Source organism: Mobula hypostoma, chromosome 1 (assembly GCF_963921235.1).
Source record: "Mobula hypostoma chromosome 1, sMobHyp1.1, whole genome shotgun sequence".
Lineage (NCBI taxonomy): Eukaryota > Metazoa > Chordata > Chondrichthyes > Myliobatiformes > Myliobatidae > Mobula > Mobula hypostoma.
The window spans coordinates 126,301,005-126,445,183 of record NC_086097.1 but is presented as its reverse complement, the minus strand read 5'-3'; the positions used below and the strand labels follow the sequence as shown (position 1 = coordinate 126,445,183).

Genomic DNA, 144,179 nt, shown 5'->3' with positions numbered 1-144,179 from the left:
GTACTTTATGTATGCACAATTCAACCCTAAGATTCGTCTTCTGCACAGACAGTCACAAAACAATGAAGAACCAATCCATTCAAAGAAAAACATAAAGCATCAACCCCTCCTTCCCCCCACGCAAAAAAAACCTGCAAACGGCGACAAAAAAGGAGTGAAAACACAGAATATACAAACACAAAATCAAAAGACATATTTCTGTGCAGTTCAAGACTCAAGCAAAGTATTAACAGCTACTTACCTCCAAAATAGCAATCCACTCAATTTGAATCTGTACATTAAAACAGAATGGGTATACTAACACCAGAGCACCTTATGTTGACCTGGCATCCGGATTCACATGTGGAATGTACCTTTCAGCCCTAGACTGCACCAATTTCTGGCTACATTTTGAACCAGTTGCAAGACGGTGGTTTTAGTACTTTAGCCAAAAAAAGTCTCATGACGTGACTAAAGAAGCCTCCTAAGGTACCTGTTATGCTTCCTCAGCAGCTGATTCATTACTTCTTACTGAGCTACATTTGGAAATGGCATGGGTGCAGCATGCATCCTGGATCAGAGATTCAATATCCAGTCATGAATGGTGACGGACGGTTAAATAGCCAACTGGGAGTAGGCAGCTTCAAGGTGATTGTCTGGGATGATGCACTTCAGTATGTGAAGATGAAGCATTTGCAATCATTTTCAGCCAATAATGCTACCTCAGCTTCTTCTGAATAGCCCTTCACCCAATTCAATCTACTCTGTCCACGTAATAGCAAGAAGTGATGAGCACACTGGATGGCAAAGGCTATGAGACAACACAACAACCCCACACTACAATGAAAAGGCTGCATCTCTAGCAAATTCTTTCAGTGTAGTTACCCAACAACATGGTTTACCCAACAATATTCAGGTATGTCCTGTCAACAAAAAGTGGGTGAATTCTGATCTAGCTAATTACTGCATTCAGGCATTACCAAAGTGTTTAGCAGATTTATTAAGCTGCATTTATCAATGACCTGCTCACTGATTTTGCCCGCACCAGTAGACTGTAGATTTCTTTGTGGACATTATACAAACAACAAAGGAACTGAATTCATGGTATCAAGGCAGCATTTCAATGCCTGTGGTTTCAAGACCTGCGGAACTGAATGGTAGAAAGCAAAGGAACAACTGGCATGAATGAAACATCACAGGCCTGTACCTTTGCAGGATAAAGTTCCTAAGGATTGAAAAATGAGCTGCTGGAAGAACTCAGCATTTCAGGCAGCATATGCGTCAGTCCCCTGTGTCTCCAAGTTCGTGAGGAACCCATCACAGAATTAATCTGTCATATTGTAATCTGCTGGTTTGGGATTCTGAGATTTGTGACAATCAGCTACATCTCAGAATCCGAGCTTGCAACAGGTACATGGAAACATTACAGTGGAACAGACTGATACTTGTGTAGTCATCAGGGGTGTGCATATTTTTATTTTTTTGTAGATTATCACACAAACTACTGCTGCACATCATCACAGCTGTGCTAAATGAGCCTTCTTATCAGCTGAATATCATCCATGTTTGTTTCCAAACAAGTTACTTCATGATATTTTATTTCTTCAATTAATATAGTAACTGATTTTTTGAATGATGTAAATAACTGTATATGCAGCCTTATTCCAGTAGAGGACAGTGTATGTACCAAACAGGACCAAATGAAATGTACTTCAGCATGAAAACCGAAACACAATCAGTGAATAAAGATGAGTCGTCATTCCCCCCACCCCCACCAAACAAAAGTTCATGTGAAAAGTAGTTTACAAACTTTACTGGAAAATTGGAATAAATTTGAGGATAGCTTTAACACATTCATTCTCACATTTACAATTTTTTTATCTTTGTTTAGTAGCCATTATACAAAACCCACTGGTGTATAACTATCTTTTAACTGCGATTTTGAACAGCATTTTGGGTTTTTTGCTTGTCAAGCTGATAACACATTCTTTGATAATATTTAGACTGCTTTAAAAACTATTTTCATGTTTGTATATTGCTGAACTCATTTCTGCTCTGATTCATCTGTGTGGTTTTTGTGCACCTTCTTCCTATGATACAAGATCATATATGAATAATGCTTTTCAAAGCTTACAGTTTAAATTTTGTACAAGGCAGTTAATGTTCTATTAAGCATTTTGTTGAAACTGTCCTGATCTGTACATTTAAGGATGAATGAAAAATATGGGAATTATTTAATTTGGGGGATTAAGTATGATGAAAAGATGATGCTTTATTTGTTTCTGCTTATAGTTAAGAAACAGAGAACATGCAGCTCCCACGTTAGTTGCCTTCCCAATGAAATTAGAAAGGGTTTACTTCTGTAACAGATTTTGTGAACATAATCACAGATTATAGAAACACAAATTATTTAACTGCGTAATTCTTGGAATCCTTTTTCTATGGATTACAACAATCACTAGTAATATTAAATCACCATAATAATTTACAGTACGTATCAGGTAAAATAAAATGAGATAAAGTTTGCAATTGGAACCCATTGTCTTTAATTTTCAGGCAGTAAATCATCAAGGGAAGTCATCGGATGAGTTTAAATTGCTTGTGGCAGAAAATATTGAGCTCCACACATGTGTGAATGAACTGCAAAGCAAGGTATGAGGTAACTGTTCCCACTACTCGAATATTTACCCAACTGTTCATGCTTTTCTTTTCAGTCCGAGTTACTGTAACAGTTATTAGATTTATTCCAGCTTGTATCAAATGCACCCCCTGTAGAATCATTTCTTTTCCTGCACCCAGGATTTATAATGTGCAGACATACGGTATCAGACTTTACTTTGTGATTGATGATTACCACTGCCACTGTTTGCCATTATAAAAGTTGTACAGCATTTGTAGGATTGGTATGTTTTTGATAAATAGATTATCAACCATTATTTACAAATGAGAGTTTGCGTAAGCTTTCAGAAAAGTATCAGGAGTATCAAGTATTTTCAGTAGTTGGATTAAGAATCCATCTGTGGATCAGAATCAGAATCAGGTTAATTATCACTGACGTATGTCATCAAATTTGTTGTTTTGCAGCAGCAGTAGAGTGCAAGACATAAAAATCACTATCAGTTACAGAAATCAGTAAATTGGACAAAAGGTGAATAACGAGGTAGTGTTCATGGAATGCTCAGAAACCTGATGAAGGAGAGAAACAAGTACTGTTTTTAAATTGCTGAGTATGGGTCTTCAGGCTCCTGGGCCACATCCTCGATGTCTCGGATGGCGAGAGTCTTCACTGATGGATTTCAAAGGTTTTCTGATTTCAACCAAGAAACTCCCATAATTTACACTTTTAGGATGTTCCAAAGCAATTTACATCTAATGAACTACTTTTGTCATCCTCCTTAGTCTAGGAAACGTAAAATTGGACCATGAAACAAATTTAGTCAGCTGTTCAGACAACTGGAAGTTGCTGTAAAATAGCTGCCTGAAATGTAGTTGTTTTGGCTCAGATGAATCGGGATTACCAGAAAAATTAAAGGCCAGATTTTAATTTTTTTGAAAAAGAGCAAGACTTCAGGTTAGGTGGCGATTTGCTTTTCCTAATGCTAAAATTAAAATAATAATGAACCAGATACATTAGGGACATTTAAGGGACTTTTAGATAGGCGCATGATGATAGAAAAATGGAAGGCCATGTAGGAGGGAAGCGTTAGATTATTCTTGGAGTAAGTTAAAGGGCCAAAACAGCATTGTGGGCCATAGAACGTGAACTGTGCTTTCATGTTCTATGTTATATGACATTGATATTTGAGGTTTTGGGACCCCATGTGGTTCATTATTGTCATCTCTATAAAGTTTTTGGCGTGGGCCCCCAAACCCTCAAAACCTTCTACAGCAGGACCATTGAGAGCATTCTGACTGGCTGTATCACCACCTGGTACGGGGACTGCACCAGCCTTGATCGCTGGACACTGCAGAGAGTGGTATGGACAGCCTAGCACATCTGTGAATGTGAACTTCCCTCCACTGAGGATATTTATAGCAGCAGGTGCAGAAAGAAGGCCCTGGAAGATTATCGGGGACACCAGTCACCCCAACCATAAACTATTTCAGCTGTTTCCATCTGGCAAACGGTACCGCAGCATTAAAGCCAGAATGGGACAGCTTCTTTCTACAAACCATTAGACCTTTAAGGTCACACGTCTATACATAGCGACAGAGTCATAACACAAAGATCTTTATTCACTCACGTTCTGGTATAAATATAAGATTTAAATAAATTCTAAATTCTAATTCATTAATTAATAAGATTGGCAGTTAATGGTGACTTGAATATATAATACCTGTGTCAGCTTAGGTTCCATACCCTAAGCTTTCCTAGAAATTCAACTATTAAAGCTTTCGTTTCATCTATAAATTAGTAGTGGTTTAGAAGGGTCATTTTCTCACAAGTGAAATGACAATTCAAATCCTGGAAGCCATACAAATAAAGGCCAATAGGGCACAATCTTTTGCAGGTAGTTCTAACATTGTTCAGCATTTTTGTTGAGCAAGTTCAGTGTTTTGTATCATCTTAAGTAATTGTTATAAACTTAATTTTCCAAGTAAGCAAAGAATTGAAAAAACAGGTCAAGGGACAACTAGTTATTTTAATTTGCTAGTTCAATAAAAAGTATATCTTTATAAATATAGTAGCAATCACAGGTTGATTAATTCGAACTGATCAATATTTTTCTTGTTAAGTATGTGATGCTTTAATCTGTGATGTCACTGTAGCTAATTTTAATGTATAAAGCCTGTAGGAAATGTATTGAAAATCCTGTGGAGAATTCCATCACAGGTTAATTAGTCAATTCCTGGACTGTTAACTATAAAGTGAATTTCTCTGGGCCTTCCATTGTGGACAACTGTATAATTTGACACAGGTTCAATGGAAACGGCTATTAGCAAAGCCTTAAAGAAATGTAATTCTTCATTTTTTTTCTAGAGAAATATGAATAATGACAGTGCAACCTTCAGATGAGATGTAGCTTTAACTTAATTGGATTTTCAAATGTTAAGACTAAGATCTTGAAGATCTAAGGGCTGAAGAACCCATTGACCTCTGTGTCTGATCCATTTTTTAAAGTAGTTTTACTTAGAGGTACAGAGCGGAATATGCCCTTCGAGCCACACTGCCCAGCAACACCCCCACCCCCCCCCCCCGACAACCTAACCAAATCACAGGCCAATTTACAAGACCGGTTAACCTACCCGCTACGTCTTTGGACTGTGAGAGGCAACTGGAGCACCCTGAGAAAACCCATGCATTCCACGAGGAAGGCATACAGAGGGAGCTGGGATTGAACTCTGTATTTTTGTAGCCTGAGCTGTAATAACATTATGCTAACCACTACACTACTGTGGCAACCCATGTTCAGGAGCAATGAGATTTCTTTTCAATTTTTCTGATTTACTGCGTGGTACTTGTTCTTTTGGAATTGAAATGGAATATAATGCTCCAAAGAGCATTCCAAGAACATTGCAGGAATTCCTCTCCCCTAAATATTTCTCTCAGCTACCTTCATACATGACTCACTCATTGACCAAGAATACTGTATGCTAAAATTTTGACTAACTGTTGGGAGTTTTGTTAATCCTTTATCCTTGTCCTTGAAAATATGCTTTCTTTTCAAACAGATCGATGGCTTGAATGAAACAATTCAGATTGCTGATCAAAGGCTCTGGATGTTTAATATGCAAATTATTGGGTAACTAACCTTGTATTTAACTGAGCAAAAGAACACCAAATAACATTTAAAGTAAGGCTTTTAAGTTTAGAGATTCAAGCTTATTCATTCTCTAAATACAATGGTGGGCTGGGGGTGGGGAGGAGAAAGGTCTATAGCTTAAGAATATTAACCATTAGGGCTCAGGTTTACATTAAAACAACTGTTGTACAATCATTCAAGAGTTATCTCCCCCACGCTTCCCCACAATTAGAAAATCATTCATTGTTAATCTTGATATTTTATCATACAAATTTTATGAAAAAGTTCATTTTTTAAGAGATGTATCGGGGTGCAACACCATGTCACTGCATCTGTAACAAGGGACCTCAGCACCACTTGCACAATACGTATGCAGCTGAATTCTGCCAAGGTTTTATAAAAGTACACTTAGCTTGATTCCAGTAAGATTTTCCCCTCATTCACCTCTTTAAGGTGGGCAGCCGATCTGTTTGGATGCCCTTCTGATCTTTTGCCTCCCTGTCTAAATACTAATTCTTCCCACACTCTGCATTTTGCTTCTAAAATAAAATTTTTCATTTTCTGGTTCTGGAATGCGAATGAGATTGTATACTCAAAACATTGTGATAATTTGTGAACAGATAACTGAGGAAATTACAACTTGTGTCTAAAGGGAAACTGATCAGTTAAAATTCAGATTTTAACAAATCATTTTAATCATGTTGTTTAATTTAAAGGTTAGAGAAGAAGAATTCTGCCTTAGTTGCTGCTTTAAACAAGAAATCAAAAAGAGAACATCGAGTTAAAGGTATGTTATGGGAGTTTGGAGCTGAATGTTAAAAATGATCACAATTGTTATTATTTCCAGATCACCCATGTCTTATTTAAGAACAGCATGTGTTGTATTTTAAGCCAAAGGCAAAAAAAGACATTTTTTATCATAATGGAGATCTATTTTAGATCAAGGAAATTCAAAGTTTAGTATGTTGTACTGCATGTCACAGCCGCCAATGAATATTTTCTACTTTGAATATTGAGGGTTTTGTTTAGTTATTTTAATCAATTCTGTTGATATTCAATGTGATTAGTACCTTAGAAGAATGGTTACTGCCAACATATAGCCATTGGGAAACATATTCAGCCAAGTAATAAAGACTGACCAGTAAAGATCAGGTGTAATCTTTTTGGCTGTTATGTCAGAATAATACTGCTTCGAAAAGTTAGAGGCCAAGAATCAGTTTATAAACAGATGCTTTTATGATCTCAGCAACATCATTACACGAAATATCACGGGTGGGGGAAAAACACTTAACTTTAACAGGCTTTCCAACATCTTGTTAATCTATAAGAATACTGAAATTGTCCAGTTAACTACTATACCAATGCAGGCTAAACCTGCAAAGAAGTTATGGGTCGAAGTTTCAAAAGTGGTAAGGTATGGATTTCAATTCCAAATATAACATAATAGTCAGTTACTTTATCACTCAGTGATTCACTGGATCCAGTGATTTAAGATGTACTGTGCATGTGTGTGTGGGGGGGGGTGGGAGGGTGTGGGGGAGGGGGGGGAGAGAGAATGAATGAGAATGGGAGAATGAATGAATGTGAATGTTAGGTCTGTACAACAGCTTAACCTCTAGTTACTTTGGACCATTTTGCCACTGTATCAAAATAAAGTGGAAGCAAATCATTTTGACCCTGAAGTATTGGCTAAGAAAAAGGTAAAGAAAAAGACAAAAAAACACCCTTGACCTTAAGAGTTTTTCAAGTAGCCGCTGCAAAGATGGTGGAAACCTATTATTGTTCATTGTGAGATACCTTGTTGTCAACAATTCATGCGGACATGAGCTTTCTGGAACTCATGGACCAGCCCTTGACTTTTTGTTGGTGGGTCTGATCTTGTTGGCTTTGCTAGTGTTTGAACAGAAGAAGGTCAGAAAATCCTCATTTTAGTGGAATAAATGAAGAGTAATAGACGGCAGGAGATGAGTTGTATTATTAAAATGTAATCTTTGTGCCTGCCAATCTCTTCATTGTGGAGCAATTAATTGTCGGAGCCAGCGTGGAAGTCACTTGAACTTGGATCATTGCTGCAAAGGCTGTATTATGTGAGAATCAAGTTACAGCTTCCCTAGAAACAGCTTTCTCTTTAAAGTAGACAGTCATATGATGATGCTGTGCAAAATGATACCACACAGTAGAGAGGACTCCTTGTATTGATGGTAAAGGTATATCTTGGCAGGCATTTTGGTTGCTTATTGATTACTTGAGTGAAGGAGTCAGTTTTCTTTGCATAAATGGGCTGCAAGGGTTTTGAAACTTTTATTCACCAAAACCAGGAAAGTAGCTTGCCCCGGGTGCTGTCCCTTTCACTGGCACTTGCGTTACCATGAGCTGTCATTTCTAACTGTGTCAGGGTGCTAATTTCCTGCACTAGCATTTGGTAGTAATGAAATTTCTGATGATATCTTCTCGTCCCTGACCCAAAGCTACATCTGTATCTTGCAAAAGGCCCCAAGAAAAGAGCAAGACCTAGCACTGGGAGACTCTGGATCATCTTTATGCTAAAGTTAGTACAGCCACCTTATTAAATGAATGAATTATTGATGCATCTTTGATAGTTTCACTATGTACGTATTAAGAAAATTAAATACTTTGTCATTCTGTGCAGTAAATATTAACGTTTTCCTTTGCACGCCAGACGAATACTACAGGACTACAGAGAAAAGCTACAGTTCCATGCATAATGAGTGAAACATAAAGCTGTCATTAAACTGAATGAATCATCATGGTATTCAGTTCAATTGTATAAAAGTTTCTATTTACAAGACTGGAATGTGTCACTGTACTTTAAAATATATTAATGTAGTGAATGAGATTATCTAAAAAAAAGGGGTTTAAATGACGTGTATGTTGCATAAGAATGTATTTAAATGAATTCTCTCCAAGCTATTCTCTATAATAAAGAATTTTCTGATATTGGTACAAATGTAATATAATTGACAAGAATTTAAATACTTTTTATTGTTTTGACATGAACTGTAACAAAATATGCTCGCTCTCCATGCTGTATACCTTTTAATAAATCTGACTTGTAGTTTGTAGAATGAGATACATTCTCAGTTATGTGACTTTCTGTTTATGGGAGCAGGAGTAGGTGGATATTTTCTACTGCCTCCTGTGAGTAACTGACAATGCTACATTGTCCAATACACTGTGCATTGAGGCCCACTGAAGCTGTGTTAAATGTCAGGAAAGAATAGAGGCTGAAAATCCCACTACTTCACTACCACTCTAATCCTAACTATGATGAGATAGTGCAATAGTACCAAGCAGAACTTATATCAGTATAATTACCAGCTCCTTTAATTTTCAGTTACCATGCAACTAGAAACTTCAAAAATGAATTAAATGCTATTTAATTTGACTTGTGAAAATTGCTTTAGAAATATAAGTAGAGGTTATTTCAAAGCATTTTCCAACCCATGAATTCTTTAACTGGAGTGTAACTATTGTTTTCAATGCAGCAAATACACCAGCCAATTTGTGCACAAGTGCCCACAGAGTAATATTGCTACACCAGAATCTGTTAGTTACTTTGGTCAGACGTCAGAGATAACTCCCTTCTGGTTTTACAATAAACATGCTGTAGGATCTTTAGCATCCAAATCCAAATAGTCCAAAGCTCTGTCAAGAGCCAACAAAAAAGGCTAGGGAGTAGAGCATAGTGAAGAGGGGTTACAGTCACTGGAAGTAATTGTGATTACAATACAAGATCAGATGCACCAATATAGAGACAAGAGTAAACTCAGAATTTCAATGTAACTTGAGTCATTCAATGATTGCATGCACAACAGATTGCTGGAAGATCCAATAGTCTGAACCAGGTGGATGAAATGAAGTTGAAGTTAGTACAAGAAAATGTGATACAGTACTCCCAAATGTGAAGTTGTTTGTGAGGAACATCAATGCACCATATATCATTCTCAATATTAAAATAATTAAGGAAGTCCTCAAAAATGGTAAGTTAATTTGCATAATTGATTCTCAAGTGGCTGTCTACAAGAGCTTTTCACATTTCAGTAAGCCATTCAACCCATTGAGTCAATGCCAAGGCCATAAGACATGGGAGCAGAATTAGGCCACCTAACCCATTGAGTCTACCCTGCTATTTCATCATGGCTGATTTATCGTCTCTCTCGACCCCATTCTCCTGCCTTCTCCTGTAATTGTTGATCCCCGACTGACGAAGAACCTACAACCTCTGCTTTAAGTATACTCAACAACTTGGACTCCACCACCGTCCATGGCAATGGCTTCCATAGATTCACCCCCTCTAGCTAGATAAATTCCTTCTCATCTCTGTTCTAAATGGACGTCCCTCTATTCTGATGCTGTGCTCTCTAGCCCTATACTCATCCACTATAGTAAATATCGTCTCCACATCCACTCTGTCTAGGCTTTTCAATATTTGATAGGTTTCAATAAGTCACCCCCCGCCAATTCTTTTGAACTACAGCAAGTATAGGCTCAGAGCCATCAACCACTTCTCATTCATTAACCCTTTCATTCCTAGAATCATTCTCATGACCTCTCCTTTGGACCCTCCACAATGCCAGCAGATATTTTCTTAGATGAGGGGCCCAAAGCTGGGCATAATACTCCAAGTGTAGTCTGATCAATGCCTTATAAAACTTCAGCATCACATCTTTGCTCTTATATATTAGTCCTGTTGAAATGAATGCTAGCATTGCATTTGCCTTCTTTATTATTGACTCAACCTGCAAGTTAATCTTCAGGGAATCCTGCACAAGGATTCCCAAGTCCCTTTGCAACTCTGATTTTTGAATTTTCTCCCCCTTTAGAAGATAGTTTATGCCTTTATTCTACCAAAGTGCGTGACCAAACACTTCCCTGCACTATATTCCTTCTGCTACTTCTTTGCCCATTCTCCCAATTGAAGTCCTTTTGCAGATTCCCTGCTTCCTCAACACTACCTGCTCCTCAACCTATCTTTGTATGCTCCGCAAAATTAGCCACAAAGCCATCAATTCCATCATACATATAATGTGAAAAGAAGCCACAATACCAAACCGTCCAGAACACCAGCAGCCAACCAGAATAGGCACCTTTTATTCCAACTCGTTGCCTCCTGCCAATCAGCCCATCTTCTCTACAAGTCAGAATCTTTCCTGGAAAACCATGGACTCCTGTTAATCAACTTCAATATGACTCAAATATTAAATACACAACAAAAGACCCTCTGAAAATCCAAGTAAACACCATCCACTGACTCTCCTTTGTCTATCCTGCCTGTTATTTCCTCAAAGAACTCCCAACAGATTTGTCAGGCTGAGGAAACCAGGCCTACTTTATTATGTGCTTCCAAATATTTCAGTACCTCGTACTTAATAATGGACTCCATCATCTTTCCAACCACTGGTTTATAATTTCCTTTTTTCTGTCTCCCCGTCTTAAAGAGTGGAAGATGACTTGCAATTTCCCAGACCCCCAGTACCATTCCAGAATCTAGTGATTCTTGAAACTTCATTACTAATACCTCCACAATCTCATCAGCTCTCTTTCAGAACCAGGGATGTTACTTCATCTGGTCCAGGTGAACAGATGGTACAGCTTCCCAAGCACCTTCTCCTTGGTAATAACAGCTACACACACTTTTGTGCCCGGACACTCTTGAATTTCAGGCATACTGCTAGTGTCTTCTACAGTTAAGGTGGATGCAAAAGACTTAATAAGTGCGTCCGCCATTTCTTTGATGCCCATTACTACCTCTCCAGCATAACTTTCCAGTGGTCCAATATCCACTCTCGCCTCTCTTCTACTCTTTATGTATCTGGAAAAACATTTAGTATCCTCTCTGATATTCTTGACTGCCTTATCTTCATATTTCATCTGTTCTCTCATTTTTTTTGGTTGCCTTCTGTTTTTTTTTAAGTTTCCTAATCTAACTTCCCACTAATTTTTGCTATATTATATGCCCTCTCTTTTTCTTTTATGCTGTCTTTGACTTACCTTTTCACCCATGGTTGCCTCATTTTCCCTTTAGAATACTTCTTCATCTCTGGGATGTACTTCACCGTCCAAGTAGCCCCCAGGAACTCCAGCCATTGCTGTTATGCCATCATCCCTGCTAGTAATCCCTTCCAATCAACTTTGGCCAGCTCCTTTCTCATGTCTCTGTAATTCCTGCTACCTCCACTGTAACACTGATACACTTGACTTTATCTTCTCCCTCTGAAACTGCAAGGTGAATTCTATCATAAGACCACAAGATATAAGAGCAGAATTAAGCCATTTGTCCCATCAAGTCTAATGCATCTTTTCATCATGGCTGATCCATTTTCCTTCTCAGTCCCAATCTCCTGCCTTCTCCCCTATTCCTTCATGTCCTGCCTAATGAAGAATCTATTAAACTCTGTCTTAAATATACCCAATGACTTGGCCTCCATAGCTAATGAATTCCACAGATTCACCGCTCACTGGCTAAAGAAATTCCCCATCACCTCCATTCTAAATGGATGTCCCTCTATTCTGAGGCTATGTCCTCAGGTTTTAGGTTCACCCACCATAAGAAGCATCCTCTCCACATCCACTCTATCGAGGCCTTTCAGCATTCGATAGGTTTCAATGAGATCCAATCATCCAATGATCACTGTCTCACTAGGGTTCCTTTATCTTAAGCTCCCTTAGCAAATCTGGATCATTATACAACACCCACTCCAGAAATGCCATTCCCCTAGTGGGCACAACCACAAGCTGCTCTAAAATGCTGTTCTACCAATTCCCTCTCTTGGGATCCAGCAGCAACCTGATAATCACAATTGACCTGTATATTGAAATCCCCCATGATTATCATAACATTGCCCTTATTACACACCTTTTCTATTTCCTGTTGAAAGTTATATCCCACATCCTGGCTACTGTTCGGGGGCCTGTATATAATTTCCATCAGGGTCTTTTTACCCTTGCAGTTTCAAATTCTACCCACAAGAATTTTACATCTTCCGATCCTATCTCCCCTCTTTCTAAGGATTTAATATAATGTTTTTACCAACAGGGCCAACCCACCCCTTCTGCTTCCTTGATTGTCCTTTTAATACAATGTGTATCCTTGGATGTTAAGCATACAACTATGATCTTTCAGCCATGTCTCAGTGACACCCACAATGTCATACCTGCCGATCTCTAACTGTGCTACAAAATCATCTGTTATTCTGTATACTGTGTGCATTCAAATACAACACCTTCAGTCCTGTATTCATCACCATTTTTGATTTTGCTCCCATATTACACTTCAACTCATACCACTGCAATTTTCATCTGCCTATCCTTTCTTGAGGTCTCACTAAACAATGCATCAACTTGTATACCAACTGTCCCAAACTCAGCCCTATCAATCCAGTTTCCATCCTATTGCCAACTTAGTTTAAACCTTCCCCAACAGCTCTAGCAAACCTTCCAAAAGGATATTGGTCCCCCTTTTGTTCAGGTGTAACCAGTCACTTTTGTACAGGTCATACCATCCCCAGAAGAGATCACAATGGTCCAGAAATCTGAAACCCTGTCTCCAGCACCAGTTCCTCAGCCACTCATTCATCTGTACCATCATCCTGCTCCTGCCCTGACTAGCATTTGGCACTGGGTGTAATCTATCTATTACTATCGTGGAGGTTCTGTTCTTCAGCCCTTTCCCTAACACCCTATACTCACTGCGTGGAACCTCTTCCCCTTTTCTACCTTTGTCATTGGTGTCAATATGCACCAAGACCTTTGGCTGCTCATCCTCCCTCTTGAGAATCTCCTGCAGTTGCTTCAAGATATTCTGGACTCCAGCACCTGGGAGGCAACAAACCAGACTGGCTTCTCTTTTGTGGCCACAATATCTCCTGTACATCCCCCTAACAATCACTGCCTGGCTTTACTCTTCTCTACTGAGCCATCTCAGAGCCGGCCTGGCTGCTGCTGTTCTGCTGGAATTCATACATAGAACATAGAATAGTACAGCACAGTACAGGCCCTTCGGCCCACAATGTTGTGCTGACCCCTAAACCCTGCCTCCCATATACCCCCCCCACCTTAAATTCCTCCATATACCTGTCAACTTCCTCTCCCGTCTCCATATTCTACCACTTACCTAGACACTAGTGGCAATTTACAATGGCCAGTTAACCAACTTGTACACCTTTAGGACATGGAAGGAAACGGAAGCACCTGGGAATAACCATGGAGTCGCAGGAAAAAAAAGCAAACTTCATACATGTAGTAAAGGAGGTCAGAATATTGAAGCCATCTCACTGGAAATATGATGCAGCAGTTCTTCTGCAGTGTGATACATTTAGATGATTGAAGGCATTCACTTCACTGGAGTTATAAAGAGCATGGTGTGGCTGAGATATTTTACTCATTACTGCTACATGGCCTATACCAAGCTCAGGTTAAGTTGGACGTCTAGAGAAACAGCTGTATTGTATTACCTCAGACAGCTCAGCAGAATATAGACAAGGTGTGCAATGGGAGGCTGAGTTTTGGAAACAATGTATAATTGCAGTTATATTTAATGGAGGATGTAAACTTAGGAGTTAATAATGATGCTGAGGAGTGCATGTGATACATTATACTCATAATGTATTGCTAATGCAATTCTTCAGTACAAGAAATGAAATCTTTCATGTGTGAAGCCTATTGGTGAAATCATTCATTGGGTTTAACGGTATCAGATTTGTTTACTGTTGATTTGTTTAATTAATATTGGAATGTTGATTAGTTTCAATTAGTTACAAGCATAATTTTATATTGTACAGCATGTAATCAGTTAATTGATAAAATGTACTGTAAAAATGAATGTGTGTTGGTGATTTTAGAGGGAAGAAAATATAGTTTACATTGATTGTGCATATACCTTTGAGAACTATGCAGTATGACCTTTGCCGCACATTATAAGCCACATTTGTTATTAGTGCGTTGTTAGCTATCATGAAAGGATTTTTGACTACAAGCTCCACCCTGTTTATTTGTCTTGATAGATAACAAAATAGCAGGAAAAACACAGTACAATGAATATGTACACAACATGTGATATCAGTAGAAAAATGAACACAGACTATGGAGAAAAACAATGTATGTGTTTATATACTGCTGACGTATTGCTTGTCCCATTTCTCAGCACTGCAGACTTTAGAGTGAAGATATAATGAATCAGACTCAAAGCAGCAGATAGACAACATTATATACAAACATAGGAAAACTACATATCTTTAAAATGAACCGCTTCTTACATATAAATATAACTCTCATCTAAATGCTGAAAATGTAAACAGGTAGAATTACTCTTTCAATATTACATAAGTGTTAATATAAAGAAAAAACTATTAAATTGATTTGTTCCTTTCCATACAGTATATCACACTTTAAATGTTACGTATCTTCTTGAGTAAACCTGAAAATAAAAACACACACATATAGGTAAGAGATTGATAATGTTGCCTGTGTTGCAAACACCAGTAGAAATGTTTATTTTATACAGAGTTACAGTATTAGAAACTGAAACTTGCTATTTAGACACACAAAAAATCCAAAAACAGAATGCTGGAAGAACTCAGTGGGCACTAAGCAATGCCCGTGGAGGCAAAAAGTGTATGTTAACATTTCTAGTCCATCATAGTATAGAATCACAACCAAAGGATCTTCCAGAATCTAGTGTTTTTATTCCAGATTCCAGCATCTGTAACTTATTGTGTTTTCCCATTAGTTCTGACTTGTAGTGTATGCAATATACCCTACTCCTGTCAGAATGGAGCTTTCCTGAAATTCATATGCCACAGAGTCACAGAAATACACCTTTCCGACCATCGTGTCCATGCTGACCATCTTGCCCACCTACACTCATCCCATTTTCCCACATTCCGTCTTGATCCATCTATGCTGTCTATTTAAGTGCCTAAATGTTCTATAGAAACCATAGAAACTACAGCACAGAAACAGGCCTTTTGGCCTTTCTTGGCTGTGCCGAACCATTTTCTGCCTAGTCCCACTGACCTGCACACGGACCATATCCCTCCATACACCTCCCATCCATGTATCTGTCCAATTTATTCTTAAATGTTAAAAAAGAACCCGCATTTACCACCTCGTCTGGCAGCTCATTCCATACTCCCACCACTCTCTGTGTGAAGAAGCCCCCCCCTAATGTTCCCTTTAAACTTTTCCCCCCTCACCCTAAACCCATGTCCTCTGGTTTTTTTCTCCCCTTGCCTCAGTGGAAAAAGCCTGCTTGCATTCACTCTATCCATACCCATCATAATCTTATATACCTCTATCAAATCTCTCCTCATTCTTCTACGCTCCAGGGAACAAAGTCCCAACCTATTCAACCTTTCTCTACAACTGAGTTTCTCAAGTCCCGGCAACGTCCTTGTAAACCTTCTCTGCACTCTTTCAACCTTATTTATATCCTTCTTGTAATTTGGTGACCAAAACTGAACACAATACTCCAGATTCAGCCTCACCAATGCCTTATACAACCTTATCATAACATTCCAGCTCTTATACTCAATACTTCGATTAATAAAGGCCAATGTACCAAAAGCTCTCTTTACGACCCTATCTACCTGTGACGCCACTTTTAGGGAATTTTGTATCTGTATTCCCAGATCCCTCTGTTCCACTGCACTCCTCAGTGCCTTACCATTAACCCTGTATGTTCTACGTTGGTTTGTCCTTCCAACGTGCAATACCTCACACTTGTCAGTATTAAACTCCATCTGCCATTTTTTAGCCCATTTTTCCAGCTGGTCCAAGTCCCTCTGCAGGCTCTGAAAACCTTCCACACTGTCTACTACACCTCCAATCTTTGTATCATCAGCAAACTTGCTGATCCAATTTACCACATTATCATCCAGATCATTGATATAGATGACAAATAACAATGGACCCAGCACTGATCCCTGTGGCACACCACTAGTCAGAGGCCTCCACTCAGAGAAGCAATTCTCTACCACCACTCTCTGGCTTCTTCCATCGAGCCAATGTCTAATCCAATTTACCACCTCTCCATGTATACCTGGCGACTGAATTTTCCTAACTAACCTCCCATGCGGGAACTTGTCAGAGACCTTACATGAAGTCCATGTAGACAATATCCACTGCCTTCCCTTCATCCACTTTCCTGGTAACCTCCTCGAAAAACTCCAATAGATTGGTCAAACATGACCTACCACGCACAAAGCCATGTTGACTCTCCCTAATAAGTCTCAGTCTATCCAAATGCTTGTAGATTCTGTCTCTTAGTGCTCCCTCCAATAACTTACCTAATACCGATGTTAAACTTACTGGCCTATAATTTCCCGGATTACTTTTCGATCCTTTTTTAAACAACGGAACAACGTGAGCCACTCTCCAATCCTCCGGCACTTCACCTGTAGACAGCGACATTTTAAATATTTCAGCCAGGGCCCCTGCAATTTCAACACTAGTCTCCTTCAAGGTCCAAGGGAACACCCTGTCACGTCCCGGGGATTTATCCACTTTAATTTTCCTCAAAACAGCAAGGACCTCCTCCTTTTCGATCTGTACAATTTCCATGATCTCACTACTTGTTTCCCTTAATTCCATAGACTTCATGCCAGTTTCCTTAGTAAACACAGATGCAAAAAACCTATTTAAGATCTCCTCCATTTCCTTTGGTTCCGCACATAGCCGACCACTCTGATCTTCAAGAGGACCAATTTTATCCCTTACAATCCTTTTGCTCTTAATATACCTGTAAAAGCTCTTTGGATTATCCTTCACTTTGACTGCCAAGGCAACCTCATGTCTTCTTTTAGCCCTCCTGATTTCTTTCTTAAGTATTTTCTTGCACTTCTTATACTCCTCAAGCACCTTATTTACTCCCTGCTTCCTATACACGTCATACAACTCCCTCTTCTTCTTTATCAGAGTTGCAATATCCCTTGAGAACCAAGGTTCCTTATTCCTATTCACCTTGCCTTTAATCCTGACAGGAACATACAAATTCTGCACTCTCAAAATTTCTGCTTTGAAGGCTTCCCACCTACCAATCACATCCTTGCCAGAGAACAACCTGTCCCAATCCATGCTTTTTAGATCCTTTTTCATTTCTTCAAATTTGGCCTTCTTCCAGTTAAGAACCTCAACCCTAGGACCAGATCTATCCTTGTCCATGATCAAGTTGAAACTAATGGTGTTATGATCACTGGAACCAAAGTGCTCCCCTACACAGACTTCTGTCACTTGTCCTAACTCGTTTCCTAACAGGAGATCCAATATTGCATCCCCTCTAGTTGGTCCCTCTATATATTAGAAACATAGAAACATAGAAAATAGGTGCAGGAGTAGGCCATTCGGCCCTTCGAGCCTGCACCGCCATTTATTATGATCATGGCTGATCATCCAACTCAGAACCCAGCCTTCCCTCCATACCCCCTGACCCCTGTAGCCACAAGGGCCATATCTAACTTCCTTTTAAACATAGCTAATGAACTGGCCTCAACAGTTTGCTGTGGCAGAGAATTCCACAGATTCACCACTCTCTGTGTGAAGAAGTTTTTCCTAACCTCGGTCCTAAAAGGCTTCCCCTCTATCCTCAAACTGTGACCCCTCGTTCTAGACCTCCCCAACATCGGGAACAATCTTCCTGCATCTAGCCTGTCCAATCCCTTTAGGATCTTATACGTTTCAATCAGATCCCCCCTCAATCTTCTAAATTCCAACGAGTACAAGCCCAGTTCATCCAGTCTTTCTTCATATGAAAGACCTGCCATCCCAGGAATCAATCTGGTGAACCTTCTTTGTACTCCCTCTATGGCAAAGATGTCTTTCCTCAGATTAGGGGACCAAAACTGCACACAATACTCCAGGTGTGGTCTCACCAAGGCCTTGTACAACTGCAGTAGTACCTCCCTGCTCCTGTACTCGAATCCTCTCGCTATAAATGCCAGCATACCGTTCGCCTTTTTCACCGCCTGCTGTACCTGCATGCCCACTTTCAATGACTGGTGTATAATGACACCCAGGTCTCGTTGCACCTCCCCTTTTCCTAATCGGCCACCATTCAGATAATAATCTGTTTTCCTATTTTTGCCACCAAAGTGGATAACTTCACATTTATCCACATTAAATTGCATCTGCCATGAGTTTGCCCACTCACCCAACCTATCCAAGTCACCCTGCATCCTCTTAGCATCCTCCTCACTGCTAACACTGCCACCCAGCTTCGTGTCATCCGCAAACTTGGAGATGCTGCATTTAATTCCCTCATCCAAGTCATTAATATATATTGTAAACAACTGGGGTCCCAGCACTGAGCCTTGCGGTACCCCACTAGTCACCGCCTGCCATTCTGAAAAGGTCCCGTTTATTCCCACTCTTTGCTTCCTGTCTGCTAACCAATTCTCCACCCACACCAATACCTTACCCCCAATACCGTGTGCTTTAAGTTTGCACACTAATCTCCTATGTGGGACCTTGATTTAGAAAACTTGCCTGAACACATTTTACAAACTCTAAACCATCTAGACCCCTAACAGTATGGGAGACCCAATCAATATATGGAAAATTAAAATCCCCTACCACCACAACTTTATGTTTCCTGCAGTTGCCTGCTATCTCTCTGCAGATTTGCACTTCCAATTCTCTTTGACTATTGGGTGCTCTGTAATACAATCCCACTAATGTGGCCATACCTTTCCTGTTTCTCAGCTCCACCCACAAGGACTCAGTAGACAAACCCTCTAATCTGTCCTGCCTGAGCACTGCTGTAATATTTTCCCAAACAAGCAATGCCACTCCCCCACCTTTCATTCCTCTGCCTCGATCACATCTGAAACATCGGAACCCTGGAATATTAAACTGCCAGTCCTGCCCCTCCTGTAGCCAAGTTTCACTAATTGCTACAATGTCATAATTCCGCATGTCAATCCACGCCCTCAATTCATCTGCCTTCCCCGCAATACTCCTAGCATTGAAATATATACACCTCAGAAGATTTTTACCACCACTCACAACCTTTCTATTAGTGGATTTGCTTGAACTTTTAACATAATTTATTTTCACCCCAGCCACACTGCCAGCTCTGGTACTGTGGTTCCCATCCCCCTGCAAATCTAGTTTAAAGCCCCCCCAATAGCATTAACAAACCTCCCTGAAAGGATATTGGTCCCCCTGTAGTTCAAGTGTAACCCGTCTCTCTTGTACAGGTTATACTTTAACCTATGAAGGCAAGCATTCAATACGAATTCTTTACCATCCTATTAAAAGTGAAGGATTATGTAGGAGGGAAGTCATAGAGTACTGTAGGACAGAAGTAGTTCTTTCAGCCCACCTAGTCCATGCTGAACTGTTATACTGCCCAGTCCCATTGGCCTGCATCTGGACCATAGCCCTATATTCCCTTTCCATCCATGTACTTATCCAAATTAAATCTTAAATCTTGAATCATGAAACTTGAACCTTAAATCTTAAAATCAAACCGACATCCACCACTTCCTCTTGCAGCCTATTCCACACTAGCCCAACCCTCTGAGTGAAGAAGTTCCCCTCAGACTCCCCTTAAATATTTCACCTTTCACCCTTAACCTTTGATCTCTGGTTCTAGTTTCACCCAAGCTCGGTGGAAAAAGGCTGCTTGCATTTACCCTATCCATGCCCCTCATAATTTTGTATACCTCTGTTAAATCTCCCTCCATTCTTCCAAGCTCCAAGGACTAAAGTCCTAACCTATTTAACATTCCTTATAACTCTGTCCTATCACACTCCTCAATGCCCTATTGTTCACTGTGTAAGTCCCACCCTGGTTTGTCCTCTCACTTGTCTGCATTAAATTTCATCTGTCATTTTTCTGTCCATTTTTCCAGCTGGTGCAGATCCCGTGCAAAGGTTAGATTAATCTTGGAGAAGGATAAAGGGCCAGCACGACATTGTGGGCCAAAGGCCTATACAGTTCCATGTTCTATGTTTTAGATTTTTGTGTTGCTACTTTCAAGGAACCAGGGACTTGAACCCAAATGTCCTTCATTTCATCAGCATTCCTCAGCACCCTAATATTTACTGTATATGTCCTACTGTGCAGGATTAAGTTCTATCTGCCAATTTTCCATTCAACTTTTCAACTGATCAATATCCTGCTGTAGCCTTCGGTAACCTTCTTTGTTATCCCCAACTCCATCAGCTTTGGTATAATCCAAGAAGTTATTCACATTTCCCACATTCACATCCAAGTTGTTAACATATAAGTCAAACAAGGATTCAAGCACCAGTCCATGTGGAACACCACTAGTCACAAACTTCTAAGTAGAAAAGCCACCACACTGAATGGGACATTCGGTGGGCTTGAGATAGTGTGAGCCATGCTTGTGACAAGTGAGCACAATACTTGAAAAGTGAGCAAGGCCAGTTCGGACATTTGGCGGACTTGATATGGTTTGGTACTTAGGTACTTGTCAAGGGCCAATAAAGAGAAGATAGGTTTAAACCAACAAACAAAAGAAAATCTGCAGATGCTGAAAATCCAAGCAACACACGCAAAATGCTGGAGGAACTCAGCAGGCCAGGCAGTATCTATGGGAAAATGTACAGTCGATATTTTGGACCGAGACCCTTTGGCAGGACTGGAGGAAAAAAGATGAGGAATAGATTTAAAAGGTGGGGGAGGGAGAGAGAAACACAAGGTGATAGGTGAAACCCAGAGGGGGAGGGATAAAGTAAAGAGCTGAGAAGTTGATTGGCAAAGGAGATACAGGGCTGGGTGGGGGGGGGGAGGTGTCCAGTAGGAGAGAACAGAAGGCCATGGAAGACAGAAAAGGGGGGAGGAGCACCAGAGGAAGGCAATGGGCAAGCGAGGAGATAAGGTGAGAGAGGGAAAAAGGGATAAGGAATGGTAAAGGGGAGGGGGCATTACTAGAAGTTTGAGAAATCAATGTTCATGCCATCAGGTTTCAGGCTAGCCAGATGGAATTTGAGGTGTTGTTCCTCCAACCTGAGTGTGGCCTCATTGCAACAGTAGATGAGAATAACATGGGTGAGGTGTCAGAGGACTGGAGGATAGCACGAAGAAGAAGCTGGGAAATTATAGGTGAGTGAGTCTGATGTCAGTAGTGCTTAAATTATTGGAATGTACTCTATGGGTATATAAGTATAGATAGATAGGGACTGAGCAGTGATAGTCAAGAAGCGTTGTTCATGGTAGGTCGTGTCTAACCAATCCTATATAGCTTTTAGAGGAGATCACCAGGGAAGTTGGTGAAGGAAAGGCAATGGATGTTGTCCACATGGACTTTAGCAAGGCCTTCCAACAAAATCCCACATGGGAGGCCAGTCAATAAGGTTCAGTCACTAAGCATTCAGGATGAGGCAGTAAATTAGATTCAACATTTGCTTTACAGGAGAAGCTGAGGGTGGTAATAGATGGTTGCTTCTCTGATCAGAAGCCTGTGATGAGTGGGGTACCACAGAGAGAGGTGTTAAGGTTGATTAATCCTTGTCATCTATATCAACGATCTGGATGATAACGTAGTAAACTGGATCAGCAAATTTGGGGAAGACACTAAGTCTGGGAATATTGTGGATAGCAGGAAAGGCTATCAAAACTTGCAGCTTGATCTATACCAATTGGAAAAATGGCTGAAAAATTCCAGATGGAACCTAAACACAAGAGATTCTGCAGATGCCGGAAATCCATCCAGGAGGAACTCAGCAGAACAGACAGCATTTATGGAAATGAATAAACAATTTTCATTTTCACATCAAGCTGTAGAGAACAGCACTAAAGTGTATCAATTAGGTTAGAGGACAGAAAACAGAATCAATGGGCAAAAGCAGGTGAGCAAAAAGGACGGTAAATGGAGTATGATGTATAAATAAAAGTTCTTCACTTTGTTAATAATAAAAAATACTAGGGTACCTTTGAAACAGTCACAAAGTAATAAGTGTTAGCATACAGAGAGATAGGTTTGCTGACTCATGAGATACAGAAAATAAACATGTAGGTACAACATGTGATTTGGAAGGGGTAAATGGTGTGTTCACATACACTGCAAGAGAGTTGGAATATAAACATAGCAATGTTTTCATGGGATTGTACAGGACAGCGTAAAGACTAAAGATGCACAAAATACTCTCAAATACTGTGTGAATTTTGGGCCTCTGACTCTAAAGGAGGATATACTTGCCTTGAGTCAGATGATTGATGGAATATATGATGGGAATCAACCTCGGGGTCTGAAAAAATTTGTGAGAATAATGAACGAGCTACTCGGGACTAAGATGAAAAGAAATTTGTTTGTACTGAGTGTTGTAGATGACTGGAATTCTTCATATGCATATGCATTTCACCTATTGAGTTTATCTAAGGTACTGGATTCAGATATGGTGAAGTCCTACCTAGCCCAGATGTTATTGAAGAGAGCATAACACAAATTATTATGTTTGTACTAATTGGGTTAGCACAGACAGGACAAGAATCAGTTTGATACAAACACAAGAAATTCTGAAGTTGCTGGAAATCCAAATTAACATACTCTGCATGTTGGAGGAACTCAGCAAGTCAGGCAGTATCTACGGAGGGGAATAAACAGTCGACATTTTGAGCTGAAACCCTTCTTCAGGACTGGAAGGGAAGGGGGAAGATGCCAGAATAAAAAGGAGGGGGAGGAAAAAGAAGACAGCTAGAAGGTGATAGGTGGTCAGATGAAGAGCTGGAGAGGAGAGTGGACCATGGGAAAAAGTGAAGAAGGAGGGGCACCGGGGGAGGTGATGGACAGGTGAGAAAAGGTAAGAGGTCAGAGTGGGGAATAGAAGAAGGGGGAAGGAAAATGTTTTACTGGAGGAGAAATAGATGTTCATGCCATCAGGTTGGAGGCTACGCAGATGGAATATGAAGTGCTGCTCTTCCACCTTGAGAGTGGTCTCATCGTGGCACAAGAGACCATAATACCATAAGATATAGGAGCAGAATTAGGCCATTCAGCACATTGAATCTGCTCCACCATTTCATCATGGCTGATCCATTTCCCTCTCAACCCCATTCTCCTGCCATCCTCACATCTAATTTACCTGTTCTAGATGCATCTGTACATCAAGTACTTGTAAAATTGACCACTGCATAGTCCTTACAGAGCTAAAGATCTATCTTCACAACAAGGAATATGCTTTACCACATTGTGGCACTATTGTTCTAAATGGGATAGATTTGGAACAAAACGGGCAGCTTAGAACTGGAAATCCACGAGGCACAGTGGATCATGGCCAGCATTAGTGAAACTGTATTATACTGAAATGTATAACGTCATTTTATTCTCTCTCTACTATAAAGCTAGGCTCAATAAGGTGATTAGAAAGGCATGCAGGGAATAGTATCTGAAAAACATGGAAGTGAAATGCCAATTGTAATTCTGCACCGCATTGTTGGAGAGCACTGTTTTTTGTAATAATACTTTTTATAAGATATGTACTTTTTAACAAACTCATATAGTTTTCACACTCACTGGCAGAAGGCGATATAGCAGCTAAACTATAAGTTTATCACCTTTTCCCATCTTTCATTGGCTAAGTATTAGCACATTACCCATGTGATGTTATTGTTTTAATTACATAGCCTATTAACTTATTGATTCCTATCTAATGAATGTTCCTTATCTTATTATAAAAGTGATAGTTTTTTCAGAGGCACCATCTTGGCTTCTATCACATCCATTCTACCTCTTAGCATCACTTCTCAGCTTGTTATTTAATTTGCTTAGTATTTGTATATTTGCTTGTACTCTAAAATAAACTGAAACCTTGGAATTAAGACTGCTCATCATTGCTAACTCCTGGAAGAACCCTAAGGATCAGAAAATAAATGGAGATCCACCAACATGTAAGATGAAGAGAAAAATCAGCATTAATAATATATTGGATGATCCTCTAAATCCACTTTCTGATGTGTCCCCTTGCCCCTTGTACTTTTTGAAATCTAATCACCTCAATCTTGATTGTATTCAGCAACTGAGCATCCATCGATCTCTGGAGCAAAGAATACCAAAACACTGGCACAGCTCCGAAACCTGCTGTTATACATTTAAGGGGAAGCCAAATAACATATAATGATGAAGAGTTATAGTGATTGTGATAAATAAGGAAAGATGGGAAAAGATTTGAATAGACTGCAAACACCTACATGGACTGATTGTCAAAATATTCAGCTTCCATACTGTCTGTCCTATGTTTCTTATTATTGATATGCAGACAAATGCACAACAAGATCACAGTAAAAGCAAACAAATTAACATAACAAAAAGTGAGGCAGTCTTCCTAATGGACATGGATTGTATTCTATCCAATTGTCTGCCTGAACTGTGCCTGCACTCACATGATAATCTGATTTTAATACTGAGAGTTGGACAGGCTGAGCCTCTGTACCACCTCATCTCTGATTTATGAGATTCAATGGCAAGTGTTGAAGTCAAAGACAAGATGACTAGTGAGGAGGAAACAGTCAGTGGCTTCCTACAGAATAGGCTCCACTACAGGCAAAATGGTAAAAGTGAAAATTATTTGTGAATTATAGGGGTATGAAATAAACCTGTCTCTAGAAGTCTTCACGCTCATATATCATTGTACTTATAATAGGTTATATATGTAATGTATGCAGTACATTACAATATATGATCATTAGAAACTTATTGTGTATAATTATAATGTTATATACTTGCATTTGTTTATGCAAATGAGAAAAAAAGATGTTTATATCTTACATTACTACATTTCGTTTACCTATGAGTCCGTTTCTTCTTTATTAACTTGAAGAATGGCATTGTTTGAGTTTCAACATCAGGTACATTGCTAGAAACTCCATAATCTGAAATACATTTGCTTTCATTAGTATTACTGATTATCCATCTAATGTACATTTTTCTTCACAATTTGATTAGTGCCAATTCCTGATCAGAAGAATAGACAGACCCCCACACTTACATCTACCTTAAGAAAGGTGGACACTGATCTCTCCAAATGAGCTAGGGACATACTTGGGAAAGTTCTTCCTGCTTCCATTCTATGACTGAGTACACATATGAATCTGCAGTCAACACAAGGCAAATTGATGGCAGGGAATACTATCTTCCAAGCCCACATTTCATGATCTATCATACTATTTAGATAGCTGTCCTGAGGGTCTTGAAAAATTACACTGAAATAAACCACAAATCTACACATTATAATTTCATGGATTTTGAGTTAACACACATTCCTGTATTTCCCACAAGGTGCAAATCATATAGTTACCTCAATCAGGAACCTGGATGCATGTTTTTTCTGATTTTTAAGATCTCCCAGTAAGTGTATCTGACACATAACAGTTAGAAATGTAAATAGATTATACTTTTCTAAAACATGTTATGGTCAAAGATGGATTTGACTTGTAGAAGATCATATTGGACAGTATTAGCTACTCGGATTTCAAAGTACGCCACCATAATGATAAGTGATATCCTTTGGGACAGCCTTTGATCATGCTTTGCATCTGAACTGTGCCCAGCATGGAAGTCAATGTTAATTGTGACATTCAGTTTTGTGGTCACTGGATTATCAGGCAGGCACAGTAGAGCAATGTGATATTTCTCAATTCACTGGATACTGCTCCATCAGAGATCACAAAACTCTCTATTGGCAGAGGAGTAAATTTATCATCTTCAATTTTAGTGAGAAGGGGGCATCTTAGGCACTGGGTTTTGCCATCAATACTTGCTTCCCAAAAGGGCTGAAAGTCAGTGAATATAACCATGTCCTTGAAGGCTCAGATTAATAATACAGATGTTTTCATAAACAGTAAGGATTTACACTCCCAAGATGTATAAGTGGTTGTGAATCATGAGAAGTATTAGCAGATGAATGAGTATCATGTTTTCTTGTAGCACCCAGGACTCCACTGCACTGCCTGATATTTGTAGCAGCCATCAGTGCGGCAAGGGTGGATCTGGAGAGCAAAAGCTATCATTTATTTCCCTGGCTGCTCACACCAGTTTAATTTCTAACCACATCAGCTGAGCATAGATAAAGCAAGATACTCAAAAGTAGCAGAACAATAGTGGAAAACTACATTGGACTTCCTGGGATGAGATTCACTTGCCTGCCTCAGGCCAGGGAGACCGAGCAGCATGCCTCGAGCACATTTGGAGATCGTGGCATGTTGTGTGCTTATGCTGACAACTTTGAAAACCTTAGAGGCTCAGAAATTTGCTTATATTGAGCAAAAGGGTCACGAGTCACAATCTAAAAACTAATGGGAGCAAAAGTAACAGGAAGAGTGTGAGGGCTACCAAACAATGTCTCACCTCCTAAAGCAGATCCTCATTGCCTAGTTGAGTGGAGGGATTGTAGCACTGGCTGCTTAGTGCTCATGTTTCTCCCTCTGATGCCTGCCAAGCAACAGTACCTCTCTCATTCTTTGTACAGCCAATCTCTGAAGAGATGCAGTAGGTTATAATGAGGCACTTTGGTCCTCATGATTTCCATTATCACACCTCCTTCTCCTCACCTTCTAATCTTACTTCTTGTACCTTTTTCTTCTCAAGCTCCAACTGCCTCTCTTGCTTTGAATCATGCTGTTCTCGAGCTGATGAAACAGCAAGATCTTGCAAAGACAATGCAGAACAGAGCTGTATTCATGAGTTGCACCCAGAACATCTTTCTCTAAGAGTCATAGTTATATTGCATTACAGCACAGAAACAGGCCCTTTGGCCTATCTAGTCCATGCTAAACTACTATTCTGCATAATCTCATTGACCTGCATTTGGATCATAGCAGCCCATACACTCCCCATCCATGTACTTATCCAAACTTCTCTTAAATAATGAAATTGAACCTGCATCCACTACTTCCATTGGCTGTTTCACACTCTCACCACTCTCTGAGTGAAGAAGTTACTCAGCATGCTCCTCGTGATTGTTTCATCCTTCATTCTTAACCCATGACCTCTAGTTCTTGTACCACACAACTTCAGTGGAAATAGCCTGCTTGTATTTACTCTGTTCATACCTTCATAATTTTGGATACCTCTATCAAACCTTGCTCATTCTCCTATGCTCCAAGCAATAAAGTCCGAACCTATTCAACCTTTCCATATAAACTGTGTCCTCAAGTCCTGGTAACATCCTTGTAAATTTTCTCTATTATCTTTCCTGGAGGTAGGTGACCAGGACTGTACTCATTACTCCAAATTAGGCTTCACCTGTTGTGATGATGTAACAAAACTCACAGTAATGAACATGCATTCTATGAATCTATTCAACAGGGATATGATTATACACTTGCTTTTGACATACATCACAGTTTTTCAGCAGATTCAGTTTGACAAGTAACAGCATTTTAGGACATCAAAAATAGGTGTGATATAATTTATATGCCTCAGAATTTAGATTCACAGAATAATATTTTGCCTTGCATATTAGTACAAAAATTTTACAGAATATTTAAATTATTAAGTAAACATGAAAACATTGATTTAAGTATTTTATGTACCTATCTTTGATTTGGCATTTAATTCCTTTTCTAAAAGATCACTCAGTTTTTCCATATTATTCTTTAGATAACTGTAACTATCATCCTGTTGCACATGGAGTATTGCGACTGTTTTCTGTAAATTTGAAACTGTTCTCATGATTGCTAACACCCTTTCCTCACTGAAAGAAAAGAAAATTCCAGTATATTTACATAATAACTAATAATTGGATTTAACATTCTATATGACACAGTAAAGCTATTTTCCTTGCATTGTTAAATGTGTTGCATAGTCATCTACATTTATGGCAATGGCACCCTTCTGGGAAATATATTACTTTAATCACGAAAGTATCACATTAAGCAACCCTGCTATTACTGTTCCCAGAGTGCATTACAATTTATTTAAATAATGGCACTATTTACATGAATATTATAATAGCATAATGAAAGGGGCCACTATCCAGCTGTGTCCATTCCTGTTGTAGATTTTTTTAATAATTTAGTACAGTCCATTTCTGACTATTGCAATTACATTCATTGACTTACCTATAAACAGATTACTCCAAACATTAAAAGACTGGATTCCAAAGTTAATATTTTTTAAATCAGGAAACCAATCTGAATGAACAAGATCCAGGAACAAGCACATTGTTAAGGTTCAAACAGTAAAAGATGGAGTAAATCTGGAAATATATGAGCAGCATCAAGCTTGGACTTTAAGACATGAAGGTTTAATGAATAAATAGATTTGTGAGGGTTAATACATCCATCGTTTATAACTTTTTAGAAAGATTAAGTTTTAGTAGAAAATAATTTGAAGAATGTTTTATAAGCTGATGGGGGAACTACATATCAAATGCAAGCATTTGTGTAAACTTGTTCCAGTATGTGATAGAATAGTGAGAAGAACAAGCCCAAAGACAGTATTCATGTCTTGGATTAAATTAAATCTCATTAAGCAAATAGTAATATTGGAGATCCATTTGCAATCAGAAGCAATAATGAAGGAAAGTATATTGATAAGGGATCAAATACAGCGCTATTGGAGGTAAGAGGTAGTACATATTTGAAATATAAAGATTACATGTGGAAATAGCTGTCTATAAAAATTGTGAGTTTCATGGTGTATCCTTGGAATGGCAGTTTTTCTGGATGCACCCTCCTGTGTTCCCAAACTCTAAAGAGATGGGCATGAACAATATATCAATTAAAAGATACTGGAATGTGAAACATAAGCAGTAAGTGCTGGAAACACTCAGTGGCATCCATGGAAATAGAAAAAACTGTAGATGTTCAAATTGAAGATTCTATCCTTCTGACAAAGATTCTCTGACTTCAAATTTTAACTTTATTTCTCTTTCCCAAGGTGCTGCCAAACCTGCTGTACAATTTCAATATTTTCTGTTTGTGCTTAAGATTAACAAAAAGTTAATGGGTACCTACGTAATTTGATTATGATGATGTAACTCCCTTTAGATAGTGAAAAGGATTTTGCTTTGGCAACAAGAAAAGAGGGTACAATGTGGTAGTCAAAAATCTTTAACATCTTATTGCAATGTCCACAATTTTAACAAGTCCCTTTCCTAAAGGCAATGGTTTGCATTATCATTGCAATGGTTTAATTTATTTATAACTTGAGTTCATAATCAAAGTTTAATTGCAGTGACTACATTTATAGTTATACAAAATATCAAAGCCTAATGTAATACACCCTAGATTCCCAAAAAGTTTAATGATAATATATGTAAAAAGGGTTTAAGTAATTGTGGATATGCATTGCAGCATTAACAGCTCAATATAATAGTTTTCAGTTAAGTAAAGAAATTCATAAATCAAGTTAAAGGGAAAATAGTCAAAATAGAGCCAATACTATTTTCAAACGGGGCAGCTATGCTAGAGAAATGTCTCCAGTGAGATTAGAAGATGTCAAAGAACATTAGAAAAGCCTTTGTCATGGAAGTTATTGGGAAAGATAGAATGAGAGGGAAGTCAAAAAAATAGAAAATAGTTTTAAATGGTAAAAGTAGTGCAAGGAAGTTTTTTCCCAGTGCATTCAAAAGCTGTTGGCATTTAGTGTTATGTCTGCATTAGTGGTAAAATCTGCAGCTGATAACAAGTATGTTAGTTTTTTGGAAACAAAAGGATGTTGTAAACATATTTATTACTCAGAATGGGCTAAAATGGGAGATGGAGTAAAAGTTAGGTCAGGATTTTGGTAGTAGTAACTATACCAGTTGTTCAAAACTTTACAAGATCTTAAGAACATGGAAGTATAGACATAGAAAATCCAGCCAATAGAGTCAGGGTTGTGAGCAATTTAACTTTATGCCTGTTGGAATAAAATCAGAATCGATCCAGAAAGTTAATATGAAGTGCTACACATTCGCAGAAGCAATAGAATTGTATTCTACTACAATCTGTATCCTCATGCTACAACATTTCAGTTTAGCATTGGATTCAAGCTCATGCAGAAGAGAAGATAAATACACCTAAAAATGAGGAACGAATCAGAACCTTTAGCACTGACTACATGCATGACAATAATAGTGGTAGCCTATTACAAACAGAGTTGAACAATTCCACAACCACTGGATCAAATCAAAGCTAAAGTTAAGTAACTAACATAAAGAGAAGGTTCCATGAGAATGGCCATATTCAATAACGGCAAAGATCAGCATGTGAGTTTAAAATGTGAGCATGTGGATAGTCAGAGGCTTTTTCCCAGGGCTGAAATGGCTGCCACCAGACGGCACAGGTTTAAGGTGCTTGGGAGTAGGTACAGAGGAGATGTCAGGGGTAAATTTTTTACTCAGAGAGTGGTGAGTGCATGGAATGGGCTGCTGGCAATGGTAGTGGAGGCAGATATGATAGGGTCTTTTAAGAGACTTTTGGATAGGTACATGGAGCTTAGAAAAATAGAGGGCTATGGTTAACCCTAGCAATTTCTAAGGAAAGGACATGTGTAGCTGGATTCTGGATTTCTTGACAGAGAGACCACATTCAGTCCGTGTTGGTAGGAACATCTCCGACTCCATCACACTGAGCACTAGATCCCCACAAGGCTGTGTGCTTAGCCCATTGCTGTTTACACTGCTAACACATGACTGTGCAGCCAGATTCAAGGAGAACCTGATCATTAAATTTGCAGATGATACCACAGTGGTGGGGCACATCAGCAAAAATGTTGAAACAATGTACAAGGAGGAGGCCAAACACCTAAACAGCTGGTGCAGGGATAACAACTTGATGCTTAATGTCACCAAAACCAAGGAGATGATTGTCGATTTCAGACGGTCTCAGCCTGAGCACACACCCCTCAGCATCAGCGGCTCCACAGTAGAGAGAGTGGAAAACATCAAGTTCCTTGGGATGCAGATCTTGGACAATCTCACCTGGTCCAGGAACACCACTGGGATTGTGAAACGGGCCCAGCAGAGATTGCACTTTCTGAGGAAGCTTAAACAAGCATCACTCCCCACTAACACCTTAACTACATTCTACAGAGGCGTGGTTGAGAGTGTGCTGACCTTTAGCATCACAACCTGGTACTCCAGCTGCAGTGCTGTCGACAAAAAAGCCTTGCAGAGGGTGGTTAGGGGAGCAGAGAAGGTTATTGGGGTCTCCCTACCTTCTGTCCAAGACCTCTTTCAGAATCGATGCCTCCAGAAGACACGGTACATCATTAAAGACCACTCACATCTTCTCCATGAACTGTTTGTTCTTCTGCCATCAGGCAAATGTTACAGGAGTATCAAAACTAAAACCACAAGGCTACTAAACAGCTTCCTCCCACAGGCGGTCAGACTGCTAAATAGCTGCTCTACCTGACTCTGCTTTGGACACTTTTAACTTGCACTGGACACTTATAACTTGATTTTAACTGACATGTGGCTGTTGTGTTTTACTATTTATTGTTATGTTTATTATTTAGTGTTGCGTTTGTTACGTTATGATTGCACTGCTCCTGAGAAACGCTGTCTCATTCTGCCCTGCAGAGCTGATGTACGGTTAGAATGACAATAAAGTTTTTTGAATCTTGAATCTTGAGTCTAATCTTTTCCTACTACCTTCTTGATGTAGCGATTATATATAGTAACCAATTAAATTATCACCAAATCAGAAACTTTTTTTTTGGGATTAGCTACATAGTACTTTGGTTACAAAAACAGGTCAGATGACAGAATTTTTTTCAGCAAATGATCCAAAAAACAACTCATGTGCAAGGCACAATTCAAGAACTTGATGAAATACATTCTACTCATTTGGATGAATGCAGCTCCAAAAGTACACAAGGTGCTTAGCAACACACAAAATGCCGGAGGAACTCAGCGGGACAGGCAGAATTGATGAAAAGAGTACAGTCGATGTTTCAGGCCGAGACCCTTCATCAGGACAGGAGAAAAGAATACAAGGAGTCAGAGTTAAAAGAAAGAAATGGGGGAGGAGCATCAGAGGGGGGTGATGAGCAATATCCATCTCTAACAGATCTCCCATCACCATGCACGTCTTTTTCTCACCCCCCCCCCACCTTTCACAGGGATCTCTCCCCATGTGACTCCCTTGTCTATTCATCCTTCGCCACTGATTTCCCTCCTGGCACTTATCCTTGCAAGCAGAACAAGTGCTACAGCTGCCCCTGCACCTCCTTCCTCACTACCATTCAGTGCACTGAAGTCTTTCCAGGTGAGGCAACATTTCACCTGTGAGTCTGTTGGGGTCATCTACTGTATCCAGTGCTCCCATTGTGGCCTCCTGCATATCAGTGAGACCCAATGTAGATTGAAGGAACCACTTCACTGAGTACTTATGCTCCGTCTGCCAGAAAAACCGGGATCTCCCTGTGGCCACCCATTTTAATTCCAATTCCCATTCCCATACTAACATGTCAGTCCATTCTCTCCTCTACTGTCGTGATGAGGCTACACTCAGGTTGGAGGAACAACACCTTATATTCCATCTGGATAGCCTCCAACCTGATGGCATGAACATCGATTTCTCGAACTTCCAGTACTGCTTCCCCCACCTTCACCCATTCCCCATTCCCATTTCCATCTCTCACCTTACCTCCTTACCTGCCCATCACTACCTTCTGGTGCTCCTCCCCCTTTTCTTTCTACCATGGTCTTCAGTCCTCTCCTATCAGATTCCCCCTTCTCCAGTCCTGTATCTCTTTCACCAGTCAACTTCCCAGCTCTTTACTTCACCCGTTATTCCCCCCCCCCACACTCCCGGGTTCATCTATCATTTTGTGTTTCTTCCTCTCCTCCCCCATCTTCTAATTCTGACTCCTCATTATTTTTTCTACAGTCCTGATGAAGGATCTCGGCCCAAAACGTTGACTGTACTCTTTTCCGTAAATGCTGCCTGGCCTGCTGAGCTCCCCCAGCATTTAGTGTGTGTGGTTTGGATTTCCAGTGTCTACAGATTTTCTCTTGTTTGTTGAAGATGCTTAGCACCGTTCAGCACAAAGCTGTCTGCCCAATTGTCATCCCACCAAGAACACTTACTCCCTCCACAACTAGCACGGTGTGCCTGTAATGTTCAAGATGCTGTGTAGGAATTCAAGCTGTCGTTGACATGCCACTGCTGTTGCTATTGAGTGTTGCTGTGTCGTCATTGACTCATGGCGACCCTATGTCATTATACACCTGGAAATATCACGGCAGCAACCAGACCAAAAAGCTTCCACCACCAAGGGGACATCTACTTTATTTAAGGGACATTTAATAATAGCTAATTCGACCAGTGACAAGCAATTAAATATTAATGGTATTGTTCTCATGGTGTGTGTGTAAGTTACTCCCAGAATGGATAATCATTGTTCAGATGTATCTTTTTCTTGAAAAAGTTAAATCTGTCTGGTTCTTCTGCTTTTCTAATGCAAAGTTAGATCGCTCATTTTTACAGTTGACATCCACTTGCCAGCAGGCAGAGAATGTAATAAGGATTGTTGTGTTTCTATGCAAACATCAATACTAGCAATCTTAGGCTATTCTTTAACATGTTTTGGAACATGTACTTAAAATTCATGAAGAAAATTAAGTATTTCTTTCTTTAATATACCATTTAAATCAAAATACAGCAGGCCAGAAACTATTGATTTCCAAATAAGCACTCCTTCCACATTGGGAGCCTGTAATCAAAAAAGTATTTGAGGCTAGGAGTCCACTGGAGGAGTGAGGCCTGAAGATGTCCTGTTCTGGGGTCGGAGGCCTTTCTATGTGCGTGAGTGAGTGAGTGGGTGGGTGAGAGAGAGAGAGAGAGGAAAGGGGCTTGTTTTGTTTTTGCTGTTGCACATGTTGTTCTATTGAACAATATGGGTATACAATGTTGCTGCCGGAATGTGTGGCAACATATGTGGGCTGCCCTCAGCACATCCTTTAGTTGTGTCAGTTGCTAACACAAATGCGCACTTTACAGTATGTTTCAATGTACATATGATAAATAAATGAATCTGAATTTGACATTACCTAAGTGTAGTTGATATTCTTCCCATTACTTCCTCATCTCCATATATTTTTATCAATTTATCCAAAAAATTGAAGTGTTCATCTTTTTCTACTTTCTGCATGAATTCTTCTAATTCCATCTACATAGGAAAATACATAAAGTACATGCATAACATTAAAAAATTACCATGATTTTGAGAGTCGTCACTTCAAAGTAAATCTACTGTCACAAAGCTCTTTAAGGTCGATGTTTCTTTCAGATACCCAATGTTCTTCATTCACAAAAAATAAGAAATCGAATGAGAAAATGAGAAAATTACAAGGACAAGGATGTAGTTGACTTCAGGATATCAGATATTTCCATGTATATTTACAAACATAAAAGCAATTTTACAAAAATATTTTACTAAACCTCATATTTTGGGAACAAGGCATGCATTCCTAAGATTTTCTAGTCATTATGGCTCCCTGCCAGATACACAAATCCACAAACCTTTTTTGGGTGTGCACACTGTGCTGTACTTATATCCTTACAGAAATATTTATTTTTAATACAACTGACTAGAAACTTAACAGGGCAGTGAAGCCTCCATGTCTCTCTCTGGGAATATGCCAGGGAATGCTTGTTGCAGTTTTGTCATTGTTAGACAAGGAATAATGTAGAGCTAGTCTTTCCTGAGCTAGGGGACAAAGGATGCATATCTATGGAATAGGGTAGAAATTGCAGCCTCCAGCTACTCTGTCAAGAGCAGCTTGCTGATCTCAACAGTCCAAGAAAAATCTGAATGACAATAGTGAAGAATATTTTATAAAACTATGTTCCTCAGCAGAGAGTAACAATAGATCAACATGGATGGATTCTGAATATGGTTTTTAATAAAGAAGGTCAATTTCAGGGAACTACCCTTAGTAGGCCATTTTGTTAAGTGGTTGTGTGTAACATTTTTTTTTAATATTGTGGCAACTTCTTGAGATCCTGGAGTAAATTCCAACATGACACTCAGGTATTGATCCATAGTTATGAAATATACTTGCACCTGGTTCCATCTGCAGGCAGGTTTTAGAATCTTGCAACCTGCAACTCCAGTCTAGAAAACTTGATAAACTAATTCCTGTTCAAATAACCAGGCATTTTAGTTATTTACATATTGCGAATGGTTCAAATTGGAGGAAAATGGGAAATCATACGAACCATCCAAGTTTTTTCCTGTCTTCAATCAAGTGGATATTTAAAATTTCATATTTTATTGTTTTTGCCAAATTTTAAAGCTATATGTCTTTATATTTTAATCTTTTAAATAAATGTAAAGTGGAAATTGCTTTTTATTTACAAAATGATAGGCAATCCAAATGGGAAGAGTTTGAATTATGTCTTTGTTAGAAGCCTTGCACATGTGTTACAGTTTTAAACTGACTGTTTAAATGAAAGATTGCTGTGAATGAAATGTTGTTAAATTGTAATACTAATTAGGCTGCAATGCTGAAGATTATGTAATTGTACAATAAACTATTTATACTTATGGAGTCAACAATGAGCTCGTGGACTCTTAGAGAGATATTTCTTTGCTAACAAGTTTCTTGGATATCATTCTAGCTTCACCTATTATTCTAAAGGTAAAGATTATGCCAATGGCTAAGTAGATACCTTGCAACAGATCAGTAATCCTCTTTTTCATTAATGTGCAAATTAACTGCTTTTGTTTATTGAGGGAAGGCTTTGGAAAAAGAATTTTCAAAGAATGGGAATCAATGGAATTATTTCAATATTTCCCTACTTTTTTTTTAGCAAATACAGTATCTTTTTTTGAGAACCACAGCAGGGAGAGAAGATGCTTTAGGCATATCAAATTGATTCAGCATATCTGAATTTTGTGACTTCTTTCTCTCTTTTGAACAGATGATTTGTCACATGCCTTGAAGTTATACATTGTAAATTTCAGTCAAGTAGCGGGTCTGACGGGTAATGACAGAATGACTTTTCATATAACTCAAAACAAAACATAAAGCTTAAATGAGCATGTTCATTTTTTTAGAACTTATTAATTCACAATCTAAAATTTAATCAGGCCTATAAACTTGAGGCACCAACAGGGGAAGTAAACCTAAAAAAAGTAACAAGCATTGCTAATGATCTATTATATGACGGTGGATAAACTGAAAAGTGACTTTGCTCACTTTGAATTGGCTTCCCATATTATTTTTTAAATACTCCAAAAAACATGTGTAAGTATCTGGTTCAATTGACAACCCACACAGAGTAGGTTGAAACATACTTAATGTACTGAATTTTATGTGCATTAACAGTGAATTATATCTATTCGCAACAATTTCAAGCAACAGGATGGAAACAAAACCTACTGATTAAACACTGCAAATACCTACAATTCTAAAAACTTGTGTATTTATTTCCTGTACATGAACATTGATTCTTATATAGACATGAAATCTATATCATAGAATCATAGAGGCATAGAAAAAATACAGCCCTTTAGCCCATCTAGTCCATGCTGAAACCATTTAAACCACCTACTAGCATTGATCTGACTGAGATCATAGCCCTCCATACCCCTATTATCCATAGACCTGTCCAAACTTAGTCTAAACATTGAAATCAACCCTGCATGCACCACTTGTGCTGGCAGCTCATTCCACATTCTCACAACCCTCTGAGTGAAGGAAGTTTTCCCTCATGCTCCCCTTAAACTTTTCACCTTTCACCCTTAACCATGACTTCTGGTGGTAGTCCCACCTAACTTCAGTGGAAAAAGCCTACTTGCATTTATCCTATCTATACCCCTCATAACTTTGTATACATCTATCAAATTTCGCTCAATCTTCTACATTCTAAGGAAAAAAGTCTGAATCTACTGGAACTTTCCTTATAACTCAGGTCATCCAGACCCAGCAACATCCTTGTAGATTTTCTCTGTAGACTTTCAACCTTACTTACATCTTTCCTGTAGGTAGGTGACCAAAACTGCGCACAGTGTTCCAAATAAAGACTCACCAACTTCAATATAACATCCCATCTCCTGTATTCAGCACTTTGATTTATGAAGGTCAATGTGCCAAAAGCTTTCTTTATAACCCCATCTATCTGTGATGCCAGATTCAACAAATTATTTTCCTGTATTTCCAGATCCCTTTGTTCTACCACACTCCTCAGTGCCCTACTGTTCACTGTGTATGACCTACCCTGGTTGGTCCTACCGAAGTGCAATACCTCGGACATCTGCATTAAATTCCACCTGCCACTCTTCAACCCATTTTTCCGGCTATTCCAGATCCCTCTCCAAGTCATGATATCTTTCCACACTGTCCACTACACCTCCAATTTTTGTGTCATCCGCAAATTTACTGATCTAGTTAACCACATTATCATCCAGATTGTTGCTATAGATGACAAACAACAATGGACCCAGCACCGATCCCTGTGGCACACCACTAATCACAGGCCTCTAGTCAGAGAGGCAACCATCTACTACAACTCTAACTTCTTCCATAAAGCCAATATCTAATTCAATTTGCTATCCCCTCTTGATTGTCGAGTGTCTGAACCTTCTTGACCAACCTCCCATGAGGGACCTTTTCAAATGCCTTGCTAAGGTTCACGTAGACATTATCCACCACCTTGCCTTCATCCGCTTTCCAGGTAACTTCATCGAAAAACTATGTAAGGTCGGTTAGACATGACCTATCATGCATGAAGCCATCCTGACCACCCTTAATTGGTCCATATCTATCCAAATACTTATATTCGGTCCCTTAGAATACCTTCTAATAACTTTCCCATAACTGATGTCAGACTCACCGGCCTATAATTTCCCAGTTTATGTTTAGAGCCTTTCTTAAACAGTGGAACAATATTGGCTATCCTCCAATCCTCTGGTACCTCTCCTGTTGCTAAAGATGATTTAAATATCTCAGCTAGGGCCCCGCAATTTCTGTACTTGCCTCCCACAGGTTCTGAAAGAGCACCTTGTCAGTCCCCGAGGATTTATCCACCCTGATTTGCCTCAGGACAGCAAACACCTCCTCCTCTTTAATCTGTATAGGGTCCATGAAGTTGGTGCTGCTTTGCCTCCCTTCTATAGACTCTGTGTTATCTCCTGAGTAAATACAGATGCAAAAAATTTACTTAAGATCTCCCTCAACTGTTTTGGTTCCACATTTAGATTTCCATTCTGATCTTCCAAAGGACCAGTTTTGTCCCTTGCAATCCTTTTTGTTCTTAATATTTCTGTTAAATCCCATAGGACCCTCCTTCACCTTATCTGTTAAGGCAACTTCATGCATTCTTTCAGCCCTCCTGATTTCTTTCAAAGTGTTCTCTGGCACCTCATTTGTTCCTATCTGCCTATATCCACTTAGGCACTTCCATTTTTCTCTTAACCAGGGCCTCAATATCTCTTAAAAACCAAGGTTGCCTTTTATTCTGACAGATACATACAAGCTTTGTACTCTCAAAATTTCACTTGTGAAGGCCTCTCACTTACCAAGTGCACTTTTGCCAGTAAATAGTCTGTCCCAATAACTTGCCAGATAATTTCTGATACCATCAACATTGGCCTTTCTCCAAATTAGAATCTCAAAACAATCTGCAATATCTCTACCATAGACCAAAATCTATTTCTAAATGGATTAACACCCATAACAGGGCTTCAATCATAAATAATTGTATCAAAATCAAAATATTTAAAAAATAATTGGTGGTGCTTTTTGAAACAATTGGCTCACACTCAATTAGCAGTGAAGACTCTTTTTAATTGTCTGTGTGGGCAATCAGGTCATGTAATAGCAGTGTCCCAAAAAGGCTCAGGCCAGATTGAGTAGAAATGGTCAACTACTCTATGTTAAGGACAGCTGCAAAAAAAAACCCTGGAAAATAATCTCTGGATAAAAACAAGCTAATAAACTGCACATCACAATTCTAAGGAAGTAAAACTATTTAAAGTCCAATTCTGCATATTTTAAGTGGACAGCTGTGTAAGCTATTAAATTTATTTGCAAGTGCATGATCTAAATTTTAGCTATTTACAGCAGCAACATTGTGGAAATTCATGAGAATAATTGGAAAAGAATGCTGTGTTGAAATTCTGGGAAAGTGTCCCTATTAATCACAAGTGAATCTTGATTTTATTCAAAGAGATATACAAAACCTTAAATTGTCCTGTTCTAATCACAAGTGAGAACTTGAGAAAAGAAGCTTTCATAGGCACAATATTGTTTTCAACATTGTTTCATTCACTTAGAATTTATCTTCTGGTGCTGCTTTACAGGTAAAAAATATTGAAGTAAATGTACCACCACTGAAGAACATCCATGCTAAGTCAGTTGTGCAAAACTGTATTCTTTGCATGAACCAAGTATAAAACAAAAGCAGGAACAGTCTGAATATTCAATACAATTTTCAGACTGTGCTGCTAACAATTTAATCAAACCAATATGAGAAAACCTGAAGATGATGGAAATACAAAGCAACACACACAAAATTCTGGAGGAACCCAGTGAGTCAGGCAGCATCTATGGAAAAAAGTAAACAGTCAATGTTTCAGGCTGAGACCTTTCTTCCTGAAGAAGGGTCTCAGCCCAAAACGTTGATCATATATGTTGTTTCATCAAACCAATAAACTAGTCAGCAAAAAAAACTAGGTTTCCATTAAACTGACCCTAGTATTTACCTTGCACCAACCCATTTTAATTTAGTATGTGATGGCTAATTTCAGGAATTTACAAATAACACAACGAATGTCACTAGGAATAATGGAAGCAACATATTGATACTGCTATTACTGTTTTCCTACAAAAGTTGAGTTCTGTTTTTAATATTAGATCTGTTGAATGGTTTAATTTTTGGAATAAATACTGTGAGACTAAATTATCTGTGGGCTTCTTAATTAACCCATTTACCAGCCTTTGATGTTTACACATAGAATATGGTATAAAAAAGTTTGGGAGCCACTGATCTTTTGGTAAAATATAATTAATCTTAGGAAAAGCTAGATGAACACTGTGAGAGAAAAGAACAGAATTTTATGTTGATGTGATCCGAAGGAAAGAAGAAAAAACTGTGGCATGGATTAGTTGAGCAGAATGACTTATTTTTGTTTAGTACATCCTGTAAGGGAATATATTTTTCAGCTTAGCTGTAATGATACATTGAATACAGGAAGAATAAGACTAAAATTGTACCATGCCATGACATACATTAATTGTACTACTTACTCTTATTTCAAATACAGCAAGCTTTAGGTAATGCTCTTCTTGAACTATGTTTTCCTTGGTGTAAAATGGTTCTACAACTGGACCAGCTATAACATGGATATAATTGTGGAATTCATCAGCCTGTGTTGAAAAATATGGCAGATTCTCTAGGTACTGCAGGATGCTTGCTCTTTGCATATATATATTCTCTGGCAAATTATATGTATCACTGGATAGAGAAAAGAAACAAATTTCTGTCAAGGGTGCAATGCATCGAATTATTAAAGAAAGATACATATTTACCATTCAATAGCAGCTTCCACATTGGACAATTCTCAGACAAGCATTTTTTGTGGTACATTACTTCAAGTGAAGTTTCGTTGCTGATATTTCTAATTTCTTTCTGGACACATTGAACTTGGCACAAGTCATTTCTATAAAATAGTTTTCAAGCTATTTTCATTCACATTAAGGAAATCTATCAAGAGATCCATTAAACAAGTATGTCAGGCAGCATTCTTATTGAAAGAAAACTTTTTACCATTTCAAGCTTATGATTTTTTGCCAGAACCAGAAAAGAAAGATTAAAGAAAAACAAGCTTGATTATACAGTGGGATGTTAAGGACGTTAAATGACAAAGTGGATGATTGTGCAAGATGCAGATCAAGGAGAACAGAAAGCAAAATTGTGACCAGTTTGTCTGAAATATTGATCAAAAGTTTGAGAACTTTTCTAATTTCAAAAGAATTCAAGAATCTCCAATGATTCTGCATTCCAATTTGCATCTTCTTTTATTTATATCCCAAAGCTGCTGGCTTTTCATTGGCATCAATCTCCCTTTTTACTTAGTCCCCACCCCGTTCCACTTCTATGCACCTTACAGATTGATTTTCTCAAACTTCTTAATCTTCTGATGAAAAGCCAGTAAACCTGAAATATTAAAACTAATTCAGCTCCAACAGACACTGCCTAACTTGCTGAGTATAATTCAGAATCTTGTGCTTTTATATCAGATTCCAATCATCCACATTATTTGATTTCTGTGTTACATTTTCATCAAATCTATGTATTTTCAAAGGAATGAAAATTGAGAAATTAATATAAAACATGAAGGTGAATCCATTCTGTTTTCTAACCTTGGTAATGATGAAAAAAGTTTACTGAAATGCATTCCACTAATTACAGCATACAAAGTAAGTTATCCTGTATCGACAATGCATTGTAGAAATAAGTACCTAACTTGTTTCCATTTCTTCACCTATGATGACATCACTTTCATGAATTGCTTTTTATATTCCATGGATAAAATATTATAAAGGGAAATAGAATCAATAAAGAAGTTTATATTTAAAATATACACATTATCCATTTAAGATGCAGATCAAGGGATAAAAACCAACAAATGGTGCACATATTTAATACATAATCGGTACCCTCCAATGTCTATCTTCTCTAAACATGGTTGTGCTGTGGCTACAGCAGTTCAGAAACTTCAGTCATCATATCCCTGATGAAACACCTCTTTCTCTCATGTAGCAGTTTGACCTGTTGTACACCTAATCCAAGGCGTCTTGATTCCAAGAAGATTTATTGCTGTAAACACTCATGTGAGTAAAAAATTACTTCTGTATCTGCAAAAGCCTCCCTGGGACATTTCTGAGACAAGTAAAATTATAACAATGACCATTAATTGCCAGTTAATGATTGTTTTAAATAATCTTGGTTTGGGTGGGAGGTCTTTCATGCTAATTTAGCAGATGTAGAACTGCAGGAACTCAAACAAGGAGTTCCAAGGTAACAACAAGAAGAACCAAAGTATACCAGAATGACACCTGGAATGATTCACGCTACAATTTTAGTTATTTATTTACAATGTACAAACCTATTTACACCTATGGAGGGGAATACACAGTTAACATTTTGGGCATCAGGACTGGAACAGGAAGGGCAGACACCTGAATAAGAAGCTGGTGGTAGGGGAAGGAGCACAAGCTGGCAAGTGATAGGTGAATCATGTGAGGTTGGAAGATGGGTGGGTATGGATGACGAAGTAAGAAGCTAGGAGGTGATAGGTGTAAGAGGTAAAAGGCTGAAGAAGAAGGAATCTGATAGGAAAGCATGGTGGAACTTGAAAAAAGTGAGAAGAGAAGCAGTAAGAGGGGAACCAGAATAGGGAAATGGAAAAAGAGAGAGGGGTGGGGGTAGTGATCACTGGATTTTAGAGAAATCAATATTCAAGCCATAAGGTTAGGGACTACCCAGATGGAATATGAGGTGTTGCTCCTCCAGCCTGAGTGTGGCCTCATTGTGGCTGTAGAAGAGGCTATGGATTGACTGTATGATCTGAAATAGTGCATGGGCTGACGGAAGAAACAGATATTCTGAAGAGATTGAAGAAAATGTTGACAAGGATCTTATCAGTCTTAACAGCAGGGTACCTAGTAAAAATTAAATCAGTGAAAAATGAGCCTAAAAATTCTTTTGTACTGAAAAATTATCATGAAGGATGATTAATACTTTTGAGTGGCAGAGCAGACTTGATGGGTCAAATGGCCTAATTCTACTCCTGTCCCTTTGCTGCTGCTTATTCGTGGGAGGGGGAAGTTGTGGGGTGGGATGGATTTGAGGTTCTAGCATTTAAATGGTCATTCATTCTTTGGGACACTCCCCTGTTTTTGTGGATGTTTGCAAAAAAAAGAATTTCAGGATACATATCGTATACATTTCTCTGACATTAAATATACCTATTATAAGCTTATAATACAGCAGGTGAAACATAATCTCTTGCATTCATGCATACAACTTTCCTGTTTCAGAGGTATGCACGCATCATATCATGAGAGACATTTTCTTGGGGTTGGGGAATCAAGTATTAAAGGGCATAGGTTTAACATAAGAAAAGAAGAAGGAAGCCCTTAACTCCAAGTGGAGTCATCAGGACGCCGTCATGACCGCATTTTTTTTAGCAGGCTTTCTTATTCGAGGCGGAGTTGCTAGCTCGATGCTCAACCCAGCACGGTTGAAAGCATGCAAGGGAGCCGGCTGGATTCGAACTCAGGAACCTTCAGTCCAAAGTCCGGCGCTGATGCCACTACGCCACCAGCCAACGGTTTAACATAAGAGAAGAGAAATTTAGTAGGAATCTAAGAGGCAACATTTTCACCCAGAGGGTGGTCAGAATATGGAATAAGATGTCTGAGGAACTGGTTGAGACAGTACATTAACAACATTTAAAAAGTACTTGGATAGGTCTGTGGATAGGAAAGGCTTAGAGCATGGTTTCACATGCTGGGGTCCATGGACCCATCAGTTAATGGTATGGGTCAATGGCATAAAAAAAGGTTGGGAACCACTGGTTTAGAGAGATATGAGCCACACATGAAATTGGGATTAGTTTAGAAGGGAACCTTGGATGGCATAGGCTAACTAGACTGAAGAGTCTGTTTCCCTGTAGTATGACTCCATGACACTGTCAACCAGAATGTCAATGCAGGTTTGATATTGATACTGTATAACTTTAGCAGACACAGGCACAAAAGAAACAGCATAAACCTCAGCCAGGAAAATGAAAACTGGTTTGAACACTAAGGAAGAACATTTACCAAGCCACCTTTTCTCTCTTTCGGAAGGATGTGAACATTTCAACTTTTACCCTGCACCTCAATATTCAATTGTCTAACAGACAGAGCCGACACTATTGGATAAGAATAAGGATGAATAACAACACAAGAGCCACAAGAGAGAACAGACTATCCAGAAGTCTTATCACCACCTACAATACACCAACATCACTTTTTATCCATCACATCTCTTACATTGGAGACTTGAATCCTGTGCATTCCAATTATTCAGCTCCTTCTTTGTATTCTTCATTTCACACACCTATACCTTTCTATTTTCATGGCCTACCATTTTAAGAACCAATCTTCCTTATCTTTTGTTACTTCTTGTTTGATATCTCCATATTTCATTTGTAAATTCTGTTTTCATGCTCTTTATCTAAGGTCCTTCACCATCAGGCTGCTCCCATCGTCTTCCCCTCGACTCCTCCTCTGTTACTCCCAAATGATTCAGCACCATCATGTGTAGCATGATTCCTAATGTGAAATGCCACCTTAAGAGATTCTACCATGGCCAGATACCACACAATTGAGATGCTGTTTCTCATGTTACATCTGAAATGGCCTACTTGGGGAGATTTTTTGCACAACATGAATGGAAATTCCTTCCTTATGGTCTCAGGAAAAAGTAGCTAATTGTTCCAGTACAGTTAGAACACTGGTACCTGCTCACCTAGACGTCGATAACTCTTTGATTTCCTGGATCCTTGATTTCCTCACTTGCAAACCCCAGTCAGTTCAGATTGGCAATTACAGCTCCTCCACAATCACCATCAGCATAGGTGTGTACTTAGCCCCCTGCTCTACTTACTTTATGCTTATGGCTGTGAGGCGAAGTACAGCTCCAATGCTATATTTAAGTTTGTTGACAACAACGCTGTTATTGGCCACTATTAAAGATGGTGATAAAGCAGCATACAGAAGGGAGATTGAAAATCTGGTTGAATGGTACCACAACAACAACCTCCCTTTCAACATCAACAAAACCGAAGAGCTGATTATTGACTACAAGAGGAAGAAACCAGAAGTTTATGAGCCAGTCCTCATCAGGAGGTGGAGAGGGTCAGTAATTTTAAATTCCTTGATATTATTATTTCAGAGGATCTGTCCTGGGAGCAACACATAAATGGCATTACAAAGAAACATGTCATGAGGGAAGGCTGAACAAGCTTTTGTGGGGCTTTAGTGAGGCTTTTGAGCATGTTCAAGCCTTAAATGAGCAAATTTATGGTATTTAAATGATGAAAATGTAGTACATCTAGCAATGAGTAAAGACAATGATGCAGCCAGTAGGAGATGGGATTGACAGATAAATTCACTAACCATAACCATGTATCAGGAGTCACTAAACCTTTTGTAGTGACTCAATGTATTTGGTCATTGACACCTGCCATTCATCTCATTTATCTGCCTCCTGATGTTGCCTATTTACACTTGTCTGGTTCCCTCATGAGTAGACACCCCCTCCTCCTCTTCAGTCATCCATCAAAACGATTGACAAAAACAGGTGCCCTGCTCTAATGTTCCAATCTTTTACTTTGGCAAGCTGCCAGGTACTCCAAAATGGTAACATCTGGGGCACAATGTTTCACGACATTCCTAGAGCCTTTTTTCTAGCATTTGAGGGATCATTTAGTTAAGTTAGCTTATATTTCTTATTTTCATTAATAGAGTAATAGTTACTATACATTCCATTATTCTTGCTACTGAAACAAGTTAAAAAAGCTGATGTAACTTACGTGTTTAATGCATGATTTAGCATTGCTATAAGGAGATTTACAGCTAGAATTGCTTCTAATCCAATAAACATTCCCACAAGTATGTATGTCATAAGTGTATCTCGTTCATACATTGCTTGATAATTGTAATTATCAACAACACTAATACGAAACATCGTGAATAGACAGCTTGACAAGTTACTGAATTCTGGTAGCTCTTTAGATCCTACAAAAAAAGTTAAAAAAAGGAATAAAATTAGGATTCTTGGAAACAAGAGTAATTAGATCCAAAAATAGCCAATTAAACACATTTAATGAAATATCGAAATTACAGACAGAAATAAACACTGGAGTTGTTGTTTTATTATGGGATTACAAGAGTGGCAGCTGTGGAAGATTTGCAGAATTGAGCTGTAGAGAGATACCAAGGAAAGAAAATAAAAAGAAGGTTTGAAATGATACAGCACCTAGTGTTCTGGCATCTAGAGGCACAGTTCATTTTGTAAGCAGTTAATTTTGTATGAACATCAGTATCTGTGAGTCTTAAGTTTTGTTAATATCAATAAGCATTTTGAGGAAAGTATTATGTTTATCTCTTATCATTATTAGGATATCATTGTGCCACAAGTTTACTCTTGTTTACACGACATAGTTATGGAGTGTTGCGTGTGTATATTACCTTGGTTAACACAAATTGCGAGAATAATTGACAGTATTTGTATATTCAGGTGTGTGACGATTCAATGCTGAAACTTTCTATTTATTTGTTTGATTATTTATCTATCTATATATCTGTTTGTTTATTTATTTATTTAGAGATACAGTGGAGAATAGGCCCTTCTGACCCTTCGAGCAATGCCACCCCGCAGCCCCTGACAACACTGATTTAACCCTAATCCAAGCACGGGACAATTTACAATGGCCAATTAACCTACCCGGAATGACTTTGGAGTGATGAAGTAAACCGGAGCACCTGGGAAGAACCCATGCTTTCCACAGGGAGCATGCACAAACTCCTCACAGAGGACACTGGGATTGAATTCCGAACTCTGATACCCTGAGCTTTATATGCATCGCCTTAACCACTATGCTACTGTGGGACCAAATTTAATAGGTATTTTACTTAACTTCCTTCAGTTTCACAAGTAAAATCTTAATAAAAACCCTGAAAGAAAGTGTCTGGCTCAGATGATCTTTGAGAAGGTGTTTAACTCCCTGCTTAGCTTTGTACATATGCACTGTGAGGGCAGAAGACCTAGCATTATGCAACATATATTAAGGTGGCATAGGAAGCCAGAATCAGTTTTGTGCAAAGTCTTCACGCAGCAGTATCCTATTGTGCATAAGACCTAGGCCAATATGTATTAGAACAAGTTTCTTCTATGTAAATTGGCCTCTACTCAATGGGGTTCAGAAGAACAAGTGGTGTCTTCATTGAAACCTATCAAATGTTGAAGAGCTTTAATAAAGTGGATGTGGACGAGATGTTTCCTATGCTGGGGGAGTCTAAGAAGCAGCCTCAGAAAAGAAGGACGTCCTTTTAGAATGGCGATGAGGAGGAATTTCCTTAGCCAGAGAGTGGTGAATCCGTGGAATTTGTTGCCAAAGGCGGCTGTGGAGGCCAAGTCATTGGGTATATTTAAGGTGAGGTTGATAAATTCCTGGTTAACCAGGGCATGAAGGGATACAGGGTAGAAGGCAGGAGACTGGGGCTGAGAGAGAAAGTGAATCAGTCATGATGAAATGGTGGAGCAGACTCATGGGCTAAATGGCCTAATTCTGCTCCTATGTCTTATGAATGGGAAAAGCATGGGTTCGCAGCACCTATCGTGGTGCTGCAGAGCCAGACAGAGTATTCTAGCTTCATCTGGTCTTTTTGAGTAATTGGGTACAAGGACAATTTTCATATATTTTCTTCTGATATGACAAGTCTGGCATTATTTATGGTGAAAAATGTATGTTCTAACCATGGTCAGATGCCAAAAAAATGTTCTTCTTTATATCTGGCACAATATAAAACTAATATCACGACTTCCAGTCACATGCTTCTAGGTTTACATCATGCAGATACATTAAGCTTAGTAAGCACATTGGGGAGCTACTATATGTTGTGCTATGTCTAACTGATATCTCCCTTGTCCACTGTATTTGAATATATGCAATTAGTACTCAGCACTTCCAGAAGAAGTATAAGGGTTGCTGAAATGATATCAATTAACTCGGGTTAATTTCAGCTGGTGGCTGGGACTACTAAATTAACTTGGTTTCAGTGGGAAGACATTGTAACAGTCCAAGTACTTAAAAAAGGTGTGCATACTAAAATAACACTCAAATGGAACACGGGCAAACTGGCGTGGGTCTTCCATAAAGAACCATATTAAAACCTATTTTCAAGCCTGAATGATTGCTGGATATTTGTGTCAGTATATTTTCTAGATGAATAGGTAATTCAACATCCAATAAATGATCAGATCTGGCTCTACATATACTCTGAACAATAATTATTTTCTACCTCTGCAATTAGTAGTCAATTGATCCCAAATGACCAAGGCTCTCTTGTCATGTATATCACTGCAACATTTAAGCAATACAATATTGTTACATTTTAAGTTGGTTAGATATATCATACCTCCAAAAATCAGGAAGTAGCCAAATCCAAATGGTATAAAGATCTGTACATAGAGGAAAAGGAACTTAAAGATGAGTGGGATAACCTTGCCAATCATGATTACAAATGGTCCAATAAACCTACAGAACAAAGTAAGTACACCATTCATAAAATTACTTATCAGTATATATTGCACATTTTCAGCAATTTATTTTGTTAGACAAGATTTAAAAATAAAGTGAAAACTATATATATATATATACACTGTATATATAATTTGCTAGTATTAAAAAGTACTGGTACAAATCTGCTACCTGAGATTGTTAGCCATGTACTATAAGACCATAAGATATAGGAGCAGAAGTAGAGTAGGCCATTTGGCTCATCGAGTCTGCTCCACCATTCAATCATCAGCTGATCCAATTCTTCCAGTCATCCCCACTCCCCTGCCTTCTCCCCATATCCTTTGATGCCCTGGCTAATCAAGAACCTATCTATCTATGCCTTAAATGCACCCAATGACTTGACCTCCACAGCTGCTCGTGGCAACAAATTCCACAAATTTACCACCCTCTGTCTAAAGTAATTTCTCTGCATCTCTGTTCTAAATGGACGTCCTTCAATCCTGACATCGTGCCCTCTTGTCCTAGACTCCCCTACCATGGGAAATTACTTTGCCATATCTAATCTGTTCAGGCCTTTTAATATTCGGAATGTTTCAATGAGCTTCCCCCTCATTCCCTCATCCTCCTGAACTCCAGGGAATACTCCAGTAGCCCAAGAGCTACCAGACATTCCTCATAGGGTAACCCTTTCATTCCTGGAATCATTCTTCTGAATTTTCTCTGAACCCTCTCCAATGTCAGTATATCTTTTCTAAAATAAGGAGCCCAAAACTGCACACAATATTGCAAGTGTGGTCTCATGAGTGCCTACAGAGCCTCAACATCACATCCCTGCACTTACATTCTATATCTCTAGAAATGAATGCCAACATTGCATTCTTCACCACCAACTAAACCTGGAGGTTAACCTTTAGGGTATCCTGCATAAGGACTCCCAAGTCCCCTTGCATCTCTGCATTTTGAATTCTCTCCCCATCTAAATAATAGTCTGCCTGTTTATTTCTTCCACCAAAGTGCATGACCATATACTTTCCAACATTGTATTTCATTTGCCACTTCTTTGCCCATTCCCCTAAACTATCTAAGTCTCTCTGCAGGCTCTCTGTTTCCTGACCCATGTTGTGTTTTCCTGCACTTTCTGGAGACCCTGCTCCTAGCACATCAGCAGGGCACAGCACAGTATTTAGCAGTGCATAATTTGACACTCAGAACATTCAAAATTACTAAATATTTGTTTAGATATAGAAAGGCCTTGAAACATAAAACAATGGAAAAATTAAAACATTAAAACACACATACATACGAAGAAGCAAGTTTAAAAACAAAGAACTAGGACATATTGTCATAGACTTATAGAGGAGTAGAGGACAGAAGCGGGACTTTCAAACCATCTAGTCCATTTCAAACTGTTATTCTGTCTGGTCTTATCAACCCATATCTGGCCCATAGCCCTCCATTTCCCTCCCATCCATTCACTTATCCTAATTTCTCTTGAATGTTAACATCTTACTCACATCCACCCATTCCTTTGGCTGTTCATTCCCCATTCACACCACCCTCTGAAGAATTTCCCCTGATGCTCCTCTTAAATATTTCATCTTTCACTCTTAAACCACAACCTCTTGTTTGCATCTCACCCAACCTCAGTCATAAAATCTACCTATACACCTCATAATTTTGTATGCCTCTTAAAATTTTGTATACATTTTGTATGCCAGACAAATAACCTCTTCCTCAATGTCAACAAGACAAAGGAAATTGTTACCAACTTCAGGAGAACTCGTACCACTCACACCCCTCAAACTCCTGAGAGTGCAGGTCTCACACAACCACTCATGGCCTCTGAACACAATCTAAACAATCAATAAAACCCACCAACATCTCTACTTTCTGAGGAAGCAGAAGAGAGCTGGACTACTTATGACCTTCCACAGATGCGCAGTAGGGAGCATCCTAATGTGTTGCATCATTGCATGGTACAAAAACTGCACTGAGGCAGGCAGGAAGGCTTACAATGGGTAGTCAACAGCCCAACGCATCACCAGCACCAGGCTAGCCACAATCAAGAACATATTTACAGAGAAGTGCCAGAAAAAAGCCAGCAATATTATGAAGGACTCTGCCCACTCTGCTCATGGACTGTTAGTTCAATTCTGTCAGGTAGAAGGCTATTTAGGGTCCATGCCAGGACCACCAGACTCAAAAACAGTTATTTTTCCCAGGCAGTAAGGCTGATCAACACCTCTATCCACTAACCTACACCACCACACCCCATACCACCATTATTTTATCATTTCCTGTCAGTCATCTTATGTACACACATTCTCATACATAGCACCACTTTATGTATATCCATTCAATCTATATTTATGCACTATCTTGTACATTTATACTGTGTTTTTTAATTATTGTGTTCTTTATCTTAGTGTGTTTTTATATGCTACATTGGATCCAGAATGAAAAGGAGAACAAAAGAATTATTTTGTTCTCCCCTATATTGTGCTAAATGATACTAAACAGTTTTGAATCTTGGATCTTGGTTCTCTATCAAATCTTCCCTCATTCTCCTCCACTCCAGGCAACAAAGTTGTAACCTATTCAACCTTCCCAATATCTCAGGTCTTCAGTTCTCAGCAACTAATTTTAATTTTCTCTGCACTCTTTCAATCTTATAGATGATATCTTTCCTGCAGGTAGGTGACTGTATCTGCACACAATACTCCAAATTAGGCCTCACCAATGTCTTACACAATTTCAACATAACATCCGAAGTCCTGTGCCAATACCTTGATTTATGAACCAAAGACTACCTCTCTTTACAACCCTATCTACCTGTGACACTATTTTCAAAGAAGTATGGTTCTATATTTCCAGATTTCTCGGTTCTTCTGCACTCCTCAATGTCCTATCATTCACTGTGTAAGTACTACCCTGGATGGTCCTCCCGAAGTGTAACACATCACACTTGTCTACATTATATTCTATCTGCCATTTATCAGCCCATTTTTCCAGTTGGTCTAGATCCCACCGCAAGCTTTGAAAGATTTTCTCGCCGTTCATTACACCCCAAATCTTGGTGTCATCCACAAATTTTCTGATCCGATTTACCGCATCATCTTCATCATCTTCCAGATCATTGATATAAGTGAGGAACAATGGACCCAGTGCTGCTTCCTGTGGCACACTACTAGTCTCCAGTTAGAGAGGCAACATCTATTACCACTCTATGGCTTCTCCCACAAAGCTAATGCTGAATTTAATTTACTATCACATCCTGAACGCCAAGTGACAGAAACCTTCTTGACCAGCCTCCTATAAGGCACTTTGTCAAAAGCCTTGCTAAATTCCATGTAGAAAACATCCACTGCATTTCTTTCATTAACATTCCTGGTAACTTCCTTGAAAAATCTATTTGTTAGAAAAAAGCTACCATACTTAAAGCCATGTTGACTATTCCTAATCAGGCTCTGTCTATCCAAATACTTATCTAGTTCCTTAGAATATCTTCCAATAATTTGCCACTGCTGATGTCAGTTTCATTGACCTATAATTTCCCAACTTATTCTTAGAGCCTTTCTTAAATAATGGAACAACTTTGCCTATCTTCAATGACTTTTTCTTAAATACTGGAACAGCTTGGCTATCTTTACATCCTTAAAGAATTCAATCTGGCTTTGTGAGTCATTCCACGGGCTCATGAGCATGACTCACAAAGCCACGCTGACTATCCCTAACCAGACTATGCATCTCTTCATACTAATAAAATCTAAGGTAAACTCTCCAATACTTTGTCCACCACTCAAGTAAGACTCACTGGTTTATAATTTCCAGGACTATCCCTACTCCCTTTCTTGAACAAAGGAATAACATTTGGCACTCTCTAATCATCTAGTTCTACACCATTGGCTAGTGATGATGCAAAGATAATTGTCAAAGGGCAGTAATCTCGTACTTCGCTTCACGTAGTAACCTGAGGTATATCCCACCCGGCCCCAGGGAGTTATCGATCCTAATGTTTTTTCAAAATTTTCAGGACATCTTCTTTCTTGATAGAAACATAGAAAACCTACAGCACAATATAGGCCCTTCGGCCCACAAAGCTGTACCGAACATGTCCTTACCTTAAAAGACCCTATCGTATCCGTCTCCACCACTGTCGCCAGCAGCCCATTCCACGCACTCACCACTCGCTGCATAAAAAACTTACCCCTGACATCTCCTCTGTACCTACTACCTCTAGTGCTAGCCATTTAAACCCTGAGAAAAAGCCTCTGACTATCTACACGATCAATGCCGCTCATCATTTTATACACCTCTATCAGATCACCTCCCATCTCTGTCGCTCCCAGGAAAAAAGGCCAAGTTTACTCAACTTCTTCTCATAAGCCATGCTCCCCAATCCAGACAACATCCTTGTAAAGCTCCTCTGCACCCTTTCCATGGTTTCCACATCCTTCCTACAGTGAGGCGACCAGAACTGAGCACAGTACTCCAAGTGGGGTCTGACCAGGGTCCTATATAGCTGCAACATTACCTCTCGGCTCTTAAACTCAATCCCACAATTGATGAAGGCCAATGCACCGTATGCTTTCTTAACCACGTATGTAAGCATGTTCTAATACATCAGCCTGTTTTATGCTGTCTTCACAAATGTCAAGGTCCCTATCAATAGTGAGTACTGAAGCAATGCGTTTATTAAGGAATTCCCCTACCTTCTCTGACTACAGGCACATTTCCTTCTGTATCCCTGATCAGTCCTACCCTCACTCACAAGAGCTATGAGGTAATGTAGCAGCTCTATAAAACCCTGGTTAAACCACACGTGGAATATTGTGTTTGGTTATTGTGTTTCATTATAAGAAGGATGTAAAGCTTTCGAGAGGGTGCAGAGATTTACCAGGATGCAGCCTGCATTAGAGAGAATGTCTTATGAGGATAGGGATAGGGCTTTTTTCTTTGGAGAGAAAGACAATGAGAGGTTACTTGACAAGATGATAAAAGACATATATTAAGTGGAATCGGAGTGCAAGTGCTGAAGGTGAGGTAGTTGATTTACAAACAGAGCCTAGCAAGGAGAGGCTGGGATGACGGCAGAGCAGCAAAGGCTGAAATTTCTGGAAGCAATTCGGAAGGTAAGAGATATATACATCCCAAAGGGAAAGAAGTCTTCTAAAGGCAGGAAACATACTTACATGGATAAATCCGATGAGAAAATCCTTCATTACCCGCAACAGGCCTGCTGCGTATGTTTTGTGAGAGGGCAGATGAACAAGAGCAAAAATGATCAAACCCAGAAGACAGTAAAGTTCTTAATGACAGTGTTTTATTAACAGTTAAAATTAACTACTCTCTATATAAAATTCATGTCACTGGGCAAAAAATTGAACAGCACAAGATTTTTGTGCACATTGGTCATTACAAATTAGAGGGAACATTGATCGGGGGTATAGTTTTAAGGTGACTGGAGGAGAGTGTAGGTAGTCATGTCAGAGACTTTTTTTTTGGCATTTAGAGTGGAGGATTGCAGAGCAACTGCTCAGAGGTGGTGGTAGAGGCAGATACAATTACTATTCGGCATTCGGCAGCCCAATCAGTGGCAGGAGTAGCACACAGTGAGGAGATTAATCTCAGATCGGCAGCGCTCATTTAAAAGGAGAGCTTCGCAGGTGTTCAATGTCATTCCGACAGTCAAGTCAGCAGCAGGAGCAGTGCAGAGAGGAGTAAATAAAAGTACAGGAGGGACAAGCGGAGTGGTCATTGTTGGGACTGGGCCAGCGGTGAGACAGGGAGTGTCAGACTTTGGCTTGGAAAAGGCATTAGCTCTGGGTAAGTTGTCCAGGTAAGTATCTGTTAAGTTTCTCTTTTCTAATACTGTGTCAGGGGTACTTAGTGCAGTTTAAATGGTCACTGTGTGTTCTTTATTCTGGAATTTGGAGTCCTGGGAGACACAGAGTCTCCCAGGGAACTATATCTGTGTGAAGCACATCCAGCTGCAGCTCCTTGAAGACCGTGCTAGGGATCTGGAGCAGTAGCTGGATGACCTTTGGATTCTACGGGAGGGTGAGTAGATCATCAATTGGAGTTACAGGCAATTAGTCACCCCTAAGTTGCAGGAGGCGGGTAGTTGGGAGACTGTCAGGAGAAGGAATGGGATGGTGAATAGGCAGTTACTGCAGAGCTCCCCTGTGGCCATTCCCCTCAATAATAAATATACTGTTTTGGATTCTGTTGTGGGAGATGACCTCCCAGGGACCAGGTTACTGGGACTGAGCATGGGTATGTGGTGCAGAAGGAAAAGAGGGAGAAGAGGGGAGTGGTAGTGATGGAGGACTCAATAGTCAGAGGAACAGACAGGAGATTCTGTGGATGTGAATGGAACACCCGGATGATATGTTGCCTCCCAGGTGGCAGGGTCAGGGATGCCTCCAATTGTGTCCACAGCATTTTGGAGGGGGAGCAAGAGCAGCCAGATGTCGTGGTACATATTGGTACTAATGTCATAGGAAGGAAAAGCAAAGAGGTCCTGAAGAGAGAATATAGACAGCCAGGCAGAAAGCTGAGACGCAGGACCTCCAGGTGAGTAATTTCTGGATTGCTACCAGTGCCACGCGCCAGTGCGGGTAGAAACAGGATTATTTGGCAGATAAATGGGTGGCTGAGAAGTTGGTGCAGGGGGCAGAGCTTCAGGTTCTTGGATCATTGGGATCTCTTCTGGGGGAGGTACGACCTATACAAAAGGAATGGGTTGCACATGAACCTGAGACCGATATTCTCATGCGCAGGTTTATTAGAGCTGTTGGGGAGGGTTTAAACTAATTTGGCAGGGGTTGGGATCTGGAGCGAAGGGACTCAGGATAGGGAGGATGTTAAAAAAGCAAAGATAGCATGCAGTCAGACTGTCAGGAAGGACAGGAAGATGACAGAACAAAATTGCAGCCAGCAGGGTGAGTATCAGTGCAATAGTGCAGGATCAAAATGGAGAGCAAATACAGTATTCAAAGTGTTATATCTCAAAGAAGTATAAAAATAAGGTGGATGATCTTGTTGCACTGTTATAATTGTCAGGTATGATGTTGTGGCTGAAGGGTGGTTGTATTTGGGAGCTGAATGTCCAAGTTTACTTGTTATATTGGAGGGATAGGAAGATAGGCAGAGGGGGTGGTGTGACTCTGCTAGTAAAGAATGGCATCAAATCATTAGAAAGATGTGACATAGGATTGGAAGATGTTGAATCTTTGTGGGTTGAGTGAAGAAGCTGCAAGGGTAAAAGGACCCCAAACCTATATACAGGTCGGATTACAGATTATAACAGGAAATAGGAAAAGGCGTGTCAAAAGGGCAATGTTATGAAAGTCATGGCTGCCAGTGACTAGTGGTGTTTTACAGGGGTCAGTGTTGGGACCACTTCTTTTTATGCTGCTGTATCAGTGATTTAGATGATGGAATATATGCTTTTGTTGCCAAGTTTGCAGATGATATTAAGATTATTGGAGGGGGGCAGGTAGTGTTGAGGAAACAGGAAGGCTGCAGAAGGACGTAGACGGATTAGGAGAATGGCAAGAAAGTGGCAAATGAAATACGATGTTGGAAGGTGCATGGTCATGCACTTTAGTAGAAGAAATAAATGTGCAGACTATTTTCTAAGTGGGGAGAACACTCAAAAACCTGAGATGCAAAAGGACTTGGGAGTCCTTGTGCAGAACACCCTAAATGTTAACTTGCAGGTTGAATCAGTGGTGAGGAAGGCAAATGCAATGTTAGTATTCATATCAAGAGAGTCCAGAATATATGAGCAGGGATATGATGCTGAGACTTTATAAGGCACTGGTGCGGCCTCATCTTGAGTATTGTGAACAGTTTTGGGCTCCTTTTCAGAGAAAAGACGTGCTAGCGTTGGAAAGGGTTCAGAGGAGATTCACAAGAATGATTCCAGGAATGAAAGGGTTATCATATGAGGAACGTTTCATGGCTTTGCACCTGTACTTGCTGGAATTTAGAAGGAGAAGGGGGGATCTCATTGAAACCTTTCAAATGTTGAAAGGCCTAGACTGAGTAGATGTGGAAAGAATGTTTCCCATGGTGGGGGAGTCTAGGACAAGAGGGCACAGCCTCATTATAAAGGGACGTCCATTTAAAAAAGAGATGTGGAGAAATTTTTTTAGCCAAAGGGTGGTGAATTTGTGGAATTTGTTACTGTGGAGGCCAGATCGTTAGGTGTATTTAAGGCGGAAATTGATATGTTCTTGATTGGACATAGCATCAAAGATTACGGGGAGAAGGCTGGGGAGTGGGACCGAGGAGGGGAATAAAAAGGATCAGTCATGATTGAATGGTGGAGTAGACTTGATGGGCCGACTAGCCTAAATCTGCTCCTATGTCTTATGGTCTAACGATATATAATCTTGGCATCCTCCACTGCATCTTATTTGAACACTAAGTACTGTAGCACTCACCTGAAAGGTCTAAAGTGTTTAACATTCCAAAGCCACAGAGCAGGAAGGGTTACAGCTACTAGCTGCCGATGAAGCCAACCAACTGAGAGATCCTTCTGCAAAATCACGTCGGCCACATGTGTAAATATGACAGCCAGAAGCAAACCAACTACCAACCACCCATGAAGGTACCTAAATTAAAATGAAAGTTAAGTGTGATATTAAGTTAGTTCAAAGAGCATACAACTCTATCTTAATTGTCCAGTTTTGGCATGCCTCCCTAGATTTTGTCTGATTTCTTTTCTACAGATAGTTAACAAGTTGGATATGGTTGAACAAACACACATTACTATCCAAATGATCACCTGTAGACAGCAGCAAAAACTAGAAGTATCAAATAACTGTAGGCAACATTTGTCATATACCCATGTACCATTGATTATGAGCAGGAGTCCCTGGTGATTATCCCCTTTCTATTTCAGAATACTACAGGGGAATCAAAAGAGAGTCAGTGGATGTTATTTATTTGGATTTTCAGAAGGCCTTTGACAAGGTGCAGCACATGAGGCTGCAAACAAGATAAGAGCCTATACGTTAGAGGAAAAAGGCTAGCATGGACAAATTGACTGTCTTACAGAAGTCAAAAAGTATGAATAAAAGGGTCTTTTCCTGTCAGCTGCTGGTGACTAATGGTGTTCCATAGATGTCAGTGTTAGGTCCACTACTTGTAACATTATAGGTTAATGATATGAATGATGGAATTGAGGGCTCTGTGGCCAGGTATGCAGATGGGGCAGGTAGTGTTAATGAAGCAGGAAGTCTGCAGAAGGACTTGGAGAGATTAGTAAATGGGCAAAGAAGTGCAGATGCAATGCAGTGCAGAGAAATGCATAGTCATGCTTTTTGGTAGAAGGATTAATGATGTAAGTTATCTTCTAAATGGGCAGAAAATTCAGAAATCAGAGGTGAAAAGGGACTTGAGAATGCTGCAGGATTCTCTAAAACTTAACTTGTAGTATGAGTCAGTGGTTAAAAAAAAAGCAAATGCAATATTACTATTCATTTCAAGAGAACTGGAATATACTATAAAAGTAAGGATGTAATGCTAAGGTTTCATAAGACATTGGTCAGACCACGATTGGAATATTATGACCTGTTTTGGATCCTAATCTAAGAAAGGATAAGGAGAGGGTCCAGGGGAGGTTCACGGGAATGAAAGCGTTAATATATGAAAATCATATGACGGCTCTGGGCCTGCACCCACTGGAGTTTAAAAGAATGAGGGGCAATTTCATTGAAACATTAAGAGGCCTATATTGCCTGGACATAGACTGGGTATTTCCAATAGTGGGAGAATCTAGGACCAGAGGGCACAACCTCAAAATAGAAAGATATTCCTTTAGAATAGAGATGAGGGGAATTTCTTTAGGTGGAAGATGGTGAATATGTGGAATACATTAACATAGATGGCTATGGAGCTCAAATCGTTGGGTTTATTGGGAAAGGGTGCTGCCTCCTTTCTTTCTATGCATGTTACCATCTTATACACCTCTACCAAGTCATTTCTCATCCTTCTTCACTCTGAACAGGAAAGCTCTAGCTCACTAAACCTTTCCTCATAAAACATATTCTCTAATCCAGGCAGCATCCTAGTAAATCTCCACTAAGCCCCCTCTAAAACTTTCGCATCCTTCTTATAATGAAGTGACCAGAACTGAACACAATATCCAATTGTGGTCCAGTTTTATGGAGCTGCAGTATTACCCCACAGCTCTTGAACTCAATCATGACTAATGAAGGCTAACACACCAAATGCCTTCATAACCCACCCTATCAACTTGCACAGCAACTTTGAGGGATCTGTGGACATGGACCACAATATCTCTCTGTTCCTGCACACTGCTAAGAATACTATCATTAACCTTGTATTCTGCCTTCAAGTTCATCCTTCCAAAGTGTATCACTTCACACTTCTCTGTATTGAATTCCATCTGCCATTTCTCAGCCCAGCTCTGCATCCTTTCAAAGACCCATTGTAACTTACAACAACTTTCTACACTATCCCCAATAGCACCAAAATTTGTATCACCTGAAAACTTATTCACCCACCATTCCACTTCCTCATCTAAGTCATTTATAAAACTCACATAGAGCAGAGGTGTTAGAAAAGATCCCTGCGGAAAACCACTAGTCACTGACCTCCAAGCAGTATACGTTTCATCTATTACCACCCTCTCTCTGCCTTCTGGACACAAACTAATTCTGAATCCATGCAGCCAAGTTTCCATGGATCCTATGCCTCCTTATTTTCTGAATGAGCCTACCATGGGGATCCTTGTCGATCACCTAATTAAAATCCATTTACACCACATCCACCTTTCTACTTGCATTAATATGTCAAAAGTACTGGGATCATCTAAATTGCACTGGTTTATGCTAAACCTGAAGCACCTTCAATAACTCCAAACGACTGAAGTAGGGTAAATACTGAAAGGCTTTTATTCGCAGTAAAATACGACTTCCATGCTGAGTGTCTGCCCCCGGACTGAGGGGGAGGGGCAAGGCAAAATCACCTTTATTCAGGGTTCTGTGGGAGGAGCCACAGGGGCAGTCAGCAGAGGGGCGTGTCCAGACAGGTAACCCAGTTACAACATATATATGGTTTACCACAAAACCTGAACGTGCTTTTAACAACATAGGCATAAGTGGTGCCCTCTGAAATTGATCCAGTAGGAAACTCTGATCTATGAGCTATAAAACACTGAACATAGAAGAGTGCAGCACAGTACAGGCCCTTTGGCTCATGATGTTGCACCAACCCTTTAACATACTCCAAGATCAATCTAATCCTTCTTTTTGCACATAGCTCTCTATTTTGTCCAGTCAGTGAGAAGCCTCTCAATATGATTTCATTGGTATTAAATTTTAACAAAGCATACTGATGGTGATCAAACTCACCAGAAATCCAGTGTATACAATTTTGTTGCTGCTAAATTATTCAGTTCTTTCTTTAAAAACTTTTCTTCCTGATATTAGAATGGAAATCATTATTTATATGCAGGTTAATTCTGCTGATTTTAATTAATCATAAGTCATTAGTTTTCATCAGTTAATTATACTTTCTTAGTCACAGAAACCCATGGCTGTTACTAAAGATTTTTAAAACAAAATGCTGAGGAATTCAAATAAATAAAGCCTATTTGCCTGATAAAATTTACAAATTATCTCCAAGCCAAAATGCTTGCACTTAAAAGTATCAAATTCTAATAAACTTATATCTATTTGTTGGATTTGTAGCGTCAAATAACAGAATAAATCCCTCAATATGTGCCATACAGTATAGACAACCATTAACTTTATCCCAAAGATAAGTATTGGTACTGTAGGGAATTGGTTTGATTGCATATTCATATGTCAGACTTGCTAATTTGGAACCAACAGCTCATTTGACAGCCATATATTTGCCAGAGAGACATTGAAGTTAGTGAATATAGAAGTGTTTATTCAACAAAAATGACCAGCAGGCGCGAAATTGAAACCCTTTCAGAGGAAGAGGCTTGCTTGACCTAATATTACATGACATTTTTATACTAAAGATCTAAGAACAATTCTATAGTTACAATGTATCTACAATGCTGCCTTTGAATTACATATAGTTTTCACAATTCCTTCTTCACACCCACACTCCAGAAACCCAAAATAAACGTTAATCAGTATTGTCTGGTTTTCAATGGGCTGTCATTCACAGCTCCGGTAAACTATTGTCTAGAACCACATTTTAAATTTAATCTACAATCCACATTCAGGTCTAAAGATTGTTTGCTGAAGTTAATATTTTGCTATATAACTTAACTCCAGAAAACACCCCAGTGTATCATGTTAATAGCTTCAGCACAACATGCTCTGTGCTTGTCTAAAGTACTGAGGTTGAAATTTACCTTAACTTTCCTTTCCTCCAATGTTTATATCTATTGACATACATACAGGTCTGAGAAAGCTATTTTGTTGCATCCTTTGGAGATCTGATCCAATGAATAAAAGCAAACACACCACAAGCTTTCAGACGCAAACAACAAGAATTCTGCAGATGCTGAAAATTCAAGCAACACACATCAAAGTTGCTGGTGAACACAGCAGGCCAGGCAGCATCTCTAGGAAGAGGTACAGTCGACATTTCGGGCCGAGATCCTTCGTCAGGACCCTACGTCAAGCTGTCAGATTTGTTTTTATTGTGGAATATGTGACAACTTTCATTGAAGCTAAACTTTACAAGTTATTGTTACTTACAGATAATATCTTTGAGTTTATGAGTCTTGTAATACTGTCACCTGGTTGTTGTATTGCCTAGCCTCTCCTTCAGGAAGTAAAGGTTGAGCATCAGCGATAGATCTTCCTTCCAGTGCTTCTGATGAAATTGCCCATTGTAGTTCAAGGTTTAAACATCAAAAGAACAGCTGATGCTTGAAATTTGTGTCATATATGTTGCTGGCACATGAGATTTTTATCCTTCCTTTCAGAGACCAAAACTTTCAACAGCATATACATTCCAATACTCCCCTTTTGTTTTCCTCTAAGTGCACTCTGCCACACATCCTGTTCTGCAACCAGGCAGATTTTGACTTGTCCTTCTGAACTTCCTCACTCTGATCCCAAGCAATCTGCCCGTAGTAAAAACCCTTGCTTCTTCTCCCTATGTTTCCATTTTAATGAATCCTAAGCCCATTATGACATTAATTTCTGTTCCACTGCCTTTGCCTGTGGCCATTTCTTTGGCCAAATGTCTTTTCCACAGTTTGTGGAATCTTTTCCCATTCTCAGATTTCACGATCGACTGGAACTCTCACTCTGATTTCTTAATCTTTCTACACATAATTGGCAAAGGTGTTTTGGACATCTACAACAGCTTTCAAGTTGATGAGACAGCCTTTACATTGGACATACTGATGACAAAATTTGAGGAGTATTTTGTCCCATGTAGAAACATCACGTTTGAAAGATATAAATACTTTTCCTGTGAATAGAAGTGTTAGCTTTGGCCAATACTTAGCTGAGCTTCACACACTGAGTGAGTTTGGAAATTTGAGAGACTTGGCAGTTAAAGACAGAATAGTCTGCGGAATCCCTGGCAACAAACTTAGAGAAAGTCTACTCCAAGTAGAAGATCTGACACTAGAAAAGGTGGAGAATATGTGTAACAGACTACATTTCCAATTACCAAGAGGATGGAACACTGCAATCAACATCCAGCAAAGTGGTCATCACCTTCCTGAAAGCTATGTTTACAAGGCATGGAATTCCATGTGAAGTGGTATCAGACAATGATCCACAATTGTTGAACGATGAATTTAAGTCCTTTGCCAATGATTGGGAGCTTCAACATGTAACTTCAAGCCCACATCACCCAAAATCTAATGGCCCAGCAGGTAGTTCGGTCAAGGTAGTGAAGGGTCTCATGAAGAAAGCGCAAGATGGATGATGGATTTTCACAAAACTCTGATGATTTACAGAAGTTCACCTCTGCAGGATGGCCTTTCACCAGCCCAAATGCTGATGAGTCAACGCAGACACGCTAACCTTCCAGTGCAAGCAAACCTATTGACACCTAAAGGAGCACTCAAGATCAAACTGGCTAAAGTAAAAGGGAAGGAGAAACAGAAACTGTATCGTGACAAAACTGCAAAAAAACCTACTAGTCCTGAAGCCTGGAGATCAAGTACGAATCCACGATCACGATTCTGACTCATGGTTCATGCAAGAATATGAGCGAGAGGAAGCTGCACCACATTCCTACCAGATCCAGATGGAGTGAGGAACTCCTCTGACAAGGAACTGTGTGAATCTACAATCACAAGCTCCAACCCATAGCTGTGACACATCACCTGTCAGTACACTAGTGGGACCAGCAGATGTGAAAAATAAACTTGTTGATCAGAATTCTCAGAAATACACTAACATTAATGCAGCAAATACAAGTAATACACCTGTGGAAACATACAGCAGACCAAAAGGGGATCATTAAACTGCCTCAGAGACTAAATGAGAATTGTTGAGTGAATAAGGGACTGTATTTGCTTATCACAATTGAAGTTAAAGTAAATATCTTGTTGAAAAGCAAAAGCATTATTGTAGGTTTATGTGTTTTGTAGGTTTATGAGGACATACTACTGTGTTTGTTTTCTTTAAAGGGGGAAGATTGTTATTATATGTGTACATAATAAAGAACTTCAGTTCCCAGTGCACAATGCAGATGGTACACCCGGAAACGGAAGTGACGTTGGTGAACAGGTCACATACACTCTTCATGGACTAGAGTGTCCCAAGTAAAGTAACCCAGTAGACCCCTAGGAGTAGCGATAACCCAGGAAATTATAGACCAGTGAATCATACTTCAGTGGTGGGCAAGTTGTTGGAGAAGGTCCGGAGAGGCAGGATTTATGTGTGTTTGGAGAGACATAATCTGATTAAGGATAGTTAGCATGACTTTGTCAAGTGCAGGTTGTGCCTTATGAGCCTGATTGAATTCTTTGAGGACGTAACAAAATACACTGATGAAGGTAGACCAGTAGATGTAGTGTATATGGATTTCAGTAAGGCATTTGATAAGGTTCCCCATGCAAAGCTCATTCAGAAAGTATGGAGGCAAAGGATCCAAGGAGGCGTTGCTGTGTGAATCGAGAATTGGCTTGCCCACAGAAGGCAAAGGGTGGTTGTAGATGGTTTGTATTCATCATGGAGGTCGGTGACCAGTGGTGTTCCACAGGGATCTGTTCTGGGATCCCTCCTCTTTATGATTCTTATAAATGACCTGGATGAAGAAGTAGAAGGGTGGATTCATAAGTTTACTGATGACACGAAGGTTGAGGGTGTTGTGGATAGCCTGGAGAGTTTTCAGCTGTTACAATGGGACATCGATAGGATGCAGAACTGGGCTGAGAAGTGGCAGATGGGGTTCAACCCAGATAAGTGTGAAGTGGTTCATTTTAGGACACTCAAAGCTGCTGCACGGGTTGACAGTGTTGTTAAGAAGGCATATGGTGTGTTGGCATTCATCAACTGTGGGAGTGAGTTCAAGAGTCGTGAGGTAATGTTACACCTATATAAGACCTTGTACAGACCCCACAGAATACTTTGTTCAGCACAGAAAGGATGTGGATCCTATAGAAAGAGTCCAGAGGAGATTTACAAGGATGTTGCCTGGATTGGAGAGTATGCCTTTAAGAATAGGTTGAGTGAATTTGGCGTTTTCTGCTTGGAGTGACAGAGGACGAGAGGTGACCTGTTAGAGGTGTATAAGATGATGACGGACATTGATTGTGTGGATAGCCAGAGTATGTCACAATTCTCAAAGGAATAGTCACACTAAGTTTGTTCCTTATAATACTCACAACATTTATGTATTGATTTTAATGTGGGCATGCTTGGATCAGGTAATGATAGGCAAAAAAATACTTTGGGCATAAACTGGGAAGAATTTTTGAATAGAAATTCAACTTCTATTTCTGCTGACATAACATCATTGGGTTGAGCACAAATGCCAAACCATGCCCCACTCAAAAAATCTGGTCAAAGGCATATTTGAAACAGAATTATATTGCACTCAAAGTAAAGCAGTAAACATAACCAGCATTGTTTCCGATGGGACAATATTCATCTCAGCACAACTGCTCATTCTTTGCTTTTGTGCTATGGCAGAAGGGCATCAGTCTTTAAAAGGCACATTCTCATGGTGGCCAGATAGTAGACACAAACATTGAGGTTGGAATCAAAGGTTCACTTATTATCAAAGTACGTATGCAGTAAACGATTCTGAGATTCAATGATATGGAGGGGAAAAGGTCACGGAAAAAAAAGGGAAAGCTTCCATATTTACAAGGGGATTTAGCAGTACTGGCCAATGAGATACACTGTATGCCACAGAGAAGGGACTGAATGGAAGTGGCAGGACTTGTCTCCTCCAAGAACATGAATACCAACACAATGGACAATAATACACGGAACAGCATAGCACAGGCACAGGCACTTTGACCCACAATGTCTGTACCAACCATGATGTCAAGAGAACCTAAGCCTATCTGCCTGCACAGGATCCATCCCCTTCCATTCCCTCCATTCCCTCCATTTTCGTATGTTTGTTTTAATTCCTTTTAAATGCCACAATCATGTGTCCTTCCATCACCACCCCGGTGATACATTATGGGCACCTACCACTCTGCATGTAAAAAAAACTTAACTTGGACATATCCCTTAAACTTTCCCTTTTACCAGAAAGCCATGCCCTCTAGTATTTAACATTTCTACTGTAAGAAAGGAACTCTGACTATCTACCCTATCTATGCCTCTGATAGAACACATAGAATTAATACAAGAATTTTCATGATCTCATAGAAAATGACAAGGTGAGCTGCAAGTACAAAGATTGTTTTTTCACAGACTCACAGTATCCTAACATATTTATGACATACAATGGGGCCATTCATCCTACATGCTAGTTGGAAAAAGTACTACTCAACCTTAGCCCACCTTTCAGCAAGTAGATCCATTATCCTGCAAGACACAGGTCTTCAAATATTTCTTAAATGAAATGAAGGTTTCTGCTTTTATCACCCTTTCTGATTGTTCTCCAGATGCCTAACATTCTCTGAGTGAGAACATTCTACCTCATTTTCTTTCTAATCTTAACTTTAAATTTATACTTCCAGTTTTTGGCCCTTCTGCTATTGATGATATATCTTCCATTTATTTCAACTATACCTCTCACAAATTTAAATGCCTTAAAATATATTTCCTTGCAGCCTCCTCTCCTCCGGATAGCCCTAGCCTATCTGATCTTTACTGATGTTTGAACTTCTAGACCTGGCAACATTCTCATAAAACTTTTTTCAGTCCAGTTACCGTTTTCTTTTAAGACATTTAAACAGAAAGCTAAACACATACACAACACATGCAGATACACAGAAATGGTAAAGCACACATACATTGTTGCAATTAAACACATACCTTTCTTCCACCATTCATCTCCAATACTCTCCACACCCTCACAGAGGTTAGGATCCAAGGGAAAATAGTTAAAAGATCACTTGTAATCCTTTTTTATTTAGTCTGGAACAGCAAGATGTAGGAGGCCTAGCACCCCTAGAGTTATGGACTTTACAAGTGCAGTGGTTCAACCAACTGTCTCCCTCAACACGGACCTACAAAATTCAACTGTACAGTGATTTTGATATTTGCGTCATTTTTGCTGCAACAGCACTCAGCTGCTATGATTGGAGTTCATCATGGTGTAAGGAGCTCTTATGTCTCTGTTGATGTGCCTAGATGGTGTCCAGAATTATCTATTTTACTCCATTGAGGCACAGTGACAAATTTGCTTGTTATCTCTTCACTGGCAATAATGAGATCATATTTCACTTTTCAACTCAGAAATAAGGTTTGTATGTATTGCATTACGTTTTTAAATATAAACGTCATTCCAACAAGTGGTTGAACACAAGAGCTTTCAAAACTAGGTATATGATTTAACTTTTACAGTCTTTGGATGCAAGAATGAGGCACAGTGATTTCCGAACAGAAAAGTGAGAAATTTTGGAGACAATTAAAAGAAAGTACCTTCATATATAATACAGTTATTGATAAAGCTAACACTAATGAAATATTATTAAATTTAACTGTAGTCAAATAAAGTAAAATAATAATTACCGAAGGCCAACGTGGATGACAAAATTCTTGGTCTTGAAGAATTTTCTGTTTTTCATTCTTTTTCCACCATTTTAATCTCCTTTTAGCCTTAATGAAATTTGACATTTCAACTCCAACAAACAAGAGAAGTTGAGAAATACACCCAAAACTGAATACAAGCCTCCACCAATCCTGAAACCCAAATAGAAAATAACGATTAAATTTAATTGTTTATCAAAACGCTTGGCCACTCTATCCCAAAAACTTGCATTAAGAATGATTTTTTAAGAGTTATGTAATATCACAATGATATGGCTTATTGAGTTCTCTCTCATCTTCAGCAGTCTGGGTTCATTCTTGGCCTCTGGAGATGTCTATGGGGAAATTCCTATTCTCCACCATGTTCCATCCAAGTGCTCTACTTTTTTCCTGCATGCAGATTGAAGAATAATTGGCCACTATAGACTTTGGAGATTTAGTGAACATTTCACAATATGCAATGTTTTAAAAGATGAATAGGAATAGGTCTCTGGTTGGGGAGTGCATGTCAACTAATCATTGGGTCTTTTATAATTTACTTCTAAGGTGTGAGTGTCACTAGTGAGGTCAACATCTAGACCATTCCTTAAAGTGTTATACTGAAATTAACGTGAGTAAGGAAAAAAATCAGAAAAGTGGTTCCAGTTGTTCTCATATTACATGTGGAAACCAAAAAGAAATGGTGCTCCACAAGGTTGTATCCTCAGCCCTATAGTCTAGTTCATGTGCAGTCATGACTGTGTGGCCAGGTTCTTCTCTAACTTCATGTACAAGTTTGCAGAGGATACCACTGCAGTGGACCACATTTCAAACAATGGTGAGTTAGAGTACCTGAAGTGGATAGAGAGCTCAGTAACATGGTATCATGACAATTTCCTTTTCTTCAATGTCAGTAAAAGAAAACAGCTGGTCATTGACTTCAGGAAGGTTCTTGTTTACACCAATGGTACTGATGTTGGGAGTTTAAAGTTCCTAGCGGTGGACATCGCCAAAAATATATCCTTTTCCAACCATACAGGCGCCATCACCAAGAAAGCTCATGAATGCCTCAGCTTCTTCAGGAAGCTAAAGACATTGGCATGTCTCCATCAAACTTTACCAACTTTTATTGATGAACCATGGAAAGTATCTCATCTATTATTTCTTCAGTGGTTTGATCGGGGCATGACTGTGCAAGCGTGTGGATGTCAGCCAGTGAGAACAGCAAGAAGAGTTTAAAAGGAGACACCTTATAGACCGAGCAATGGAGTAGAAAGGCTTTGGCTCAACAGGACTTCAGCGATAATGGGTCAAAGCCAGGTAGGTTGCTTGTGTAGAATACAGACAGGAAGAATGTGTGTGAGGCCGGTGTTCTGTGCTCGGTGTCAGATGTGGGAAGCCCTGGAGACTCCCAGCCTCCTGGACGGTCACATCTGCGCCAGGTGCATCGAGCTGCAGTTCCTTAGGGAACTGGAGATGCAGCTCGATGACCATCGTTGGGTCAGGGAAAGTGAGGAGGTGATAGAGAGGAGCTCTAAGCGGGTAGTCACAGGTAAGTGGCTAACAGTCAGGAGAGGGAAGGGCAGGAGTCAGACTCTAGAGAGCACCCCTGTGGCTGTACCCCTTGACAATAAGTACTCCTGCTTGAGTACTGTTGGGGGAGGATAGCCTACCTGGGGGAAGCAACAGTGATTGCGCCTCTGGCACAGAGTCTGGCCCTGTGGCTCAGAAGGGTTGGGAAAGGAAGAGGATGGCAGCAGTGATACGGGACTCTACGTTAGGGGGTCAGACAGGCAACTCTGTGGACGCAGGAAAGAAGATGGTACTTTGCCTCCCAGGTGCCAGGGTCTGGGATGTTTCTGATCGTGACCACAATATCCTGAAGTGGGAAGAAGAACAGCCAGAGGTTGTGGTACATATTGGTACCAACGACATAGCCAGGAAAAGGGAGGAGGTCCTGAAAGCAGACTACAGGGATTTAGGAAGGAAGTTGAGGAGCAGGACAACAAAGGTAGTTATCTCAGGATTACTGCCTGTGCCACATGACAGTAAGTATAGGAACAGAGTGAGGTGGAGGATAAATGCATGGCTGAGGGATTGGAGCAGGGGGCAGGGATTCAGATTTCTGGATCACTGGGACCTCTTTTGGGGCAGGAGTGACCTGTACAAAAAGGACGGGTTGCACTTGAATCCCAGGGGGACCAATATCCTGGTGGGGAGGTTTGTTATGGCTTTTGGAGAGAGTTTAAACTAGGATTGCTGGGGGGTGGGAACCAAACTGAAGAGACGGAGGAAGAGGTGGTTGGCTCACAAATAGAGAAAGCTTGGAGACAGTGCGAAAGGGAGGATAGGTAGGTGATAGAGAAGGGATGCGCTCAGACCGATGGTTTGAGACGTGTCTATTTTAATGCAAGGAGTATTATAAACAAAGCGGATGAGCTTACAGCGTGGATCAGTACTTGGAGCAATGATGTTGTGGCCATTACAGAGACTTGGATGGCTCAGGGGCAGGAATGGTTACTCTGAGTGCCAGGCTTTAGATGTTTCAGAAAGGACAGGGAGGGAAGCAAAAGAGGTGGGGGCATGGAACTGTTGATAAGAGATAGTGTCACTGCAGCAGAAAAGGAGGAAGTCATAGAGGGATTTTCTATGGAGTCTCTGTGGGTGGAAGTTAGGAACAGGAAAGGGTCAATAACTCTAATGGGTGTTTTTTATAGACCACCCAATAGTAACAGGGACATCGAGGAGCAGATAAGGAGACAGATTCTGGAAAGGTATAATAATATCCAAACAAGTGTGACAGTGGAAAAGTGTGTATGGAACTGGAGGAGATAGCAGAGGTACTTAATGAGTACTTTGCTTCAGATTTCACTACAGAAAAGGATCTTGGTGATTGTAGGGATGACTTACAGTGGACTGAAAAGCTTGAACATGTAGATATTAAGAAAGAGGATGTGCTGGAGCCTTTGGAAAGCATCAAGTTGGATAAGTCACCGGGACCGGATGAGATGTACCCCAGGCTACTGTGGGAGGCGAAGGAGGAGATTGCTGAGCCTCTGACGATGATCTTTGAATCATCAATGGGAACGGGAGAAGTTAATGAGGATTGGAGGGTTGCGGATGTTGTTCCATTATTCAAAAAAGGGAGTAGAGATAGCCCAGGAAATTATAGACCAGTGAGTCTTACCTCAGTGGTTAGTAAGTTGATGGAGAAGATCCTGAGAAGCGGGATTTATGAACATTTGGAGAGGCAAAAAAATAATTAGGAATAATCAGCATGGCTTTGTGAAAGGCAGGTTGTGCCTTACGAACCTGGTTGAATTTTTTGAGGATGTAACTAAACACATTGATGAAGGTAGAGCAGTAGATGTAGCGTATATGGATTTCAGCAAGGCATTTGACAAGGTACCCCATTCAAGGCTTGTTGAGAAAGTAAGGAGGCATGGGGTCCAAGGGGAAATTACTTTGTGGATCCAGAACTGGCTTTCCCACAGAAGGCAAAGAGTGGTTGTAGACGGGTTATATTCTGCATGGAGGTCAGCTACCAGTGGTGTGCCTCAGGGATCTGTTCTGGGACCCCTACTCTTCGTGATTTTTATAAATGACCTGGATGAGGAAGTGGAGAGATGGGTTAGTAAATTTGCTGATGACACAAAGGTTGGGTGTGTTGTGGATAGTGCGGAAGGCTGTCAGAGGTTAAGCGGGATATTTATAGGATGCAAAACTGGGCTGAGAAGTGGCAGATGGAGTTCAGCCCAGATAAGTGTGAGGTAGTTCATTTTGATAGGTCAAATATGATGACAGAATATAGTATTAATGGTAAGACTCTTGGCAGTGTGGAGGATCAGAAGGATCTTGGGGTCCAAGTCCATATCTGTGTTTAAGAAAGCATATTGGCCTTCATCAATCGTGGGATCGAGTTTAAGAGCCGAGAGGTAATGTTGCAGCTGTATAGGACCATGGTCAGATCCCACTTGGAGTACTGTGCTCAGTTCTGGTCATGTCACTATAGGAAGGATGTGGAAACTATAGAAAGTGTGCAGAGGAGATTTACAAGAATGTTGCCTGGATTGGGGAGCATGCCTTATGAGAATAGGTTGAGTGAACTCAACCTTTTCTCCTTGGAGCGGCGTAGGATGAGAGATGACCTGATAGAGGTGTATAAGATGATGACAGGCATTGATCGTGTGGATAGTCAGAGGCTTTTTCCCAGGGCTGGAACTGCTAACACAAGAGGGCACAGTTTTAAGGTTATTGGAAGTAGGTACAGAGGAGACGTCGGGGGTAAGTTTTTTACGCAGAGAGTGGTGAGTGCGTGGAATGAGCTGTCAGCAACTGTGGTGGTGGAGGCAGATATAATAGCATCTTTTAAGAGACTCCTGGTTAGTTAAATGGAGCTCAGAAAAATAGAGGGTCTATGGGTAACCCTCGGTAATTTCTAGAGCATGTACATGTTCAGCACAGCATTGCGGGCTGAAAGGCCTGTATTGTGCAGTAGGTTTTCTATGTTTCTATGGATGCATATCAGCTTGGTATGGTAACTACTCTGCCTGTGACTGCAAGAAACTGCATAGAGTTGTGGATACAGCTCAGTGTATCACGAAACTTGCCTCCTCTCCATGGGCTCTGTCCATACATCTTCCTCCCTCAGTATATCAGCAATAATCAAACACCCAACCCAACTCACACATTCTCCTTTATTCCTTCCGCCATTGGACAGAAGATACAAAAGCCTGAAATAGGCTCAAAGACGGCTTCTACCATTCTGTTATAAGACTAATAAATGGCTCTCTAACATGATAAATGACTGCATAATCTACCTTTTTCTGATCAGGTCTATCTGCACTGCACCTTCTCTGTAGCTGTTACAGTTTATTCTGCATCTTGTTACTGCTTGACCTTGTAGCTAGATGCACTGTGTAATGAATTGATTTGTATGACAAGTATGCAAGACGAACTTTTCACTGTACCTTGGTACATGAGACACTAATAAACCAATTCTAATTTAACCTGGGTTAGACCACCTTAATTGTACTTCCACTTGAAATTGTGCCCCATAGGGAAACTGGCCTGGGCTTTTGTCTGTGCTATTTACTTTTGCATGCTTGACACTTTACTGTCACCAACTACACCAGCTGCTAAGAAATAAAACAAAACAATTTGTGGGAATAACAATTCATAATTTATTTCCCACATCAATATAGATTTTTTGTTTATATGGTATTTATTATTGTCAATGAATAATTGACCAGTACACAGTAAGAATATTTGTAATAACCGTTGAGAGCTTTTATTTTTCAACTGGTGATTTTATGATATTTTACCTGAGGAAGAATGTAATCTTTTCTCTTTTCCCATTGTACTACTGTCATGAGGATTGTCCAAGTGATGATAAAGAAAAATTTTAACAGCAATACTATGAAGGCTCCAAAGCTGAAAATTAATTTAAAGTATGATTACTACTCTTCTGCATTTTCAAATTAGCAAAAGGTATTTTTTTCGTTTTAGGATTAGCATAGATAATGTGCTTGATTTTTAAATAAAATTTGATTGTATTCATTCCAGTGCACATATACAGAGCATACTTAGTTTACATAACAAGACAAAATAATTTTGTACTTTGCTTAAACAGCAAGTTACCTGCATTAACAATGGTAATATAACAGAATAAGGGGAGCAGTACATCTCATTCTACAGATTCTGCATGATACCCACAAATGCACTTCTCGTAGGAGCACTGACTGGAGCTCAGGAGTGGTAAATCTGGGGATTTTGACCTTCCCCCAGTTGACACTGAAATCAGTTATCTCAACTATGAATTAAGAAGTCAGTTTCTTCAGATGAGCGATTTAAGAATTTTTCCCTTCACATTTTACACATCCAACTGCATCACAGTGCACCAATGAGTAGCAAATTGAACAATCAACAGCAGAGCTGCAGCCTGGAATGTTTCTTAGGTTGGGAACATTTAGGCGCGCCACAGTCCCAAGAAGACACTGGATTGTTTGGAGGGAGAGAAAGTTTAAGAGAAGCGAGTGGTTCAGTCGGCATACTTTGTGCGCTTCAGTCCCAAGGAGACATTGAATTGTGCGTAATTAGGCACTTGGCAAGGACCAATGAAAATGTTAGGTTTAAGCAGAGCAGTCATTGTGTGAGTGAGCCAGTGTTGGAGTGGGGAGTTGAGACCTTGGTTCATTGAGGCTTTGGCGAGGAGAGGCATGGCCATAGTAAGATTATATTTTTCATTATTTATTATCTCTTTTTTTTATTGCACATTTAGATCAGTGGGGATGCTAGACGGGATACTGGAATGCTCCCCTTGCGAAATGTGGGAAGGAATGGGAACCTCCGGTGTCCCTGATGATTACACCTGCAAGAAGTGTACCTAGCTGTAGCTTCAAATGGACCATGTTAAGGAGTTGAAGCTGGAACTGGCTGAATTTAGGATCATCTGGGAGACTGAACGGTTGATAGAGAGGCCATACAAAGGGGTAGTTACAGACAAGATGCACAACACAAAACATGGGGTGACCATCAAGATGGAGAAAGGGGATAGGCAGCCAGTGCAATGATAGCATTCAAGCCCTGCCATAACTGTCAAGCATCCTTCATTGATTCAAGTTTAGTCTGGAATTGCCACTTCATCCATGAGATGGCTTTCCAGAGATTGTACCTGGACCCCTTGTAACTTTCTTGGTCAGCAGATTGTGGATCTCATGGTTCATCCAGGATTTCTGGTTGGGGAAGACACCCATCTACAACTGTTTTTATAAAGACCGTGACAACCATGGTGTACTCATTCAGATCGACAGATGAGTCCTTGAACACGGCCCAGTCCACCGACTTGAAGCAATCCCTTAGCCGCTCCTCTGCCTTCCACAACCTCATCTTAGTTGTCCTAATCTCTGGAGCCTTGCTCTTTAGTCTCTGTTTGTATTCAGGTAGGAGAAGGACAGCTAAGCGATCAGATTTCCCGAAATACATTCTGGGCATGGAGTGGTAGGCTTTCCTTATCTTCATATAAAAGTAGTCTAATTTGTTGAGACCTCTGGTGCTATAGGTTATACGTATGTTGATGGTAATTGGGCAGGGATTTCTTGAAACAAGCATGACTGAAACCCCTGACTATGATATGAAAAGCATTGGGATAGACTGTTTCTTGTTTGGTGCCAGCATCATATGGTATCTTAAGGGATTGATTATAGTCAGCTGCTGGTGGTATGTAAACTGCGGTCAGGATCACAGATGAGAACTCCTTTGGTAAATAACATTTCACTGTTAGGTCTTCAAGCTTGGGGAACACAAGTTCAACAAAACATTGGAGCACCAAAGAGAGTTTACCATGAAATACACAGCTCCACTTTTTCCAAATCAGCAGTTCAGTCCATCCTGCGCATTGAGAAGCCTTTGAGTCTAATCATCATATCTGGCATGCCGGATGTAAGCCATGTCTTGGTAAAGCACAGAACACAACAATTTATCATTTCCCTTCGAATCACCAATCTTGCCCCAAGGTCTTCAATTTTGTTCTCCAGCGACTACATATTTGCTAACAAGATGCTGGGTAGAACGGGTTTCATTCCTCTGTGTTTCAACCTGATTGGAGATCCACCCTGCCCCTGCCTCACTTCCGGCCATGGCAATGAACTTTCATCCACTTAAAGGTGCCATATCTGCTTGCTTGAGAGTTAAGACCACTGAGTCTTTCAGAGGTTCGAGAAATTTGTGGTTCATTAAGTCAATTTAAAAGTTCATTACTTGAAGGAAAATAACATGTTGCAGATAGCAGTGAGAGTAATTCAAAAGCGGTATATTAAAAAATATTGTACATAGCCACAGAATGTCGCTGTGGTTTACCAGCACCGTCCTGCAATACGATAGAAGTTTGTGTAGGTGAACACTTTGTACCTAGTGATCAAAATGCCATTAGTTTCAAGGTAATTATGGAAAAGGATAGGTCTGGTCCTTGATTCAGGATTCTAAATTGGAAAATGGCCAATTTTGATCATATCAGAAAGGATCTGACAAGTGTGGATTGGGGCAGGTTGATTTCTGGCAAAGGTATACTTGGTAAGTGGAAGCCTTCAAAAGTGAAATTTTGAGAGTACAGAATTGATATGTTCCTGTCAGAATAAAAGGCAAGGATAGTGGGTTTAAGGAACCTTGGTTTTTGGGAGATATTGAGGCCCTGGTTAATAAAAAGAAGGTGCATAGTAGGTGTAAGCAGACAGGAACAAGTAAGTAGGCACTTGAAGAGAAAAGAAATGCAAGAGAATACTTAATGAGGAAATCAGGAGGGCTAAAAGAAACCATGAGGTTGCTCTAGCAGAGAAGTTAAAGGAGAATCCTAAGGGCTTTTACAAATACCATAAGGGCAAAAGGACAGCAAGGGAAAATCAGTGTGGTAATATATGCATGGAGCCAAAAGAGACGGGAGAGATCTTAAATGGATTTTTTGTATCTGTATTTACTTGGAAGACAGACATAGAGTCTATAGATGTGAACCCTATACAGATTATAGAGGAGGTAGTGCTTGCTGTCTTAAGACAAATTAGGGTGGATAAAGCCAGACAAAATATTCCCTCAGACCCTGTGGGAAGCAAGTGCAGAAATTGCAGGGGCCCTAACAGAAATATTTAAAGCATCCTTAGCCAATAGTGAGGTGCCTGGAGAATAGCTAATGTTGTTTTGTTGTTTAAGAAAGACTCCAAGAATAAGCCAGAAAATTATAGGCTGGTGAGCCTGACATCAGTAGTGGGAAAGTTATAGGAAGGTACTTTCAGTGACTGGCTGGATAAAAATTTGGATAGGCAGAGCTGATTAGTGATAATCAACATAGCTTGTGCATGGTAAGTAGCATCTAACCAATCTTATAGAGTTTCTTGAAGAAGCTACCAGATACGTTGATGAAGGTGAGGCAGTAGATGTTGTCTATGTGGACTTCAGCAAGACGTTTGACAAGGTCCCACATGGGAGGTTGGTCAAGAAGAATCAGTCACTTGGCACTCAAACTGAGGTAGTAAATTGTATTAGACATTGGCTTCGCAGAAGAAGCCAGAGAGTGGTTGTAGATGGTTGCCTCTCTGACTGGAGGCCTGTGAATAGTGGTGTGCTGCAGGGATCTGTGCTGGGTCCATTGTTGTTTGTTATCTATATCAATAAGCTGGATGATAATATGGTCAACTGGATCAGCAAATTAGCTCACTCCCACCTGGATGATGCTGGTGACATTGTGAGAATCACATTTTTGATTTCTCTAATGCCTCCAATACAATCCAGCCACTTCCTCTGAGCGAGAAGCTGCAAAGGATGGGCGTAGACAAATCCACTATCTCCTGGATTACTGACTACCTGTCAGATAGACCCCAGTTTGTGTGGCTGGGTAGTTCTCTGTCTGAGATGGTGGTGAGTGGCACTGGAGCACCACAAGGGACTGCCTGTCTCTGTTTCTGTTCACACTGTACACCTCAGACTTTCAGTACAAATCTGAGTCTTCTCACTTGCAGAAGTTCTCTGATGACTCTGCGGTGGTTGGGTGTATCAGAGATGGGCAAGAGTCAGAGTACAGATGAACAAGTTTGTGGAGTGGTGCAGGAGAAAATCCTGCTCCTGAATGTGGCCAAATCCAGGGAGATCATGATCAATTTTAGGAGGAAGAGGACTGTGACAAATCCTGTACATTCTGGGAGAAGGTGTTGCAGTGGTGGAGGAGTACAAATACTTGGGTGTTCACCTCGACAAAAGACTTGACTGGAAAACTAACACCAAGGCTGTTTACAAGAAGGGGATGAGCAGACTCTATTTTCTAAGGAAGTTGAGATCCTTCAATTAGTACAACAGGATGTTGGACATCTTTTACCAGTCTTCTTTGTAGCTTTATGTGGGGGAGGCAGCATCAGCACTAGTAATGCGAAAAGACTAAATAAACTCATCCAAAAGGCTGGATCTGTCCTTGGCTACAACCCAGACTCATTTGAGTTAGTGGTGGAGAGAAGGTCGCTAAACAAACTGTTATCCATCATGGACAATCAGGCACATCCTCTCCATGACCTACTGAATAAGCAGCACAGCATCCTTTCCAACAGGCTTATTCAGCTCCACTGTCACAAGGATTGTCACAGAAAATCTTTCCTACCAAATGCAATAAGCATATACAATAGTTCATCTCTGTGCAACAGAACACACATCACAGTACAATAGTCTCCGTTTTATTATTTTGTACATTATTATTGCACAGTATTGCACATTGGTACATTATTATTGTGTATATTATTATGTATTTTATTATTAGTTAATATTATTATTATATTTATTATCGTTGCTAAGTGTGTTTTTAAATGTTGCTGCAGTGGGGGGGGGGCGTCACGTGATGACATGGGATTGAGACGTGTAAATCCAGCTCTCCCATAAAAAATCAGCAAAGTACCATTTAAACAAAGTAAAGTCAATAAATACTTTCCGAAAACTACTTATAAACTTTGTAAGACTACTCTACGATATGCCTCGTAAACCGCAACAGAAGAAGTCTGTTGTTGTGAAGTCGCCGCGAGATGGGAAGAAAAAAGGGCCTACTGCACCGATGGAGCCTCGGATTCAGGTTGGATCTCCTTATTATGTCCAGTTTTGGTCACCTACCTACAGGAAAGATGTAAGTAAGATTGAAAGAGTACAGAGAAAATTTACAGGGGTGGTGCTGGGATTGAAGACCTGAGTTACAAGAAAAGATTAAATAGGTTCGGACTTTATTCCCTAGAATGCAGAAGACTGAGAGGAGATTTGATGGAGGTACCCAACATTATGCGAGGTACAGATAGGGTAAATGCATGCAGGCTTTTCCCACTCAGTTTGGATGATTCTAGAACTAGAGATCATGGGTTAAGGGTGAAATGTTTAAGGGGAACATGAGGAGGATCTTCTTCACGTGGTGAGTATGTGGAACAAGCTACCAACACAAATGGTAGATGTTGGGTCAATTTCAACATTTAAGAGTAATTAGGATAGGTACATGGATAGGAGGGATACAGGTGGCTATAGTCTGGATGCAGGTTGATGGGACTAGGCAAATTAATTGTCTGGCCCAGACTAGATAAGCCAAAGGGTCTGTTTCTATGCAGTAGTGTTCTATGACCCTAGGAAGCTCTATCTTCATCTGGAAGAGTGTTTTTTTGTATTCTGAGAAGTAACTAAGCAATTACTATATCCCCTAGGGTAAATGTTTACTTCTCATGCAATAATTTAAAGTAGTTTAACACCTGAAATTACACCAGAATGTTTCTTTATCATATCCTCTGCTCCATTCCAGACTACAGTTACAGGAGCAGAGACATTTTGATACTTTGCTTAAACTCCTCACTGAGAAGTTTAGATACACATTAAAAGCTCAGAATAAAATGACAAATAATATTTGTTGTGTATTTAATATTTCAATAATATGTGTGTAATCTTGTAAATATATTGTTTGATTAAGCATTATTTACTGCTTATATAATTCCTTATGATTATACTGAATCTAAAAATAAGTGAATTGCATACATCATGAGAAAACCACGTGATACGTGCCTAAAGTAAATACCAAGTTAGACTCACATTTTGGACTCCTGTGCCTTTCTTTGAATTAGATCAATGTTTTTGAAGTTACAAGACATAACAGTGGCGACAAGGTATTTTAAAAATGAACCCTAGACAGCCACTGACCTGTTGAAGCACAGTGACACGTTCAAACTGAAAAAAGCTCATAAGCTCAGCAAGGAAAGGCAAGTAAAAAATGCGTTCTCGCATGTGCAGAGACAGTCGAGTTAAAAAAGGCAGAAAATGGAAGAATTCAGAGTTCATAAAGAGTGAGTACTGGGTAATAATAATCATAAAAAAGCAGAAAGAGCCGCCCACATCAGAAAAATAGATGTATTTAATTGCTCAATGGGTAACTGGCTCATGTATACTTCAGTATACAGTATTTTGAAGCAAATAAAATAGCCAATGGGAAACAATTACCAAATCTGCTGAGTGTTTTTGGTTTAAAGGCATACAGTTTGCTTTGAAGCTTAACTGCTGCAACCAAACCAGCAGAAATCAGCTTTCCTATCATTGTGAAAGTAATGCAAGAATACTTAGAACAAAAGCCACTGTAGATTGCAGAATGCTTTAGGTTTCATAAGTGAAATCAAAAGGACGGGGAGTCCATTTCAACGTACACGGCTGAATTGAAGGTGTGTGAGCATTGTCAGTTCAGTAATCGGTTTAATGATGCACTGGGAGATTGATAATTTGTGGAATCTTACAAGAAAGCATTCAAAAATGGCTTCTATCTGAAGCTCAACTTAAATTTTAGAAACTAGTTGAAATTACTGTATCAATGAAAACAGCAGACAGAGCCACAAATTAGTTGCAGTCAGAAATGAAAGTGAATGAACAAAATTGCAACACCTAAGCATCAGTGTGCCCAGCCGAACAATTTGTGTTACCATTGCAATAGGGGCACACTTACACCAGACCAATGCAAATTTAAAGGCTTAAACTTGCAGCAAATGCAACAAACTAGGTCACATTCAAAATAGTGTGTTGGGCAGACGAAAATGATTGGACTACAGAGAAAAGAGAAAAAAGATACAAAGTCAAGTTGCAGTTTCAACAAGAGCATTAATCTGCATGCCGTTGATGAAAAATCTAATAATGAGGAGAGTGACACAGGACTGGGTAGCCTTAACTTTCATAATGTGAAAACTAGCAATAGACAATTAATATGGCTTACACCAGAAGTAAAGGACAAATCAATTCAATTATAGTTAGATACTGGTTCAACTGGTTCAATGAGTTCAAATGGCATTTCAGAGATACTCGAGAGGCTTCAACAAAAAGAGGCGGAGAACGAGCTTGCTCCCAGTTAGTTTTTACAATGCCTCCTGAGATGGTGATGTGCCTCTCATGTGAGATGTGGCAGTCGTGGGGGAACGCCCCTCTCCCGCAGAGTCACATCTGCCAGAAGTGCATATGGCTGGGCGATCTGGAAGACCGTGTAAGGAATCTAGAGCAGCAGCTGGATGACCTTTGACTCATAAGGGAGAATGAGGCAGTCATAGATGAGAGCTACAGGGAGGTAGTCACACCTAGGCTGCTGGAAGCAGGTCGTTGGGTGACAGTCAGAGGGGGGAAAGCGAAGGGGAGCAGACAGGTAGTACAGAGCACCCCTGTAGCCATTCCCCTGAATAATAAGTTCACCGTCCTGGATACTGTTGGCAGGGATGACTGACCAGGTGTGAGCCACGGTGGCAGGGCCTCTGGCACTGAGTCTGACCCTGTGGTGCAGAAGGGTGGGATGGAGAAGAGGAGAGCTTTTGTCATTGGAGACTCTATAGTCAGGGGAGCAGACAGGAAATTTTGTGGACATGAGAAGGACACCCGCATGGTTTGCTGCCTCCTGGGTGCCAGGGTCCAGGATGTCTCTGACCGGGTGCACGACATCCTGGTACGAGAGGGAAAGCAACCAGAAGTCATGATACATGTTAGCACCAATGGCATAGACAGGAAGAGGGATGAGGTCCTGAAGTGTGAATTTCGGGAACTAGGCAGAAGGCTGAACAACAGGACCTCAAGGGTGGCATTCTCAGGATTGCTGCCAGTGCTACGTGACAGTGATGGTAAAAATTGGAGGAGATGGCAGTTGAATGCGTGGCTGAGGAGTTGGTGCCAGGAGCAGGGTTTTAGATTTTTGGATCATTGGGATTTCTTCTGGGGAAGTTGGGACCTGTACAGATTGGATGGGTTGCACCTGAACTTGAGGGGGAACAATATCCTCACAGGTAGGTTTGCTAACATGGTTCAGGAGGGTTTAAACTAACTTGCAAGGGGAATGGAACCCAGAGTGATAGAGCAGTGAAAGAAGTGCATGGAGTAAAGCCAGATCTAATATATAGAGAGGCTTTGAGGAAAGAGAAACAGAATAAAGGGTGTAAAGGTAGTAAGGCAGAAGGGCTATAGTGTGTGCACCTCAATGCAAGAAGCATCAGGAACAAAGGTGATGAACTGAGAGCTTGGATACATACATGGAATTATGATGTAGTGGCCATTACAGAGACTTGGCTGGCACCAGGGCAGGAATGGATTCTCAATATTCCTGGATTTCAGTGCTTTAAAAGGGATGGGGGGGGGAAGGGGAGGAGGGGTGGCATTACTGGTCAGGGATACTATTACAGCTACAGAAAGGGCAGGTAATGTAGCAGGATCCTCTTTTGAGTCAGAAGTCAGGAACAGGAAGGGAGCAGTTACTCTATTGGGAGTATTCTGTATGCCCCCGGTAGCCGCAGAGATACCGACGAGCAGATTGGAAGGCAGATTTTGGAAAGGTGCAAAAATAACAGTGTTGTTATCATGAGTGACTTTAACTTCCCTAATATTGATTGGCACCTGATTAGTTCCAATGGTTTAGACGAGGCAGAGTTTGTTAAGTGTGTCCAGGACAGATTCCTGTCACAGTATGCGGACAGGCCGACTAGGGGGAATGCCGTACTAGATCTAGTACTAGGTAATGAACCAGGTCAGGTCACAGATCTGTCAGTGGGTGAGCATCTGGGGGACAGTGACCACCACTCCCTGACCTTTATCATTATCATGGAAAAGGATAGAATCAGAGAGGACAGGAAAACTTTTAATTCGGAAAGAGCAAATTATGAGGCTATAAGGCTAGAACTTGCAGGTGTGAATTGGGATGATGTTTTTGCAGGGAAATGTACTATGGGCATGTGGTCGATGTTTAGGGATCTCTTGCAGGATGTTACGGATAAATTTGTCCCGGTGAGGAAGATAGAGAAAGGTAGGGTGAAGGAACCATGGGTGACAAGTGAAGTGGAAAATCTAGTCAGGTGGAATAAGGCAGCATACATGAGGTTTAGGAAGCAAGGATCAGATGGGTCTATTGAGGAATATAGGGTAGCAAGAAAGGAGCTTAAGAAGGGATTGAGGAGATATTAGAGGAAGGTTCTTTACTCAGAGAGTGGTTGGTGCGTGGAATGCACTACCTGAGTCAGTGGTGGAGGCAGGTACACTAGTGAAATTTAAGAGACTACTAGACAGGTATATGGAGGAATTTAAGGTCGGTGGGGGGTTATATGGGAGGCAGGGTTTGAGGGTCGGCACAACATTGTGGGCCGAAGGGCCTGTACTGTGCTGCACTATTCTATGTTCTATACTAAAGTGAAGCCTGTAGATAACCAACTAAAAACATATACCGGAAAAAGGGAATAGCATTCATGACAGTGCCTCTGGTTGGAAAGCACATTGGGCCAAGGAAGGACCATGCTGCTCAGAAGAATTGAGAAAACAATGAAAGCAGTGGTCCGATGAGAAAACAGGCAGTTTAATCAGGCAGTTACTTACATAATGTGGCCTAGTTTTAAGCTCAAAGAGAGTTCAAGGAGCTTCAGGAAAGCTGCAAGCATTTGGATTTTGTCAGTATAAAGAACCAGAATCTACTGTGCATGTATTAAGGTTATTGCATGAACTTCAAGTGGAGACAAAAAGCAGCTGTAAAAGCCCAGCTGCGTGACTAGAAGGCCAAAAAGAGTCAATAGAGATATGAAAACAGAAGATTAGTCAGATGATGTTGTGGATGAGGAAACCGAGGAGAGAGATCAGATCATAAAGAGACCAATAGAAAGATTAATAAAATACTCCAGTGAACTAAATGCACCTTCTCAAGATCAACATGTAATCCTAGAAAGAAGAAAAGGAAAAGAAAAAGAAAGACAATTTGAAAAGGAGAGAAGGGATAGAGAGAAAGAACATGAGTAAAAAGAGAAAGGCATGAAAGAGAAAAGGTATGTGAGAAAGAAAAAGTGGGATAAAGATAGCGAAGAGCAAAGAAGAGGAGAAGAAAGGTGTCCAGAGCTGTCAGAACCACTTCCTGAAGTTTCAGCGTCAACTCCTACAACCACCGAGGAGGAGGCCCCAGAGCCTGAGATTGTTTGACAGCCACAATTCTCACTTGCAAAGCAGAGTGAACTCCCTTGTCAAGAAAGCCGTTACCTACAAGAGTAAGAAATCCTCCACAGCAATTAAATCTTTAGGCCATAATGGCAGAATTTAAAATTTACTATGCTGTGGATGTCTGATTATAGTAGTTATATTATATAGTATACTATGTATATAATTGAGATGCATTCTCTGTTGAGTTGGAGTTTATAGCTAAGCAGGGAGGAGTGTTGTGCATTTAATATTTCAGTAATTTTTGAATAATCTTGTAAATACATTGTTTGATGAAGCATTCTTCATTGTTTATATAATTCATTATGGTTATTCGTAAAATAAGTGAATTGCATATGCCATGACGCTACTACGTGATATGTGCACTTCTTGCTAAAAGTAAATACCAAGTTAGACTCACATTTCGGACTCCCGTGTCTTTCTTTGTATTAGCTTAATGTTTTGGAGTTACAAAACATAACAATATTGGTAAACACACTTCCATAAAATGATTAGTAATCTAAATATCTTTAAAATAGCATGATATTTTGCTCAGGTTCCTCCAGATCCTTAAAATAAATGTTAAAGGTATCACTGTGAGCAGCATAGATACTACTTAAAACTAAACAACTCCAAAGTTCTGAGCAATTCTAAATAGCTGCTGAAATAATTCATGAAGTGCTTAAAAATTGCCTTAAGTAGACAATCTTTACTTGTCCAGTGGCTTACCTCACTTCAGGAAGACTACTAATTAGAAATTATGGTCTAAAGCCAATAAATAAACCAGGATTAAGATGCATGTTTGTGACAGGTGGATCATACAAATGTTAGCAGAAAAAAAAGGCCAACAAGTTAACCGTGAAACATTGGCTGTGTATCATAACAATGTATTGCAACTAAATAACAATATTTATCCACAATGGAATCTCAAAATATTCAAATAGAGGTGACCTCAATATTACAGGAGAGGGGAGGGAGAAGGGTTTTGCAATCCTAGTGAACAGTGATTTTCGGAAACACAAAACACTGTCATCTGTGCCTACATTAAGAAATGCAAGGTTGAAAAAAACATAAATTTGCTGTTTAATTGTGTACTGTCTTTTCAGAGATGTCATTAAGAGTAAATTTTATTCCATACCTCAAGATTTGGGTACTTACTTGTGAATTCTCTAAGAACAAAGTTCCATTACCTAAATGGCTGTAATGCAGAGGTCGTCTATAATAGGTTTTAAAACATAAAGCTCTCTAGGCCAAAAGAACTCTTAGAAATTTCATTACAATCCAAAGGCTGATGTAAAAAATGTTTTGTTTTGAAAAATGCAATGGTCATTTGATGCATCATTCAATAACTTATTTAATTTTATTGCTTGTCAGTAGAAGCCAACACAAGGAAGCCATCCAACTCCCTTCTGAGTGATTACAGAAAATCTGCTTAAAGTATTTGTGCATATAAGTTATTCTAAAGGTTAATCCCTTCTAAGGCCATAAGACATAGGAGCAGAAGTCGGCCATTCGGCCCATCGAGTCTGCTCCGCCATTTTATCATGAGCTGATCCATTCTCCCATTTAGTCCCATTCCATTGCCTTCTCACCATAACCTTTGATGCCCTGGCTACTCAGATACCTATCAATCTCTGCCTTAAATACACCCAATGACTTGGCCTCCACTGCTGCCCATGGCAACAAATTCCATAGATTCACCACCTTCAGGCTAAAAAAATTTCTTCGCATTTCTGTTCTGAATGGGCGCCCTTCAATCCTTAAGTCATGCCCTCTCGTACTAGACCCCCCATCATGGGAAACAACTTTGCCACATCCATTCTGTCCATGCCTTTCAACATTCGAAATGTTTCTATGAGGTCTCCCCTCATTCTTCTGAACTCCGAGGAGCACAGTCCAAGGGCGGACAAACGTTCCTCATATGTTAACCATCTCATTCCGGGAATCATTCTAGTGAATCTTCTCTGTACCCTCTCCAACATCAGCACATCCTTTCTTAAATAAGGAGACCAAAACTGCCCACAGTATTCCAAGTGAGGTCTCACCAGCGCCTTATAGAGCCTCAACATCACATCCCTGCTCCTATACTCTATTCCTCTAGAAATGAATGCCAACATTGCATTCGCCTTCTTCACCACCTTCTGGGAGAATAAAATACTCCAGCTCTCTAAACTAGCTCTACCCTTAAAAAAAATCATTGAACAGGCATAACTATTGCAGGCTTGTAAGAAAAACAGAAAATCTCAATAAGGCAATGATGAAAGATAACATAGTATCTACTTACAATCCATATCTTTTCCATTTCAAGTCAATGAAATGCTGAATAACAGGGTGTTTTAAGACATTAAATATCTGATGCTTCACTATCAGGTCAATCTAATAAGAAACAAAAAAGCAATATTTTTAAAAACAATTTAATTAGAGGTCACACTTTATCCATCCTCCTTACCAAGACCTACTGAGTCCCAGTCCTCAGACCTTTGTGGTTGTTGGCCTTAAGTAGTATGTGACAGTTTTGCACTAGTTTCTTTTGTGAATTGCATTCTTCTTATTCACATCTTTAATATATTAAATGTGATGTCAATAATTTTCAGCCTAAGCTGCTCTGAGTTCATCAGAGCATAGAAACAAGAAACTCAGAGGTGTAGGACTACTGCTACTTATTATGGGGGTATATAGGTTGAGAGTTGGGGGAGAGGCTTTATAATGGTAGAGAAGATTTCTTCACAGCTTTTCTGGGACAAAATTTGCTTGCCTAAATTGTACATTGAAATGCAATTAACATAAAATAAAGTACAGTTTTTGTGTTGCAATGATTTACATTTTTAAGATTAAAGAATATTTCTCCACAACTATAAAACAGAGTTAAAATTTAGAAGAATGCAAACAAGTAGTTACACTGAATTATGGATAGGAATGACCAGTTCAGTTTCAAAGAGACAGCAGAAATTGGAACCTCAATCAAAAAATAAACAGCTGGAGGAACTCAATGAGTTAGATAGCATCTGTAGAAAGAAATAGACATTTCGGGTTGAGACTCCTCATCTGGATTGAAAGATAGAGGGGAGATAGCCAGCAACAGCAAATGAAGGGGAAGTTCTGTTGCATTTACAGTAGGTTAATATCAATAATATTGTAAATTACTGAATCCTTGACCTGAATGCAATTTATCTACCATTTCTTTGCCAAATGCTTACCGCTTGTTTTCTGTCTTTTTCTTGCTCTAAAAGTAAGAGCAGAATGACAAAGATATAAATTAATTTTGTCCCAAAGAGCAACAAGTCATGTCTCAGTATTAGAACTGTTGGCTTTATTCTTAAGCAACGCACATAAAAATGTGCATTACCCCCACTAGTAAATAAACATTAGAGAAATTGATCCTTTTGTGGTAGCTCCTTAATTAAAATCCAAACAGTACTGGCTTAAATCAAAGCTTTAGTATGACTCTCCTTAAGAAGAAATACAGCACAGCATTTTGCGTGGGTGATTGCTTGAACACCCTTACAGGAGGCCCAGCCATTATTAGTGCATGACTACAATATCACGTGGTTTGTAGGATGCAAACAGATAATCAGATTGTTTCCTAGGGCATACCACTGAGGCAAGTCTAGAGGGAAGGAGGACATTCTGAGGAGAGGAAGTAAACCAATATAGCAGCATCCCAGGATGTTATTGTGGAAATTGGAGGAGCATTTCCAATGTTCCTGGCCCCACAAGCAAATTGTTGAAATTTTACTACATGACTCAAGTTTCCAATGATGGCCCTTCCAAAGAAAGCAATGAAAAGGACTTCCAAGCATTTTTATCTAATGCGATACTTTCACACAGAAGTGCCAGTGAATATCCAGAAAATGATACACAATAATCAATTACCACTTTAATTAGATCTGCTCACAACAATCGTCGGTTCATATATTAAAATAAATCCCACCTTCAAAGATATCTGGCTCCAGGTATTTCAGGTAAAAGAACTGTACTTGGTTTGAATGATCAAGTAGGTAGAACTGATTTAATGCATCAAATGCCTTCAGAGGGGGAGAATTTATAAAACGATTAGTATATAACATTGAAACAAATTGGTCATTCTTGTTAGTTATATTCTGGTCTGACTAATGGTCAGTAACAGCTTCTACCATATTGTTGGCATAATTACATAAAAACAATATGGTCTCACCATTCTTTGAGTTCATGCTATGTATTATTACCCAACTTTTTTTCTATAGCTCTTTAATAGTAAACCCAGCAAAAATCCATTAGTCTTATTCTCAAACATCATCCAGTCCTTTTCCATCACTCCAACATTTGCATTGTAAAAGACATTAATATAACTACCAAATGGCTGTTTTATTTAAACTGTTAAGCCACAGCTGTTAATGAACTAAGCCTCCTCATAATAAAGGTAATCATTTGTAAAGAATGTCTTGTGTAAAACTATTAAGCAAGGATGCACTATTGCCTCTTTATAACTTCATGATTTCATGACTAAAACAGTGAATAGGGTGAATTGCTATTAGTATTTACACGGATCCATGATGAGATGTGGTGTGATTATTCAAAGGAGACCAGTCACTACATAGTCACTTTTAGGTTATGCACACCTTACATAAATGCAATAGCCAAAAGCAGTTTGATCAGGAACAGAGTCACAACCATATAGTTTCTTCAACTAGAGGCACATCGTTTTCAGGTCCCAACAGTTGTCTCTGGAGAATGTAAATAAAATTAAAGTATTTTCAGATACTGGAAATCTGAACTAAAACAGAAAAAATGCTGAAAATACTCAGCAGATCAGGCAACATCAGTAGAAAGCGAAACAATTTTAGCACTTCGGGCTGAAGACCTTTTGGCAAAATTATGGAACTAACAGATATGTTGGATGCAGAGGCTACCTCCTCTATATGTTGACATACTGATGCAAACAACAAAATCTCATCCAAGAGATAAGGGCATTCTCCACTAGACCCCTGGTGCTACCCTGGCTTGTTATTGAAGCATGGCCAGGGTGTCGAAGCCTGGGAATGATGAATAGGTTCAGCAGTTAGGGCAGTGTTGGTCCCAAAGAATCCCATCAAATTGGACTCATTGAGGATAAGAGTCCTATGCAAGCTTTCTGGAAAATTGAGATACCACAAATGGTCAATCACAATTTGAAGACTGAAGGAGCAGAAACTCATGGATCATAATGTACTGACTTCAGAAAGGGAGACCTAATTGCTTGCAGACCAGTGTATTGTCTTAACTTCAGAGAAGCCAGCCATGTTAGAAAGTCCATATGTTTGCTTCACCTCAACTTCTTTTGTAACAGAGTTAATCCTTGTCCTTGAGTATGAACCATTAAAGGCCTCCCTATTGCTGCTGTGAGAAGCAAACTGTGAGATATTATATAAATTCAGGAAATGCCTGAAATAATCCTGAAATTAGGTAGTTGAGGGTGACGATCTTGACATCAACGGACAAATGAATTTGTCTGGAGGCAGATCAGCAGACTAGAAAAATCATCTGGTTCTAAACAATTCCTCAAAGCCATCAAGATAAGTGTGGGCATCATTGAAGACTGTATGCGTACATAGTTTTTGAACGTGAGCATTTCTATGCTTCCTCTATAAAAGTTCTAATGGGTAGCATAGTGGTTAGCATAACACTATTACAATGCTTGCAATCTGGGTGCAATTCAGCCATTGTCTGTAAGAAGCCTGTATGTTCACCCCATGACCACCTGGGCTTCTTCTGGGTGCTCCAATTTCTACCAATACACCAAGGAAATATGAGTTAGCAGGTTAATTGGTCACATGGGTATAATTGGGTAGTGCAAGTTCATTGGGCTGGAAGGGCCTGTTACTGTACTGTATCCCTAAATAAATAATAAAACAAATTCCTGTGATACCTCTGTCACTTGACCTGAAGTTATCACTCAAAGAGAAATGTAAGCAATATCACCACATAGTTTCCTAGTGCAGATATGACAGAAACCATATTTTCAAAGCTGTTTTGTAGATACGTACTCACAAACTACATGTTCAGAAATTGTTCTTCAATATCAACCTTAAGCTGCTGTTTCTTTTTCTCAGCCAATATTTTCAAAATCTGATCTGATTTTTATAGAACGTGCTTACCATAAGCATCCAGTGCACAATGTTTAATATGCCTGTAAAGGATTAAATATTTGTCATTTGATATTTGCAGATTTTTCTAAAAAAATATAATAGCAATGGGAAAAGTCTATTTGACTGCTGTGAAAAATGTATTGAGTTAAAAAACTGAGCAGTTCAAGTGTAAGTCAGAGAATGAGTTAGCATGATTTGTTTTTCTGTGTGGGGCAGTTGTTGCTCTTGTTGCCGTTATGCAATCTCTTTTCTTCTCATGTGGGGAGAGTGTTGCTAATTGTACTTTTGTTAGTTTATTGTGGCAGGGTTGATGTTTTTCTTTGTTTTGTGGTTATCCCGGGACATTCTGAATTCTTTCCATAGAAGGAAAAGAGATGGACTAAAAAGGGCTGGTAGAAAATCATTAGTGGTCATGGAAGTAAAAAACAATAATATATAACATATTCTGATAGTCTTCTAATGAATAAGAGAACAATGTCTTTCACTATTTTGACTTTCCTGAAAGGATTGATGGATTTCAACACACATAGTAGCTTCTTCCTTTACATGATGCCAGAACAATTGATTCTGTTTATTTTCTCCAACTATTTTAACATTCTACAGATAGAGAAATTCTACAGATTCTTCATTCTATTTCTGAAGAATCACCTATCCACTCTATCCCTTTCCATTTCTACTGACCTTACCTACTGCTTTTGTGATAAAACTACAATGACAACTCCAGAAAGCCCCAGAAACAATTGGTATCACATAAAATGTTGCCAAAGACAAAATTAGTAAAAACAAAGCAACACACAAAATGCTGGGTCTGGGCCTGAAATGTCAACTGTACTTTTTTCCATGGATGCTGCTTGGCCTGCTGAGTTTCTCCAGCATTTTGTGTGTGTTGTTTGGATTTCCAGCATCTGCAGATTTTCTCTTGCTTGTAATTAGTAAAAACAAAACAGATTAATATTAATATCTGTCAAAGGGGAAAAGGACCTTGGCAATTCTGGGAATGACTTACAGTGGCAGAAAAGCTTGAGCATATAAACATTAAGAAAGAGTATATGTTGGAGCTTTTGAGAAGCATTAAATTAGATAAGTAACCAGAACCAGACAAGATATACCCCAGGCTACTGTGGGAAGTGAGGGAGGAGACTGTTGAGCCTTTGACAATTACCTTTGCAATAATCAATGGGGATGGGAGAAGTACCGGAGGACTGGAGGGTTGCAAATGTTGTCCACTTGTTCAAGAAAGGGTATAGAGATAACCCAGAAAATTATAGACCTGTGAGTCTTATTTCAGTGGTGGGCAAGTTGTTGGAGAAGACCCTGAGAGGCAGGATTTATGAGCATTTGGAGAGGCATAATCTGATTAGCAGCACGGCTTTGTCAAGGGCAGATCGTGCCTTATGAGTCTGATTGAATTCTTTGAGGTTGTAACAAAACACATTGATGAAAGTAGAGCTGTGGATGCAGTGTATATGGGTTTTAGTAAGACATTTGATAAGGTTCCCCATGCAAGGGTCATTCAGAAAGTAAGGAGGCATAGGATCCAAGGAGACCTTGCACTGTGGATCCAGAATTGACTTGCTCACAGAAGGCAAAGGGTGGCAGTAGATGGTTCATATTCTGCATGGAGGTTGGTGGCCAGTGGTGTTCCACAGGGATTTGTTCTGGGAACACCCCCACCACTCTTTGTGATTTTCATAAATGACCTGGATGAAGAAATGGAAGGGTGGGTTAGAAAGTCTGCTGATGACACAAAGGTTGGGGTGTTGTGGATAGTCTGGAGTGTTATCAGGGTTATAGCAGGGCATAGGATGCAGAACTGGGCTGAGAAGTGGCAAATGGAGTTCAACCCATTTTGGTATGTCAAATATGAAGACAGAATAAAGTATTAATGGTAAGAGTCTTGGCACAGTGGAGGATCAGAGAGATTTTGGGGTCTGCGTCCATAGGACACTCAAAGATGCTGCGCAGGTTGACAGTATTGTTCAGAAGGCGTATGGTGTGTTGGCATTCATCAACTGTGGGATTGAGAACAAGAGCCCTGAGGTAATGTTACACCTACATAAGACCTTAATTAGACCCCACTTGGAGTACTGTGTTCAGTTCTGGTAACCTAACTACAGGAAGGATGTGGATACTATAGCAAGTGCAGAGGAGATTTACAAGGATGTTACCTGAATTGGAGAGTATGCCTTATGAAAACAAGTTGAGTGAACTTTGCCTTTTCTCCTTGGAGCGATGGAGGAGAGGTGACCTGATACAGGTGTATAAGATGATGAGAAGCATTGATCATGTGGATAGCCAGAGGCTTTTACACAGGGATAAAATGGCTAACATGAGGGGCATAGTTTTAAGGTGCTTGGAAGCAGATACAGAGGGGATGTCAGGAGTAAGTGGTGGGTGCATGGAATGTTCTGCCAGCGATGGTGGTGGAGGCAGATACAATAGGGTCTTTTAAGAGACTGTTAGATAGGTACATGGAGCTTAGAGAAATATAACACTATGCGGTAGGGTAATTCTAAGCAGCTTCTAGAATAGGTTACATGGTCAGCACAACATTGTAGGCCAAAGGGGCTGTAATGTGCTGTAGATATCTATGTTCTATGTTATATGTTCTAAACATGATTCTGAAGATCAAAGTTGTTCACAATAAGGTTCCTGGAGGTTCTGCAGTTGCCTCCCATTCCACTTCCACAATACTCAATTGAATAATATGGTCAATTTATCATGAATTGGCTGAGGGCCAGAAGGCTGCATTAGTTGAAGGAAAAAGTTAAGGTTGGGTTGAATCAGCCAGTGACTAAGGAAAAAGATCTAGATTCAAAGTCAGAGGGAAAAGGTTGTGCTTCCAGAAGACATTTGATTAGTCCAAAATCAAAAGAGGCACTAGTAGGTTGAAAACTGTAAAACAATGTGGATGCTGAGAATTTAAAGTATTCAGTAGGAGCTGATTCAGGCAATCTGCAGAGAAGTGATAACAGAAGAATCTTTTTTAACAACAAAGGGAAAATTTCTTTCAGGGGTCAATTATAAGCTAATATAATGTAACCGTAAAAATAAGCTGACTATTTCACAAGTTCATAACGTTAGTGAAATGTTCTCCTTTATGAGATTTAATTCTGGTTCATCATTGCCAAGATTTGCACAGCAGTATATGGCAGATTCACTAAGAATAGATCAAATAGAAAATGTGACTAACAGAAGCATCAAATGCACTTTTTGTCAGTTGGAATCAAAAGTAACAGACTGGATGAGTCACTCTGTAAGATGTTCAACTGTCATTATGCATAGAAATTATCCTGGGTTCAGAAAAATAACTTTCAATCACTAATGCTAAATACATGTACCAATTGCTGATTGCTCCCCACTGTAAAAATAGGTTCCATCAAAAGCAACAGACTACAATTGAAACATAAACAATTTGTGTCAGGTTTGCAAATGACACCCTAAGCAAAAACACTATGGCAGATTTTGTTTTACCATACTGAAAAATATCCCACCGTACTAGATGGCTATGGGGTAAAATTAAGCATATTCCATAAAGCTAATATCTTTTACAGAAAATCTAAGTAATTTTAGTAAGTATTTTACCACTTCAGGCATGTTGAGCAACATTATATTCAAAGAACTTTGATCAAAAGCATCCAAAGCACCAGCATCACAACCAAGATTCAAGAGAAACATTGCCGCTTCATTTTGACCTTAAAATGAAAAAAAATGTTATTACACCTTTATCATAATTTATCTTTTGAAGCTTTCTTCATTACATATATCACACTTAGCACATCAATGTATTTACAGAGTTATATTCAGAACACTAGAACTGCCAGCAGGAATAAGATATTGGACCCTTCTTTGTTTATTCAAGGGAAGTGACTGAGCCAGCAATTAACTGCCAATCCCTAATTGCTCTAGAGAAGGTGAAGGTGAGTTGCCTTCTTAAACTGCTGCAATCCTTGAGTTATGGGTACACCCACAATGTTGGTAGGGATGGAATTCCAGGATCCTGACCTATTGACGGTGAATGAACTCAAATATATTTCTAAATTAGGATGCTGTGTTGCTTGGAAGAAAACTTCTGTGATTGTGATTGCAGGCTTTTATAGTCAATGTCCTTCCAGCAAGTAGAGGTACAGATTAACAGGGCAATTTTTCCAGATGGATTCCAAGTGATCTTACGAGGGGAGATTGATAAGTTCGTGGCCTAAGGTAGAAGGAGTCATTTTTAGAAAACCTAGCACATTTATTTTTCCTACATTTACACACTTAGCCCAGCAGTCGTGGAGCATCCGGATCCCTTCTTTGTAGAAGTCGGCATCTTGGACCTCCAGTAAGTGGACCACAGCAGGGGTGATTGATAAGTTCATGGCCTAAGGTGGAAGGAGATGAGTTTTTAACTTCAAACTTTCTGCATTTTCACTCAAAGAGTTGAACCACCAATGCATGTAACAAGAGCTGTATCGCCGTCTACCTAAGGCCACGAACTTATCAATCACCCCTGCTGTGGACCACCTGGAGGTCCAAGACGTTCTCGTTACATGCACCTACAGTTCAACTCTGAGTGATAATGCAGAAAGTTTGAAATTAATAACTCATCTCCTTCTACTTTAGGCCACGAACTTATCAAGCACCCCTGTTGTGGACCACTTCTACAAAGAAGGGATCTATATGTGCCACGACCACTGGACTAAGTATGTACATGTAGGAGGGGACTATGTTGAAAAATAAATGTGTTAGGTTTTCTAAAACTGACTCCTTCTACCTTAAGCCATGAACTTATCAATCACCTCTCATACTAGGCCTTTTTAGAGGGCAGGTCATAACTATATTGCTGTGGATTTAGAGTCACAAGTAGGCCAGACATGGTAAGAATGATAGATTTCCTACCCTACAGCACTGATATGACATTCATCAAGATCTTCTACCTCGACACCTTTTTCCTGAACTTTCCTTTATTCCTAACAACCAGAAATCTAATAAGCTTCCACACAGTATCTATTCACTAATCTCTTAATGGTTTGCCCCTTTTTTCAGATTGTTGCCCTGGTTCTCAATAATACAGGTTTGGAACACTCAATCTGTTATCAAATGTCAAATCCCATGAAACAATCCAGTTTATTCTCACTGTATCCTGTTCGCGTGAAGTATAACCCCTCTTTAGGTGTAGACCAAAAAAACTACATAATATTCCAGGTTCAGTCTCACCAAAATCCCTTATAATTTTCATGAGAGATCTTTACCTTGAAAGGTTCTAGTATGGATAAAGTAGTAGCTGATTGGCAGGAGGTAAAGAGCGGGAATAAAGGGGACCTTTTCTGGTTAACTGCCTATGACTGGTGGTGTTCCATAGGGGTCTGTGTTGGGACCGCTTCTTTTTACATTATATGTCAATGACTTGGATGATGGAATTGATGGTTTTTTGCAGATGATACGAAGACAAGTGGAGGGGCATGTAGTTTTAAGGATGTAAAGAGGCTACAGAAGGACTTAGACAGATTAGGAGAAGGAGAAAGAAGTGGCAGATGGAATACAGTGTCAGAAAGTGTATGGTTATGCACTTTGGTAGAAGAAATAAAAGGGTAGACTATTTTCTAAATGTAGCAAAAATTCAAAACTCTAAATGTGATGTTACTAATCATTTCAGGAGGACGAGTATATAAAAGCAAGGATGTAATGTTGAGGCTTAATAAAGCACTGGTGAGGCCTCACTTGGAGTATTGTGAATGGATTTGGGCCCCTTATCTTCAAAAGGATTTGCTGACACTGGAGAGGATTCAAAGGAGTTTCTCAAACCAAGATTGAATGGCTTGTCATATGAAGAGCGTTTGATGGCTGTGGGCCTGTATTCATGGAATCCAGAAGAATGAGAGGTGATGTAATTGAAACCTATTGAATGCTGGAAAGCCTGAATGGAGTGGATCTGGAGAGGTTGTTTCCAATAGTGGGAGAGTCTAGGACAACAGAACACAGTCTCAGAATAGAGAAGCATTGTTTTAGAATGGAGATGACAAGGAATTTCTTTAGCCAGAGAGTGATGAACCTGTCGAATTCGTTGCCACATGCGGCATGGTAGCAAAGTGTTTATGTATATTTAAGGCAGAAGTTGATAGATTCTAGATTGGTCAGGGCATGAAGGGATATGGGGAGAAGGCTGGAGATTGGGGCTGAGAGGGAAAATGGATCAGCCATGATGAAATGGCGGAGCAGACTCGATGGGCCAAATGGCCTAATTCTGCTCCTCTATCTTGTGGTCTCATGCTCTTATATCATCACCATGAATCCAGATCACCATGGATAATATTTGGAATAGGTCAATATTTGATCTCTAAGGATCTCCTTACTCTAATGATCACCATACAATGCTGGAAACAGTCAGTAGGTCAGCAGTTTTAATGGGAAGAGAAATAAAGTTACCGTTTCAGTTTGAAGATATTAACACTGTTTCTTTTTCTACAGATGCTTTTTGACCTGTTGTGAGTTTCTAGTATTATCTATTTTTATCTCATAATTCTGGCATCAGCAGCTTTTAAAAACAATTTCCATCTTTGTGATCAATCTGATTTATGTTCCAAAATGGATCCTTTGTGATCCTGTCAGTACGTTTTACTTAAAAGCAACATGGACAAAAATAACCCTTAGGGAATCCTGCACAAGGATTCCCAATTCCCTTTGCAGCTCTGAATACTGAATTTTCTCCCCATTTAGAAAATAGTTTATGCCTTTATTCTTTCTACCAAAGTGCATGACCATTTACTATATTTCATCAACCACTTCTTTCCCCATTCTCCTAATTTGCCCATGCCCTTCGGCAGACTCCCTACTTCCTCAACCTACCTTCCTTCCCCTCTACTTATTGTCATATCATCTTCAACTTGGCCACAAAGCCATCATACAATTTATTGACAAATAACGTGAAAAGAAACGATCCCAACACTGACCCCTGTGAAAGAATATTTGTCACCAGCAGCCAACCAGAAAAGGCCCCTTTATTTCCACTTTTTGCCTCATGTCTGTCAGCCAACGTTTTATCTATACTAGTACCTTTCCTGTAATATCACGGGTTCTAATTTGGTTTTGCATTGTCACGTGTGGCCCCTTGTCAAGGGCCTTCTAAAAATTGTCAAGTAAACAACATCCACTGACTCTCATTTGTCTCTCAACTGAAGGAGATTAAATATGTAATATCACTTTTGTAAATTTAGAGTGGTGCACATCAGCTAACAACATATGGAAATTTGCAATTCACAGAACTATTTTCTCCACAAGCTGAACTACACATTAACAAAGGCCAGCATCATTCACATGTTGTTTTATTGCAAAGTAAACACTCCTGAATATTTTGATCAACATACATCAAAGTTGCTGGTGAACGCAGCAGGCCGGGCAGCATCTATAGGAAGAGGTGCAGTCGACGTTTCAGGCCGAGACCCTTCGCCAGGCAACGTCGACTGCACCTCTTCCTATAGATGCTGCCTGGCCTGCTGCGTTCACCAGCAACTTTGATGTATGTTGCTTGAATTTCCAGCATCTGCAGAATTCCTGTTGAATATTTTGATGTTTGTATAACTGCCTTTAAATGAAGAGAATAATTTTGTAAATATTGGACCTAAAGTTCCATTCAATTAATTTTTCTAGACAAAATGAGATGTTTTGGTAATCATTATTAGATTTTACATATCCTGTGCTTGAGTAATTAAACAGCTTCTTCTCATTCACCTAGTGTTATTATGACTGAAGAAATAGAATGAGGGCTATGAAACAAGTATTTACCCATAGCATTACACACCTGAACATTCTACATGCTGTATAACAGGCATAAAACATTTAGTCCTCAGGCTGCTTTTTCATTCAATTACATCTTGTCTGATATACAGAAGTTATATTACATAGGATACATATCACAGTAACTCTGCTCCTGTCTTTCTTCATGTACATCTATCAACATAACCCTCGAGTTTCCTGATGTTCAGCATTTTAAAAAATTATTCCACATTCTTTTTTATCTAAATGTTCTTTTCCATTTCCAAGTGACTATATTATGTTGAAGACCTCTAATTATACCCTGAATCCAATTCTAGCAAAATCTTTCTTAATCTCAGGATCTCTGAGATGCAAATCATTTGTCTTCTTTACTCAAAAGCAGAGAGACAGTGTGTTCATACTTTTCTACCATGACTACCCTTTTCATTTCTGGTACCACCCATGTATATCTTCTCTGCACATTATTTCTATAATATGGTAACTAGAACAATACCCAATATGTTAAGTGTGATCATTCAATGTTCATTCAAGGTTCAGCATATCATTCCACATTTTTAAATCTATTATTCCAGAATTAAACTCAAATGCTTGGTTTGCATTTTTATTTGTCTTAATTGTACTTGTACTCCAAGATACTTTGGTTTCTTCACAGCATCTTTTAGGTAATAATCTTCCTGTTTCTGTGTTGAAATTCATTTGCCCATTGTGCAAGGAAACGTCCTGTAATCAATTGCAGTCATCCAAGTACTGACTATCACCCCAATTTGGTAATTTAGAAACTGTTTTAGACACAGTGCCTAAAGTTCTGTTACACATTGTCAACAGTGATCCCAAAATACTGTTCTGTGGAACACCAACATCTCCCACTGCAAATACTGTATATATCTTTTACTACTACCCATGCCTTCTATCACGAAGCCAGCTAGCAATCCATTCAACTGCACCTCCCTCACTCCATCTTCTTTGATTTTTCCTTTGATCTTCTTTAATCATTAGGCCATTATTGGTAAATTTTATTTTACTGAAGGCCTGAAAATCTGGATAAATTGCACCAAGAGCAGAACCATTATTTAGACTCCCTGTGACCCCTCCAAAGAGTTTAAAGCTGGTCAACCAAAATTTCCCTTTTGAAATCCACACTGATTATTTGTTATAGTACTTTTCTCCTCTAAATGTTCTTCTTTTCGTTAATTTAGATTTCATTATATTTCTTATCAACAGTGTTAAACAGATAGCCATCTTTGTTAGGACATGTTCGAAGAGAGACTTTGGATGAAAATAAACTTACTGATTTTGCTCCTAAAGGTCGAATTCTAGTTTGACCTAATAGTTTTCTATCGTCAGAAAAATACACTTAGCTTTTAACATTGAATTATTTTCTTTATCATCTGCTGAAAGGAATACAAGGCATGTTACATAAGTCAAAATGTCTTTGCTGGAAGGTATGGAAAACAACCCAGCAGGGCATATTTCCCTTTAGGGATAAAGATTATGAGAGAAGGTAAAACCATCAATATGTACTGTTTTCTGCCAACTTGATTACACACTAAGTACATAATAACATTTGTATATATTTATTAAAATAGATAACTGTGATTAATTAGATAGCTATATTTTTGTCAGTCAAGTTCCATCCCAGAGGACTTAACACAAAAATAGTTCAACTTCGATTAAGCATCAAGGGAATACTTGAGCTACCTACTTTTGAATGAGACCCTGAATTATAATCTGCTTCCTTTTTTCCTTATGGATGCAAAGAAAATTTCTTCTGCTGCTGGTGACCCGGGCTGGAGTCAAAGCATTCGGCAGAGATGGTGCTCGGTACTTGGCATCGGAGGGCTGGTCGGAGCTCGAAGTTTTCAGACAACTCAGAGTTGGACTGTGGTCGGGTATGGCATGGAGATTTTTCTTCCTTCTCCTGTCCGCGTGAGATGTGGGACTTTCGAGAGACTTTGAACTTTTTTTACCGTGCTCACAGCCTGTTCTTTATCAAGTTACGGTATTGCTTGCACTGTTGTAACTATATGTTATAATTATGTGGTTTTTGTCAGTTTTTCACTCTTGGTCTGTTCTGTGTTTCTGTGATATCACACCGGAGGAATATTGTATCATTTCTTAATGCATGCATTACTAAATGACAATAAAAGAGGACTGCGTGTCCTCATAATTTAATCTAATCTAATATTGTATAGCATTATTTATCCTAAAGCATATTTTCATTTATCACAGTGAGTGAGTGAGAGAGAGAGAGAGAGAATGAGAATTTCCTGCCACACTTCTCACAATTGGAAAGTACTTATTGCCTGTAAAAGAATTGTGCAATCTGAAAGGTGATTCAAAATACAACCTTTCTTTTATTTTTAGAATTGAATTGAAAATACACTTGGACTAAGATGTTAACTGTCCTGTGCTATCACCAGTGGGATCATCAGTTGATCTGCCATCTGTCTTCAAGAGTTTTGGCCCGCTTATGATCAAGACTCCCTTGAGGTAGTGGGCCAGCAGTGCTAAAGCACCACCTCCCACTGGTGAGCTTAAAAACTTGGCATCTGCCTCTATCAGAGTTGTTGGTTGCTTCCATCCAACAGATAGTCTACTCTTCAGGTGTCTATGCAACTACTGAAGGGTTTGCAAAAGATGGATACTCTGTCTGACTATCTGCCCCTCTGGACGTACTTGGTCCACACCCATGATGATCCTGTCTCTGCTGCCTCAGCTACAGCCCTGCTGGTTGACTTGATCTCTCTTCTAGTGAAGCCAAGGTCACGTAGCCACTTCTGGAAAGTGAACGCAATAAACCCACGGCAACCTGCTTCGAATGGATAGCATGAGACCTTCCACCCTCTGTCTCTGCACTCTGATCTTAATTCTGCATACTTGGTTAGCTTGCACTCATGGGCTTCGTCGATGTTGTCTTCCCAGGGGACTGTGAGTTCACCAATAACCACTTCTTTACTGGTGTCAGACCATAAGATTATATCTGGATGCAATGTGGTGAAAGCTATTTGCTCCGGGAAACTGCCTTTCCCATCCAGGTCAGCCTTGACACACCAATCATTGGCTGAAGAAAGTATGCTTGATCGTGAGCCTGTGCTGTACACCCTTGACTTGGAGCCTTCTTTCACAAATGATATGCGATGTTCTGTGCAGCATGGGGCATGAGATAAGTTGTGCTGCAGTACCCTCTGCTCAACCACTTCTGTTACAACTTTGAGAACATTGTTATGTCTCCAAGTCTACATGCCGCTGGCAAGATTGACTTGCATGCACTCAAAATATGTTGAAGTGTTCCCTTCTCGCCACACACAGCACACCTGTCTGTCTTATCTTCATACCAGGTGCTGAGGTTGGCAGGTGTTGGGAGCAGATCGTACGCTGCTCTGTATAGAAAAGAAATGCGGAGCGGTTCCATCTGCCACAGAACATTCCAAGATAAGTGTCATTGTTCAACACTTTCCCACCAGGTCCAAGCCCCTTGTTTGGCCAGGCCAGCTGTTTTAGCTAACCTCTTCTCCTCTTCTACCTCTCGTATTTCTTGCGTTACAAGCTCACGTCGCTCCTTATCTGTAGAAGATGACCACCACTTGTGGGTTGCCCATCCAAGTCCCTGGCGGCCTAGCTGGGTAGCCCCAACTGTCTCTTTGTGCAACAATCTAGACTCTGCCTCATCAACTGCTACACGGGCTGACCACTTCCTGCCTGATCTCACATCTGGCTGGATTAACTCCCCTGAGTTAAATACACAGTCATTAAGACTATCTGAGGCTGAGGAGAGTTATCACATTTAAGTGCTATACAGAGACTGAAATTTTCAATAAAAGGAGAAAATGCTGGAAATGCTAGCAGGTCATGCAGGATCTATAAAGAAACTAAATTTTTGGCTCATTGGAAGGTTCAATATTTTCCTGGTCAAATGACTCTATTGAATACATTTATTGCAGCAAAGAATATGACTTAGTTTTAAAAGAACCAGCAATTTACTGCAAAATCTTCTTTTTTGCAAAACTGAAATGCATGTGTTACTCACGTTTACCAAGGGACATGCCAATCTCTTCTTCCTCCACATATTCTCCAACCAGATCGATGAAGATTAAAGTAACACCAAAGGTGAAATGTGGGAGTTAAATCAGGATGAGTAATGAGAATAAGAAGCAATAATCCCCAATCTTAACAAGTTTAGGAAATCCACTATACACATGAATACACAGATTCCTGTGATCTGTCTATACCTAGATCAAAAATGCATTATAGAACTCTAATGTGTGTGTGTGTGTAATTACAGCCTCTAAAGTTAAGGGTAGTGCACACAAAATGCTGGAGGAACTCAACAGGTCAGGCAGCATCTATGGAGAGAAATAAAGGGTCAGCTTTTCAGGGCAGTTCTATGAGTCTCATACCTCATTTTAGAAACATTGGCAAATGTAAGTTATCTATGTAATATTTGTTATATTATTTATCTCCTAAAATCTGATTTTCCTATCTAGGTTTATATCCTATACCAAATATATGCAATGGACCAATCTCAAAGTTGCCCAGAAAACCATTATCTCCAGTTTAACTGTTGTTTTCTTCAACTAAGCACATTAAAGCTTTCCAGCTGCAATGCTGAACCTGAATCTGTTGGGCAGTAGAAGTTGGTTATAATCCTGACCCCATCTTTTGTTTCTTTACAACCCATAACTAGTTCTTTTTGCCCTGCATCTTTAATCTTTTTTATGTTTAATGTCTGTTGCCTTCCCTTTCATTTTTTTTTCTCTCATCAGTGTCCTAGTATTGCTAAAGATCCATGAAGTGCTACATAAATTATTTCCAGAATTTTCTCTTTGGTTGCTGTAAAGTGGAGGTGATACATTTACTAATTTTTACTTAATAACAATATCTTATCTAATCATGAGCATACATACATTTCTCAACATCTATATTTATCTTGACATTTACCATGTAGTGCTGCAAGATACAATGGTGTTCGTTCTTTGTAATCCACCACATGAATATTCGCACCATGTTCATGTAAGCACTTAAGAGCACTTACTGTACCATACTTAGCTGCAAAATGGAATGGAGTCTGACGTTCTTCAATTGTCCGTACTTCAAGATTTGCTAGAGGTAAAATCACAAGAAGAGTTAAAATCAGAACAGAAGTACAAGTAGGAAAGAGGGGGACTCAGAAAAGTTATCAAGTGAATATTAGGTAGTGTGAGATGGCAAGTCTCTAGGTTCTAACAGATCTAATTCTTGAACCTTCAAGGAAATGGTGAATAAGTGGTTTCCCTGGATTTGGAGAAGATTTGAGTAGATTTGAAAAGATCAGATGTAAATCCTTTATGAGTGGGAGACAAAAATCAGGAAACTGTAAGACAGTTAACAACATTTGTCATTAGGGAAATGTTAAAAGCTATTACTAAAACCCTATGGCAAGGCATCTTAAAAATTCAAGATAATCAGACAAAATCAATACCATCTTGTGAAAATGAAATCAGGTTTAACCAAGTTGTTAGTGTTCCTTGAAGAAGTAACATATTGCGCAGATAAAGGGGAACCAATGAAAATCTTAAACTTAGATTTCCAGAAGGAATTTGATCATTGCTAGATCAAATATTATTTTTCACAATAAAAACTCATGGATTGAATAGCTAATATGAAACAGAGTTGAAATAAAAAGACCTTTGCTTAGTAAATGTTACAAGCAGCATTCTACGAAGATAACTGCTCAGGCCTCAACATTTTACAATTTATATAAGATATGGGCATAAAATTGCTGATGACACAATGGAAGGTCAGAAAAAACCTAAGTTTTAGAGGACATAAAGGCCATAAATGATGCACATAGGCTAAGTGAGTAGACAAAAATTTGTCCAATGGAATAAGATGTGGTAAAACTGAAATTTTCATTTTGCTAAGAAAAGTAGTGGAAGACAGCTGAGCTCCGAGATGTAGAGGGCATCGTAACAAATAATTCACAAAACATTCATATGCAGTTAATGCAATTAATTAGGAAAGCTAAAAGATTTTTTTGGATGGGGAATTGAATAAAATTCCCAGATTTGTAGGACACTAGTGAGGCAACATCTGGAGAACTGTATACAAAATTGGTCTTCTTATTTAAGGAATGATGTTAATACTATGGGAGAAGTTCTGAAAAAAACTTACTGGACTAATACCTGGAAATGGATGGGTTATTTTATGAGTAAATGTTAGACACACTAGGTCTGCATCTATTAGGACTTAATTGAAACAAGAAAGAACCTAAGACATCTTGTTAAGGTGAATATGGAGACAGTATTTCCACATATGGGAGAACCTGGAATGACTGGATTAAAGTAAGGAGTCACGATTTAAGAAAAGATTACAACATTTTTTTGTTCTATAACAGGATCATGAATCTTCGGAACTCTCTCAAATGACAAATGAATGCAAAACCTTTGACTATTTTAAGACAGACATAGATAAGTTCTCAATTAAGCAAGGTTACTTCAAGCAGGCAGGAATGTGAAGTTGATAGACCATTAAATGACAGAGTAGACTTGAAGGGCCGTAGACTAATGCTCATATGTACATACATAAGATTTATAGCTATAGTTTCATTCAATGTAGAAACTTTCTCTTATTCATAAACATTAAGGCCTAATATATCCTGTATAGGTGTCAAAAATTTCCATGAACTTGGTATTTCAGAGAACAGTTATGATTCGTTAATATAATATGATTTTTCAATTAAAAGGATTCATAGTTATGCTGAATTTAAATATGATGATCCAGAAATTGGCAATGAAATATGTCATTTATTGTGAATAGGAATATACCAGAAAGCATGTAGTCCATAATTAACCAGTATCAAATTGTCCTAGTGTAGATTTGCACATAACATTCATTCACCCACCTCTTTATCACAATAGTGGCTGTTGTTCGTTATTGAGGGATAGTGCAGAGCACACAAGGATGTCAGCATGCAGGATACTCCATTGAAATTTACTGATAACCCAACTTGTCCAGTATGTGAACTCCTCCCATGTGGGACTGGCTAACTGAGTGGCATAGGAATAATACTATTAAGTACCACTACATCTTTCCTTCCCGAAGAAAAAGAAAAACTAGTTATGTACTTCTTGCCCATAGAAGGGCATTGAAATTATAGTCACTAAAACTGAGCAATTCAGAGATCATTTTCTCATGCTGTCTTGTCTCAAAATTTCTCACTTTGACTAAGTCCAGTGAGGTTGGAGAAGGGAAGGAAGAACAAGCAGGCTTGTTCTCAGTCTCCAGCCCACTGACAGCTCTATTGGACTGTAGCCATTTGTAAGAGGTGTGGAGCAATAAGCCAGCAGTGCTTTTGCCTTCAGTAGGAGAATCTTAACAGATTGCACTGCTATTTCTGCTTCTCCATTTGTCAGTGGGTACTGGCGACTGCTTGCATGATGTTTGAACTCATAGTCCCTAGCAAAGGGTTTGAATTCTGAGCAGCCGAATTCTGTCTGACACAAGTGTCTCTGGTATTCCATAGCAAGTGAATACAGCTTTCAGGTACTGTATAACTGCTGCTAAGGATGTGAAGGACAACTTGGACACCTGAACATTCCATGAGTAGTAATCCACAGTGAAAGATAATAGTCTCTTTTCAGCTTGAAAATATCTGTAACTGCAATTCGCCATAGGAAGTCTGGGAATTCTGTGGAACAGACAGATTCAGCATGATTTTTGTGCAGTTTTCTCCAAGCCTCACATTGAATTAAATTGAATTGACTGAATTGACTTTATTACTTACATCCTTCTATACATGAGGAGTAAAAATCTTTACGTGATGTCGCTGTATAAATGTGCAATTTACAGTAATTTATAATAAATAGTATACAACAGTCAACATAACATAGAAATACAATTGTATCAGCATGTATTAATTAGTCTGATGGCCTAGTGGAAGAAGCGGTCCCGGAGCCTGTTGGTCCTGGCTTTTATGCTGCGGTACCGTTTCCCGGATGTAGCAGCTGGAACAGTTTGTGGTTGGGGTGACTCAAGTCCCCAGTGATCCTTCGGGCCCTTTATACACACCTGTCTTTGTAAATATCCTGAATCGTGGGAAGTTCACATCTACAGATGTGCTGGGCTGTCCACACCACTCTCTGCAGAGTCCTGCAATAAAGGGAGGTACAGTTCCCATACCAGGCAGTGATGCAGCCAGTCAGGATGCTCTCAATTGTGCCCTTGTCGAAAATTCTTAGGATTTGGGGGCCTTCTTCAGGATGTTTTACATGCCTGTAGATCTCCCAGCTGTGTGCTCACACCTGGACTGCTTTGCTCTTAGGCAATATTTTTCAATGCCTTGATGTCCTTGGTGGATTTGACTGATGATTTTAGTGTGCACAGAAGCAGGAATGACGAGTCTGGAGCCTCTTAGCTGCAAACTATTGAGAATGGTGAATGTGTCTCTTTCAAGCCAGTAAGGTCCGAGTTCATTTTGGAACAACTGGCCATCCATGCTCACAGTATTGTAAGACCTTGCTGCAGATTTGGTCCTTATTCAACTCAGCACAAATTTCATCCAGTTTATTCTGTGATGCAGGAAAGCTTTCACATACCTGCGCTATGTAGATATTGGATCTTCCATGAGGATGGAGTCAGCTTCTGTCCTTGACAGAGTGTCTGATGTTGTGAAAGACTTGCCGGGGACATGTTCAATATCATAAGAGTATCACATAAGCCTCATTCTGAATCTTTGGCGATGTGGAGCTAAGTCATCCAAGTGTTTCGAGCTAAGGAGGCTGAAAAGTGGCTTGTGGTCTGTTTCAGGTAGGAATTTACAGCCTATCATGTAGCAGCTGAAGCATTCACAAGCCCACACAAGAGCCCAAATCCCCTTTTCGATTTGGGCATAACGCTGTTCAATCGGAGTTTCCATACAGCACTTAAGTGTTGCATGAGCACTCCCCGAGACCAAAGGAAGAAGTGTCTGCTGAGATTTTGGTTGCTTTGTTTGGATAAAGAATGCCAGTGTTGGAGGAGAGATAAGCACTGTCTTAAGTGATGAGAATGATTTCTCTCGTGGTGAGTCCCAAGTCCATACATTTCTCTGAGAGGGGAGGTCACGTAGTGGCTTCCTTTTCTCTGTCAAATCCAGAATGAACTTTCCCAGCTGGGTTACCATGCCAAGGAAACAATGGGTCTCTGATGCCTGTTTTTCTTGCCAGTTTTGTGAACAGTCATTTGAGGATGACCATGACATCTGCCCAGTGTTTTATCAGATTAACACAGATCCTCACTGTGCCATCTGACTTGGGAACAGGAACAATGCCCACACACACACACTAGTCCGGGGGTCCATTCACTCTAGTTATGAGGTCAAGTGTCTCCAGTCTCTCAAGTTCAGCTTTGTCTTTGTTCATCAATGGGACTGGTGTATACCTCACTGTGTCAATGAGTAAGGTATCAATCCTGGCCTCCACTGGATAAGGTACTCTTCTTTCTGTACTCCCAGGCCTGTGAACAATTCCAGCTACTTCTTCTGCTACTGAACATTGTTTAACAAATCCAACCTTGCAATGAGGTTCAGCTTCTCAATGGTATGTCATCCCAGTAGTGGTGAGAAGAGATTCTGAACAACATAGACACCCTCTCTTAACTATTTCTCATTTAAAGGTAACATACCTGAACAACTGGCGTACTGTCGCACTGTCGCACTCACCTCAATAATAAGCAAATGCTTTGAGAGGCTGGTCAAGGATTACATCTGCAGCTTGCAACAATCCAAACTGGACCCCCTAAAATTCACCTACTGACACAACCGATTGACAGATGATGCAACAGCCACTGCTCTATATACCATTTTTACACATCTGGAGAAGAAGGATGTTTATGTGAGAATGCTGTTCTTCAAATACAGTTCACCATTCAACACCATAGTTCCATCCGGGCTCGACAAGAAGCTCAGGGACCTCGGCCTTGACCCTGCGTTGTGCAGCTGAATCCTAGACTTCCTGTCAGATCGCCAGCAGGTGGTAAGAGTGGGCTCCCTCACCTCCACCCCTCTGACTCTCAATACAGGAGCCCCTCAGGGCTGTGTACTGAGTCCCCTCCTTTAATCCCTGTATACCCATGACTGTATCACCACCTACAGCTCCAATCTGCTAATTAAATTTGCCAATGACAGTATATTGATTGGCCTTATCTCAAACAATAACGAGGTGGCCTACAGGGAAGGAGTCATCTCTCTGACACAGTGGTGTTAAGCAAACAACCTCTCCCTCAATTATCGCAAAAACAAAGGAGCTGGTTGTGGATTACAGGAGGAATGGAGACGGGCTAACCCCTATTGACATTAATGGATCTGGGGTTGAGAGGGTAACAGCTTTAAGTTCCTCGGCATCCACATCACCGAGGATCTCACGTGGTCTGTACACACCAGCTGTGCCTTTTTCACCACACAACAGTGCTACTTTCACCTCAGAGGGTTAAGCAAGTTTGGTATGGGCCCCAAATCCTAAGAACTTTTGACAGGGACATCATTGAGAGCATTCTGACTGGCTGCATCACTGCCTGGTATGGGAACTGTACCTCCCTTAATCGCAGGACTCTACAGAGAGTGGTCCAGACAGCCCAGTGCATCTGTAGTCGTGAACTTCCTATGATTCAGGACATTTACAAGGACAGGTGTGTGAAAAGTACCCGTAGGATCATTGGGGACCCGAAACACCCCAACCACAATCTATCCCAGCTGCTACCATCCGGAAAACGGTACCACAGCATAAAAGCCAGAACCAACAGACTCTGGGACGGCTTCTTCCACTAGGCCATCAGTGATTAACTCACGCTGATTTGAGTGTACTCTATATTACATTGACTGTTCTATTTATTATAAATTATTAAAAATTACTATAATTGCACATTGCACATTTAGACGGAGACATAATGTTAAGATTTTTACTCCTCATGTATGTGAAGGATGTAAAAAATAAAATCAATTCAATTCAATTTTACAGATAGAAGTAGTAAACATTTCTTTCACACTGAGTTTACGTTTCCTTGGCCCCATGAGCACTTTCTTCGTTGGATTTAGCGTAATTCCTGTTGTCTCCAACAGTTTTGTGAACAGTCATTCAAGGATGAATGTGACATCTGCCCCAGTGTCTATTTTGAAGGTCACTGCCTCATTTTGCAACTGAACACTAGCCTTGTCTGTTTGAATCTAGAGCCCCAAGGAAAGTTCTCTCTTCATCAGAATCATGGCCTTCTTTGAGCACCTGAAGAACTGTTTTTGATTGACACTGGGTTTTATAATGGCCAACTCTATTACATTGGTGGCATTTCACTTCTTTTACTGGACAGAGCTCTTTGACCTGGACTCGAGACTTGTCGCATCTCCTGCAGCTGGACATTTTACCTGCTCTTAAATTTCACTTATCTGTTTTGTTTGAGCTGAGCTCTACTGTCATCACTTTCTGTAGGCATTCTAACTGCATCTTGTTTGTATTCTTATTTTTGTATAGCTTCTAGCTTTACCTCGGCATTGATTTCGTGCCTGAGTTCTGCCTGTTGCTAACAAACATTTTCACTCTGCCTGACCATAGTAATAGCTTTCTCTAGTGAGAGATTAGTCTACAACTGAAATCGCCTTGACAATTTGGTGTCTACTAGCCTGACAACAACCCCAATGAGCTGATTTCTCAGATTACCATATGCATAGCTGTCTGAAAAGACATACAATGCTCTGATGAAGTCAATTACACTTTCTTCTAGCTCTTGTTTTATGGAGTTGAACTTTGCCCTCTAATATCACATTTCACTTTCCTGTGAAATATTCTTTGAATTTGTTCTGCATGGTTTTGTACTGCTTTTTCTGAGCATCTGTCAGTCCAAACCACCCATGATGTCTTCTGCTTTATCGCCCATGCAGTCTATCATTGCAGTTAGTTAGTACTCTTCTGAAGCTTGTATGATTTTGCTTGCAACCCTAAGTCTCTCAAAGCATCTGAGCTATCTCTCAAAAGTATGTAGATGTAGGTACTGCAGGTACTTGCACCATTTTCTGTTTGTTTATTAATTATTTTATTTATTTGGACTGCAAAAGTCTTCTATACTCTCCTTGGGAGTTTGACTGACTTCTCTGCTGTGTCTGTGTCTCTGTGCACTTTCACAGGCTGGTGTCCCACCGATTACTACTATGTATTCACTTCTGGATGTAGCTTGAAGGTGTTGCCTGACAACTCTGGCCCTTTCTCAGCTCTTGCCTCGTTGTGTATGCAGTTAGCAAACTAACATAGGCAGTTTAGGTTGATAAGTCTCTGAATATTTTTCATAGATATATGAAAACAAGAAGAGTCTTACTGTAAATTCTTTCTTGTTAGGGATCTCACTTGGTCTGTAGCACCGATTCATTGACAATTAACCACATCTGATACCATACTGTGTTTGTTATTGAGGGATCGTGCAGAACACACCGGGATGCCAGCATGCAGGATTCTCTACTGAACTTTATTGATAACCCAGCTTGGACAGTATGTGAATGCCTCCCATGTGGGTGCGGCTAACTGAGTGGTACAGGAATAACACTATTAATTACCACTACTGTAGCCAGGTGCACCTAAACTGCTTCTCACAACAGCATATATTCACAGGGTGCAACTATGTGCATGGGTAGAACTATCTGAAGATAGCTGCCGCTGAAGGGAACAATGTACATCCTGTAAAGGTGAGATACTTACTACCTTCAGCTACAGCTGAACAGCACTCCAAAACTTTGTAAGGATCTCTGCAGACAAAGTGCAACAGAGTAAAATCTGGCCATCAGGAAAGAGGCTATGTAGCATCCATACTAGGACCACCAGACTCAAAAACAGTTACTTTCCCCAGGCAGTAAGGCTGATCAATGGTTCTACCTACAAACCCACTCCACCATAACACCCACCAACACTACTTTATCATTTCCTGTCGGAGTCACCTTATATACAGACACTCCAGTGCTTAGAGTCACTTTATGAAGATACAATCAACCTAAAGTTCAAAGTTCAAAATTCAAAGTACATTTTATTATCGCATACAGTATATGTCACCATATACAACCCTGAGATTCATTTTCTTGTGGGCATCCTCAACAAATCTATAGAATAGTAACTATAACAGAACCAATGAAAGGCCCCCTAACTAGAGCATTCAACCAGAGTGCAGAAGACAACAAACTGCGTAAATACAAAGAAAAATAATATAAATAAATAAGCAACGAGAACATGAGATGAAGAGTCCTTGAAAGTGAGTCCGTTGGTTGCGGAAACATTTCAATGATGGGGCAAGTGAAGTTATTCTCTTTGTTCAACAGCCTGATGGCAAAGTAAATGTTCCTGAACCTGGTGGTACAAGTCATGAGGCTCACGTACTTTCTTTCTGATGGCAGTAGCAAGAAGAGAGCATGTCCTCGGTGGTGAGGGACTCTAGTGATGGATGCTACTTTCCTGCAACAGTGTTTCATGCAGATATGCTCAATGATTGGTAGGGATTACCTGTGATGGACCGGCCCATTTCCATTACTTTTTGTAGGATTTTCTATTCAAGGGCATTGGTGTTTCCATACCAGCCTGTGATACAGCCAATATACCTGTATGTGTTCTCCACTATACATAAAGAAGTTTGTCAAAGTTTTAGATGTCATGCCGAATCTCTGCAAACCCCTAAGCAAGTGGAGGCACTGCCGTGCTTTCTTCATAATTGCACTTATGTGCCAGGCCCAGGACAGGCCCTCTGAAATAGTAACATCTAGAAATTTAAAGTTGCTAACCCTCTTTCACTTCTGATCCTCCAGTCAGGACTGGTGCACGGACCCCTGGTTTCCCTCTCCTGAGGTCTATATATAATTTATGTTATCTCATGTATTTATATTTATTGTATTTTTTATTATTGTGTTCTTTATCTTACTGTGTTTTTTGTACTGCATTGGATCCAGAGTAACAATTATTTTGTTCTCCTTTACACTTATGTACCGGAAAATACATTAACTAATCTTTAATCTTAAATTAAACAATCTTGGTAGGAATAAATGTGGGAAAATGTCACTTGTGTGATGATATCCTGAATTATCCCTTATGGACCGTACCTTTAAAGAGAGACTTGGAGAGAGAGAGAGAGAGAGAGCAACAAGCAGCTCCTGGGTCGCCATGGTGACCGAGGGCGGCATTATGTGATGGACGGCTGGTGTTCAGCATGCTTAGATAAATACAAGGTCAGCTGGTTGTTAGACAGACACACATGGTTTTGGACACTGCATGAGCTTTGTGTGCCCACAGAAAGGTGGGTTTTAGAGGATCAATCAGGAGAATCGATCAGTGGCTCTCGCAGTGTGGAAAAGGTGTGACCAGTGGGAAGTTATCAGTGTTTCCAACCCTTGCCTGGTTTGATAACTTTACCACAGAAGACGGTCTCCTTTTTGTGGTCACATTTGGTGACTTTTAAGGGATTTCAGAGGACAACGGAGGATTGATGGCATCGGCTTACTCGGACAACCACCACACATCTCTCTCTCTCTCTCTCTCCAACACTACTCAACTCAATAACACGAACTAAACTGACTTCATTTACCCATCATCGTAAGACTGTATCCATTTACCTCCTAAGCTTGAAAAAGCTGGGCTTTTATATATTTCCACACTTATATATGCATGAATTTTGCTAACTTGTTTGATTTATCTGGTTATATATTACTGTATTACATAGTTACTAATAAAATAGCTTTAGCTAACAGCAATACCAGACTGCAGGTGTTTTTCCATTTCTGCTGGTTCTTTAACCCGTTACGGGGTACGTAACACTTGTCATTCCTCATCTGATTGATGCCGAAGTCTTCGTGTAATCAGGCACAGCCTGTTTCGCTGCCTAATTTAGTGGAGTCAGGTCTTCAATAGAATATCAGGGGGATTAGGTGATCCCTGATGTCAAATTCAGCAAGGCTTTCAATTTGTTGTTTCCTTCCTTTTCGTCCTCCTGATTAATCAAAACAAGGCCTCTGTCCACAGTGTTGAGATACTTTGAAGCAAAGAACAGATCCCTCTATGCCCTTGTTATCCAATTAGCTATCCAGATATATTTTAATCAGTGCAATGTCCAGATGGGTGCATCAGAAACTGCACTGCAGTTATTTACCTAGGCTACCTTGAGAGCACCTTGCAAATACATTCCAAGTGGAACCAATGTTGGAACATGATCTCCTGCAAGTTCCCTCGACACACAATAATGATGAAAGAGCAGAAATATACTTCCAAGTCTGGATGGTGTGGCACTTTAAGTCCCAGAACTCCCTTTCCAACAAGGAGGGAATATCTTACCCGAAGACTGCGTTGGTTCAAGAACGGGGCTTATCACTAATTTCAAGGATAATAAATACTAGCATAGCTAATAATGTACACATTTATGTAAAACAAACAAATAAAGGGAAAAAAAGACTAGGAAACAGCTAGAAATACTTCCAGAAGAGGGGCATCTCTAAGAGCAACCTTACTTCCTACTTCACCTTCACAACATCCTAACAATTTAGCATAACAGGTATCAAATGTCTGTTGCACAAGGACTACTGTTTGATGGAATCCACTAGTAAATCAACATGCAGATACAATTTTAAAATGAAACAGACTGATCTCAGATCAGCACATGATCATTAGGTAGTTGGGAATGGGCCTCAATGAACTATTTGGCCTCTCCAAGGTGGAAGCAGCGCCCTGCAACAAAAAAGATACATCAGATGCTTCCTGACTTTATTCCTATCCTTTGCAAGCCAGATCCATGTTGTGAGTTGCCAGCCTCCTGGTACTGAAAAGGGGAGGCCCAAAACAAATTCCAGTATTTCCAGAAAACTTTCAACTCGCTGCACTTTCCCCAATTTAATTGATGCTCTGATTATAATAAAATGGAGGCAACTGCCACGCAGCAGTCAGCACATGTCATGAGCCCTGTGGTCCTCTGCGGTGTGCCATAGAGTGTTGGGCTTCTACGTTTCTCAAGAACCTGCATTTACTAATTGTTGGCTTAACAAGAGTCATTAAGCTCTTATGCTTTCTGTTTCATCTCATTAAGGCAATTGTTACTGGCACGGGTTTTCCGAATGCTGTGATTATTTAGAGTGGACTCCCAATTAGGGCTCATCGCGGGGTCCTTCTGTTTAGAATGATTTGTCTCGCAGTGTTACTCAGTCATGCCATTGATATTCTGTTAGAATTCCTATGTATAACCTCTTGTTTCCATCCCTACATGGGAGTCTGCCATTCCACCATTGCCAGCACGCACCGTGACAGCACATCAATGGTCTTGAGAAGTGAATACAATGATTTAAAGCAGGAAAACATATATAGTATTGCTTCATGCACATTCACTGTCAATATTTTTAACAGCAACATAAAACTTTTATTCCAGTACTGTCATTGATAAATGCTTCCATCACCCCAATTCTGAAAACTCAAATTAAAGTAAATGTATAAAAATACCAAACCAAATCACAACTAAGTTTGGGCTTTTGTCGAGGTAAATCTGAATTCCTAAATTTTGTACAATGCCTATGTTTATCTTTACTCCCGTCACATAGCAATCCAACATCTGCATCATCACACGTGGGTGGAGCAAGTGGGTGGAGCAAGCAGTAAACAGATGGAAGCAGGCATCCTCAAAACCTGAAAAATCATGTGGCTTTCCAATAAAGGACCTTTGGAAAGTCTATCTCAAACTGCAGAATCAGGTTTAGCAGAGACAAGAAAATCAGCAGATACTGGACATTCAAGCAACGCACACAAAATGCTGAAAGAATTCAGCAGGCCAGGTGATATCCATGGAAAAGAGTAAACAGTTGACATTTCGGGCTGAGATTCTTCATCAGTCGAAAATATTAACTGTTTACTCTTTTCCATAAATGCTGTCAAGCCTGCTGAATTCCTCCAGCAATTTCTGTGAGAATCAGGTTTAATATCAGTGGCATATGTCATGAAATTTGTTGTCAGATGGCAACAAGTCGACTGATAGCAGAAGATTGGCAATTAAAACCTGCGGGCAACTGACACACTATGTCTTTCATAATCACTTAAAGAGTTATTTCATGACCTACAGAAATAGCACAAAAAGATTGGTCTTCAAGTAATCATAACATACACTAAAATGCAAATATAATTTTAATTTTATGCTAATTAAAAGCAAAACAAAATCTGAAGACAACAACTAAAGAGCAATTTGATTATAGAAAGAAGATCCTGCTTGGTACATTAATTCATGCTTTGCTAGTGGCTATGTATTTCATTCCTATGTCACAACTTCATTATTCTGTTTCTGCTGGGGTTCATAATAAGGCATGCAGCAGACTGAAAGTTGCTGCAAACTCCATAAACAAAGTAGAAATGACAGATTCAAATAAACTACGAACAAGAGAAAATCTGCAGATGCTGGAAATCTGAGCAACACACAAAATGCTGGAGGAACTCAGCATCTATGGAAAAGAGTACAGTCAACTTTGAGCCAAAACCCTTCAGCAGGACTGGAGAAGGAAAAGCTGAGGAGGAGATTTAAAAGGTGGGGTTGGGGGGAGAGAGAAAAACACAAGGTGATAGGTGAAACTCAAAGGGGGAGGGATGAAGTAAAGAGCTGGAAAGTGGACTGGTGAAAGAGACAGAAGTCCATGGAAGAAAGAAAAATGGGGGAGGAGCACCAGAGGGAGGCAATGGGTGGGCAAGGAGATAAGGTGAGAGAGGGAAAAGGGGATGAGAAATGGTGGAGGAGAGGTGGGAAGGGGGGTCATTACCAGAAGTTCGAGAAATCAAATAAACTCAAATAAATCTCTGCTTTCAATCACAATGACACACATTTGATAATAAACTCGGTTACAAGACCATCAGTATTTAGTGTGCTCTATTCTTAGTTTGTAAAAGGATGCCACATACAGTATAAAATGTTTGCCAAGAAGTGTCTTAATCTGTCTTTCATTAACCAAGTTTTCAATCATCCTCTCACTTCAGTTCAAGTTCACCAATTGAATTACCTTAAAATGAATAGATCTATAGAGTCTCTCAAAAGCAGAGGTAGAGGAGCATGCTTCATGATCAACTCTTCTTGGTGCACAAATATATCAGTGCTGTCCCAATTGTGCTCACCAGACCTGGAATATCTAGCAGTAAAGTGTTGTCCTTTTTACCTACCACGGGAGTTCTCTGGGGTCATTCTGGTAGCAGTTTACATTCCACTTCAGGCCAATGTCAAGCAGGCTTTAGATGGGATCAACATGCACAGAACAGCGCACCCTAATGCTTTCACCATCGTTTTGGGAGATTTTAACAAGGCCAGTCTGAAAAAAAATCACTATGCAATTACCATCAACAGATCACTTGCAATACCAGAGGAAATAACACACTAGACCATTGTTACACCACCATCAAGAATGCCTACCGTGCTATTCCACGCCCTCACTTTGGGAAGTCTGATTACCTAGCTGCACTTCTACTCCCTGCGTATAGACAGAGTCTGAAGACTGCAACAACAGCAGTGAGGACGAAGAAAGTATGGACAAGGGAAGCACAAGAGTGCCTTTAGGACTGCTTTGAATTGGTGGACTGGACTCTATTCAGGGATTCATCTTTGAATCTCGATGAGTATGCTGCAGTTGTTACCGGCTTTAATAAAACCTGTGTGGATGAGTGTGTGCCCACAAAGACTTTCTGCACATTCCCAAACCAAAAGCCGTGGCTGAACCAGAAGGTACCTCATCTGCTGAAGGCTAGATTTGTGGCATTTGTCTGGCAACCCAGGTCTGTACCAGAAAACCAGGTATGATTTGCGGAGGGCTATTTCAAGGGCGAAGAGACAATTTCAAATTAGGTTGGAGGTGATATCAGATGCACGGCAACTCTGGCAGGGACTGCAAGACATTACTTTCTACAAAGCAAAACCCAATAATATGAATGGCTGCGGTGCTTCACTACCAGATGAACTCAACACCTTCTATGCAGGCTTTCAAAGGGAGAACACAACTACATCTGTGAAGATCCCTGCTGCACCTGATGACCCTGTGATCTCTGTCTCAGAGACTGATGTTAGACAGTCTTTAAAGAGAGTGAACCCACGCAAGGCGGAAGGTCCCGATGGAGTACCTGGTAAGTCTCTGAAAACCTGTGCCAGCCAACTCGCAGGAGTACTCAAGGACATTTTCAACCTACGGGCGGAAGTTCCCACTTGCTTCAAAAAGGCAACAATTATATCAATGCCTAAGAAGAATAATGTGAGCTGCCTTAATGACTATTGCCCGGTAGCACTCACATCAACAGTGATGAAATGCTTTGAGAGGTTGGTTATGACAAAACTGAACTCCTGCTTCAGCAAGGACATGGACCCATTGCAATTTGCCTATCGCCACAATAGGGCAACGGCAGACACAATCTCAATGGCTCGCCACACAGCTTTAGACCACCTAGACAACACAAACACTTATGTCAGAATGCTGTTCATTGACTATAGCTCAGCATTTAATACCATCATTCCCACAATCCTGATGAGAAGTTGCAGAACTTGGGCCTCTGTACCTCCTTCTGCAATTGGATCCTTGACTTCCTAACCAGAAAACCACAGTCTGTGTGGATTGGTGATAACATATCCTCCTCGCTGATGATCAATACTGGCACACCTCAGGGGTGCGTGTTTAGCCCACTGCTCTACTCTCTGCATACACATGATGGTGCAACTAGGCATAGCTCAAATACCATCTATAAATTTGCTGACGATACAACCATTGTTGGGAGAATCTCAGATGGTGACGAGAGGGCGTACAGGAGCGAGATATGCCAAATGGTGGAGTAGTGCCGCAGCAACAACCTGGCACTCAACGTCAGTAAGACGAAAGATCTGATTGTGGACTTCAGGAAGGGTAAGACGAAGGAACACATACCAATCCTCATAGAGGGATCAGAAGTGGAGAGAGTGAGCAGCTTCAAGTTCCTGGGTGTCAAGATCTCTGAGGATCTAACCTGGTCCCAACATATTGATGTAGTCATAAAGAAGGCAAGACAGTTATTAGGAGTTTGAAGAGATTTGGCATGTCAACAAATACACTCAAAAACTTCTATAGTTGTACCGTGGAGAGCATTCTGACAGGCTGCATCACTGTTCGTTACGGAGGGGCTACTGCACAGGACCAAAAGAACCTGCAGAAGGTTGTAAATCTAGTCAGCTCCATCTTGGGCATTAGCCTACAAAGTACCCAGGACATCTTTAGGGAGCGGTGTCTCAAAAAGGCAGCGTCCATTATTAAGGATTTCCGGCACCCAGGGAATGCCCTTTTCTCACTATTACTATCGGGTAGGAGATACAGAAGCCTCAAGTTTCTGTGATTCAGAAGGCCTCAGCGACTCAGGAACAGATTCTTCCCCTCTGCCATCAGATTCCTAAATGGACATTGAAGCTCTGGACACTACCTCACTTTTTTTAATATACAGTACTTCTGTTTTTGCACATTTTTAAAAAATCTATTCAATATACATATTTGATTTACTTGTTTATTTATGTTTTATTTTTTACTATTATTATTATTTTCTTCTCTCTCTGCTAGATTATGGATTGCATTGAACTGCTGCTGCTAAGATAACAAATTTCACGTAACATGCCAATGATAATAAACCTGATTCTGATTCTGATGAAGGTATTGTGCAAGCATCTACTGTATATAACCATAACCTGCATGATTCAGTGCTAATGATCACACATTAGCTGGATACTGTTACATTCTCTTTTGCACAGAGTATGTTGATCATTTTTGTACGCAGTATTCTTTTGAATCTAGAAATCCTACTCTTGAATTTATTCTTATAATTTTAGTTATTATTATTAATTCACACTGATACAATTGTATTTCTATGTTATACTGACTGTCCTGTTGTACATACTATTTATTACAAATTACTATAAATTGCACATTGTACATTTAGACTGAGATGTAATGTAAAGATTTTTACTCCTCATGTATGTGAAGGATGTAAATAATAAAGCCAATTCAATTCAATTCAGTATTCCAACTAACATTTATAAAGAAAGTAGCACAATGACATTCATTTTATCTTCACAAAGTATTGCAAAACAAGAACACTTTACATCCAATTAATTAGGTATGAAATCTGCATTTTACATGCAGAAGTTACTTACCATTATGTTGTAATAACAGTTCAATCATTGTAGTGTAGTTCAAAGACGCAGCGACATGTAGTGGAGTTCGGCCATATATATCAGCATGGTTTACATCAGCTCCATGCTCTATTAAAAAGGTGGCAACATCGACATGCCAATAGCGAGCAACCTAAAAAAGATACAGAATAAAAACAAATAAAAGAGATTTTTCTACATGGCTAAACATTGGTTTCAACTTTTCTTCTTGCAAGTTTTATCTTTCAAATTACACATTTGCTGGATGAATTGATCATGGATAAAATAAATTACCAAATGCATTAACAAAAACATGAAAACTAAGGAGCTATTCTCATCTAATCCTTTTTACATTTTTAAAAAATTCTGCATGGATCACAATAGGATGAATAAGTGTAAATATCATTAGTTCCACATCACCACTTAAGGTGCATTTAGCTCCTCATTGTGGTCAATACATAAACCAGTTGTAATTTTACTTAGTTGATATTCAGATTTCAAATCCATAAGGATAAAATCATCTGCAAGAGTACCCACTTCCTTGGCAGTCATCCAGATATTAGTTATGATCTCCCCATCACATAATAGATAATAAATGACTGGATTTATCTATTATAGCCATGGATCATGATACTTCTTGAATTTGGTGAAACCAATTAAGCATACATACATTGGAACACACACAAAATGCCTGAGGAAAGCAGGTCAAGCAGCAATGAATAGATAGCCAACATTTCAAGCCAGGTCCCTCCTCCAGGACTACATACATTGGAGCCAACTGAGCCAACTAATATATATCATTATTTATATGACACATGGGTAGAACGCATCTCCCCTCCTCTCTCTTTTCTCTTGTTTTTAAGCCATCCCTTTGGATTGAGATTGAATTGCCTGGATTCTAAGTCTCTGAGATATGAGGTGGCTGACGAATACAATGTAGTACTAGCAGATCTACCATAAGAACCACTGCACTCCTTCCACCATTTATGCTGAGCTGCTCTGTACTCCTGTTGTATGGATTTGAAGCTGTCAGTGTCATCCAAAATACTCTTTCTTCACACGTGGGCCAGGGAAACATTATGGAGGCCTTCGGTGAGAGTTGTCTCTTGAAATATGGGAAAAATGGAGGACTCATTCACTGCAATGTCAAAAGTCAAATTTTGCAATATGTCTCAGCACTGGAATAATTTCTACCACTTTGTGGAAATTTGTGGAAACAAAGTTACCTCACAACCTCTGTTAGCTTCAGCGCACTGTTGTATGTTGCAATGGCCATTCCAGTTTGCCCACGTTAACTAAACTTATATTCAATATTTCTCTTGAACAGAACCTTAAGTCTTGTTAGCACTACTCTATGGGGCATCCTGTAAAAAGCTAGAGCTACAGAAATGCCAACAGAAGCTCTAAAGACCCCATCCCTGGGAGAGGGATCCGATGGCAGCCTGTGCTGAAGTAAGGATGGGTTTAAGAGGAAGAGTCTATTTAATGGATATCGTCCTATTTTTACTTCCCTAATCCTTATTTATTTTCCCATTAATACCTTTTAAATTGTCTCTGCACTTTATACTTGCTTTTACATAAGACTGATATTAACAGACCCATTCTGCCCAACGCCGGCCCCCTAGGCCTGAGTTGACATAGTAGTAGTAGTAGTAGTAGACCCATAATGAAAGGGAAGAGTATTAAGTCTAAACATCAAGGTTCTGCTCAAATATTGTACTTGCAATATAAAATGTAAGCAACGATACAAAACAAAATGACTTTAGTGTAAGAGTCATAACAATCTGATGCCACCAGATAAACTTCACATCGCTGTAACCTTTGATGCCCTTACTAATCAAGAAACTATCAACCTCTACTTTAAATATACTCAATGACTTTTCTTCCATTATGTGGCAATGAATTCCACAGATTCACCACCCTTTGGCGAAAGAAATTCTTCCTCATCCCTGTTCTAAAGGGTCAACTTTGCATTCTGATGCTGTGTCCTATGGTCCTAGACTTCCCTACTATGGGAAACATCAGCTCCACATCCGCTTCACATCCACTCCGTCCAGGCATTTCAATATGCTTTAGGTTTCAATGAGATTCCCTCTCATTCTTCTAAACTCCAGCAAGTACAGGCCAAGACCCAACAGATGTTCCTCATACACTAACCCTTTCATTCCCAGCATAATTCTCAAGAAACTCCTCTGGCCCTCTCCAATGCCTTTCATATACAGTATAAGGGGCCCAAAACTGCTCACAATACTCTAAGTGCATTCTAAACAATGCCTTATAAAGCCTCAGCATTACATTGTTGCTTTCATATTCTAGTATTCTTGAAATGAATGCTAAGATTGCATTTGGCTTCCTTACCACTGATTCAGCCTGCAAGTTAACCTTTAGGGAATCCTGCACGAGAACTTTCAAGTCCCTTTGCACTTCTGCTTTCTGAATTTGCATACTGTTTAGAAAATAGTGTACACCTTTATTCGTTCTACCAAAGTGCATAACCATACACTTCCCTACACTGCATTCGACCTACCACATTTTTGTCTATTCTCCTAAGTCCTTTTGCTTTTGCAGACTCTGTTTCCTCAAAACTACCTGCTCCCTCACCTATCTTCATATCACCCACAAACTTGGCCACAAAGCCATTAATTCTGTCATCCAAATCACTGATATATAAGGTGAAAAGAAGCAGTTCCAACATCAACCCTGCAGAACACCACTAGTCACCGCCAGCCAACCAGAAAAGGCCACCACTTGTTCCCACTCTTTGCCCCCTGCCAATCAGCCAATCTCAGAATCAGGTTTATTATCACCGACATGTATCATGAAATTTGTTAATTTAGCAGCAGCAGTTCAATGCAATATATAATATAGAAGAAGAAGGAAAAATAATAACAATAATTAAATAAATAAATAAATTTTATGTATATTGAATAGATTAAAAATTGTGCAAATAAACAGAATATATATTAAAAAAAGTGAGGTAGTGTTCACGGGTTCAATATCTATTTAGGAATCAGATGGCAGAGGGGAAGAAGCTGTTCCTGAATCGCTGAGTGTGTGCCTTCAGGCTTCTGTACCTCCTACCTGATGGTAACAGTGAGAAAGGGCATGCCCTTGGTGCTGGAGGTTCTTAATAATGGACGCTGCCTTTCTGAGACACCGCTCCTTGAAGATGTCCTAGGTACTTTGTAGGCTAGTACCCGAGATGGAGCCGACTAAATTTACAATCCTCTGCAGCTTCTTTTGGTTCTGTGCGGTAGAACCCCGCCCCCCCCCCCACCACCCCATACCAGACAATGATGCAGCCTGTCAGAATGCTCTCCATGGTAAATCTATAGAAGTTTTTGAGTGTTTTTGTTTACATACCAAATCTCTTCAAACTCCTATTGAAGTATAGTCGCTCTCTTGCCTTCTTTATAAGTGCATCAATATGTTGGGACCAGGTTAGGCCCTCAGAGATCTTGACACCCTAGAACTTGAAACTGTTCACTCTTTCCACTTCAGATCCCTCTATGAGGTTTGGTATGTGTTCCTTTGTCTTACTCTTCCTGAAGTCCACAATCAGCTCCTTCGTCTTTCGGATGTCGAGTGCAAGGTTGTTGCCGTTATACCACTCCACTAGTTGGCATATCTTCTCCCCATGCTAGTATCTTTCTGTCATACTATGGGCTCATATTTTGTTCAGCAGCCTCATGTGCAGTATCCCATCAAAGGTGTTAAGTTTTGTAACTCCAAAACATGAAGGTAATGAAAAAAATTAAGGAGCCAAAGGATAACTTGTGTACGTTCAACTTTACTTTAAGCAAGGCACACGTGTTTGATGTGGCACGTTTGATGTGTTTGATGTTTATGCACTTGTACATATAACCTACAATGCAGTTAACAAGGAATGCTTAATCCTTGCCATTCCCAACATTCTTTGATTCCAAAAGATCCCGCCAGGTTTACAAACTCGCTCTATGCACCATGTTGTCAAATAGAGAACTGTGTAAAAGTCTTAAGGCAAATATATATAGCTAGGTTGCCTATAAATATTATACAAACCCCATTTCCAGAAAAGTTGGGATATTTTCCAAAATGCAATAAAAACAAAAATCTGTGATATGTTAATTCACGTGAACCTTTATTTAACTGACAAAAGTACAAAGAAAAGATTTTCAATGGTTTTACTGACCAACTTAATTGTATGTTGTAAACATACACAAATTTAGAATTTGATGGCTGCAACATACTCAACAAAAGTTGGGACAGAGGCAAATTTACCATTGAGTTACATCACCTTTCCTTTTAACACTTTTTAATCATTTTGGAACTGAGGATACTAATTGTAGTAGATTTGCAATTGGAAATTTTGTCCATTCTTGCTTGATATAAGACTTCAGCTGCTCAACAGTCTGTGGTCTCCGTTGTCTGATACTCCTCTTCATGATGCGCCATACATTTTCAATAGGAGATAGATCTGGACTGGCAGCAGGCCAGTCAAGCACACACACTCTGTGTCTACAAAGCCACGCTGTTGTAGCCCGCGCAGAATGTGGTCTGGCATTGTCCTGCTGAAATAAGCATGGTCGTCCCGGGAAGAGACGTCGCCTTGATGGCAACATATGTCTCTCTAAAATCCTAATATACGCCTCAGAGTCAATGGTACCTTCACATACATGCAACTCACCCATGCCGTGGGCACTGATGCACCCCCATACCATCACAGATGCTGGCTTTTGCATCTTTCGCTGATAACAATCTGCATGGTCGTTTTCATCTTTGGCATGGAGAACTCGACGCCCGTTTTTTCCGAAAATTAGCTGAAATGTGGATTCATCTGACCACAGCACATGGTTCCACAGTCTTTCGTACCATCTGAGATGAGCTCAGACCCGGAGAACTCGCCGGCATTTCTGCATAGAGTTGATGTATGGCTTCCTCCTTGCATAATACAGTTTCAAGTTGCATTTCTGGATGCAGCGATGGACTGTGTTGAGTGACAATGGTTTTCCGAAGTACTCCCGAGCCCAGGTGGCTATAATTGTCACAGTAGCATGACGATTTCTTAGGCAGTGCCGCCTGAGGGCTCAAAGATCACGCACATTCAATAGTGGTTTCCAACCTTGCCCTTTACGCACTGAGATGTCTCTGAATTCTCTGAATCTTTTCACAATATTATGTACTGTAGATATTGAAAGACCTAAATTCTCTGCAATCTTGCATTGAGAAATGTTCCTTTTGAACTGACTAACAATTCTCTCACGAACTTTGGCACAAAGGGGTGAGCCACGACCCATCCTTGCTTGCAAAGACTGAGCCTTTGATGGATGCTATTTTTATACCCAGTCATGATACCTCACCTGCTACCAATTAGCCTGCTTAATGTGGAGTCTTCCAAACCAGTGTTACTTGAATATTCTGTGCACTTTTCAATCTTATTTTAACTCTGTCCCAACTTTTGTTGAGTGTGTTGCAGCCATCAAATTCTAAATTTGTGTATATTTACAAAATACAATTAAGTTGGTCAGTAAAACTATTGAAAATCTTTTCTTTGTACTTTTGTCAGTTTAATAAAGGTTCACGTGAATTAACATATCACAGATTGTTATTTTGGAAAATATCCCAACTTTTCTGGAAATGGGGCTTGTATATATATAATCTCAGGTTCTGGGGATTCCTCCATGGTGGTTGTAGAAGTTGACTCTGGGACTGCAGGAAGTGGTTCTGACAGCTCTGGAAACCTTTCTTCATGAACGTGTTGGTATCCCGAACAGTGCACGGCAAGCTTCACTGATCGGCGTGGATCATAATGTGTGAGTACAGTGTCTGACCATTTCCTTTACTTTTTAGAAAGCCACCTCACATTGCTTCGAATATTGCCATTTCTTTCTGATCTGTAGTAATAAGTTCAAGAGGTGGAACACCTTAAGCAGGTTTGACAGGAATCTTTAATACCTAACTGACAAATCCTAACAAGGACCACAACAGTGACACGTCCTTTGGCCTTAAGGCATCCACCAATACTTGAATTTTCTCAGCACACTTATGTAATCCTTGAGCATGAATGGTGTGACTACAATAAGTGGATGCTTGGTTTAAAAAAATTCACACTTGTTGCATTATGATCTGAGCCCACAATATTCCAATCTCTTTAATACTCTCTTGAGATTTTGAAGATATTCCTTGTCATCTTTACCAGTAAAATGATATCATTAATACTGAGTACCTGAGCAGCCTTGCAGCACCTGGTCCATAACTTTCTGCCAGGCTGCAGGTGCAGATGTTACTCCAAAAATAAGCCTATTATAGCAATAAAGCCCTTTCTGAGTGTTGATGGTGAGAAACACTGGACTTTTCTTCCATCTCCATCCGCTGGTAAGCCTCAGCTAAATCCACTTTGCTGGAGTGTTTGCCTCCCGAAAGTTTTGCAAAGATATCCTCTATCCTGGACATGGGGGTATTGATCTACTTTCACTACTGGGTTGATGGTGACCTTAAAATCACTACATTTCCTGATAAACTCATTCTTCTTGGCTATTGGGGTAACTGGTATTGCCCATAGACTCCACTCAGTCTTGGAAAGAATCCCTTCAGCCTCCATGCAATCTAGCTTACCAGCTACTTTATAAAGATGGTATAAGGAACCGAACAGTCTTTGTAAAACTTAGATGTGCCATTTTAATTTAACACTATTTCATCCTTGAGATGCTTTAGCTTTCCAATGCCATCCCTGAAAACTGCCTTGGCATCATCGGTACTTTTTTAAATTGCTTTTTGTTGACTCTTTTGCAGGATTGTGGCATACAAATGGTGAATGGATCTCCAAAGAACTTGTATTTGTCTCAGCCGCTGATGACCTCATAATGCTGGCCCTCCTGTTTTACCACATAAAAACCCAATGTTGGTTGTTATATTTCTTGCTACAATGACATAACCACCGGAGTTACCTTTTCTCCAGTATAAGTTCTTAGTTGGATATCTGCAGGTTTCAGTTCAGTATCTTTGAAATACCATTCAATCTCATTTTGTGGAATGACTGAAACAGCTGAGCCAGTGTCCAATTCCATTGTAATTAATTTGTCGTTCACTTCTGGTGTAAGCCATATTGTTTGTCTATTGTTAGGTTTTACAATGTAAATCCCAAGGCTACCCAGTCCTGTGTCACTCTTACCATTATCAAATTTTTCATCAACAGCATGCAAATTAGTGCTCTGTTTGAAACCATTTTATCTTTTTATCTTTTTATCTTTTTCTCTTCCCTGTGCATCCCATTTATTTTTGTCCATGTAGTTTTGTCTGCCTGACGTGCTCTTTGTATGTATCCTATTTTGTTGCCAAACACATTGGCTGAGGATTCAAAGTATGTACTTGCAAAAGAAACTTCCCTGCAAAAGAATAAGTGTATGATTCTCAATGGAGGAAATGATTGGTTCAAGATTTACCTTGTGTGAAAGCTGTTCGGTTTGAATGGAATTGATTTTGTCTTCTGTTAGGTTTACCTTCTCCCCTGGCAACCTGGTTTTCATTTATTTCACCACCCTCAGCAGTTTCTCCCTGAGGCTGGTTGCTATACTGTGGGTAGCGACCATAGCGACAATGAACAAAGTAAGGTGGGTAACGCTGTCTTCTGTAAGGAGGGCGATGTTGCTGATCTTGATCATCTTGGTTTTCTCTATCTGTTGCTGTCTCTGCTCCATCTCCTTTCTCTCTATCTTCAATGTTCTATTGGTAATTACATGGTGGACGACGGCGGTGAGGGTTGTAGCGACGATAACAATTTCTGTCCACGGTATATCGGCTTCCTTGGACTGGAACTCCTCCGGGACCAGTTACGTTTGCTGTGTCTGCACCCTTTTTGCCTTCCACTACGTCGAACTCCACAGTTTTACCGTCTCCAACCCTGCAGAGGTATTTCCATGGGCTATTCGTTTTTATAGCAGTCTGATGTACAAACACATCTTCCTTTGTATCATTCTTGTTGATGAATCCGTATCCATTTCGTACGTTGAACCACCTTACTGTTCCAAGAACCTTTGCTGCGATGACTTTCTTCTCCCCGGGGGATTTGGGTTTGTCTGGCTGTTGCCACTGCTGCTGTTTGGATTGCTGCTCCGTCTCGGCCTCGCTCATGGTGTTGACAGGCTGCGTGAGGTGGTTGTGGCTCGGGCTGGTCTGAGGTGGGGGCTCCTGCACTCTCTCTGCTTCTTTCTTCTCTCTAATATAATTCCTTCCCACTTTTTCGTCTCCAGTTGCAGAAAAGCTCTGCATTTCGTATTCTTTCCTTGTATTGTTAATCTAGTTTCTTCATCCTTTTCTGATACTCCTGCAAAGTGCCTTCCTGTAACTGCTGTAGCTGTCTTTTGAGAGATGTCAATTTCTCCTGGTACATCTGCTGTTTTACTTCCAGGTAGTCTTCATTATCCTGCTTATTGGCAATATCTGTCTCCCTTGCACCCTCTGTATCTTCATCTGAGTCATGGCCACGGATACTGCGTTCGTCCTCATTGTCGACGCTATCTAGCTCCTCCTCGTCATTGTAATAGTTGACAATGGGTGAGAGGAGAGCTGCAGACATCTTCCCTGCCGAGCTGCCCTCCTTTGTTGACACATCTAGTGCCTTGATGGTGTGCCAATCCAACTGGATTTTCCTGAGCCATTCATATCCCAGCAATGGTGGTCCTCCATTTTTCAGTACATAAAGGTTCAGTTGCTGTGTTTTACCTCCGTGGGTCACTGTCACTTTAATTTTGCCTTCGGGATGCACTTTCTGTCCTGTGTAAGTCTTCAGCAGTAGTTTAGTTCGTTTCAGAGGTAAGTGCGAAAACAGTCGTTTGTAGTCGCATACAGTGATCACTGTTAAGGCTGAGCCTGTGTCCAACTCCATTTTCAGTCTCACGCCTGCCACTTGTGGAGTGATCCATATTACTCTTCGATCATCTGCCTCTTCCACGCTGTGAAGTTGCAGACAAGACAATTCACTTTTGTCTGAGTCATTTTCATCAGATTTGCTTTCTTTCATTTTGTGCACATTGTTGTATTTTCCTTTCTGGGGTTTCTTGTTTCTCTGTATTATGCCCTTTTCCTGCTGTTTACTAGCTTTGCATACTCTGCCAGTGTGGCCCTGTTTGCCACAATTTCAGCATTCTTTATCTTTAACCCATCAGGGTCATGTGACCTGTTCCCACAACGGTAACATTTCTTTCCTTCATTTCTGCGCAGTGACATTTTATTCGAAAAATATTCCAGAGATTTTTGTTGTATCTCTGAAGCACCTCGTGCGGCTATTTCTAATGATATTGAGATATTTAGCGCTTTCTCGAATGTAAGGTCTTTTTCACACAGGAGCTTCTGCGTGGTTTCACAGTGCATGCCACACACTAACCTATCCCTCAATGCGTCTGATAGACCAGATCCAAATTGACAATGTTCTGATAATTTGCACTATTCAGCACAATATTCAGAAATGCTTTCATCTTTGCTCTGATTCTGTTTATGGAATTTAAATCTTTCAGCAATAACCAGCGGTTTGGGTTTAAATGTTGTTGGAGAGTGTCTACTATTTGCTTGAACGTTTTGTCAACTGGCTTTTCAGGGGCTAACAAGCTCCATAGCAGGCCGTATGTTTTCGCGCCCATTACACTAAGGCTACGTCCACACTAGACCAGATAATTTTGAAAACGCTGGTTTCGAGTAAAAACAACAGGTGTCCACACTAGGCATTTTTCAAAATATCTCTGTCCTCATTAAAACGTATATTTGAGTGAATCTACTCCTACTGGGCACACGCAGACACATCTACAGAAAACAAGCGAAGAGGAAACAGTGTAATATTTACGTTTCCGCGGCGGTGTTGTGCTATTTCCATTGTTCAAAAACTACAGTACCAACAACAACAGCGAAAGAAAGGTTTCAACAATGTCTTCGAGGAATACAAAGAAAACCTCCGCTGGAAAAAGCAGACCGGACTTCTTTGTTTAGACAGACAATGAAGTCGAGCTGTTCCGGTGAGTTACAAATAACTACAAAGTCAGCAAAGCAGTGGAGAACATGGAGATGTTTAACTCCAAACAAGCTATTAACATAGATAATAAAGTAAACAACACATGCATGAAGCCGTCCTCTACCCAAGATCAACAAGGAGTGCCGCCAGACCTGCGCAGTATTTCTGACATTAATATTTTTAAAGATAGACTCAATCAAATCAATTTAGGGGATCTAGTCAAAAAAGCTCACTTTACAATTTAACTCTCACGCCATTCACATCGACTGCGTGTTATAACAGCCGTCCAGCAGTGCTTGCGCAGTACCAAGCAGAAGCAGAAAAAGCATTGTTGTTTGGTGTTGTCATAACAGCATTTTTAAATATTTCCATTTACCCCATCCACACTACAACGCGCAACAATCGTTTTCAAATTTACACACTCTGGCGAGTGTTTTAGAAAAGCTCCATTTTCGGGGAATGAAAATGACGTTTCAATGTGGACGGAGGGTCAAAACAAAGAGAAAAAGCTTTGTTTTCAAAATTATCCGGCATAGTGAAGACGTAGCCTAAGTAAAACGCTGGCTTTCTTTTCTTCATTAACGTCGTTAGCATCACAATATAACTCTAATCTTTCAAAATAAGTTGCCCAGTCTTCAATGCCACTATCAAATGCTGTAATGGCTCCAATTAACACCATCCTTGTTATGTTAATTTATCCTTGTAATGTGAATTTAGCCCCAGTCCCTTGTTAATTTAAACCCAGTCCCTTGTTTTCTTTTTGACTCACGTGACCTTTTTTTTGCTAGCGTCACGAGCGAACTCTAGCTAGATGCGTGTGTTACTCCTTTTTTTTTATCTCCCTTCTGAGGCGGCAGACCCTCAGCCCTGGAGTTCAGCGCCGGCTGTGGTCTCGCCTGGACACGCCGTGGCTCCTACTATGTCTTTCAGTCTCCCGACATTCCCAACTCCGGCTGAACTCTTGCTTCTTTTCAGACTCGCGGCCTTACTCTGCCTCTTCTGAGTGCCGTTATCAATTAAAACACAGCATTCTGATACGATGCAGGTTCATTGACCTTGTCGCCAATTTGTTGTGTATGTGGCCGGGTTACACATCAAAACTATAAATAAGAATGCTAGAGACTGAAGCTAAGTTAACAGGGGCTTTTTACTTACGGAACCCGAACCAAACGCATATATACAGATCAATACGCACCTAATAGTGCATGCTCAATACGATGTATTGGTACAACATAAAGTAGTCTTATATTATACAGTAGGTTATATGGTACAGTTCCAGTATAATCATTTTGTCTTTGGCATTGCATCAGCTCCAGCAATTTGGCAAAGAGCAATGGAATGTGATCTCGATGACATCATTGTAACTGGCAAGAGTGATGCAGAGCACCTCCAGGACTTTAGTAAAGTGCTTACCCCAGGCTGAGTGAGAATGGTCTTCTCCGGTTTCTCCATGCTGCAATTCTAATTTCATTGACAAGTGCAAATGTAGTCCTTGCAGAAGAATAATGTTCGTTTGGTATCAAATCTATTGAATCTTTTTTGTTGACAAAATGTAGCAGCTACTTGAACAAACCAACACCGCTCAGAGACTAAGCAAGGGGTGGGGTGGTTTGATCCTGTATTACATGCCTTCCAATCCAGTCCAATAACAGGGTTCCAAAGTCAAAGAATCATTCAACCTTTTGTTAAGAATCGAGCAAAACAAACAATCTTGAAGCCATAAAAACTAATGAAACTAAAACTAGCAATATAGCAAAATAAACATACTTAAGCTTTCTTCAATGTAATTACACATAATTAAGTGGTCAACAAAAAGATGATATCACCCCCAGCTCACTCCCTTAGCTCTAGATTGACCCTAAAGACAAAGCATGAACCTATAACTGAACTCTTCACTTCAACCACACCTCAGCCCATGTGACTAACTACCATAATAAATGTGCAACACAAAATACAATGCAGATAGGAAACAGAAACATGGATCCTACATTAATACTGGACTCCAAAATCTTCCCAACCACAGAAGTCAGCCTTATAATTTCCTGACTTTTGCCCCTTCCCCTTCTTAAAGAGTGGAGTGACTTCAACAATTGAAAAGAATCAATAAATACCTCATGAAGCAATGATTGTCCATGCTTGTCCATGGTGTCAACTTTAGCTCCTTTTTGTATTAACTTTTGTACCACATTGAGGTTTACCTAAAATACAATAAATATTCTTTCTTCACATATCAGTCCAAATTTTTAAAACGAGACTTTTAAAAAAGGAACTGACTTGTGTTTATTACATAAAATAAATCTATTAAGATCTTTAATAAAAAAGTGAGGAGACTACTTGACATTTTTATAGCCAAAACGATATGTTAAATCCCCTGCTGTATCAGTAACTTCAGCTATTATTTTAGGAGCTTGAATAACCTTGGGTTACACACAAAGTTTATGAATCAATCTATATTCACTTTGTTCTCCAATCCCACTCAGAATAAAAAGAAAATGTAATTGGTCTTGGTACTTCTGAATTAACATATGAAAAATAAACTTGAGTTCATAGACTGTTCAATTTTAAGAGGTCACTTTAATATTTTCTAAGGTTTTGAAGGAGAAAATAATATTGAACTCTTTATCTTGATCAAAACATAAGCTATACACACAAGTGTGGGTGCCCAAAGATGTTGACAGCATTAAATGTAGCGAACAAAGATAGTCAGATATGACATCATGGTAGTTAGTTTCCACTGAAGAATGGGAGTTTTGGGGGCCAAATCTGAGGGCGAGACAGGATTCATTTGGGTTGGGCTGCAGGTACTTAAAGGAGTATGGATCAATGGCATGAAAATTAGCGGGGCTAGCCAGGCATTCAAGTGAGAGTCCAAAGACATCAGCAACAGGGTGGGACAAGGGGTACTTAGAGGGAGCAGAATAGGTTAGGAACAGAACACTGAGAAACAAACTTCAAGCAGGAGGTACTGCTATGAGGTAATCTTTCTGACTCCACAGAAGGCAAGCTTATATTTTTTTCCTGATGGTGAAACAAGATTCAGCTTTTTATTTTGTCTACTTCAGAATGAATAGCCAATGATGCTTGTAGGCTTAGTGAAAATTATGACATTTGAAGTTACTATGCAACCTCACCTGCAATACATGGGGGAACTAGTTTGGAGTTCTGGACATGAACAATGTGTATCAAAGGCCCTATTTTATATCAAATCTAATTTGTAGCACATAATGGACATTAAAGTGAAGGAGCTCCAATCCAAATGCTTTTTAGCTGTGCTAACTTTACAGCTATTTGTACAAATAGCTTTACGTCTGTATGAGGAGTGGCGTGCCACACAGTCTCTCGTTCCGCGCCTTGTAAGGCATGAAAATGCCGGATGCTGGCCTCTCAGGCCTGAGTCGATGTCATCATCATATTTGTACAAAATACTCAAAAAAAACTTCTCTCTGGTATGACATCATAAAATTCTCTTCCAAAGAGATTGTGGCATTTTTTGTCATATCTTACCAGCAAGTTCTCTCTTAGCTGTGAGTACTTATGACCTTTTCTTACTGGAAGATAGGCGTATGTGTCCAATTGGTTGTTTCTTGTTTGGCTTTCTATCAGTCCAGCAGGACATTTAGCTGTGATGTTATACTTTCCACAAAGCACAATATCGCAATGAAATGTCTCAGGCTCTTTGCTGACAGAGCCCTTTGACTATCAGTTGCTGAAACATCATGGAAATGAACCAGCAAACTCTTCACCTACAAGATATCCATGTTTTGTGAAAATTTGCATGAGTAAATACTGTTTCTGATGGAATAATAATTGAATTACATATGTGCATTGTCTTATATTTTAGACTGTGGATGTACGTGGGTACAAGGATCTGAATGTTATTTCAGTCATGATCTTTAAACTGAACGTATCAAAATCCAGCTCCAAAGGTGCTAGCATTCTACTAACCTTCTCCAACTCTCCCAATCTCCAGCACCCCCTAACTTGATGTTTCTCTAGTCTTTCCGAGCTAAGTCTTTAATATCCAGCCTCTTCCTAGCCTTCTCCAACTCTGATAAAAATACCCTACAGTGAAATTCAGCACCAATGCCAACTACCTATAGATCTAAAACACTGTATTGTGTATGTCTTTGCTGATCAGCAAGGGGGAAGGGTATTCCCAGAGTTACAACATCAGCAAACTTGAGTGATTTTCCTGTCATCAGTCCAGTTCCATGAATCAGAATCAGTGCCTGTGAATTACACAAAGAGTTTGTGTCAATCTAGCGATTTTAAAGAAAGTCAAATAAAAGCAACCATATTTAAACTTTACCAGCAAATATACAAATACAGTATCTACCTGTCTGTATTAAACATGTGGCTTTGCTCGTTGTAAAACACTTGAGTCTCAGGTTATATTATCATGTGTTACAATGTCATACCAATACCTCCATGTATTGTCTATTACAAATGCCTGCTTTTTAATCATACCGTTAGTTCTGGACGATTTGATTTTGAAATAGAAATAAAATGTTTAATCAAAATTTCACTCAGAAGATGTACTGAATCCACGGTTTCAGAAAACTTCTCAACATCAATATCGAAATCATCGCCAGTGAAGTTTATCCATTCTAAACCTACAAAGGCCAGAGACGGATGTCTAGAATCTGTCACAAAAAAAATGTTAATCAGTTTAGTACAAACCTCGGATGACAGTAAACAACACAACATTACTCACATTTATCTGCATAACTGAGTGGATGATCAAACCTGATCTTTTTACTTTAATCATTTTTCCAATAGTTATTATACAGTCCACAGGCTCAGTTACAGAGACCAAGTGTAATGTAACCAATTGTGCCAAGAATATATAAATAGGAGGAAAAGCAAGTTGTGATGAAGACAAAGAATTTTCAAAGGACCCAGATAGGTTAAGTGACTTAATAAAAAAAATTGGCAAATACATTGGAATGTAAGATTTCAAATAATCTGTTGGAGGAACTCAGCAGATTCAGCAGTATCTGTGGGAGGAAAAGGATTACTGTCATGTTGCGATAAAACTCTGCATCAGGACTTAGGTTAAAGACTTTGTTAGAAAAATAAAAAAGCTGAATATTATTTAAATAGATATGGTCCAGCTAAATCAATTATATAGAGGGATCTATGTTAGAATATAACTACAAAAGTGCAGCATACCCTTAATTAAGAAATTAAATAGAATGTAGCCTGTTTTACAAGTTACTAATTAGACCTTACCTCAAATTATTGCATGGAATTTTGATATCCTTATTTAAGGAGGGAATGAACCTGCACCTGAAACAATTCAAAGAAGGTTCACTAGATTGATGAAGGGGGTTGTCTTCTGAGGAAACACTGAACAACTTGAGCCTATGCTTATTAGAATTTAGAGGAATGAGGCAGGTGCAGCACTAAGGTGGTGCTAGCTGGGGCTATAGCCCCAGCAGAAATTGCAATAGCACCACCATAGCACCACCAAGAAATTAACTGCAGCTGCTTTGCTTTCTCTGTATAGTTTTGAATACAGCTTGTTTCTCCAGTTGATCTAGTGAAACAGCGCCCCCAATTACCATAGCACCCACACAGCAATAAAGTTATAAACTCTGTCAGATCCACTCTACACTTCTGCTTACTCCTTCATTGTCAATGTTTTGCTGTTGCTGTCCTCAGATCAGTTAAGCTGATCTAAGATCACTTAAGGTGGTGATGTCACTCACTCTCACTCACGCGAGAGACTGACAGTATACATCCAGGCGCAGATTCATGGTCTCGCGGGACTAAAGAATGCCACACGCGCACGTTGTGCTTTTACAAGCGAGCGTGGGCCTGGAACGTGCGTTATTTTGGCCGGCATGAAAAATGGATCGATTTTTAGTCAGAAAACGACCTCATCCAGAGGAATCAGTGGTGTCTCACCCTGAGCCTGTCTTAGTTGAAAGTGACCTGCAGAAAGAAGTAAGTGGGGATGAGGACGACAGCAGTTCATCGAAGGAGTGTGAGGGCGAAATAGAAGAACAAGAAATGGAGCGGGATTTGGAAGAGAACGTGGATGAAGCTGCTCTTAGTGCTAGTGGGAGTACTGTTAGCGATGTTAGCCAGCAGCCTGAGGAAGGACCCCATCGGCCAGCATTGAAAAAGTACCCTTCGCAACAGTTTGGCAATCAGCAAAGGAGTATTTGTCGCTGGTTTGACCTGTACTCCTGGCTGGAATATTCAATCACAAAAGATGCTACATTCTGCTTCGCATGCAGGCATTTCCTGTGTGGAGGACATGGGTTCCATTCTGAGTCTACCTTCACTGTCACCGGTTACCGCAACTGGCGGAAAGCTACAACAGCTTTCAAAACCCACCATGTAAGTGCAGCTCATAAGTTTGCTATGGAGGCATGGGCCGAATTCTGATTGAGAAAACAAGACGGTTCAAGATTGGGAAATATGCTTGATAAAGGACATGCAAAGATTGTCCAAGAAAATCGTGAGTATATGAGAGCAGTGGTTGAGTCTCTAAGCTATACTGCGTGCCAAGGCATTGCCCAGTGAGGACACCAGGAGAATGATGGATCTGGCAATAGGGGAAACTTTGTTGAGTTGCTCAGTGTAATTGGGAAGTTTGATAAGACTGTAGCTAAAAAAATAGAGGACAATCCTGGAAATGCAAAAAACACCCATCACGATATCCAAAATGAAATTATAGGTATTATGGCAGATATGGTCAGACGTCAAATAAGTGCAGAAATCAAAGGAGGCTGGATATTTTGCCATCATGGTGGATGGAAGTAAAGACTTGAGTAAAAAGGAGCAAATATCAGTGGTGGTGCAGTATTTGAATAACAAAACAGTGCTTGAAGAATTCTTGCCCTTCACTCCAGCAGAAGGGTTGAACGCAGAGTCGGTTCTTAAAAGCATTGAACAGACACTCGCCCAGTGTGTTATTGATAAGAACGTGTGTATAGGTCAGTGTTATGACGGGGCAGCAGTGATGTCCGGGTGCAATAACAGGGTACAAGAGAGGTTCAGGAAAGAGGTCCCGCAGGCACTATATACACGCTGCCATGCTTACAGACTTAACCTTGTTTCCGTGGATGTTGTGAGCAATGTACCACAAGCAGGTGGGTGAATTTTTTGAAACTGTGCAGCTGCTTTACAACTTCTTTTCAAACTCTGTTGCCCATGATCTTTTCATGAAGAAACGGAGAGAACCGGAATCAACTGCACAGCCCATGGAGTTGAAGAAATTGTCAGATACACGCTGGGCTTGGCAGTATACAGCTTTGTGAGCTATAAGGAAATCACTCCCTGCCATTCTAGCTACACTACAGGATATTATGGGTCAACCAAATGCAAGGAGGAAAACGGAGGCCAGAGCTGTAAATGGACTGATTGACAAGCAGTTTGCTTTACTTCTCACTCTGTTTGAGGATTTATTCCGAGTCACCAAGTTCATGTCAGACCAGCTACAATCTCCCAGTTTGGAGCTTTCATCCGCTGTGGACTTGGCTCAGTCTGTTATCGATGCACTCTCAGCAAAATGGGGAGAGGAATCATGGAGTGAAATTCAGGCAAGAGCTAGGGACCTGTGCGTCAGGGCCAGAATACAGAGCAGGCCACATGAAAGGAGATAGGCCCAGCCACCCCGCCGCCTACATAATTTTGTTGTTGAGGCCCAAACTGAACGCACACCTGTCACATCCTCTGATGACCTTCGCAACCACTGTTTCTACCAGTTATAGAGAGACTTCTGACTGAAATGAAAACGCGGTTCTCAATTGAGACGGGGGTGTTCTGACTGGAGACTCAGCATTGAGTCCCAAACACAAGTTCTTCCTAGACAAGAATTGTCTTTGGCCAATGGCCCAATACTATCACTCCAAAGTGAAGCTAACTGTAGAGCTACATCAGGTTCGGCGTCTGCTGGAAACAAAACAAAAGCAAAGACAGACAGTGAATGACACAGTGGAATGTCTAGCTCTAATGAGACCCTACCGCAATGCATTTATAGATTTATACAAACTAACCTGCATATCACTGACTCTGCCTGTTACATCTGCCTCAGGCAAATGGAGTTTCCCTTGCCTCAGACGCCTCAAAAACTACTTAAGGAATAGCAGTGGCGATGCTCGGAACAGCAACTTGACCCTGTTGGCAATAAACAGCTGGAGGACCAAAGCACTTGACATCCAGAAAATCATTGATGCTTTCGCAACCAATCACAACAACAGATGGATTGAGCTTCTCTGAAAACATTAATGGTGAGTGCAGTTGATTTTTTAAAAATTTGGGCCAAGATTAATGCTGATTATTATTATTATTTTGTGGTGGATACCCCATAGTCCTTATGTTTCCTGCAAATCCTAAAATATTATATTTACTGCTATTAAGCCTACTGGTTTTGCTTAGACTTGCAAGCGGTGATTTTGTTGATTTTTGTTTTAAATTCAATAGCCGAATTAATTGAGGTATTGCATGGTCAGAGTACGATTTGTCCAACTCCTGGTAAAGCCTTGCATCTGTTGTTTGCCTTATTTGACTTTAATAACGGTGTATCTTTTGGCATAGCTGTCTATGTAATGCGAATAGCAGTGGGTTCATTTTGTGTTTTTCAGTTGAAAAGCACGCATTTGACGCTGATTGCAGGATGGGTGCATGATTCACATTGTCTGCTGTTGCTTGGATGCTCTGTTTGTTTTTTTTGTTTATGCTCTGTGGAGCTCAGGTTGTCCGAGATGCTGTTGACACTGTAACAGTTCACTTCTATATTAGACCACACAGTGCACAACCCCTCAGCACCATCACTGAATCATTCAGTCCCTCCGTAGCACCAGCAAGAAAAATCTCTGGCACCGCCACTGGAATGAGGTTATTTAATTGAAATATAAGATTTAAAGGGAATTCACAGGTTACATACTGAAAGGATATTTCACTTTGTAGAAGAATCTGGAACTACTAGACTCTTTTGTTTATCTTGTTAAGTAAATTATGCATAAAGTAGGTTAATTTAAATTTATGTTAACTTATATTGTTGTGTTTGTAATGTACTGTGCTGCTGCACAAAGCTAATTTTCATGCATTCGTACCCTGGGTAGGTATGCCTGACAATAACTGAATTTGAAAGCTTTAGGATAAAGCTCTTTTCCCCACTTAAAGCAGAAATAAGGAAGAATTTCTTCTCTTAACGTTCTGGAATTCTCTAGGTCAGAAAGCTGTGGAGATGGAGTGATTGAGTATATATAAGGCTGAGAAAGAAAGGTCTAAATAGGAGTAAAAAAACAACTTCACTGACACTGACATAGCGATTTACAGCAATTCCCTTCCATTTAACTGAATTGGGAAACATCAAGCCCAGCGCAGTGCAACTCGCTGCCTTAAATTATGCCACTTACAATTCTTTTAAAAAATGGCTCTGATCTGCTTCAGGTAAAAGACTGAAAGTAATATTGAAGTCTTAATCCTCAGAAAAGATCTACATCGTCTCTACATGCTTAAGAACAAACAACATAATTGAACTATTCTGGTGACTTTGTTGCCCCAGATATTTTGCTGCTTCCTTTGTTAACTGGAGACAGGTCTGACAATTGTAACTATAGAAGGGTCCCCCGATGTTTGCCACAGGAAGAAAGTAATGGCCAGGGTTCTTCTCACCTGTTTCCTCCTAGTGGTTGACAGCATTTGCTCACAGTATGAATGCCATCCATCTGGACATACACTCATGTAGCCACTTCATTAGGTACATCCGTACACCTGCTCGTTAATGTAAATATCTAATCAGCCAATCATGTGGCAGCAACTCAGTGCATAAAAGCAGGCAGACACGGTCAAGAAGTTCAGTTGATGTTCAAGCCAAACATCCAAATGGGGAAGAAATGTGATCTAAGTGATTGTTGGTGTCAGACAGGTTTGTCTGAGTATCTCAGAAACTGCTGATCTTCTGGCATTTTCATGCACAACAGTCTCTAGAGTTTAGAGAGAATAATGTGAAAAACAAAAGACATCCAGTGAGCAGCAGTTCTGTGGGTGAAAGCATCATGTTAATGAGAGATTTCAGAGGAGACTGACCAGACCAGTTCAAACTGACAAGAAGGCAGCAGAAACTCAAATAAACACATGTTACAACAGTGGTGTGCAGAAGAGCATCTCTAAACCCAAATGATACCGAACCTTGAAGTGGATAGGCTAGACGACAAACATAGCCTCGGTGATCATTTTATTAGGTACAGAAGCTACCTAATAAAGTAGCCACTGAGTGTATAGTACATATGATTTTCAATACAACTCCTCCAAGAAAATAGCATGATCTACATCAACTACTATCTTTCTTCTGGCTTTCTTAAACCTCACTAAAGCCTTTAACTCCATTAATACAGACATAGAAATCAGAGTGCATCTTATGTTTGCTCCATGACAGTGTGCAAGTTGTAATACTTAAGCAATAGTTCTCAGTGAACACAGAATCAGAATCTAGTTTATTATCATTGACATATCATTGAATTTGTGGTTTTGTGGTAGCAGTACAGTGCAAAAGTAAATAGGGTTTTGATCTTGTATGGCTATACAATACTTAATTTGAGTACTGTTATTGGTTATTTTCCATTTTTTATACTGTTCTTGGATATTTGCCTGAACAGGATTTAATATTTGTACTACTGTAAAAAGCAATAAATGGACATCTTGAAAATAAATAAATAAATAAATGTTGCCAAAGAGGAATAGCAGGGTAATGCTCATGGATTCATCAACTGTACAGAAATCTGATGGCAGAGGGGAAGAAACTGTTTCTAAATATTATGTGTGGGTGTTCATGCACCTGTACCTCCTCACTGAAGGTAGTGAAGAGAAGAGAGCATGTCTTAGTTGGTGATGGTCCTCAGTGGCTGAGTCTGCAATCCTCTGCAGCCTCTTTTGATCCTTCACATTGTAGCCTCCACTTCAGGCAGTGATGCAACTCATTAGAATGCTCTCAGCTGTAAGTGTTAGAGCCTTTGGAGACGTAGCAAATCTCCTCAAATGCTGCTGGCAATTCTTCACAATTGCATCAATGTGTTGGGCCCAGGATAGATCCTCCAATATGTAGATGCCCAAGAGCTAGAGTCAAATAAGGCCGCCAACACTTCTTTCTTTTTTTTCGTCAAGCCATATTACTTCACCTTCAATAAACTTCCAGTGGAAATAGAACTAGTCTTCAACAACTAAACAAGAAATAAGGAAAGGGAAGATAGAGTATGGAAGTAATTTAGCACAAAATATAAAAAAGATAGCAAAAGTTTTTATAAATAAATAAAGCGGAAGAGGGTGGCTAAAATCAACGTAGGTCCCTTGGAAGACGAGAAGGGGAAATTGATATTGGATGATAAGGAAATGGCTGAGGCATTGAACGACTATTTTGTGTCGGTCTTCACTGTGGAGGACATGTCTAATGTGCCAAAGAATGATGTTATGGACGAAATGGGAGGTGAGGACCTTGATAAAATCATTGTCACTAAAGAATAATGATGAGAAAACTAGAGGGCCTGAAGGTAGATAAGTCTCCTGGTCCTGATGGGATGCTTCCCAGAGTGCTGAGGGAATTGGCAGAGGTTATAGTAGACACGTTGGTAATCATTTACCAAAATTCTCTAGACTCTGGGCAGATCCCGGCGGATTGGAAGACAGCAAATATCACCCACCTTTTTAAAAAAGATGTAAGCAAAAGACGGGCAACTATAGGCCAGTTAGCTTAACATCTGTAGTGGGGAAAATGTTTGAAGCTGTCATTAAAGAAGAAATAGCGAAACATTTAGAAAGGAGTAGTTCTATTAGACAGACACAGCATGAATTCAGAAAGGGCACGTCCTGTTTGACAAACTTACTGGAGTTCTTTGAGGACATAATGAGTGCAGTGGATAGAAGGGAACAGGTGGATGTCGTATACTTGGATTTCCAGAAGGCGTTCGATAAGGTGCCGCACAAGAGACTTATAAATAAGATACGGATTCATGGAGTCGGAGGAAATGTATTGGCATGGATGTGGATTGGTTAACCGATAGAAGGCAGAGAGTTGATATAAATGGGTGTTTCTCCGGTTGGCAGTAAGTGGTGAGTGGGGTGCTGCAGGGGTCGGTGCTGGGCCCACAGCTGTTTACCATTTACATTGATGATTTGGAAGAGGGGACTGAGTGTAGCGTAGCAAAATAAGCTGATGACACTAAACTGAGCGGAAAAGCAAATTGTACAGAGGATGTGGAAAGTCTGCAGAGGGATATAGATAGGTTAATTAAGTGGACCAAGGTCTGGCAGATGGAATACAACGTTGGTAAATGCAAGATCATCCACTTTAGAAGGAATAATAGAAGAGCAGATTATTATTTAAATGGTGAAAGGTTGCAGCATGCTGTTGTGCAGAGGGACTTGGGAGTGCTTGTGTATGAATCACAAAAAGTTAGCTTGCAGGTACAACAGGTTATTAAGAAGGCAAACGGAATGTTGGCCTTCATTGCTAGAGGGATTGAATTCAAGAGCAGGGAGGTCATGCTGCAACTATACAGGGTACTGGTGTGGCCACACCTGGAGTACTGTGTGCAGTTCTGGTCTCCATATTTGAGGAAGGATATTCTGGCTTTGGAGGCAGTGTAGAGGAGGTTCACCAGGTTGATTCCAGGGATGAAGGGGTTAACCTATGAGGAGAGATTGAGTCACCTGGGACTATACTCTCTGGAGTTCAGAAGAATGAGAGGGGATCTTATAGAAACATACAAAATTTTGAAAGGGATAGATTAGATAGAAGTAGCAAAGTTGTTTCCATTGGTAGGTGAGACTAGAACTAGGGGACATTGCCTCAAGATTCAGGGGAGAAGATTTAGGACGGAGATGAGGAGAAACTGTTTTTCCCAGAGAGTGGTGAATCTGTAGAATTCTCTGCCCAGGGAAGCAGTTGAGGCTCCTTCACTAAATATATTTAAGATACAGTTAGAAAGATTGTTACATAGTAGGGGAATTAAGGATTATGGGGAAAAGGCAGGTAGATGGAGCTGAGTTTATGGACAGATTGAATCTTACTGAATGGCGGGGCAGGCTCGATGGGCCAGATAGCCTACTCCTGCTCCTATTTCTTATGTTCTTATGTTCAAAACTAATGAGAACCTGTTCATCCTGTGGCAATTACACTCTAGTACCAAAGTTATCCAAACCTTTAGTGTTTGATCTGCAGTCTGCAGATAATACATGTGCTTGCTCATACTCAGAGGACAAGCTCCAAAACAAATCACTCACCAAAGATTGCCAGAATAGCCTTACACTCAATAGTAGCAATTACAAGGCCCCCACCAGCCTGCTCCAAATGCACTATATCGCACTTCAGTAATAAATATTTACAACAAGATCTTGGAAAACATGGACCGCTTCCTCTAAGGAAGGCATCAACAATGAAACTCAGTACCATCTTCATAGCCACTGAATGACTATGGAATAGAAGTAGTTGAAAGTCAAGATCTCAGACCTGGCACGAAGCTCCTAGTTTACAATGCAGCAGTGTCCCCTGCCTTTCTACATGCTTCTGAGAACATTACTACCTATAGAAGGTATTTGAAACACGGGCAAGATACCACTATTGGTGTACACAATATCCTCCAACTTTCAGAAGAAGGATAAGTCAACTACGTTTCCTAGATTAACATCCAAAGAACTGTCTATTATGTTGGGCTGGCCAATTAATCTCATGCCTGACAGAAAATCCCTGAACTAGGGACTCTTTTCTGAGCTATACCATACGGGGTTACTCGGCAAACAGAGAAAAAAAGATTCAAAATGCTCAAAGCTTCTTTGAATAAGCGGAACATATAAATGACTCTGGCCCATGACAACGGAAATTGGAGGAGGAGCATTCAAAATGGTTGAGACCCTTGAGACTACTAGCAGCCGAATGAAGCCCTGCTTAATCATCAGGAAAGGAGAGTCACTAGTTAATCACTTTTTCCACTCTCAGCCACGTTCTGGCCCATCTATGGAAAAGCTGCCGTTCACACTTTGGCCTCATTAGCATCTCAGAAACCACAAAACTGAACTGGAAGCAAAGCATGCTTGATTCTGAGGGACTGTTTATAGTATACACAATCATTCAGATCTCCAATAATAAGTGTCCATTGAAATTACTGATTCAAGCCATTACATTCAGCTGTAGTAAACATCAACGATTAGGGACCCGAGTCACCCAACCACAAACTGTTCCAGCTGCTACCATCCAGGAAACGGTACTGCAGCATAAAAGCCAGGACCAACAGGCTTCGGGACAGGTTCTTCCACCAGGCCATCAGACTGATTAATTCACTGATACAATTGTATTTCTATGCCATACTGACTGTCCTGTTGTACATACTATTTATTACAAATTACTATAAATTGCATATTGCACATTCAGACGGAGACATAATGTAAAGATTTTTACTTCATGTATGAGAAGGATGTAACAAATAAAGTCAATTCAATTCAATTGTCAATGATTTTTTGTGGAAGCTAAACCATTATCAGGATTTTACCTACCATCTTTATCATCCGTTCGCATCCTTTGCGTGCTTTCGTATTGATCTTGTTCAGTTTGTATAGATTTAACTTTTGCTCCAGATTTTTTCTAAAAGCAATATAGAAAACTTTGTCAACCATTTCCATGTGATTTTGTGAAACTAATTTGATTGCACCCTGATAGAAAACATCCAGATCTACTGTATGTCAGTATCAGTAAGTGGTTGTGTTTTTTTTTTACTGTTGTACAATTGTACACCTTAACTAATATACCTGTCATAGTTTACAAGGGAACCAGATTAACTTCTGGGATGAAAATAATAGGAAGGTCCAAGCAACGCAATCATTCACCTGATTTAACTTATTCCCACATTAAACAATTTCTCCTTCAACTGTACTCACATTCCTTAGATCAAAGGATAGCTATGGACACTCCCATAATTCTAAATTATGCCTATTTTTTGTGTGGGATAAATGGAACTGTCTTTGTAGAAATCATTCTTGGCCCATTTCTCAACTGATTTTCTGGTACATTGGCAAACTGCATCGGTGTTGCTACTGTATTCATTTAGAGTTCAACAATTTAGTTATGTTTGCAACCATTTTCCATAATGCACTCACCATCAAATGGTGAGTCTGCTTTCTTTTCAGTAGATAGGCTAGCCACAAACATCCATTAAAGCCTACAGGTTCCTTCATCTATCTTGAACATACTTCTTCTGCCCTGCTCCCTCTAAGGACTCCTTTCCCTTCTCCCAGTTTCTCCAACTCTGTCAACAGGCTGAGTCAAACACAGGCGGAGGTTTTATGTAAGAAAGAAAATTTGTGGTAAGTTTTTTTTTACTGTTAGTACGTAGCTAGTAGAATGGATTTGGAGTCATAGTATGTTCCAGATGTTGTGTCAGATGTGGAAAATTTGGGAGACTTCAGTTTCCCCCGATAACAAACATCTGCACAGTGCATCAAACTGCAGCTCCATAGAGACTATGTTAAGGTACCGAAACTGCAGCTTGATGACCTTCTGCTCATATGGGAGAATGAGAGGTGCTACGGGGAGGTAGTCACCGCTTAGTTGCAGAAGGCAGGTCCCTGGATGACTGTCAGGAGAGGGAAAGGGAATAGGCAGCCAGTGCAGAGTACCCCTGTGGCTGTTCCCCTCAATAATAAGTACACCGCTTTGGGTACTGTAGGGGGAGGGAGGGATGACCTACCGGGGGAAGCCAGAGTGACCAGGTGTCTGGAATTGAGTCTGGCTCTGTGGCTCAGAAGGGAAGGGAAGAGAAGGGGAGTGCAGTGGTGATAGGAGATTCCATAATTAGAGGGGCAGAAAGCAGGTTTTGTGGATGTGAAAGAGACACCCAGATGGTATGTTGCCTCCCAGGTGCCAGGGTCAGGGATGTCTCAGATTGCATCCACAGCATTCTGAAGGGGGAGGATGAACAGCTGGAAGTTGTGGTACATATTGGTACTAATGATGTAGGTAGGAAAAGGTAGGAGGCCCTGAAGAGAGCCTATCGGCAGTTAGGCAGAAAACTGAAAAGCAGAACCTCCAGGGTAGTAATCATTGAATTGCTGCCTGAAACTGAGGGGACCAATATCCTTGTGGGCAGGTTTGCTAGAGCTGTTGAGGAGGGTTTAAACTAATTTGTTAGGGGGATGGGAACCAGGGTGAAATGACAGAGGATGGACCAGTTAGTATACAAGTAGAA

General features: G+C 40.0%; 1 pseudogene; it reads right to left on the bottom strand.

Annotated features, from left to right (window-relative positions):
- Positions 1-86,215: 86,215 nt before the first annotated feature.
- On the bottom strand, positions 86,216-126,200 carry LOC134343795 (receptor-interacting serine/threonine-protein kinase 4-like; annotated as a pseudogene).
- Positions 126,201-144,179: the final 17,979 nt, after the last annotated feature.